Genomic DNA, 139,620 nt, shown 5'->3' with positions numbered 1-139,620 from the left:
CAGTCAACAATAATTTAATTGTACAATTTTAAATAACAGAGTATAATTGGATTATCTATGACACAAAGGGGAGATGCTTGAGGTGATAAATACCTCATTTACCCTGAGGTGATTATTACAAATTGCATGCTGGTATCAAAACCTCATGTACTCCATAAACATATACACATACTATGTGCTCACAAAAATTAAAAATACAAAAATTTTAAAACATAAAGAAGCCAGGAGTGGTGTGGCTCATGTCTATAATTGCAGCACTTTGAGAGGCCAAGGCAGGCAAATCACTTGAGCTCAAGCCTTCAAGATCAGCCTGGACAACACGGCAAAACCCTGTCTCTACAAAAAACATTGGGGGGGGGGGGGGGGAGAGGAAAAAAAAATTAGCCAGGCATGGTGGTGCACCCCTGTAGTTCCAGCTACTCAGCAGGCTGAAGTGGGAGGATTGCTTGAGCCCAGGAGGTTGAGGCTGCAGTGAGCTGTGATGGGTGACAGAGACCCTGTTTCAAAAAAATAAATAAGCAGTGGCTCATGCCTGTAATCCTAACACTTTGGGAGGTTGAGGCGGGCAGATTGCCTGAGCTCAGGGGTTTGAGACCAGCCTGGCAACATGGTGAAACCCCATCGTTACTAAAATACAAAAAAATTAGCCAGGCGTGGCAGCATGCACCTGTAGTCCCAGATACTTGGAAGGTTGAGGCAGAATTGCTTGAACCCAGGAGACGGAGGTTGCAGTGAGCCAAGATCGCACCATTGCAATCCAGCCTGGGCAACAGAGCAAGACTCTGTCTCCAAAAATAAATAAATAAATAATGAAGGAAATAAAAAATCTGTGAAGTTCCAATAAATATTTCCTTTGAGCATCACGTCAGCCCTCAAAAACTTTCGATTTTAGGGCCGGGTGCAGTGGCTCACACCTGTAATCCCAGCACTTTGGGAGGCCAAGGTGAGTGGATCACCTGAGGTCAGGAGTTCAAGACCAGCCTGACCAATCCTATTTTTTTAATGCTAGCCATTAATGACTAGATTAATCCTACCATCCATTAATGCATTCTGACTTCTTGCTTGAAAACCCCTGGTTTAATGGATAAGCATCTGTAACCCAAGAAGATTCAGGATTAAGGACAGAAATAACTGAAGTCTTAGCATTAATATTTTCCATTACATTTTGGAATCGTTTAATTTAATGTATTCATAACACTTAAAAATTTAACATGCTAAAGTATGTAATGGATTAACTTTGCAATTCCATCTTAAAATGTGAAATGGAGTAATGATTCAGACTAAATATCGATATGTGTAACAGAATTTAACCACATCTGTGGTTAATATTGAGATTATCAGAGTTTAAGATTTACCAACCATATTTTTCAGTTTTAACATATTAGTGTGTGAACTGTGTACTTGGATTTTGTCAAGTAACTCAATCACTTAACAAAATAACAATTAAATGTATAAATGCAGTTTATAGCTATACAGCCTTTATTTTTAAAAATCCCGGCCGGGCGCGGTGGCTCACGCCTGTAATCCCAGCACTTTGGGAGGCCGAGGCGGGTGGATCACAAGGTCAAGAGATCGAGACCATCCTGGTCAACATGGTGAAAGCCCGTCTCTACTAAAAATACAAAAAATTAGCTGGGCATGGTGGCGCGTGCCTGTAATCCCAGCTACTCAGGAGGCTGAGGCAGAATTGCCTGAACCCGGGAGGCGGAGGTTGCGGTGAGCCGAGATCGCGCCATTGCACTCCAGCCTGGGTAACAAGAGCGAAACTCCGCCTCAAAAAAAAAAAAAAAAAAAAATACCTTCAGAGGCCAGGAGCAGTGGCTCATGCCTATAATCCCTACACTTTGGGAGGCCGAGGCTGGTCGATCACCTGAGGTCTGGAGTTCGAGACCGGCCTGGCCAACATGGTGAAACAACCCCGTCTCTACTAAAAATGCAAAAATTAGCCAGGCGTGGCACCTGTAATCTCAGCTACTCGGGAGATTGAGGCAGGAGAATCGCTTGAACTCGGGAAAACGAGATTGTAGTGAGCCGAGATGGCGCCATTGCACTCCAGCCCGAGCGACAAGAGCAAAACTCCGACTCAAAAAAATTTCCTTAGAATGACTTTAAAATGTACCAGCGGATATACTACTTAAGTCTAACTAGGTTTTGGATTTATAACGTTAATATTAATTATTAAAGCAAAACCCATTTCTAAATAGTCGCCTGGGTGCCCCAAAGACGCCCTCGAGTACAGGGAAGCAGCTCCGATTCACTCGGCGCTCACCGGCGCCCAGAATTCAGGGCTGCTCAAGCGGAAGAGCAACACAAGGCCCGGCAAAAGGAGTTGGGTCCCGTGCAGAAAAGGAACAAGAAACTGGCCTAGGAAGACGTTGGAGCGTCTTTCGCACGTTACTGCCTGCCACCGTCATTTTAAAAAATAATAAATAAAATTAATAGTACGAAGAAAACTGCGCGAGCCACTTTCCCAGCGGGAACTGCGCCAGAGCGCGCCAGGTACTACTCCCGTTCCGTGGGAGAAGAAAGGACGCGCTGCCCACCCGGCGCCGTGGAGGCTCGTCCCCGAGTAAGGGACGGGAACCGATGGGTCCCAGGGACGAGGGGCGCAGGGTCTAAGGCCTGAGGCCACGGGCGCAGCAGGAAGCCGGCTAGGCAGCGGTCTCGGTGTGGGATGGACGCCACACCCCACGCGGAGCCTCCCGCCCCAACTTCACCCAGCTCTGCTGCCCGCAACTTATATGACGGGAAGCTTATATGAGCAGAACATCAGGAACCGGACTATTATTCCGAAAGCGCCTTTCCAGGTGGTTGCGCGGCCTGCAAGGCCCGATCCAGGGCCGCGCGTCCCCGGCAACCGGGCTTGCCCGCGCAGCTGCAGAAGCCAGGAAACGCCTGCTAGCCCGCGCTCGGTGCCACCTCGCCCGCGCTCCGGCCGATACCACCCCGGGCGGCCCCTCGGAAGGCCGGAGATGGTACCATCCCTGGTCTCCGATTGGTCGGTCGGACGGGGGCGTGGCCTCTAGAGTCTGGTTCCGCGCGCCGCAGCGCGCTAGCCGCATTGCGAGCTGAGCCGGGAGCGGGCGCCATGGTGAGGAGTGGTTGCGGGGCACGGACGACGCGTAGGGGGTGGTTTGGGCCAGGGTTCGGGCCAGAGCTAGAGCCTGGGCCTGGGTCTGCGCCTTCCTCGGGAGCGGGTTCTGGCAAACACGGAGGTTGAGCTTACGCTCGCGCCGCGGCCCCGGTTGCAGGTGCTGCTGCACGTGCTCTTTGAGCACGCAGTCGGCTACGCGCTGCTGGCGCTGAAGGAAGTGGAGGAGATCAGTCTGCTGCAGCCGCAGGTGGGTGAGATACGTGGGATCCTCCGGCCTCCCCGCAGACCCTCACCGCACAGGTCCCAGCCTGCACCGCGCGCTCCCACGTGGTCGCCGCGCGTTTCGGTGGGGGAAGAGGGGGCGGGCCTGGAAAGCTCTAGAGCCCGGGGTCTTTACCTTGGCTCATGGGTAGGATCGCTCTAGCGGTTTGAAATTAGCTTCCTGGACTCCGCCCTGGAACGATTAAAGCAGAAGCTAGGATGTGGGGCCCAGGTATCAGCCTATTTTAAGAGCTTCCAAGGCTGAGAGCCGCTGCTTTACTTACTGCGCCGCAGAGACAGGAGGGAGGGAAGGAAACCACTCAGCCTCTTTATCCCCCCAGGTGGAGGAGTCCGTGCTCAACTTGGGCAAATTCAACAATGTCGTTCGTCTGGTGGCCTTTTGTCCCTTTTCCTCGTCCCAGGTTGCCTTGGAAAATGCTAATGCCGTGTCTGAAGGTGAGTCAACCACCGCCAAGTATCTCAGGGAGATGTGGTGCCTTCCGGTATCCTGTCGGGCGGCATGTGATAGTATTTGCTGTCCTTGGCTAGTTCCAAGTCTGATAGGTATGAGGCGGTGTTTGAAACATGTAATATGTAATTGGAAATAATTGTCTTTACAGAGCTCAAGGTCTGGAAACTGTGATAGACTAAACCATTTAAAGCAGGCGATGTAGGATATGTGTTACGTTTCCTTGTGGGCACTGTGATTTTTTTTTTTTTTTTTTTTTTAAGACAGAGTCTCTGTCGCCCACGCTGGAGTGCAGAGGCGCGATCTGGACTCAATGCAACCTCCGCCTCCCGGGTAACTGGGATTACAGGCCTGTGGCACCACGCCTGGACAATTTTTTGTGTTTTTAGCAGAGGCAGGGTTTTGCCATTGGCCTCACTTCAGCCACCCACCTCTGCCTCCCAAAGTGCTAGGCGTGAACTACCGCACTCTGCGCCGGGCGCCCGGCCCTCTCCCCGCCCTGCCCCCTCCGGAAGTAGTCTGTTGCTCAGGCGGTAGTGCAGTGGTGCGATTTCGGCTGGGGGCACCCTCCGCCTCTGAGTTCAAGCGATTCTCCTGCCTCAGCCTCCTGAATGGCTGGAATTACAGTCGCACACCACCATGCCCGGCCAATTTTTGTATTAGTAGGGAGGGAATTTCACAATTTTGGCCAGCCGGTTTTGAACTCCTGATCCCAGGTGATCCGCCCACCTCCCAAAGTGCTAGGATTAAGAGCATGAACCACCGCCCCCGGCTGACAAATGATTCTTAAAGGGGAGTGGTTTAACACTACCAGGGACCCGAGTTTACCTAAACACAATCAAGTGTCTGGTTCTCTGCTTTCTATTTGATTGGAAAGGGCAGCTGGATAAGGAAAAAACACAGGCTAAGAAAAGGTTTGGTTCCAGAAGGCAAATTCTAATACTAAATACTTAAGTTTGTGTTACAAGCTATTATTTGTTGCACACTTGTGCTATCAGACCTGAGTACAGTTCCCATGGCTGGGCCAGGCTTTGCAGTGATGACTTGGTAATCAAATCTGTCAATCCCCTGAGTGCAATTACTGATGTCTCCATGTCTCTGAGCAGTGCCTGATGGGGAGGGGTCTAGGTGGCAGGACCAGGGTATTGGCTGAGGGGATGTTAGAATTGATCAGCCTTTAGCCTGTTAATGGGAACTGTGTTCTTTGCCTTGAGGGGTTGTTCATGAGGACCTCCGCCTGCTCTTGGAGACCTACCTGCCGTCCAAAAAGAAGAAAGTACTCTTGGGAGTTGGGGATCCCAAGATTGGTGCTGCAATACAGGAGGAGTTAGGGTACAACTGCCAGACTGGAGGCGTGATAGCTGAGATCCTGCGAGGTGAGACCATCATCTTTTATATTCCTGGTAACCTTGGTGTTTGGGAGGGAGGGGGGTTCTAGAAACTTGGATATTTGTTACTTCTGGGAAGGCCTTGAGCTTGGCTGGTTCCCATGGGTGCAGAAGCTAGCTCAGAGCCCTTTGTTGCTTATAGTCCTGCCCTCCTCTTAGGAGTTCGTCTGCACTTCCACAATCTGGTGAAGGGTCTGACCGATCTGTCAGCTTGTAAAGCACAGCTGGGCCTGGGACACAGCTATTCTCGCGCCAAAGTTAAGTTTAATGTGAACCGAGTGGACAATATGATCATCCAATCCATTAGCCTCCTGGACCAGCTGGATAAGGACATCAATACCTTCTCTATGCGTGTCAGGTAAAGTGCAGAGGCCACCCATAATATTGGAGCCTTTGGTCTGTAGTTTAGCTAATTTTTAGTCTTGATGAGAACTGACCATCCTGTGGGTGGAATCATGTGGGCTGGGGCTAGGTAAGCCTCCTGATGCTTACCACAGGCTGTGTTCTTTACACTGACTGTATAGAAAGAGGAGGTAGAGTAAACCTACTCCATATACACCTCAGCTCAGGCCCTGTGTCTGGTCTGTATTGTGAATGGGGGAACATAGAATTGAGGAAGATTTGAATCTTTTTCCCATTTCCTCCAGGCACAGAGTAGGTGTGAAGAGGGTGAGGCTGTAGCTTTGTGGTTTTTGATAAAGCAGCTGGGCCAGGGAATGACTGTGGTTCTTTTCAGGGAGTGGTATGGGTATCACTTTCCGGAGCTGGTGAAGATCATCAACGACAATGCCACATACTGCCGTCTTGCCCAGGTTATTGGAAACCGAAGGGAACTGAATGAGGAGAAGCTGGAGAAGCTGGAGGAGCTAACGATGGATGGGGCCAAGGCTAAGGCTATTCTGGATGCCTCACGGTCCTCCATGGGTCAGTGCAGAGCCTGGCAGCCTGCATAAGGTATGGGGCTCTGAATATCTGGCCCTCTGCATTCATACTTGGTTTTTCCTAGGCATGGACATATCTGCCATTGACTTGATAAACATCGAGAGCTTCTCCAGTCGTGTGGTGTCTTTATCTGAGTACCGCCAGAGCCTACACACTTACCTGCGCTCCAAGATGAGCCAAGTAGCCCCCAGCCTGTCAGCCCTAATTGGGGAAGCGGTGCGTCACAGGGGACACAAAAAAATGGGAGAATGACTGTTGCCATGTGCACCTGCACTGCTCTATTTTCTGACCCACTATATCTTCCCTAGTTGTGCTTGATGGGGAGGGGGCGAGTAGGGCTCTCTTGCAATGGGCAGGTCAGCAGTTCATTTCTCTGACTGCTTCCTTGACTCTCTCTCCAGGTGGGTGCACGTCTCATCGCACATGCTGGCAGCCTCACCAACCTGGCCAAGTATCCGGCATCCACAGTGCAGATCCTTGGGGCTGAAAAGGCCCTGTTCAGGTACCAGTGAGGGCACCTGCCCACATTCAGGTGCCACTTCTGGTGCCCACCTCTTGTTGGGAGATCACGGTGATGGCTGACCAGGGCTCCCTGACCTATACAGGCCTCTGCTATGGGGGTGATGGCCAGTCCTGGTGTCTGAGTGATTCCCAGGGCCCAGCAAAGGGACCAAGTCTCCAGGTCAGCGACACTGGATGCCTTCCCTCTGCCTCTGGGAGCTATGGGTTGGCATGCATTGGGGTAGAGATCCAATCTGGCCTGAGGCTCACTCAGGACTTGGGGGTGAGAGGAGGGGAGGAGCTGAGCTGCCTTGGCTAAGGGGGTTGAAATTTCTGATCTTAAACTCTCCACTGAATATTCTCTCAGAGCCCTGAAGACAAGGGGTAACACACCAAAATATGGACTCATTTTCCACTCCACCTTCATTGGCCGAGCAGCTGCCAAGAACAAGGGCCGCATCTCCCGATACCTGGCAAACAAATGCAGTATTGCCTCACGAATCGATTGCTTCTCTGGTATGGGTGGGGGGGTTTGGCAGTTGTGAGAGGGGCTGGCTGGTTGGGTGGGGAGGCTTGCAACCATAGCAGCTTCCACAATGATGGCAATATTTTTCGTCAACAGCAGTTCACCTAGTGAGTGTTGAGAGTCTGGGTCTGAGTGAAGCTGAGGGTAGAGGGAATACAGGGTGAGGGTAGTTTTTCTCTGGGCTGACAGGCTTTGTTACCCACACGCATGTCCAGAGGTGCCCACGAGTGTATTTGGGGAGAAACTTCGAGAACAAGTTGAAGAGCGACTGTCGTTCTATGAGACTGGAGAGATTCCACGAAAGAATCTGGATGTCATGAAGGAAGCAATGGTTGAGGTCAGTTGGGCTTTGCTGGGTGTGGGGAGGCATAGCTGGCTGTTGGAGTGGATGAACTGTCTGAGCCTGACCTTGTAGAGTGGAGGCAAAAAAAAAACTGATTTAATGAGCCTGATCCAATAAAGCCAGAAAGGAGTCCTCAGAGCACCAGAGGTCTTCAGGCCCTTTTAGCATTTCTATTTGACCAGGCAGAGGAAGCGGCTGCTGAGATTACTAGGAAGCTGGAGAAACAGGAGAAGAAACGCTTAAAGAAGGAAAAGAAACGGCTGGCTGCACTTGCCCTCGCATCTTCAGAAAACAGCAGTAGTACTCCAGAGGAGTGTGAGGTCAGTAGGCAGCTTGGCCCTTGCAAAGATCCTAGGTTGTAGGGTTTTCAACAGCAGGACAAAGGATGTGCTGCATCAAGCCATGGTCTTGAGTCCAGGCTTTTGGACTGAAACAAGGACCTGAAACATCTAAAACTACCTCTTGATTCTATAGGAAGGAGATAGGTGCTGAGAGAACTTGCTCAAGAGCCCAGAGAGCTGGTTGTAGCTCACACCCGTTCCCTGGGCATGTGTGTTCTGTCCTCGGCTGCCTCCCAGGAGTCCTCAACCTGGGGTAGTGTAAATTCCTGCTCTGCTTATTCTCAGACGTGTGTCCGGAGGTGGTAGTGTTCACAGTGGGGATGGGGGCAGGGCGGTCCCCAGTGTGCTAGGCTACAATCATTCTCCCTGGGATTTTCATTTAGCACCCAGTTTCTTAAACAGTGTTTCAGGGCCCTGTCTGGAACTTGGCATGATGGTTCTGTTGTGACCAGCATGGTGGGTTTTTCTTTAGGGTTTTTTTTTTTTTCTTTTTTTTTTAATGGGCTGAGGTGATTTACTACATGTTGTCCTTAACTTCTAATTTGGGATAGCCTTTGGGATGGATTTCTAAAGTTACACCCACACAATTAAAAAGTATCTCAGAAACACTGGGCAACGTTAACAACTACACAGGTTTCCCTGCCTTGGCCACTTAGTTGCTAAAAATGTAATGGGGGGTATGTGTGCACATTTCAATAGATGACACTGCTCTCACAGCCTGTTCCCCTGTCCTTCCCTTTAGGAGGCAAGTGAAAAACCCAAAAAGAAGAAGAAAAAACAAAAGCCCCAGGAGGTTCCTCAGGAGAATGGAATGGAAGACCCGTCTACTTCTTTCTCTAAACCCAAGAAAAAGAAATCTTTTTCCAAGGAGGAGTTGATGAGTAGTGATCCTGAAGAAACCACTGGCAGCCCCAGTCTTCCCAAGAGGAAGAAATCATCACCCAAGGAGGAAACAGTTAATGACCCAGAAGAGGCAGGCAACAGAAGTGTCTCCAAGAAAAAGAGGAAATTCTCCAAAGAGGAGCCAGTCAGCAGTGGACCTGAAGAGGCTACTAGCAGCAAGAGCAGCTCCAAGAAGAAGAAAAAGTTCCGTAAAGAAGCCCAGGAAGATTAGAATGCAAATGGACATTCTCTGGGAGGCAGGGCGTACCATAGCCCAAGGTGACATTCCCCACCCTGTGTCCTGTTCCCCAATAAAAACAAACTCACAAAAGTTGGTTCATGCTTTTTATTGAACACCTTAGATGGGTATGGACAGGGCCTATGAGTGGGGCAAGGCAGCAATGACAGCCTCAGTGAAGTCATGGCAAGTAGCATAGCCACCCATGTCAGAGGTTCGAACCTGTAGGGGAGAATCATCATCATCCATGTGGCCTGGGCTCCATCCCAACAAAATCCCCATCACCACCCAGCAGTCTGTTCCCTAAGGAAGCCAGCCCAAGGACAACCTAGGCCCTGCCCAGTAAGGTGACCATGGTACACTGCCTAGAGGCGCAAAGTCTCTTCTGGTCCACTGCACTGAAGTGTATGGGGAGTGTGGTCCTTGAAATAAAGGGCTCTAGCTCCCATGGGGGTGCAGGTGACCGATGACAGACTTGATGAAGTCGGTTGTGGTGCTGTAGCCGCCCATGTCTCGAGTCCGCACCTACAGCCACCACCGGCAAAAGCCGTGGGGAGGAAGAAAAGAGAGCCCATGAAGGGAGGTAGGGCAACATGACTGAGGAAATGGAATCCAAGAATGAGATGGAATCCAAGAAGGCATGACAGATAGCCAGAAAAAAGAGGCAGTGCAGCAGGATGGAAGGAGCCAGGCTGGGAAGCACATGGACCTGCCCACTCCTCTTAAGCCACTATTAACTGTGCTGCAGCCAGGGCAGGAAGGAGGCTGAGCAGGCAAAGATGACGGGAAATGCAGATCAGAGGTGGGATGTAGCTACCTTCCTTGGAAGAAAGAGACAGGACCAGGTGGGAGGACAAGACGAGGCAGGGGAAAGGAGATGGGATGTGAAGGTGAAGCTGGTGCCTCAGCCTGCCTGTATCCCTTGCTGTTCCACCCCCAGGAAAAGCTGCAAGTTCTGCATTCAGATGGCCCATGAAAAGGGCAGTGAATGGAGCAGGAAAGAGGGAACAGCAGATGGGATCTAAGAGGCAAAAGAGATAAAGAGGATGAAAACAGCCAAGAGAAGGGAGGTGAAGAGCAGCCCTGAGAGGGATGCGGGAATGTCAGGAAACAGATGTCCAGGGGACCTGGGGGAAAGGAGACCCCCATTCAGCTTCCCCAGGGAGTGGCGCCAAGGTGCTGACCCCAGAACTACTCTAAACCCTGAAGCCAGCACTACTCTTCTAAACTCACCTTGCCAACTTTGATCACCTTCTTCACCGCATCTGCAATCATGCTGGAGTGATACTCGAGACTGTGGATATGGACAGGAAGAAACTGAGACTTCTCCCAAAACACTTCCCCCAATTTCTCTACCTGGCTCCTCCTCACAACACTCATCCTCTGCCCGCAGCCTCCCGTGACCTACTTGAGATGCCGCAGCATGTTGGAAGCCGACAACAACATGGCCGTGGGATTGGCTATATTCCTGCCCACTGCCTGGGCAAATGGGTGCCGGGCACCCTGTGGAGAGAGGGGCAGGCTAGACACTAGGAGGAGGTAGGAGTGGTACGCAGAGGATCAGGTTGGAAAAAGACATTATGGGAGGGGGAGGTCAGGCCAGGATCACTGAAAAGAGGCATGGTGGGCAGTGTGGGGGAAGAACAGGCCAAGATCACTTAGGAAGGGGAGACATTGAAATGAGGGAGGAATGGCAGGCTTGGGGTCAGAGACAGGGGATGTAGCAAGGGCCGAGGGAGAAAGCAGCCTCACTCACCGTCTCAAAGACTGCATACTCTGCACTATAGCTCTCACCAGGGACCACGCCAGCTCCCCCAACAAGGCCAGCAGCCAAATTGTCAATAATGTTCCCATAGAGATTGGGCATCACAAGCACATCAAACTGGTAAGGATTCTGCACCAGCTAGAGGGTGAGAAGTAGGCATGAAGTGAATTCCACTCCACCCTCTTCCTCGGCCCTATGAGTGGAGATGTGGGGAGGGCCTCACCTGCATGCAGCAGTTGTCTATGATCATTGTTTCAAATTTGATTTTGGGGTACAGTTCAGCAACTTCCTCACAGCACTGCAGGAACAACCCATCCCCAAGTTTCCTGTCCATGGGCCAAAGGGGACAGAATCAGCCAAGAAAGTGCGGGGGCTACCTTCCCAGGAACCCACCCTACACAAAGCTATGTCCCTTACATGATGTTGGCCTTGTGGACAGCAGTGACCTTGCCCCGCCCCTTCTTGGTGGCATAGTCAAAGGCAAACTTTGCAATCCGCTGGGACTTGGCTCGTGTGACAATTTTCAAGCACTCAATCACACCCCTTGCACTCTGGGTAAGAAGAGAGCAGCAGCTAGGTGACACTGGGAAGGGAAACAAGGAGCTCCACCTCTCTCCCACCTTCATCCCTGCCCTCTCTCAGTTTCTGGGGCCTCACCTCATGTTCCAGAGAGCTGTACTCCCCTTCCGTCTGCTCCCTAATGATCACCAGGTCTAGATTGTTGTGCCGAGTCATATACCCAGGAAGTGACTTCACATGGACTACGTTGGCAAATAAGTCCAACTTACGCCTGTGGGTAGGCAGGGCCATCAGCTCTGCTCCTGCCTGGCGCCTCTGAAGCATTCGCCCTACCCCCACCACCTACCTCAGCCGCATATCATAGGAAGCTAGCTCCCCCTTATACTCCATTGGGGTATGGATCTTTCCTGTGTAAACAAAGTGGGGAAAGGAGTGTCAAGCAGAGGCCAAGCCAAAGGGAGCCCAGACCAGTGTCTAACCCCCTTAGGAACATAATGTAACCCAGACTCCCATCACCCACTCCCAAATCAGTAACTTTTAAATTGCCTCTGGGGACAAGGGGCAAAGGAGAATAATGTATAGTTAAAGCCAGAAACATTTCATCTATTGCTTTTTTTTTTTTTTTTTGAGACAGGGTCTCACTCTGACACCCAGGCTGGAGTGCAGTGGCACAATGTGGGCTCACTGCAACCTGTGCCTCCCGAGTTTAAGTAGTTCTCCTGCCTCAGCCTCCCCAGTAGGCTGGACTTACAGGCATGTGCCACCACACTGGCTAATTTTTTTTTATTTTTAGTAAAGATGGGGTTTCACCATATTGGCCAGGCTGGTCTCAAACTCCTGACCTCAAGTGATCCGCCTGCCTCAGACTTATCGCTTTATTTCTAGTCACCATATTTAATTTACATTGAAATTTCAAAACAGAGAACAGATTTTTTCTCTATTTATCAAAAAAGAACCTGGGTTTAATAACAAGTTGAGAGACAATGCTAGCAGATCTGTGACCTTTTTAGATGTTTCTGAGCTTTCTCCTTATTTGATATTTTTTAACCCAACACCTACTGAATATCAATTATATGTCAGGCAATAAGGATAGTAGCTAAAACCACATAACTCCTGCCCTCGAGAAACAAATGGTACACTGGGAAAGGCAGATAATATGAAAAACATTATAAATATCATGGGAAAGTTACATAGCAACACAGAGGAAATCCTCTCCAGTAATATCAGGATACAGCACAGAAGAGCTGCACTTCAGTCCACACCTTAGTTTAAGTGAGTACAATGGGCTGAACAGTGATCCCTGAAGTGACTGTCCATGTCCGGAGCCCTGGAACCAATATATGTGACTTATTTGGGAATAGAGGCTTTGCAGATGTAATTCAGTTAAGGATATTGAGACAAAATCATCCTGGATTAGGGTGAGCCCTAAATCCAGTGATAAATCTTTAAGGGGAAAAATAATACAGAGACAGAGAGGGGAAAGAAACAGAGATTGGACTGATGCATCTGCAAGTCAAAAAACAGCAGGAGCCACCAGAACAGGCAAGAAAGGATTCTCTCCTAAACCTTCAGAGGAAGCAGGGCCTTGCCAACACCTTAATTTCAGACTTATGGCCTCCAGCACTGTGAAAGAATACATTTCTGTTATGTTAAGCCACCAGGTTCATGGGAGTTTGTTATGGCAGCCATGGGAAACTAATACAGTGAATGAGTGAGAAGGACTCTGACAGGCAGCATCAAAGAAAGTAAGTTCTGGGTAGAAGGAACAGCATAAATCAGGTAGCACATATTTGGATCTAACACACACAATGTAGTGTGATCAAAGCACAGAACAAGAGTTCTGGAACCAAGGCAAAAAAAGTTAAGCACCAACTAGAGAGAACTGACTTTCCTATGGTAAGGCTGGGCCTGGAAAAGTCAGGCTGTTCTTTGCAAGAGAAGACAAAAAAATTAAATGAGGAGATTAAAGCAGGCAAGACAAAAGAAAAAGGGCAGCTAGGTGTGGTGGTTCACCTATAATCCCACCGAGGTGGGTGGATCACTGGAGGTCAGGGGTTTGAGACACGCCTGTCAAACACGGTAAAACCCTGTCTTTACAAAAACTAGCTGGGCATGGTGGTGCACACCTGTAGTCCCAGCTACTGGGGAGGCTGAGGCAGGAGAATCGCTTGAACCCAGGAAGCAGAAGTTGCAGTGAGCCGAGATCATACCACTGCATTCCAGCCTGGGCAACAGAGTGAGACTCTGTCTAAAAAAAAGAAAAAGAAAAAGAAAGAAAGGGAGGGGAAAGGGGAGGGGAGGGAAGAGGGGAGGGGAGGAGAAGAAAAGGAAAAGGGCAGCTAGAAGTGGTATTCCAGAAATGCAATGAACAAGTCAGATGACAGTCGATGTAGCCTCAGGACAGACTCAGAACCCCTGGAACTTTCCTGCACAGACAGCTGACATAATCTCTCAACTCCTGGGTTCCCAACAGGAAGGAACAAATTTCAAAATACCAGTGGTGGTTGCCCTGGAGAATACAATTGCATACCATGTGGGCAGAAGGGCTTAATAAACATTGGTCATTTGATTTTAAATGGCACATGGACAAGTGGCAAGAGTGCACACATACCAATAATGGCCACTTTGTTCTCCTTCATGGAACTCAGCACCTGTTCCAGCTTCTCCTCGGATGCCATATTCTGCACCTCACTCAGGTGGTGCTCCTGGAACTCCACCGGGACAGCGGCAGCCTTCAGAAACAGGGTCCCAAAACATCACAGTCAAGGCCAAGTCCTTTCCAACCCTCTATTGTCCTCTGATCCCCGAGGCTACTCACCTTGAACACCTCCTTGACGGCGTGCATCAGCTCAGGCCCTACACCGTCTCCCGGCAGCATGGTCACGGGAAAGGAGCCCTCCACCCTCACGTCCTCGGCCTGAATGGGGGAAGCGGGGAGAAGCAAAGACAGAGCTGGGACTGGAGCAGTGATCCTGAGAGTAGGGAAGTGGGGAAACCCGGGAGGGGTGGAGAAAAGCCAGGGGAGAAAGCAGCGAGAAAGGGACAGGGTCGTGAGCGACACCCCGGCCAGTTTCGTGCATACCTGACTCCGCGATGCAGCGTGCGCCGCGGCCGAGGCACTCAGACCTCTCCATGCCCCAGGGTTCCCGGCGGAGACCAGCGCCTGCAACAGGGACACACAAGCATGTAAGGGCGGATTTGAGACCTCCAGACCCCGAACACTACAGTGACTTTGCTCTGTTTAGGAACCCTAGGACAAACTCTCCTCTCCCTCGCCCGCCCCTGCCCGGTGTGTCCCCGCGCCTCACTCGGGTCAACCAACGGACACCGCTCAGTGCCGCCATGTTCTCCGCAGGAAGTCGCGTGAGAAGTAACGGCGGAAGCTGGCGCGGCCCCGTACCCCGACTTCCGCCCTGTGCCGGTTGCTTGGTGCTTGCCTCTCTGCACCAACCAGCACCTGCCTGCTTACGCATGTTTCTCCTCTTTCTTGCCGGTGGGGAGGATGCGCAAGCACTTTGTCTCTTGCTTTATTTTCAATCGCCATATTTAATCTACGAAAAATGTAGCGTCATATTTATCAAATGAGGACCTGAGCTTAACAAAAGATTGAGAGAAAATCCTAAGGAAGCTGTTAAAATTTTTGTGTCAGTGCGTTTGTTATTCTTTTAACCAGTATTCACTGAACGCCTGTATAGCAGGCTTTCGAGGAGCTCAGCACAGTCCGTGGGAGATGTCTGTCGGGTTTCTCCGCCAGTCTCCGAGTGCCCAATACCTCTGTATTGCCGGTTACCTCGTTGTTGTTGAGACTAGAGTCTAGCTCTGTTGCCCAGGCTGGAGTGCAGTGGTACGATCTCGGCTCACTGCAACCTCTGCCCCCCCCCCCGGGTTCAAGCAATTCCCCTGCCTCAGGCTCCCAAGTAGCTGGGATTACAGGTGTGCGCCACCACTCTGGGCTCATTTTTGTATTTTTTTAGTAGAGACGAGGTTTCGCCATATTGGACAGGCTGGTCTCAAGCTCCTGAGCTCATGATCTGCCCGCCTCCGCCTCCCAAAGTGCTGGGATTACAGGTGTGAGCTACGGTGCCCAGCCTCGCCTTGTTTTTTTCTTACAGGATCTTGTTCTTTGCTCTGGCAGTTGTTTCCCTAATTGTGTGTCCTGGACTTGAACTCCCCAGGACAGGCCCATAAAGGGTGCCACAAATGAGTTCAATCATGTAAGTGTGACTAAAGGGAATTTCAGACCGATCTTTAAAATAGCAATCATAAAAAATAAAAAGAACCTGGGCAACGCAGGGAGACACTGACCCTACAAAAAAATTAAAAATTAGCCAGGCATGGTGACGCACACCTGTAGTCCCAGCTACTTAGGAGGCTGAGGTGGGAGGATTACTTTGAGCCCAGGAGATGGAAGCTGTAGTGGGCCGTTATGGCACCACTGCACTCTAGCCTGGGAGACAGAGCGAGACCCCATCTTAAAAAAATTCCAGTCACGATTTTAGGTGTGTACAATTGACTCACCAAAAGACATACTGATACAGGAAGATTTGCCTGACCCACTCTTCTGGAAATGTTGTTTTTAGATCGTCTGTCCAGATGAACCAACAGCAACTTGTTAAAAATGCAGGCTTGTGAGTCATACCTCATTTGCTGAATCCAAATTTCAGTCATGGGGGCCCAGAAAATATTTCTCTAACAGGCTCCCCTTGTTAATACACACTGAAATTTAAGAACCACTAGCTAGGTTCTCTGTGATAAGTTCCTCCTTTTTATATACCTCATCCAGCCAAAAAGGTGGCAAGGCAAACGCATTCTCCCAGCCCAAGGCAGAGGATACAGTGGTTCTAATCTTGGGGACCAAAAGCATAGACTCTGTGCCTCCTCTGCAATCCATTAGGTGGGACATTTTCCTCTACAGTAGTAGAATGAGAAGATTGGCAGAGAGGTCCAAGATGGCTGATCACTAGCAGCTTGGGATTGCAGCTCCCACTGAAAGAGCAGAGAACGAGAGGATGCCACACTTTCAGATCAATTTTTGTTGCTCACGCACCAGGAGATTCCCAGCGGAGGAGCCACACGTGTTGCCAGCGCGACTCTTGAGGCCAGCGAGGCGGTTTTGCCGCTGTCTGGTGTGGCGGTTCTTGGTGCAGAGTCAGAAAAGCACCGTCAATCTTAAAGCCGCTGTTTTGGCCGGCGCAGTGGGTTGCTCAGATTCTAGCGCCCGGGAATCAACAAGTTGGACGTCCATTCAGAAACCCAACTATAAAGACGGTAATTATAAAGACCACAGATGGATAAATTTATAACGAAGGGAAGAAACCAGCCTAAAAAGGCTGAGAATACCCAAAATCAGAATGCCTCTCCCTCTACAGGGGATCACAGTTCCTCGTCAGCAACAGAACAAGACCTGATGGAGAAAGACTGTGTTCCATTAGCAGAAGCTGGCTTTAAAAAGTGGATGATAAGGCCGGGCGCGGTGGCTCAAGCCTGTAATCCCAGCACTTTGGGAGGCCGAGGCGGGTGGATTACGAGGTCAAGAGATCGAGACCATCCTGGTAAACATGGTGAAACCCCGTCTCTACTAAAAATACAAAAAATTAGCTGGGCATGGTGGTGCGTGCCTGTAATCCCAGCTACTCAGGAGGCTGAGGCAGGAGAATTGCCTGAACCCAGGAGGCGGAGGTTGCGGTGAGCCGAGATCGCGCCATTGCACTCCAGCCTGGGTAACAAGAGTGAAACTCCGTCTCGGAAAAAAAAAAAAAAAAAGTGGATGATAAGAAGCTTCTGGGAATTAAAAGAACTTGTTCTAACACAATGCAAAGAAACTAAGAACTTTGAAAAAAGGTTTGACGAAAAGTTAACAATAACACACAATTTAGAGAGGAATATAAGTGAATTAATGGACCTGAAAAATACAACACGAGAACTTCACGAACTATGCACAAGTTTTAACAGCTGAATTGATCAAGCAGAAGAAAAGATATCAGAGGTCGAAGACCAACTTCATGAAATAAAACAAAAAGACAAGATTAGAGAAAAAAGGATAAAAAAGAACGAGCAAAGTCTCCAAGAAATATGGGACTATGTGAAAAGACCTAATCTACGTTTGATAGGTGTACCTGAATGTGGCGAAGAGAATCAATCCAAGCTGGAAAATACGCTTCAGGATATTATTCAGGAAAACTTTCCCAACCTAGCAAGGCAGGACAATATTCAACTCCAGGAAATACAGAGAACACCACAAAAATATTCCTCAAGAAGACCAACCTCAAGGCACATAATTGCCAGATTCACCAGGGTTGAAATGAAAGAGAAAATACTGAGGGTAGCCAGAGAGAAAGGTCAGGTTACCCATAAAGGGAAGCCCATCAGACTCACAGCAGATCTCTCAGCAGAAACCCTACAAGACAGAAGAGAGTGGGGGCCAATATTCAACATCCTTAAAGAAAAGAACTTTCAACCCAGAATTTTACATCCAGCCAAACTAAGTTTCATAAGCGAAGGAAAAATAAAATCTTTTGTGAACAAGCAAGCACTCAGAGATTTCATCACCACCAGGCCTGCTTTACAAGAGCTTCTGAAACAACCACTACAAATAGAAAGGAACAACCAGTATCAGCCTTTCTAAAAAATACCAAAATATAAAGAACATCAACATAATTAAGAAATTACATCAACTAATGGGCAAAACAGCCAGCTAACATTAAATGACAGTATCAAACACACATATATTGTTATTAATTCTAAATTTAAATCGACTAAATCCCCCAATCCAAAGACACAGACAGGCAAAGAAAGCCAAGACCCATTGGTATGCTACATCCAGATCCATCTCACATGCAAGGATACACAAAGACTCAAAACAAAGGGATGGAGAAAAATTTACCAACCAAACGGAGAGCAAAAATAAATAAATAGAAAGCAGGAGTTGCAATTTTTGCTGATAAAATAGATTTCAAAGCAACAAAGATCAAAAGAAGCAAAGAAGGATATTACATAAAGATAAAAGGATCAATGTAACAAGAAGAGCTAAAGATCCTAAATATATATGCACCCAATACAGAAATACCCAGATATATAAGACTTATAAAGAGACTTGGACTCCCACACAATAATAGTGGGAGACTTCAACATCAATATTAGACAGATCAATGAGACAGAAAGTTAACATCGATATTCAGGACTTGAACTCAGATCCGGAACAAGTAGACTTAATTAATATTCATAGAACTCTCCACTTTAAATACACAAAATATACACTCTTATCAGTACTACATCACACGTATTTACAGGTTTAAATGAAATATTGGTTGGCTGCTTGTTAATTATTTTCTTCCCTCATTTTTTTTTTTATGTCTCTATTATTAAACACAATTACAGGCATACCCAGTTTTAGACTGCATTCTAGCCCGGGCAATAAAGCAACACCCCTGTTCTCTCTCCCTCTTCCTCTTCCTCTTTCTTCCTTTCCTTTATTCTTTTTTTTTTTTTATTCTTTTTCTTTCTCAAAAAAAATTTAAAAAAAATAGAATGAGAAGATTAAATTAGATAATGTGTAAGAGTTTTGAGCAAATGAAAAGTACTGTGTAAATATAGGGCTGTTATTACAGTTAATATAACATTAATATAACACATTCCTCTATTTCCATTCATATATCCCATGAAACCAATCAAATCCAGAGAGCACCACCAGCTTGCTCCCATAGACTCTGTGGTCCCAGCTTCCAAATCACTAGTACCATTCGCCACCATTTTTCTTCTCCAAATATTTCTCCTTCTGATTGAGAAAAAAATGGAAGATTTACAACCTCCGCCTCATGGGTTCCAGTGATTCTCCTGCCTCAGTCTCCTTGTTAGCTAGGATTACAGGCTTGTGCCACCACACCCGGCTAATTTTTGTATTTTTAGTTGAAACAGGGTTTCACCATGTTGGCCAGGTAAACTCCTGACCTCAGGTAATCCGCCTGCCAGTGCTGGGATTACAGTGTGAGTCACCAAGCCTGGCCAGATTAACTCTTTTTAAAAACTACATTTTCTGTTACTTCAGGAAATTTATGGTAAGAAAGAAGAGAGATGTACCATCTTAATCCAATCTCTGATGATAATATTTTCTAGACATGTGGTCTTGCTACATCGCCCAGGCTTGTCTTAATCATAATTTCCTTGAGGGTAACTACATCATTTCCATCCCTAAATTCTGCACAAACTTGGTCCCCACCTAAACTCAAAAAATATCTGCTAACTGATAAAACACTAAGCAGCCGGCTGGGCGCGGTGGCTCACGCCTGTAATCCCAGCACTTTGGGAGGCCGAGGCGGGTGGATCACGAGGTCAAGAGATTGAGACCATCCTGGTCAACATGGTGAAACCCCGTCTTTACTAAAAATACAAAAAATCAGCTGGGCATGGTGGCGTGTGCCTGTAATCCCAGCTACTCAGGAGGCTGAGGCAGGAGAATTGCCTGAACCCAGGAGGCGGAGGTTGCGGTGAGCCGAGATCACACCATTGCACTCCAGCCTGGGTACAACAGCCAAGCTCGGGTTGGCGAAAAAAAAAAAAAAAAAAAACACTAAGCAGCCATCACCAGGGTGATAGGAACTGATGGAGATTACCAGTGGACACAGGCCAAGGAGATGAGACAATTATTGTCTGAAGGCCACTGTGTTCTCCCCATGAATTCAGCAAGCTCTCCTGGCCTTCAAGTCCCCACAAGGGTGTCTTTGACCAATAATGGAGAAATCCAGCCAAGATCTTTGAAAAGTTTCTTAACCAATCTTTTAGGGCAGAGGAGGAAGGTTATACCATCTTGTTCTCTTCTAACTGTTGTGGAGTCTCCTCTGCTTAGCACAAGAGGCCATAATGATGGATGAGCTGCCTATACTTGAATGTTCTGTGTGAAGATGAGGGACTTGGATGTCTGCTTCCCAGGCTTGCAAATCCTCCAGTACAGGAGTCCTAACTTGGGGTCTTCAGAACCCCACAGGTGTCCATGAATAGGAATCAGTACTATGAACCTGGGTGGGGAAAACCCAAAAATCACAACTTTATTTTCACTAACCTCTATAACTGAAATGTAGCATTTCCTTTCATTATGAGTGCAGGTCTCAGATCACAGTGCTACCTGTAGTACTCTTGACTTTGTTAATCATAAAAAGTATAGACATTTTTTTCATACCACATTTTCGTTGTAGTAGATATCTTAAAAAATCACTTACTTTAATCCCTATTTTTACATTATTTGACCCAATGCTAGAATGTGTGATTTAGTGAATTAATAAAGCAGCAAACATAGTAATATGTTGCAATGTAGCTTTTGTTCCTTTTTCTTTTTCTCTTTTTAGAGAGAGAGTTTCAGTCTATTGCCCAGGCTGGGGTACAATGGTGTGATCACGGCTCACTGTAACCTCAAACTCCTGGGCTCAGGCAATCCTCCCACCTCATCCTCCCAAGTAGCTAGGACTACAGGCATGCGCTGCCATGCCTAGTTAATTTTTAAATATTTTGTAGACATGAGGTCTTCCCATGTTGCCCGGGCTTGTCTTAATCATATTTGTTTTGTTATTCTATTTATTTTATGTATTTAGAAGCCTCTTCTAAGAAAGATTCCACAGGCTTCACCAGCCTCCCAAAGAGGCCCATTGCACACAAAAGTTTCAGAATTTCTGGTGTATTAGACCTACTGGATTTTTTTTCTGAAACCATGAACAATCAAAAGAGTGATTAACGGCCGGGCACGGTGGCTCACGCCTGTAATCCCAGCACTTTGGGAGGCCGAGGCGGGTGGATCACGAGGTCAAGAGATCGAGACCATCCTGGTCAACATGGTGAAACCCCGTCTCTACTAAAAATACAAAAAAATTAGCTGGGCATGGTGGTGTGTGCCTGTAATCCCAGGTACTCAGGAGGCTGAGGCAGGAGAATTGCCTGAACCCAGGAGGCGGAGGTTGCGGTGAGCCGAGATTGCGCCATTGCACTCCAGCCTGGGTAACATGAGTGAAACTCCGTCTCAAAAAAAAAAAAAAAAAAGAGTGATTAACAAATGACAATTGCTTGAAGACCGAAGTCTGAAAAAGCTTCTTGGAAGAGAGAATTTGATCTGTGGTTGAAAGGATAAACAGAATTACAGAGGAGAAGTGATTACACTCTAGGGAAAATGGCAAGACAGCAAAGGTGTTGTCTCAGGTCAACTGCTCTAGAAGCAGAGCCCAAGACAGAGATTTTATGCAATTGACCTGTTGAAGGAGTGCTCTTGGGAGAAACACATCAAAAGGTGACTAAGCAGAAGATGGCAGGGGAAGGAGCTCAGCAAGATGTGGCCTCAGCTGGAGTCCACCTCAGCCCTGTCTCCCGGGGAGCTCTGGAGCATGAATGACAACTCAAGGTTGTCATGATTTGAGACAAGGCTTAATAACCCTGCTTCAGCCATGCATGCACCAGCTGGCTGAGAGGATCTGGCCAAGGCAGCTACTACCTTGTGGAGGTGACAGGTGAACATGGTGTGCTGACGAACAGGGAGGCAGGCAGGTATGTTTGAGGACATGAGTTACAGTGACAAGTGGTAAGTAAGTAGGACTGGTGCAAGTCCAAGGTCTGAGAGAAACGGAGAGAGTTTTGTGAGCAATACTAAGGACCCTGCTGAGGTTGGTGACCGTGAAATTTATTGTGGTGCAACTGTGTGTGATTTCATGGTGAGAGCAAACACTTCAGTTCATCCAAAAGTGATATTTTGCCAGAGAGAGGTACAAGGGAGTTGAGAGTGTTGGCTAAATGGGATCAGGAGGTAAGTGAAGACCAAAGAGATCTAATTGATAGGCAGGTGAGGAAAGAATCAAAGACTCCCAAAATATTCGGAGTAGGATTTGAGCAAGTGAGATGGGAAGAGAGGATGCTGCTTCCACCAGTGGTTTTGGAGGTGGAGCAGATGCTGGTGTGATGAAGTCCCAGATGGGAAATGGGAGTGGATGCCAAGGAGAGCTCAAGAACCCTGTTCCATGTCACCATGGGAGTCAACAAGGATAGTGGCCTTGGCTGAGGCAGGGGAAAAGCTACAATACAAGTGCCATACATAGTCTTCTCTTGATAAGCAAGAGACCAGGAGGTGAGAGATGGCAGAGAATGAGGGAGGTGACACCCGTTACCAGAAAGAGCCCCTAAAAGGCAACACTTCATTTTTTTAGTTAGTTTTAATATAACATTTTGCTTTAATCTTTTTAGTTAGACAACCTTCTTTTTTAAATATGTGTGTATTATCTATATAATATATATGTCCAAAGGTTCTTACCACACCAACCACAGCCCCAATCTTTTTGCCCTAATCTCAGAATTAGCTTGTTGTCCCCATTAAAACCCTTTTCTTCTACACACACACACACACACACACACACACACACACAGAATATATAGTATTGTTTTTGGTATATGAGTGTGTGCTTCAGAATAAATGGTTTCATACTCTTTATACTTACTGTTATATAATTGACTTTTTTCACTCAACACTATCTCAGCTGTCTTAGAGAATGCGCAACCTCATTATTTTATTCTGTAATATGAATTTACTAAATTTATTGAGCCTTTCCTAAATTGATGATAGCGGGGTTTCTAGTTTGGGCTATTATCAGCAACATTGCTGTGTACATCTCTGTATATCAGGGCGTCCAATCTTTTGGGTTCCCTGGGCCACACTGGAAGAAGAATTATCTTGGGCCACACATAAAATACACCAACACTAACAGTAGCCAATGAGCTAAAAAAAAAAAAATGGCAAAAAAACCTTACATATTTTACAAAAGTTTACAAATTCGTGTTGGGCCACATTCAAAGCCGTCCTGGGCCATGGGTTGGACCGGCTTGCCGTACATCTTTCTTTGTACACACGATGAATGTCACAAAGAGTCCACAAAGCACCTGTACCCATGTGTATGTTTCAGTTATGAATATGTTTGGCTGCAATAAACAGAAAACTCATTGAACAAATAAGGGTTGTCTTTTTTCCCCCTCTCACCTCTGAGGGTAAGGGGTTACTGAGATTGGTTTAGCTGCTGGGTGACGCCCCAGGGATCCAGGCTGTCTTCCTTTCTGCTCTGCCAGCCTTAGTGTGTTGTCTCATGTCCTCAGCCTTGGTGCTTCATAGGCACAATATGACTGCTGCTGCTCTGGACATCACTTCTGCATTCAGAGATGAAAAAGGAAAAATAACAGTCCCAGCCACAACCATTTCTTCTTATCGGAAATGTAAAAACATTTCCAGAAGAGTTCTTAGGTCTCACAGGCCAGAAGCAAATCCATGACCACCCCTACTACAAGGGAGTCTAGGAAAGAGAGGAATAGATTTTCCCTGACTGGCTTAAATGAATGCTTCGCATCATCCTAGCTGCGAATTACAATTACCTGGGGAAAAACATTACAATCACCTGGGAGCTTTAAAAAATACCTATCTGGGCTTCACCTTCAGAGATTTTGAGATAATTGATCTGGGATGGGGCCTAGACACTGCTGTTTTGAAAAGCTCCACGGGCGCAGTGGCTCATGCCTGTAATCCCAGCACTGTGGGAAGCCAAGGCAGGTGGATCAAGAGGTCAAGAGATCAAGACCATCCTTGCCAACATGGTGAAACCCCATTTCTACTAAAACTACAAAAAAAAAAAATAATAATAACTGGGCATGGTGTAGCTGGGCCTATGGTGGGCCTCCTGCAAACTTAGGAGGCTGAGGTTGCAGTGAGCCAAGATTGCGCCACTGCACTCCAGCTTGGGCGATTAAGCAAGGCGCCATCTAAAAAAAAGAAGAAGAAAAGAAAGCCTAATGGATGACTCTAAAAACTGACCAGAGTTGAGAACCACTGGGTTCCACCAATCATGATCCCTCATCTAGGGCTGGGCAGGTATATCAGTGAGGATTATATTCAGTTGCAAGTGACAACATACAACATACCAATCCCAAACAAGAGAGGGGTTTATTTATTGCTCACATAAAAGTTCAGCAGGCTGAGTGTAGTGGCTCACACTGGTAATCTCAGCACTTTGGGAGGCTGAGGCAAGAGGAAGCCAGGAGTTCAAGACCACCCTGAGCAACATAATGAACCCTCTACCTCTACAAAACTTAAAAAAAAAAAAAAAAAAAAAAGTTCAGTGATCAGTGGTTCAGGTCTGGAAGGCCCTGCGTGACGTCAAGGCACAAATGCATGATCTCGCTGGCCCACCTCCCATGGCCTTCAGTCTCAAGGTCACTCAAGATCTAAGATGGTTATTCCAGCTCCAGCATTCCAACAGCAGGAAGATGGACCAAGAAATGGAAAAGCAGAGGCCCACAGCCCTTTACTGGCACTTCCTGGAAGTTGCGCACACCGTCTCTGCTTACCTCCTCTGTGAAACAGAAGTGTGCTGGTCTTTTCCTTCTAAGTTCTAAATTTTTTTTCACAAGACCTCATCTACCTCAAGATGACAAGCATATTCTCCAATATTTTTTCTAATGCTCTTCTAGTGTATGTGTTTTTGTGATTTCAGTCATTAGTTAATCTGAAGTTTAGTTTAGCAAAAGATAAAAGATAAAGACCTAATTTTATGATTTTTTCAAAGCTTAGCTAATTCCCAGTATCATTCATTATTTTTTCCTCCAGATAAGTCATTCTACCTTTGTCAAATACCAAATTCCCACATACATATTAGGTCAAGCCAAGTGAAACTGCTGATACCTATCACCTTGACCCAGCTTTGTATTCTGGATTATACCAGTTACTACTAGACATTGTATTACGTATTTATCCTCTTTTTTTTTTTTTTTTTTTTTTTGCCAGAGTCTCACCGTGTTGCCCAGGCTGCAGTGCAGTGGCCCAGTCTTGGCTCACTGCTGCCTCTGCCTCCACACACAGCTAATTTTTGTATTTTTAGTAGAGATGATGTCTCACGATGTTGCCCAGGCTGGTCTTGCATGCCTGACCTCAAGTGATCCACCTGCCTCAGCCCCCCAAAGTGCTGGGATTATAGGCATGAGCCACAACACCCAGTCTGTATTTATTTATTTATTTTGAAAGAGAGTCTCACTCTGTCACCCAGGCTGGAGTGCAGTGGCGCAATCTTGGCTTACTGCAATCTCCGCCTCCTGGGTTCAAGCAATTCCCTGCCTCAGCCTCCCAAGTAGCTAGGATTACATGTGCCCACCAATACCTACAGCTAATTTTTGTATTTTTGGTAGAAATGGGTTTTCAGCATCTTGGCTGGGCTGGTCTTGAACTCCTGACCTTGTGATCTACCCACCTCAGCCTCCCAAAGTTCTGGGATTACAGGCATGAGCCACCACGCACAGCCTGTATTTATTCTTAAAGTATATTATTGCTTGTGTTTGCAGTGAGCAACCTTGAGAAATAAGGAACTATCACCCTAAAGAGCAGGCTTGCTTATTTCCTGCTGTGAAAGGGGTGGGTTCCCCAAGCTCAGTGTTCCCCTAGCTGCCACACAAACCCACAGCATCCACCAGGGCCCTCCACATTGCCCCCATGGAGGACAAGGGGACAGGGGGACAAGGAAGCCAATATAAACATGCTGCCTAGGCTGCTTGCTGTGCCATGAGTAATAATGTCCTTTGTCTCTGACCCAGGAGTCTCATCTTTGCCAGCATGCCTGAAACAGTGAGAGGCGAATTATTCATCATCAGCCCAGAAAATTCAAATGCCAGACCCTGACAGTTCTGGCAATGAGGACAGGAGGCTGATAAACACATGGCTTTCTGGAAGAGGAAGGACAAGGACCTTATGGACCAGATTAGGGGATATGAAAAGACTCCTTGGCATATGTCAGTGAATCCTCTCACCCAAATGGTGGGTGGGTGGCAGGAGGAGGGTGGCTAGGATAAGGAGCTCACACTGTCCTACCTGTTAATGAGGCTAAGCAGCGAGAGGTAGGGTTGACACAAGCCACTCAAATGGTGCTTCGGTTCTTGCTTATCTCCATGCAGGAGGAGGAAGGGATGTTATGACAGGGGGGCAGCAAGCCCCACAGCCCCCACAAAAAGCAACATGGATGTGGCTGCTGAGTCAAAGAATCCCCAAAGCTGAAATACATGGTATCAGCCACCATGTTTGATACAGAACTTCAGAGTGACCCCAAAACATTACAAGGTATTTGGCTGAGCCCCACAGGTGGCCACGGGAGTCCAAAGTAGATGCAAAACCTTGTTCACTAGCACAGGCTTGCTGTCTCTCTTGAGTTCCCCAATCCCTCTATTCCCTCTCTATCTTGCCTTTGATTGCTTTTATTTAATTAATTAATTAATTTGTTGAGACAGGGTCTTGCCCTATCACCCAGGCTGGAGTGCAGTGGCATGATCACGGCTCATTGCAGCCTCATCCTCTTGAGCTCAGGTGATCCTCCCACTTCGGCCTTCCTAATAGCTGGAACCACAAGTGCACACCACCACACCTGACTAATTTTTTCAATATTTTGTAGAGGTGGGGTTCTGCCATATTGCTCAGGCTGGTCTCGACCTACTGGGTGCAAGCGATCCTCCTGCCTTGGTCTCCCAAAGTGCTGGAATTACAGGTGTGAGCCTCCACACCCAGCTCAGCTGTTTTAATGAAAAAGCTGAGTATGCTGGGGAACTTCACAGAGGCAAGGACCTCAAAACTTGTATATCTCTGTTGGGCCCAAGCGCCCAATTCACCATCTTACTTAGTCCCCTGGATGGGTGCAGAGATGGCTGAAGGCACCACACCAGGACTGCAGCGTGGAGTGGGGACAAAATGAAAAGGGCTTCGGGGCTTTGGAACTCTCTGGATGGACTCTGCAGCTACATAGAGGAGGAAGCAGCAGCAATACAACCCTGAAGCCAGGGCCAAGAAGAAATGAAAGCATCCTAGATGCACCCTGTGAACTAGCCTGAGCTTCTGGCAGCTGCTTTAGCTCCTAATGTGCACACACTAAACTCCTTGGTTTGCTTTCCCATAAGGAAAAGAATCACCCAAGTTCAACTGATAGGCTTCGAGCAAACTTTGCAGAGGAGAAGGCAAATTAAGTAACCTTCCATGTGGGGCCCACGGGCCAATTCAGTGGCTTTCACTGCAAATGTATCACTGGTATTGATGCTCATACAAGTTTGTACTGCCAATGCCTGTAGGTGTCAGATGAGATTCACCCTTTCAGAGACTGCTGCATGTGGAAAGGTGATTCCTGAACCCTCTTAGATGGTCCTGGAGAAACTGTTCAGACTTTCAAGAGGGAGGCCAGGCACAGTAGCTCACACCTATAATCCCAGCACTTTGGGAGGTCGAGGCGGGTAGATCACTTGAGGTCAGGTGTATGAAACCAGCCTGGCCAACATAGTGAAACCCTGTCTCTACTTTCGTAAAAATACAAAATTATCCAGGCGTGATGGCACACACCTATAATCCCAGCTACTCGGGAGGCTGAGGCAGGAGAATCGCTTGAATCCAGAAGGCCGAGGTTGCAGTGAGCCGAGATCATGCCACTGCACTCCAGCCTGGGCAACAGACCAAGACTCTGTCTCAAAAAAGACTTTCAAGAGGGAAAAGGAAAATCCAAGAATTAGTCTCAAAGGCTGCCAGATTACTCAGAGGTGTTTTCAAGCACAATAGCGCCACCTGTCAGACACAGTCACCAAGCGCATCCCTTAAAAAAAATTTGTTTAGAGAGGTCGCTGTTCTGTCACCAAGACTAGAGTGCAGTGATGCCATCAGATCTCACTGCAGTCTTGAATTCCTGGGCTCAAGCCATCCTCTCACCTCACTGTCCTGAGTAGCTGGGACAACAACTGGGAGCTACCATGCCCCGCTAATTTTACAAAATTTTTTAGAGACGTCGTCTCTCAGGCTAGTCTTATAGCTCCTTGGCCTCAGGTAATACTTCCACCCCACCGCACCTGGCCCGATCCCTCCATCCTCTCTTTTTTGTTTGAGATAGTCTCTCTCTGTCACCCAGGCTGGAATGCAATGGCACAATCACAGCTCATTGCAGCCTGGAACTCCTGGGCTCAAGCGACCCTCCCCGCTCAACCTCCTGAGTAGCTTGGTGTCTGCCACACATACCATGCAAGCTAATTTAAAACATATATTTTTGTAGAGACGAGATCTCGTTTTGTTGACCAGGTGGTCTCAGGCTGCCAGGCTGGAGTGCAGTGGCGTGATCTCAGCTCACTCCAACCTCCACCTCCCAGGTTCAAGCTATTCTCCTGCCTCAGCCTCCCAAGTAACTGGGACTACAGCCCATGCCACCACACCTGACTAATTTTTGTAATTTTTGTGTATGTATGTGCATATATATATATATAGTAGAGACAAGGTTTCACCATGTTGGCCAGGCTGGTCTTGAACTCCTGACCTCAAGTGACCTGCCCGCCTCAGCCTTGCAAAGTGCTGGGATTACAGGCATGAGCCACCATGCCCAGCCCCTATCCCCTTTTTTAAAAGGAAGCTACTAACTTGTTACTGATCCAAAGTGGTCCTGTGACTCTCCAAACTGACACCCCCATTTTGGGATGGGTCAACTTGGATCTGGTGGCTATTAAAGGAGGGACACAAAAGGCCTTATTAGTCCAATGGAAATGCTGTATTCAGGAACACAGCTGGTCTGGCCCTAATATTATCTGGGTTTTACACGAAAAAGTGGCAGCAAAAATCCCTTCAGGGGAAACCTTTTTCCTTACTTCACCGCTTGAAGCAAAGCTGTGGCTTAATTGGGCCTTCAAGTCACAGGGGCTTCCCTAAGCACCTGGCTTGGTATGCTGATGGTTTGGCTAGACTGACACCCTATGGTGTCCACGTTCAACCTCAGCACCAGCTATGCAGAACCAAAAGCAGGCATGGGCCAGATGCAGTGGCTCACGTCTATAATCCCAGCACTTTGGGAGGCCAAGGCAGGTGGATCATGAGATCAGGAGTTCGAGATCAGTCTGGCCAATGTGATGAAATCCTGTCTCTACTAAAATAACAAAAATTAGCCAGGTGTGGTGGCACGGGCTGATAATCCCAGCTACATGGGAGGCTGAGGCAAGAGAATTGCTTGAACTCAGGAGGCAGAGGTTGCAGTGAGCTGAGACGGAGCCACCGCACTCCAGTCTAGGCAATAGAGCAAGACTCCATCTCAAAACAACAAAAAAGCAAGCATGATTGCTCCACTCAATGGATAAAGCTCAAGGGAGTGCTGATAGTTCTGGCCAATACTCCCCGTGATGAGCCCTGCTACATTTTTACCGCCTTTTGTGTGGTTGCCAATGACCTAGCTATCTTGCCCACAAGACTGGAAGATTAAAGACATTCCCTGTTGCAGCTGCATATTGTGGAAATGATTCCAGCTGCCAATCAGAAGCTCAAGTTGCTCACAGAGATGCCCATGGTAAGGGCCCTTCTCTAATGAGACAAACTGTAGTCAAGCTGCTGATCCAGCCTTCACTGCCTAGACTACCCCCATCACTGCCTAGATCCATCATCAAACAAGATGTGGCAACACATTCCCCATCGTGGACTGAGCACAAAGTCAAAAACTATATGTTTTCAGGCCAGGCAAGGTAGTCAAAGTATTCAATGGACACGCCAGGCTCCCTGGTATTGTCGAGCACTGGAATGGCCTCCTCCAAAGCTTTCAACGACCTCTGTCCACTCCTTCTGGGCCACATAGTTCAGCGAGGCAGCGTGATCACTGAATGCAGCCTGTCCCCAGACAAAGATCTCCTCTCAGCCACTTCCTGGGTGGTTATCAGGACAAAAATGGGTGGAGGGTTATACAGATCTATTCTGAAAAGTTGGAGCATGGTCCTTTTTTTTCCTTTCCCCCCTGCCCCCACCCCAACAGCAACCCCACACCAGTCTGCTTGCTATACCCTCTGGTGTCAGCACGGCAAAATGGGACTCAGGGGATTCAAATTTATTTCTAATTCTGATTTAGCCACTTGAATTCTCTTGACAGATTAACCTGATCCCAGATCAATGTACTCATTGAATACAATTGCTTGCCAAGTTGAGTACATTGGTTGAGTACATTCCTTGCCAAGCCCCCAAACACTGGCTCACATAGGCCAAAGTGGGAGTTACAGTGGAAGTCTGTCAATTTTGCAAAAATGTCCTTGTCTCACCCACACCTTTCCCCCGCCGACAGAAGTTCTGGGTATGAGTAGGAAAAGATTGGAGAAATGACGCAGTTACGGCTACGGCAAGGAAATACCCTGTCTTCACGGCTAGGCTTGCGAGAAGACAGCTTAGATGCCAGCAGGTACAAACAGTGGGGAGTGATCAATGTACTCTTTGTTCCCTAGATCCAGCACTGGAACCTACAAAAACCATCATCTGGACCGGGCGCGGTGGCTCACGCCTGTAATCCCAGCACTTTGGGAGGCCGAGGCGGGTGGATCACGAGGTCAAGAGATGGAGACCATCCTGGTCAACACGGTGAAACCCCGTCTCTACTAAAAACTACAAAAAATTGGCTGGGCATGGTGGCGCGTGCCTGTAATCCCAGCTACTCAGGAGGCTGAGGAAGGAGAATTGCCTGAACCCAGGAGGCGGAGGTTGCGGTGAGTCGGCTCACCGCATTGCACTCCAGCCTGGGTAACAAGAGCGAAACTCCGTCTCAAAAAAAAAAAAAAAAAAAACACCATCATCTGGTTCATCTGAGTTAAGCAGCAGCTGCAGCTGATGGCCTCACCCTTTCTGGGTTTATCACGCTGCCCACATACTATGAAAACAGGGGAATTCACAAGGAGGTGGCCAGTCCTGAACTATTCAGTTGTGGCCTTTGCCAGCCATCAGTGGTAGCTCCCAAATACGGAATGTCCCCTTCCCCCATACATGCACAAACACACCATCCAGCACAATCTTGTTTCAGCCTGACTGGTACAAACACAGGTGCTTTTCCTGTCACCCAGGTGGCCTTGGTTCGTGTATGGTGTCTGAGGATGTAACCATTAGGTGACACCATCCATGTCTCTTAACCAAATCAGTGTAATGATAATCCAAATCAAAATCAACAACAAATTCTGCAGTCAAGTAACACATGACCCTATGGGTGTATGTTTGTATGTGGGCCATATGATGTCTCTCCATTAGTGATGAGGGTTGCCTTTGGCCCATCTATAGCTTCATATAATTACAGGCCATGACATTGAGGACCAGTAGATTAGTCTACAACTCACTTATGCAGGTTGTAATGGATAGTTGTCTGGCCTTAGGCTATATCCTGGCCTACTTAGGCCTACTGATCCCCTTGAGACTTACTCACAAGTGAATGAGTCTGAGACCCCGGGTGGCATTGTTGAAGCCAATACTGTAGGTTGGCCTCATCTTGCTTGAGGTTCTGTTGGTAGTAATTTAATTCTGTATGAGACAAATTGAGTGAATTTGGTCCCAGCCTATGCTGATCAGATCGACTGGAGTGGCAGATGGAGTGGTACACTCATGGGAATATTCCACTTTGGTCGGGAATGTATAGGGTCAATTTTTGGGAAAGGAAAGCTGTCAGAGGCCCTGAACATTTTTAGTGGGTATGACAAGACTACAAGGCCCTGACCCCTCTTTCCCTGGGCTGTTTCTCAGGGTTGTGGAAGGAGCAAGCCACACTGAGGTAATCTGTCTCTCCAGGACAAAGAACAGGCTTGCTTACTGCCATCTATGAAAGAGGTGGATTAGAGCCGTGCACAGTGGCTCACGCCTGTAATCCCAGCACTTTGGGAGGCTGAGGTGGGCAGAGTTCAAGACCAGCCTGACGAACATGGAGAAATCCCATCTCTGCTAAAAATACATAATTAGCCAGGTATGGTGATGCATGCCTATAATCCCAGCTACTTGGGAGGCTGAGGCAGGATAATCGTTTGAACCCAGGAGTCGGAGATTGCAATGAGCCCAAATCACGCCATTGCACTCCAGCCTGGACAAGAGCGAAACTCTGTCTCAAAAAAAAAAAGAAAGAGGTGGGTTCCCCATGCTCAATGTTCCTCACGTGGAACAGAAACCCAGTGCATGCACAGAATCAGTAGGGCTCCTTCTCATTTTCCTCGTGGAACTTAGGGAACAAGGACAGCTGATGCAAACAGTTTTTGCTACTTGCTGTGCTGTGTTAATAGGCTTTGCTTTGTCTCTAATCCAGGAATCTCCTGTCTTCTGACAGCATTCATGAAACAGTAACTAGTTAACTGATCTTGAAAGGAGGGCAAAACAAAATCTCAGATATTTTTATGTAGCAAAGTGAAAGAGAATACACAGTAACTGCTAGAGAATGCCTTCGCAAAAGGGCATTCTTAGAAGCTGTCTCAGTTGGCTCAGGTTACCGGAACAAAATGCCATAAACTGGGTGACTTCAACAACAGAAATTTATTTTCTCAGAGTTCTGGAGGCTGGGCAGTCCAAGATCAAGGCGCTAGCTGATTTGGGTCCTGGTGAGGGCTGTGTTTCTGGCTTACAGATGGCCACTTTCTCATTGTGTCCTCACATAGTGGAGATAAAGAGCTTTAATGTCCCTTCCTCTTCACATAAGGGAACTGGCCCTATCCAACAGGGATCCACCCTTATGGCCTTTATCATTTTAGCCTTTATCACCTCCTTATAGCCTTTATCTCCAAATATAGTTACTTAGGGGGTTAGGGTTTCAACATATGAATTTAAGGGAGACAAATATTCATTCCATAACAGGTGCCATTCAGCAGGTTTCGGGTAAGGCTGGTAGTGAGAGAAAGCTTTAAAAGAAATGCTGAAAATATGAGGAAGTTGGTTAATTTTACAGATGGGATTCTTTTTCTTTTTTTTTCTTTTTTTTTTTTTTTTTTGAGACCTCAACCTCCCAATAGCTGGGACGATAGGCATGCACCACCACACCTGGCTAATTTGTTGAAGCAACAGAGGTTCACCACATTGGCCAGGCTGGTCTAAAACTCCTGAGCTCAATCAATTTGCCCCCCTCTGCCTCCCAAAGTGCTTGCATCTGTAAGCCACTGCCTTACAGATGGGATTCTGAAGGACATGGCAGATGTGGGAGGTGAAGAGGTGGTGGAGGATAGGTCAGGGCCAAGGAAAAAGAGAGCATTGTGGGACTGAGTATGTGGCCCGTGGGTTCCACAGTTTCAGAGGTGAGAGACAAAAACAGGCATGAGAAGCATAAAAATGTTTTCATGAGTTAAAATTATTAAAAGTCTGTGCTAGGAATGCTACCTAGGAATCAAAACAAATGAATTATACTCTTATACACAACAACATGGATAAATCTCACAGGTAGTGATGAGTGAAAGCCAGATATTTAAAAACTACATAATGCATGATGTCGTTTACATGAACTTCAAGAAAGAGAAAAATTAACTTTTGGTGCAAGGATCCAGGAGGGGGTTACCTCTTGAGGGGCAAGTGTTCACTAAGCGGAGGTACCAGAGAGGGTTTGGCCACCTTCTGGGATGGCCCTTGTCATTCTGGATCTCTTCATGGAACTATGAGAATTGCCATAATTAATGTGTGCTTTAGTTTCTGTATTTCTCCTTTAATTACCATCGGGGACTTGACAGGAAGTGGATCCAAGTGCCGGCCTCACACTCTGGGGCCTCCAGGGGGCGCTATGGCCCAACACACAGCGTCGCCAAGCGCGCCTCCGCCTAATACACCACTTCGGATCTGTTTTCTATGGTTTGCACCCGCTTAGGGTTGACTGGGGGCGGTTAGGCGGGGGAGAGTCCTGCTCATTTTTTAAAAAGCATTGTTTTATGACTAGGCCTACAGAAAAAATTTCCAAACTAACATGCATGGCATGTTAGGCACCAGCATGACCCTCCTGGTGCCAGGTGTTAAAATCTTCCACCTTGAAGCAGGTGCAGCAAACCCACTCACACCGCTCTGCTACTCCTTCCACAAGCTGCTCCCGGACCGTTCCTCACCTTCAGGCTCAGGCCCTTCTTCTGTGCTTGTCCCAGGATTTGCTCGCTTCTGTAACAGCCCAGGTCACTCCAGAGAGACATTGAGCATTCATGGTCTCCTGCCACCTGGCTGTGAGCTCATAAGGGCGCCACCTGGGTTTTATTATCTGCTCATTCTCTAGCACCAGCCACTCACAAAAACCCTTCTCATGGACATGAGCACAAAAGGCCCTGAAAGGGCAGAATGAGACCAGAGGCTCTGTCCTGAGGGTTTGTGCTGAGTCCCTGCCAGAAGAGAGTGGCATTCTCTGCAGGCGTGCACCAAGCTTCCTCTGTCACCACCACCCCTCCAGCTTTCTGTGGCGCACCCCATCCGACCAAATTCCTTTCTCATGGAGAAGATGCAGCAGTTGGAACAGGAAAATATACAAAGGAACTAAGATAAATAATGCATGGCCAGCACAGTGGTTCACACTTATAAGCTCAGCACTTTGGGAGGCCAAGGCACGAGAATCACTTGAGGTCAGGAGTTTGAGACCAGCCTGGGCAACACAGCAATACTTCTGCCTCAAAAAAAAAATTATATTAGCCAGGCATGGTGGTGCACAACTGCAATCCCAGCTACGTGAGAAGCTAAGGAGGGAGGACTTGATCCCAGGAGTTTGAGGCTGCAGTGAGCTATGATCACATGACTATACTCCAGCCTGAGTGACACAGTGAGACCCTGACTCTAAACACATAAATAAAAGATAGTAAAAATAAGATAACTAATGCAAAATAAAAGCACACAGAGAGTTCCAAGAAACAGACTTTCACCTGGTTCTAAAGCAGAGACACTCACCTCTGACCTCAAGTGCTGATCCAGAATTGCTCATTGACCTTCCTCCCTTCATCACCCCTTGGTTCAGCATCTCTAACACAGAAGCCCTTCTCTGGGGCTGCAGGCTCTGAGAAGCCTCAAACACCATCCTGGCTGGTTTTCTGTTCCATGTGGTTAGGATGGAACAGAAACCCACCCAAGCTGGGAGTCTGCCCCAGCTTATGACTCAGCCTTAACTCTGCCACTTCCCTGGGCTGGCTGATTTTCCCTTCTGCCACAGGTTAATTCTGAGCACCTATCCCCCAAATCTACCTTGGGGACAACCTTCCAGAATGAAAAGCACTCCAACCAAAGCACTTCAACCATCATAAAAGGAATGCTGTAAAGCGAGGGCATTCCCATGGGAAGGGCCAGCCAGCATGAAGGCTGGAGCTGGCAGAGAGGGAGCTGGGTTTGGGAAACGTGTGATCTGCCACCCCAGATAAGCAAGGAACTCACACGGCAAGCGAGTGGAGGGAAGGCTGGCAGGCAAGAGAAATTGGATCAGGCATCAAAGGTCCTAAAATGTTCCTAAATGAAGTGCCTAATGTCTATTTGGGGGGCCACAAAAGACATTAAGTTTCTAAGCAGGCGATGGCTGAATCCAAGCAACTTTTTTTTTTTTTTTTTTTTTTGAGATGGAGTCTTGCTCTGTCGCCCAGGCTGGAGTGCAGTGGCACCATCTTGGCTCACTGCAACCTCCGCCTCCCAAGTTCAGCCTCCTGAGTAGCTAGGATTACAGGCCCACGCCACCACGCCTGGCTAATTTTTGCATTTTTAGTAGAATCGGGGTTTCACCATGTTGGCCAGGCTGGTCTCGATCTCTTCACCTCGTGATCCACCCACCTCGGCCTTCCAAAGTGCTGGGATTACAGGCGTGAGCCACAGCACCCAGCCTAAGCAACACTTTTTAAAACTGGCAGGAGGATGGGGATGTTTGGGGGTGAGCAGCCAGGGATGGGAGCTAAGGGAAGAGGCTGTGGGCAAAACTGGGAATTCCATGTCTGCGCCAAGCCAAGGTGGAGTCCTGTGGAGGAAAAGTGCGTTCTGTTGTTAAAGATATTCTCTGCGGGTACTGGGGCAGGGAGGACAGGGAAGGGAGACTCCTTAAGACATGACAAACAGGTAGCTGACGGACAGGGAGGGAAAAGTATTGGAGATGACTCCCAGACTCCAAGACCCTGGCAGGCAGCAGAATGAGGTGCCTAGCACAAACACAGGGGAGTCAGGAAGAAGAGCTGGCTGGTGGAGAGTGAGCCTGTGGAGACCAGAAGTCCCTCCCCAGCCTAGGGGCAGAGCCTCTTGGGATAGGACCCTCCCTGGAGGCAGATGCTCCTCTCTTCTCTGAGGGCCAACCCCAGCCTTGTCCTCACCCACTGATGGGTGGGTGACTGACAGAATCGAGAATCCCATAGGGGAAGACCATTTCCTCAAAGATATTCTCGGAGACTGTGGAGGAACTTGAGTTCTATGACAGGAGAACAGGAGGAGAGCGTGAGGCACAGCAGTCTAGGGTGCTCAGAGGGCAGAGGAGAAAGACAGCATGCTCTGGTCATCAGGACGGTTTCCTAGGTGTGTGTGAGGGTGTGTGGGGGAGGGACTAACCCGCTGCTGCAAGGAGGTCCCAGGGCCTGAGGCCCAAGAGAGGCCACGGAGTCTGAGAGCAGAAGCAGGAAGGCAGGGCTGGAAGGGAGCCAGCCCACAAGGGCTCCAGGAGTGGCTTTCGGGGGGCCAGTCAGGCGTCCTTGGTAGAATGTTCCAGTGAACAGTGTCAGACACAGGAGGGGCAGGAATTGAAGAAGGACGTGGGGAGGAGGGGACAGTTCTTTTAAGAATGGGGAGATCTGAGCAGAGAAAAGAGAACATATCAAGACACAAATAGCAGATGGGTGGGGTAACCTCAGGAAAGGCAGAAGACAGGACTGAGCAAGAAGGTTCCACATCCATCTCCACGGGGGAAGGCAGGGAGAAAAGAATGGGTGAAAAGACAGAAACGAGGAGGACCATGTACTGCTGACGGCACCAGCAGGGTTCTGCCAAGATTCCCTGCGTCCTCTCCACTGGGTAAGAGGAAGGGTGTCTGCTGGAAATGAGAGAGCCAGAGGTGGGTCTGAACACTGGGGAGGAGTGGAGCAAGTATGGAACAGCTTTGGGGGGCTTCTCACATGTAATGTGTGTACAGGTCTTGGTAAATTGCAGGTTCTGATTCAGCATGTCTGGGCAGGGCCTAAGAATCTGCATTTCTCACCAGCTCCCAGGAGATGTCAATGCTGCTGCTCCGGGGACCACATTATGAGAAGCAAGATTTAGAGAGGGAGATCAGGAGATGGAGAAAGACACTGGCATAAGAATTTGCCTTAAGGAGAGACCCATCTCTGATAATCCCACCTGGGGTAAAAGCGGAGACCTGAAGAAGTCCTGGTGGGAACGGCAGCCTCCTGCCGGTGACGCGGAGAGGTATAGAGAGAAGGGGTGGTAAAGAGGCTAGCGAAGGAGGTGAGAGGGCCTGTGTGATGGTAGGAGAACCAGCAGAGCCCCCGGGACGCCTCATCTGGGCCAGTGTGGGACAGAACACTATCTCACACTTGGAGGCCCCTCAAAAGAGGATGTGAGTCAGTTGGGGCAAGAAGGTGTTACTGGAGGGGTTACGTGGCAGGCAGGGCAGGTGACTCCCTGTTCTGCAGGAAAGTGCAGGACTCATTCTGGGCTTGCTCAAAGCCTGGCTGGGACAAGTGGGGAGAGGGGCAGAAATGCCTCTGCCCCCCATCAAGGGCCAGGTGACTTCTGCGTCAGGAACTAATAAAGAAAGGAATGGAATCTGAGAGGGGACGCAGCTGGGAAGAAACAGGAGGTGAGCTGAGCTCTGAGCCTACCTGTCCAACCTGCAATCAGAAATCAGGAGGTTCCTGAAAGGCACAGATGGAAACTGAAAAAGCTTTAGGCTTAGGTAACCCAGCATCGGAAACAGGGATGATGGATGCAGGGAACTCGCCCAGCTTGTCTGGGGCCCCAGACTGAGACAGAGAGACGTTTCAGTCCTTGGCTGGGGTTAAAGCGAGGTCAGGGTCGCCGGGGAAATGCGGGAGTACAGTCACGCGGGAGAAAAACGTCAAGAGCGAAAGCTCGGAGGCGTCAAAATGAGCTGCAAGTCCAGGCACAAGGCGTCGGGCGCGGAGAGTACGGCGGGTGCAGGGGGAGGGAGATGAGGCGGCGAAGACGGCGGGGCTTCGTCCGGAGGCGACGGGGAGGCCACGGAGGTTCCCGAGCGCGGCAGGGCGCGCACCTCCTGCTCCGGCCGGGCTCCTTCGCTGTGCGGTCCCAAATCTTCCCTGTGCGGGTCTCCGTGGCCCCGGCCGGGCTCTTCTGTTCCCTCCCACGGCCTCCGCCAGGCCGCAGCCCCCCGCCCCGGCGACCGACTCGCCAGGGTCCGCCCCGCCGCCGCGGCCCGGGCCCGGCCGCTCCTCCCCCGATGATGTCACGTCCCCAGCCGCCCCTCGGCCGGCCGCGCCGCCCCGCCCCCGCCTCCCCCGGGCCCCAGTCCCCTGGGCCCGCCCGCTCCCGACATCCCTCCTCCCGCCCGCGCTCCCTCCCTTCGGCTACCGCTCCCCCGGGAGCGGCGGCGGCGGCGGCGGCGGGATGGCCCGGGCCCGCGGCCAGGCCCCGGGGAGCGGCGGGCGGCGGCGGCCGCGGCGGGGCGGCACGGGAACCGGGCCCCGGGGGGAGTCGGCCGGGCTGCTGCTGCTGCTGCTCCAGGTGCTGCCGCCCGCGGCTACGGCAGGGCCGGGGCGCCGGGGCACGCGGGGCGCCGGCGCCGGCGGCGTCTGCTGGCCTGGCGCGGCCCCTGCCTTTCCCCGGGACGCTCGGCTGCTGCTGTTCTTGCCGCCGCTGCCGCCACTGTCGCCGCCGCCGCCGCCGAGCTCCGCGCCCGCAGCCTCCGCCTCCCGGATGGTAATCAGCGCCCCGCGCTGGCGCCGCGGGCGGGCGGGAGGTGGGGGCTGCGAGGGGGAAAGGGCGGGCAGCCCCACGCCCCCGCCTTGCCCTAGGCAGCTCCTGGGGCTCTCGGGTCCCCCCCCTCCGACGACCGCGGCCCCGGGCAGCCGCCAGAGCGCGCCTCTGGGGCGCCTCCGCGCGGACCGGGTGCGGGCTCCGCTCCCCGCCCTCCCCGCCGCGCTCGCAGTCCGCCTGCCAGCGCCCTGGCCGCGGGGGAATCCCTCCATCTCCCCGCCCCGCGCCCCAGGAGGGGAGGGGACAGCGCCAGCGCCCGCAGACCCGCTTTCTCCGAGGGAGCGCCCAAGAGGCGAGCGCGCACTGAGCTGCCCCGACTCGACGCTGCGCTACTGGAGGCGCCTAGTGCCGTCGGGTCGGGCAGAGCTGTACGCAAGCAGCCTCCGCGGGACCGGACGCCGGGCGGTGGGGGCGCCCACTCACTGCGCGCCCTCATGTTCCCTGCGCAGGACGCTCTGCCCCGCGGCGGGCTGAACCTGAAGGAGGAGCCGCTGCTGCCCGCCGGCCTGGGCTCCGTGCGCTCCTGGATGCAGGGCGCCGGCATCCTGGACGCCAGCACCGCGGCGCAGAGGTAAGCGCTCGGACCCGACCCGGTGCGCTCGGGTGGGACGGCTCCGCACCGCCTCGGCTCAGCTTGCTGAGCTGCTGGAGCCAGGGGCAGAAAGAGACCTAACTCTGGACGGTCCCGGCGAGCTCTCCCGCCCACCCCGTCCGGGGCGCCGGGGCGGCCTCCTGAGGATGTGGGGCGGGCCGGGGCGGGGCTTCTGCCTCTACTCCGGGCTGTCCCAGCAGATTTCTGACGGCCGCTCGCTGGCGCCGCGGTGAACGCCACCCTAAGCCGGGCTGTCTTTGGCTCTGAGGGAAGAGGCAGAACCCCGAGCCTTGACCCACAGCCACCGGCCGTCTAGGAACGTCCAGCCCCTCCTTCCTGGGCAGTCCCAATGCCTTTCCTTGTCCAATTCCGCAGCTCTCTGTCAGGAAAGGCGCGAGACCCAACCCCCTTTTTCCTTTCCCACGCCCCTCAGAGTTGGAGGATGGGGGTGTGCAGAGCCAGAGAAGCCGCTGGGGGCTGGACAGTGGGGAAGAGATGAGGTGGGCAGTCGGCCTGGCTTGACTGATTGGCCTGGAAACTGGGCAGGGCCCCTGCCTCTCCCTCAGGTGTTTTTCTGGTAGGTGCTGTGTAAGGCAGAGAGTCCATGGGAACCCAGCACCCACAGTGGTCTCCTCTGACTTCTTTGCAGGTGTAGGGGAACCTCAGTAGGGGGTTGCCTCCAGGATTTGAAGGCGAACTTTTAAAGTTTATTGCCCCCTCCAAGCACCTGCACCTCCCCCCCACCCCCGGGCTTCTTGCACCTCCAACTGTGACCATGGAGGGAGGCTTTTAGGAATCCGATGGGGAGTCACTGTGGTTAGGATTAGGGAGGTGCCAGCTCTGCTGACAACTGGGACAGGGTGGGCACTGGGCTTCCAGAAGTCTGAGTTGTTGCAGCAGCCAGAAGGGATTCTGGCTGGGGGCTTAGGGCCTACGGGCCTGACACAGGAGCCCACATTCACACTCCAGAGGACGCCTCAACCTCACCCTGTAACAAACACACACCGCGTTTCATGCGCAAACTGAAGCCGTTTCTGCCCTCCCCTCCTTTCATGGCTGGCAGGAGGGAACGCTGGGGGGCTCTGGAGCTGATCTATTCTGGAAGAGAAAGGGTCTTGTGAATGAAATAATTTCCAAAAGTTTTACAAGAGATATAGTTATATTCCAGAAAAATCTGAAAATAAAAAATGTAGTCCCTCCTTTCTAATACAACTACTGTCAACATTTTAGTGTATTTCCTTCCTATTTTTCTTCCCATTAACTTGTCTCTTTCTGTGCTATGCTTACAATTCCGCCTCCTGCCTATTCTTCTGTTGGTTCTGGCTTTTTATTTAACTTGAGATGGTCAGTTTCTTAACTTGGCCCCCTCTTTATCTCCACCACCTGCTGTGTGGCGAAAGCTTTATGTAAGAGTGGGTGAGGAGTGCTGGCAGGGGCCTCTGGGAGTTAAGGTTCCGTTTCTCTGCAACCTTTCCCTCTGTGCCTACCCAGAGGCAGGTCTGATGATGGGGAAGCAGACGTGAAGGAGGCAGCGCCCTTGGAGACTGTGTGGGGTTCAAGAAGTGTAGGGATAAGGTTTCTCCCAGAGCAGGGGCCACAGCAGTGGTCTCTGCACATACTGGGGTTGAGTGGGCTTGGGGTGTCCAGTCTGAGTCTCCACATGGTTAGGGCCACCTTGCTGGAATGGAGAGGGCTTACGAAATGTGAACAGGAGCATTTCTTCAGGCTCGGTCTCCTAATCCCCAAGTTTGGAGACTTCTCTGTCTCAGGATGTAGACTGGGAGCCTCCACACGTGGCTGACTCTCCTCCACATCCTACACGGAGCTGTCGCATCCTTCCTCCTCACTCATCCCATGTTGTGTGTCATCACTCCGGTTGTATCTTGTTCTTCAGTCAGTCCTCTGCGCAGGTCTTCCCATCCCAAAACAGCAACAATGAAAATTCCTCCCCCTGGCCCTGCCTCCACCTTCATCCGATGCCTGGTTTCTCTCCCTCTCATCTCTGAGAAACTTTCACAGAAGCGCTCTCCCAAAAGGCTGCCTGGGATCCAAGAGTTGGCTTTGACACCTTCCTCAGCATCACCCTACAGTTGCATGGGTTGTCAAGGCTTAGGAATGTTCCTTTCCATGCCCTAGTTCCAGTCTCAGTGCCCTCAGCCACCACTTTTAGCAATAAAACCCCCGGCCGGCCGGGCACGGTGGCTCAAGCCTGTAATCCCAGCACTTTGGGAGGCTGAGGCGGGTGGATCACGAGGTCAAGAGATCAAGACCTGGTCAACATGGTGAAACCCCATCTCTACTAAAAATACAAAACATTAGCTGGGCATGGTGGCGCGTGCCTGTAATCCCAGCTACTCAGGAGGTTGAGACAGGAGAATTGCCTGAACCCAGGAGGCGGAGGTTGCGGTGAGCCGAGATCGCACCATTGCACTCCAGCCTGGGTAACAAGAGCGAAACTCCGTCTCAAAAAAAAAAAAAAAAAAAAAAAAAAACCCTGACCCTCCATCCACTTCCTCCCTGGCTTGAAGGTTAACTGTACCCTGATTACCACTTTAGCCTCTTGACCCAGGCCTAGCCCCAGCCCCTTGCCACGCCATCAAAACCATCTTCCCTGCACTGGGGACCAAAGCAATATTTCCAAAGTACTTTTTTCTGATCATATCTTTTTCTGATTAAAAATAAAGTGACCAGGCCAGGCGCAGTGGCTCACGCCCATAATCCCAACACTTTGGGAGGCCAAGGAGTTCACTTAAGGCCAGGAGTTCGAGATCAGCCTAGCCAACATGGTGAAAACCCATCTCTACTAATAGTACAAAAATTACCTGGGCATGGTAGGGCATGCCTGTAGTCCCAGCTACTTGGGAGGCTGAGGTGGGAGGATTGCTTGAGCCCAGAAGGCAGAGGTTACAGTGAGCCAAGATCACACCACTGCACTCTCTGGGTGGCAGAGTGAAACTGTGTCTCAAAAATAAATAAATACATAATAAAGTGACCACCCCCCATCCCCACTGCTTCCTCATGGATATCTTCAGCATTCAAGGCCCATCACGGTCTGACCCTAGCCTTTCTCCTCAGCCTCCTCTGCATGATACTTGGCAAGCTGTGGATACTTGGAGAATTAACTGCATCTCCAGTAAGTCCCATGGTCTATTGAAACAGTCCCCCTGCCCTCAGCACCTGCACATCCACTGGATTAACTCTTACCAGCCTCAGGACTCCCTCTCACACCTGCTGACCCCAGCACCTGCTCTGTCTCCCACCTCCCACCCTGCCCAGGGGAGTGGCTTTAGTGCTGCCGTGAATGCTTACCATAGACCAGCATCTGCTGTCCTCTGCCTGTCCCGATCCTCCTTGCCCTGCCAGCTGGGGCCTTTCCCTAAGGCAAGAGCAGCGGTCCGTTCATCCTTGTGTCCACAGCACCCAGGGCAGGCTCAAGCAGTCCAGGTGGGGGTGGGGGCGATGACTGTCTGCCAAAGGAAGCAGGAATATTTCTCAGAGAGCTCCCAAGTCCCTTTCTGTTGGGTTCCCCTCTTGACTTTGGAAGGCTCCAAGTTCCAAAGGAGCTGATATCTGACCCAGGACTCAGCTACTGGAGCAGCTACTCCTGCCCAGTTCTATAGCTTGGCTTTTACAACAATGGCAAGATTTTTACAGAAGGTGGGCGGGGAAGAAAAGGCCCAGAAGGCCTGCTAAGATCAGCCAGGGAGGCTCTGCCAGCAGGGAGGAATGTTCTGAGCAAAAGAGGGGTAGGAAGAGCAGAGGGGCTACGTACCCTTAAACTGGAGGCAACAGGGATGGGAAGGCTGGTGGAGAGGGCTTCCCTCTCCCTACCAAGATCTTCCTACCAGGGAAGTCTTCACAAGGACCCCTGCCCCTGGCCTGAGCCAGCAGGACTTTATCTCTGAGATCCATTTGCCCAGACCCAGCTCATCTTCCCCTGACTCCTCTGAAGACCCAAGTCCTCCTGCTGGCAAACTCAACCCAGAAGTAGCTCTCTTCTTCTGATGTGCTTCACAGGCTGGGGAGACTTCTGGAGAGCCCAGGCCAGAACTCCCGCTGGAGGAGACCCCTGGAGGACCCAGGCCAGCCCTCCCACTGGAGCTGGTCCCTGCACACTAGCCGGGAGGCCAGCTGGGGCTGCCTTTCCTGTAAGCAGCTGCAGGCTAGCATCCCTGCTAGGAAATGCTTTTGTTTGCTTTAATAATTCATAGCCGATCCTCAGCCTGGGACCTGGCAGGCAGGCCTGTGGGTGGGTGGTGAGAGGGTGGGCAGAGAGCAGTGGAGCGGGGAGTCTTTAGGTAGAATTGAGGGCCAAAGGAAGAGGGGAGAACAAGCCTGTGAGATCCTTCCTCCAACCCCCACTTTCCACCCCTTTCAGGTACTTTGGTCACTATGCCAATTTCCAGGGGCAGGAGAGCAGGGCAGATGCTGCGGCAGTGGGAAGAGGGGATAGGGACCCTCTCCAGACCCAAACCTCCTCTCCAGCAGGACCATCTGGACACAGGCTCTGGGCAGCTGCCAGCAGCCTCCAGGCCCTCCCTGTGCAAGCATTGTTGAGGTGGGTGTGCCCCAGTGAGCTGCTGCTTTTATCTTCCCCAGTCTGCAGCGCAGCCAGGGGTTGGGCATGTCAGGGGCTGGGAAGGGCCAGGCAGGGCCAGGCCAATAGATCTCGTCTGGGGCAGGAATGTCAGGCCCAGCTTGATCAGCAGCAGCAGTTCCGGCGACGAGAGGATGCCTGAGGGGAGAGTGGGGGCCAAGGGGATGCTTGGAGGAAAGGGGGGATGCAGAGGAAAGGGACTGATGAAGCCCTGCAATGATGGGGCAAAGAAGAGTGGGACTTAGCAGAGAGAGACTTGGGGGAAATCTGGGAAAAGGGATGAGTTGCAGGAGCCATACTCTTTTTCTCCTTCCACTTCCTAGGGTGAGGGGGGTCAACAAAGAGCCCCGCTCTGTTACTGATGAAAGTAGGGCTTGTCGCCTGTGGCCCCAGCATCCCAGACACAAAGGCAAATTAAGCCCAGGCCAAGGTATGACTTAAAACCTTGAGTTATCAGGGCAGTCAAGAGTTATCGGGGCACCAGGATTTGGTGGGGAGAAGGGAAGGCAGGAGGCCTGGGGATGCTTCTGAGAGGAGGCCAAGGCTCCAGCCTCAGTCACTTGTCTTCTGTGGGATTTGAGCTGGCTGTAGTTAAATTGCTCACATTTATAACAAGCATGTAGTCAAGGATGTGAAGAGCCATGAGTGGCCTTAGGAAGAGAGAACAGAGACTGTGAAGGGGACTTTGTACCAGACAGTTGTGCTGTGGCAGGGGAGAGGGGCTGCCTCGAGAAGGGACCTGGAGTGTCCTGCTCAGCCTTGCAAAGGAGCATTTTCCGGGACCTATTGGGCAGTCTCAGCAATAGCAGTCAGACACTTCTGCAGCCCCTGGCATCTCCCCACAGCCATCTGCATACACTCTGGAGCACAGTCCACCTGAATGGCCTGGGTTGTGAAGGTCAGGTTGCCCTTGGTGTTGGCTTGAACCTGGATTCCTAACACAGTGCTCAGGAAGCCCATGCACATCTGTGCTCACTACAAAGCGTGTTGACTCTGACCAAAATGCATCTGTGCAAAGTAAATCTTTTTTGGTATCTTAAACAGTCTCCTTTAATTTTTGCTCTATTTCAGAATGAAAGAGGTGGAGGTGAGTGGGACATGGTGGATATAAAAAGTGAGCGTGTTCTCTTCCCAAATCTGGGAAATCTGGGTTCTTAAGTACAGGGGCAAATGTCCCACTGCCTCAGCATACTCTGTGGTTGAGAAGAAAGCATTTTGAACGTTGTGCTTGAAACAATCTTTTTAAGAAAGCAAGGAAATGTATAATTTATTTTGCAGTCTTGCAAAAGTGGTTAATGTGGCTGTTTTTGTCACTCAGCTGCATTTCTCTGGAAAAGGCGCTTATGTGGCATGGTTTGTTCACTAATGATGCTAAGTGAATAAGCTGTTTCTGAATTATGGGTGCCAGCAGTACATATGCCAGGTGAGGCAGTTCTTACTTGCATTTGTCATAAACTGATACCTGCCAAGCTGCACTCAAGCCCTTGGGGCTGTAGCTTTGCTGGCTTCCGTCGTAGCCCAGGCCTCTGAATGGCTGGCAGTGGGTACCCATCCACATTCCCTCAAGACCTTTGGTCAGGGGTCTGCCTCCCCTGCTGTTATCTGCTTCCCTTTGCTTGAGGACTTGCTCAGGCTGCCAGAGCCTGCTCTGTCCACTTGCACAGCAGCCTAGACGTACCTGAGAAGGCACAGTACCCAAGCTCCCTCACCCATCCCTCTGATAATGCTGAGACATACATTCCATGCTGTTTCCAGAGTTCCCCATGGGCTGGAGCTCCAAGTGCCCACAGTGGGGACTTGTGGAAAATGCACCCCCTATAGGCTGCCTTTTCATCTTTGTCTCACCCCCAAACCCCAGTGTTTCCAGGAATCACTGCCCAAATACACTATTGGTATTTGAATCCTTGTCCCCAGGTCAGCTTCTAGGGGAACCCAGATAAAATAATTGTCTCTCCAGGCTTCAGGGGCTCTGTCCCTCTTCCCTCCCCATTCCTTTCTTTTAGATTAAGGACACATATCAAAAAACACCCTCGCAGTTTCTCTCCACACCTCTATGTTTGTCTTAGGCAGCGCCACTTTGGAGCAGCACCATGGGATCAGAGACCTTGGCCCTGGTCCACATCTCTCTGTCGCTAAGCCAGTCTGAGAGCAGAACGTGGCCCCACCTCCCACCTGTGTCCTCACACACCTGCACCCAGGATGTGCCCATCAGGGGCCCTCAGACCACTCAGCACCTCCTGAGCCATTTGAGTCTATCTCTTTGTTTTTCTTTCTGTTCTTTAATCTGGGTTTGTTTTCTCTTTAAAAGAGCATCAGCTACCCCCAAGGAATAAGAAATCTCCCCTTCCCCTTCCCCAGCCCTCTCTCTTTGGAGCTTGCATTTCCATTCCATGGGTGTTGATTAGTCACCACTTGCACATTGGGGTCAATCAGGAGAAGGAGGCATGGTCCACACCTGCCTCTGTCACCCTCGAGTCCTGTTCAACACGCTGTTCCTCGTGTCCTTCTCTGTCTCTTGTTCATAGGAAAGTATCCTTTGCTCGTCTTGCCTTGAGCTTCTCCAAGCTTGGCAGGGCTATGAACAGGGTGAGCTGGGGCTCTTGCCCACTCTGCACTCCTCCTCTGGTTGGAATTGGGCTGGGGCTGTCACTTACACTGGCCTGTTGTCCATGATACAGATCTTGTCCTGCAGCTGTAAATTAACCAGTGCTGCTCCACAGGTGGCTGTGAGCCTGGGAGGATGAGTGTGCCTCAGATCCACTGAGCTGTGCTTGGGAAGAGCAGGATGCCGCTCTGGGCTGTCTTGGGGCAGTGGACTGAGCCCAAACCTACTAAGGGGCAGGGCACAGGCACAGGAAGCAGGACAGCCCATCCACGCCCCCAGCCGGCAGGAAACACTGGCCCAGAAACCCTCAGGGAAGCTGCTGTCTTCTCCCTCCCTGGGTCCCTATGCCTTCTCTCCTTTGTAATCCCCTCCTGCAGGGAGGGTGAGCCCTGTGAAGGGAGGTTGGCTTGGGGCTTCTGCCACACTTCACAGGTCTGGTCCTCAGGACCCTGGCAGGAGCTGGGAGGCAGCCAAGACCCAGGACTGGCTGATATTTGCCAAAGGGCATAGGTAGGACAGGAAGCACAGGCCAGCATCTTTGATTTTTGCTGTACCAGTCTGGAATTTGGCCTGGGAACTTGCAGGGTATCTGTGTAGAAAAGGCATGTCCAGTGGTCTGGGAGATTTTGTTATTTCCCAGCATTCACCTCTCTCTGGCAAGGCCTCCTTTTCTCTCTGTAGCCTCTCTCCCCACTGCCTGAGAGCCTTCCAGGCCCCTTCGCTGGGCTAGATGACAGGATAAAAAGCCACAGGGACCTGGGGTTGCTTCACAAACCCACCTCCTCTGGCCTTCTCTCCCACCAGGTGGCCCTGGAACCTATCCTCAGTGGAGTTCAAGTTAAGCTGGTCCTGGGAGCGGGAGGGAGGAGCTCAGGGTTGATGCCTCATTAGCATATTCATCAACAGTAATCAGGGCCCCGCTGTGATCAAAAGCCCTCTTAGGGCTTCCCTGCCTCTTGCTGGCTGGGGAGCGGGTGAGGGGTGATCAAGGCCTCAACTGGAAAAGACTGCAGCCCGAGGGGGAGGGGGTGGAGGAAGCAGGGAAGGATGGAGGGACAGTGAATTCCCTAGGGAAAGGAGCATCTATAAGAAGAACCTGTGATCAGAAAGAAAAGGTGTTGAGGCTGGGCACAGTGGCTCAAGCCTATAATCCCAGCACTTTGGGAGGCCAAGGCAGGAGGATCACTTGAGCAAGGAGTTCAAGATCAGCCTGGGCAACATCGTGAGACCCGCCCCCCATCTCTCCAAAAATTTTTTTTTAATTAGCTGGGCGTGGTGGCTTATGCCTGTAGTCCCAGCTACTCAGAAGGCTGAAGTGGGAGGATCCGGTGAGCCTAGGAGGTTAAGGCTGCAGTGAGCTATAACTCTGCCATTACACTCCAGCATGGGTGACAGAGCAATATCCTGTCTCAAAAAAAAAAAAAAAAAAAAAGATATTGGAGAATTGGAGGTCCTCTCTCCTCTCCCCTCATCCTTATCAGGGGACAAGAAGACTTATGGCTTTTGCCTCCTAAGTCAGCATTTCATGTGGACCGCTGAGGGAGGTTCCGGGGCAAGCTTTCAAGAGGAGGAAGTATTTCCATTTTAGTATTTATTATAATCTGTATGTGTAAAACAATAGCAAGTCCCTCATGCCCATGACATCCCAGATGTTATGGCTTAGTGTGAAGCCGAGTAAAAGGATAAATTGATTTAAAGTTATGTGAAGAAAAATAGTAAGTAGTGGTGACTGTGGCAGCCATTGTCACAGGAGCACGATCGTGATGGGTGCCTGGACAAGCAGACCTAAGTGGCCCTCAAGGCAGTTCCCCATCCTCATCGCTCCCCTGCATCCCCGCAGCAGCCTCTCACTTGTCCTCCACACTGCACCCTCCTCTCCCTCATAGCATCTCTAAGCCCCGCCTGGCTCCAGAGCTTTCTAGTGGCCTTTAGTCACATTTCCCAAACCATGACCCTCAACAAAAGTGCTCCATAGTCCAGCAAGCAGGGTGTGTTAGTTACCCAGTCATGGTGGTTGACACCTGTAATCACAGCACTTTGGGAGGCCAAGATGTGAGAATAGCTGGAGCCCAGGAGTTTGAGACCAGCCTGGGAAACATATGGAGACTTCATCTCTATAAAAAGTAAACAAAATTATCCAGGCATGGTGGTGTGTGCCTGAAGACCTAGATAGTCAGGAGGCTGAGGTGGGAGGATTGCCTGAGCCCCAGTGGTCGAGGCTGCAGTGAGCTGAGATCATGCCACTGCACTCCAGCCTGGACAACAGAGCAAGACCCTACCTAAAAAAAAAAAAAAAAAAAAAAATTGCTCCAAGCTGGGCATGGTGGCTCACGCCTGTAATCCCAGCTCTTTGGGAAGCTGAGGTGGGAGGATCGCTTAAATCTGGGAGTTCAAGGTTGCAGTGAGCTATGATCACGCCCCGGCACTCCAGCCTGGATACAGAGCAAAACCCTGTCTCAAAAAAAATTATTCCGGGTTGGGCATCGTGGCCCATGCCTGTAATCACAGCACTTTGGGAGGCCAAGGCAGGAGGATCATTTGAGCCCAGGAGTTCAATACCAGCCTGAACAACATGGGGAAACCTGTCTCTACAAAATACTGAAAAAAAATTTAGCCAGGTTTGGGGACATGCACCTATAGTCCCACCTACTTGGGAGACTGAGGCAGGAGGATCATTTGAGCCCAGCAGGTCGAAGCTGCAGTGAGCTGTGATTGCACCACTGAGCTCCCGCCTGGGTAACAAAGTGAGATCCTGCCTTGAAGACAAAAAACGGGGGACAGATCTTGAGCCCAAGTCTCTCTGTCTTCAAATTTGTATCTTAAAGAAAAAGGGAAACTCCAAAACTTAGCAACTTAAAACGACAAATATTTATTATCTCACATAATTTCTGAATGTCAGAAATAAGGGAGCAGACTAGTCTGGTGGTTGTGGATCAGAGCCTCTCATGAGGCTGCAGCAAGATGAGAGCTGGGGCCACAGTCATATGATGATTGACTGAGGCAGGTGGATCTGCTTCCAAGGTCACTCACACTGGCAAGTCAGGGCTGGCTATCGGCAGGCGGCCTCAGTTCTTCTCCCTGTGGACCCTCCATAGGGCTGCTTGAGGGTCCTCAAGACATGGCAGCTGGCTTCCCCCTGAATCACTGATCCAAAAGAAAAAACAAGGCAAAAGCTGCAGTGCTTTTATGATCTAACCTTAGAAGTTAGATGCTATTATTCCTGCCATAGTCTACTGGCCTCACAGGCCAATCCCAACACAATACAAGAGGTGGGTAACTAAGGGCATGAATCCCAGGCAGTGGGGATCACTGGGAACCATCCTGTAGGCTGGATCCACACATGCAGAGCACCAGCCCTAGCCAACTCAAGCAGGTCCATTCCTGGAGGGTGTCCCAGGGTCCCAAACACACCCACGTTTGTGGCCACAGCACCCTTTTCTCAAGGGAGGCTCCAGAGTCATGAGAGATCTAAGGAACACACGGAAGACCGGCTCAGAGAAGGGAGTCTAACTCCTTCCCCTGGTGTTTGTGCCCCTGCACGATCTGGCACGAACTTCCAGTAAGAACTTTCCTCCTTTTACGTCACTTTTTGACATCTGCGGTACAGCGGCAGTCCCTGCACATCCAGCCATTCCTTACGCTGCTCATTCTGCCCTTTTCCTCGTTCACCTAATGAGCTCCTGTTTATTCCTCAAGGACTTGGGGAATAGCCACCATTCCATGAAGCCTTCCCCTCAACTCCCACAAAAAGAATTAATTTTTTCTTCCTTTGCTTCTCAAGTTTTCTGCATGGTGACATCTCTCTGGGGGCACTTGCCCCTTTGTCTGATGCCACAGCTCTCTGTGTGTCTTCTCTTCTCCCAGGCATTTGCCTCCAGTCGCGGCTGTTGCCATGCACCCTGTGCTTGGTACATCCTTGGGAAGCAGGGGATATTTGGGGAAGAGTGAATCCCTTCCTCCTGTTCTCACCCTGGCCTTGCTTCTGGGTATGGTTTCTGATGAGCCAGGAGAGATCCCTTAGCAAGGCCAGATGAGAAGTTCCTCCTCCCCAGGGGAGCCTGTGGTTTTCTCTCCCAAAGACTAGAGGCAGGTCCCTCCACACCTGGGAGTTGCTCTCCACCCTCAGTCATAGCCCACGGCACAGGCCGGGCAGACTAGTGGCCCTGAGCCAGTTTGATGTCTCCAAGGGTCCGATGGACATCGTCATTCCCCAGGCAACACCACAGGCTCACGACAGCCTCAGCCTGGGCTGGGGTTCAGTGGGATATTTGTTCTAGGGCCCTCTGGGTCCCCTTGAAGCTCTAAAGGGCAGTCACAGGAGCCCCTGGTCAGGAAGACGGATTGGTTCATACTTTTGATTTTGGAGATTACCCTTGCAAAATGGGCAGCCCAGGAAAAAGCCTGGAGGGAGTCTAACAGGGCCGCCGCCTTTGCAGTCACCACTGTGCCTCTTGTTTTCCAGGGGGCAGGCTGGGGTGCCCTCGGTGCTGAGAGACCTCTATCTGGAAGTGAGATGACCCTGACCAGGCTGGAAAGAGCTTGTCTAGTTGGATTTCTTGCCCAAACTCTTGGCATCTTGGAGCCACGTCCTGGCCAGCGTGCCTGCCTGGCCCAAGGTGCTGGAGTCTTTCTCACTGGGGGATCCTTCCAGTGGTTTTCCTGTTCTTTTCCTCCCACAGTGGCGTGGGCCTGGCACGAGCACATTTTGAGAAGCAGCCTCCATCCAACCTCAGGAAATCCAACTTCTTCCACTTTGTGCTGGCCATGTACGACCGGCAGGGGCAGCCCGTGGAGGTGGAGCGCACAGCCTTCATCGACTTCGTGGAAAAGGACCGAGTGAGAGGCTCGTGGGCTTGGCTGGGACTGGCCCCAGGAGAGAAACCACAACTACACACACACACACACACACACACACACACACACACACACACACACAGGCAGATGAATGAATGGATGCTGGCTGAGTGTCTGGAAGGGAGGGAAAGAAGTTTGGGTTAGGAGAAGGGGGTGGGCAAGGGAGGCTGGAGGATGGATTCCTGATCACTCGAGCATCCTCCCATCTTGTCCCTGCAGGAGCCTGGGGCCGAAAAGACTAACAATGGGATCCACTACCGCCTCCGGCTGGTGTATAACAACGGTGAGTGGAGGCCCCTGCCCTGCCCACACTGCCCCTGAAGAATGGGCATTGCAGCATCCTTCAACACCTAATGCCCCACTTGCCAGGGCTGGGGAGGGTGTGATGTGGTCTGGCCATTGAGGCTGCACATGCTTCCCCGGCAGCAAGCCCTCTCCATCTTCCCATCCTAGGACTTCGGACGGAGCAAGACCTCTATGTGCGTCTTATCGACTCCATGTCCAAACAGGTGAGTCAGCGCAGGAGGTGCTGACGCCCATCCCACTCTCTTCCCGGTCTCTGCCTCCCCTGGTCTGAGTAAGCCTCCTTGTTCCCGCCCTCATCTCCCTATGCCCTCCGTCCCCATCACCCTAACTCTAGTTCCTGCCCCAGCCTATGCCGGAGCCTGTGTGGCTTTTGCCTTCAGTTCTAGAAATAGACAATATTTATACAAAAACCCTGGCTTGGGTCATGTTCCCTAGCATCCCAGCTTGAGATGGGAACTCAGGTGCAGGTAATTTATTTGGGGAGATGGGAGGGGCTCCCAGGAGCAGGGAGGGAGGCAAGCTGGAAGAAAATTGCACAGGGATCTCTGGAGAAGGAATGGCACCAGACGTGTTCCCCGTCAAAGCAAGTACCAGGATTTCTAGTCATTGGCTGGGGACCACTCCTAAGGTAGCATGTAACCTCCTAGACATTTTCAGACCAGGCAGTTCCTATCCACTGAGAACAGTTCTCAGGAGGAATCCTCAGCAGCTGACATCAGCCAAAACCACCGGTTAGGGGCATGTGTCCAGTAAAGTGGATTTGGGTTCAGCCCCAGGAATTTCCGCTGCAGACCCTCAGTGCCTTGCTGATGTGACGGTCACAGGAAGGAGGCTCAGGGGCCAGCATGAGGAGCTAGAGGAAAGTGAAACCTGAGTAGGCCCCAATGGATTCTGCCAGCGCAGGGCCCCACATCTCAAGGCTTTTCAGAGAAGCTGTGCATGCTGGCAAGGAGTGGGTTGAGTCTTAAATGGGCCAGATTAGTGGGCTAGGAATGCAAGGTGGGGATTTGGGCTTTCTACACAGGCAGGGTCTTCTGGCAGCCTCCACCCAATCCCAGGGCAGAGGGAAGAATGGTTTGTTTCTAGAATGCCCATGGCTGCTGGGCTGGGGGAGGCAGGCCAGGCAGTGCAGAGTAGAGCTGTTGGGGGGATGGATGTGGAAGGGGTTGGAGGAAGTCCACAGAGAGAGGGATCCCACAAATTGGGAAAGGCACAGAAGGTTATAAACTAGGAAAGCAGATTTGCAGTTAGGAAGCTCACTTCTCGCTTCCGGGCAGAGGGAGGCTGGAAGACTGGTGAAGAGGTGATGCAGCAGTCCCTTGGGAAGACCAGGCCTGGACTGGGATGCTATGGGGGAAGAGGCAGCTGTGCAGCCCTTGGGACTCACGGGGCTTGCAGGGATAGCTGAGGACAACACTCATCAACAGAAGCAGAGGTCCACCAGGGCATGGAGGATGCACACAGGAGGATTTCGGGGAAGGGGAGGGGCCTGGTGCAGGGTGGAGACAGGAGTATGTCTATCCCACCAGCCCCCTGACCTTGGTCCTGGTGCCCTCGGGAACCCCCGGCCCCAAGCCAGCTCTGGAAAGAGCCACCTGCTGACAGACAGAATCTGCAGACTTCATGCCATTCTCGCCACCTGGTTGCGGTGGTGGTGCAGTTTGGGAGGAGGGGTTATCTTCCATTGAGCAGCCCAGAGCAAAATGGGGGGCGTGCTCTTCCCTGGGGCAGGGTTTCCCTGGGCCTGCTCTTGGGAGATGCCTGGCCCATCTGTGTTGCCATCTGCACCTTCGAGGAGCCTCTTTCCCCTCCAGCCTATGCCCTTCCCCCTTCCCAGGCCATCATCTATGAGGGGCAGGACAAGAACCCTGAAATGTGCCGAGTGCTGCTCACCCACGAGATCATGTGCAGGTGAGAGGCGGTGTCACTCACACCTTGCCCTCTGCCAAGGCGTTGCCAAGGACTCCTCTAGGCCCTGCCCCCTCGCTGGCCTTGCCCCTGGCTGCTCTCTGCTCCTGCTCCCTGGGGAAGCCTAGTGTCAGGTGATGAAGGGAGGGGTGACGCCCCTGGGCACAGCACTGGCTAAGGAGAGGGTCCTTGAGGCCCCATTAGACTGGCCTGTTTATGTGGCTTCTCTGAGTGCTTTTGTAAGAGAGGCCTCCTGCTGCCACTGGGAAGCTTAGCTAATAAAGCTCAGGGGAGGGCTGCCGGATGCGGGAACAGGGTCTGGGAAGGCCTCTGGGATTCGCTCAGAAGCTAATCTTTGAGGAAATTTTGAACCGCAGGGCAGCTCTCTGGCGGGGCAGGGTGGGAATGAGGGGGGTGCACAGCTCTCGGCTCCCTTTTCCCCATTATCCCAGAGCTTGGCATTTCTAGTGAGTCTCCCCAGGAGCTGCCAGTCATACAGGGTCCTCAGAGGCAGTTCCTGATGCGTGGAAAAGAGAACAGTGTTCAGAAATCTGCGATTGGTAGCCAGGCACCTGTAATCCCAGCTACTGGGAAGGCAGAGGCAGGAGGATTGCATGAGCCCAGGAGTTCAAGGCTGCAGTGAGCTACGATTGCACCACGGCATTCCAGCCTGGGCAACAGATCCAGACCCTGTCTCTGAAAAATAAATAAAATAAAATAAATTTAAAATAAATAAATAAATCTGTGGTTGGAACTGTGGCTACCCTTGGAAAGAGGAGACAAGGAAGAGGCCTGCCCGGTGCCTGGGCTGCCGCCCATGCAGCGCTTCTTGGTGTGGATGCTGGTTGCGCAGGCAGATTCATTTTGTAGCCATTGATTGGCCACGTACAGTTGCTCATGCCTGTAATCCCAGCACTTTGGGAAGAGAGGCGGGTGGATCACTTGAGGCCAGGAGTTCGAGACCAACCTGGCAACATGGTGAAACCCTGTCTCTACTAAAACGACAAACAATGGCCGGGTGTGGTGGTACACACCTTGTAATCCCAGCTACGTGGGGAGGATGAGGTAGGAGAGTTTCTTGAACTCAGGAGGCAGAGGTTGCAGTCAGCCAAGAAAAAAAAAAAAAAACAGATTCACTTTGTGGTCATTCATGAATTCACCATTTGAGCTCCAGTCTCTGTGTAGACCGTGCTTCCATAGAGAGACACTGTAGGTGACCTGTAGCCTGCCGTTTCCTGGGCCCTCCAGGAGCGAGGTGCCTTTGGGGCAGGGGTCTCTGGCCAGCTTCATCCCCGGGCTAGGCTCTCAGGGTCCCTGCTGAGGAGCCCACTGCCTTTCTCCCCCAAGGCCCTGGGAGTGAACCCCTCCAGCACAGGGATTCCACACCCAGAGACAGGACATCAGCACCCTCAGCTCAGGCCTCCCCCACTACAACTCATACACTGTCACGGCCCCCTCCTCCCTTGGCTTCCGCCTTCCCTCCTTCCTCATCTTTCCTTCAGCCGGTGCTGTGACCGGAAGAGCTGTGGCAACCGGAATGAGACGCCCTCAGACCCCGTCATCATTGACAGGTACTGGCTCGGGGAGGGGGCCTAGGAACTCAGAGGGGGGTGGGGGAGGGATGGCTGTTTTCAACCACAGAGCACCAGGGCTCAAGGGAGGAGCGGAGCAGCCCCCAGGGTACCAGGGGCTCTGAGCAGAGAGAGAAACTGCCAGGCACCAGGGAGCCTCCAGCCTTGGCCCCTGAACGAGGCCCCTGGTGGCCAACTTTCTGGAGCTGCTTTCCCTGACTCCCTGAGAGAAGGACCCAGGGAGGGCAGGGAGATTGCAGGGGGTCAGGAAGGGAGTGGGGAAACCAGCACTCAGGGATGGACTGCCCAGCTGGAATGGCCGGCGTGGTCATGTCAGCAAAAACCGGATTCAGGTTCCCGGTTCACCCCTGTGCTGTCTGGCGTGACTTCTCTGAGCGTCCGTTTCCTTCACTGGAAAAGTGGGGAAAGAGTAGGCAGGTTTCGGTCATAGAATTGTCAGGGTGATGCATGTGAAAGTGAATTCGTACACCATGATTTTTATTTCTTTATTTTCTTTTTTGTCTGTTTTGGTTTTTGTTTTGTTGAGACGGGGATCTCGCTCTGTCGCCCAGGCTAAAGTGCAGTGATGTGGTCATGGCTCACTGCAGCCTCAATCTCCAAGGTTCCAATGACCTCCCATGACAGCCTCCCAGGTAACTGGGACTACAAGCACACGCCTCCACACCTGGCTAATTTTTTGTATTTTTTTTTTTTTTTTTTGTGGAAAATGGGTTTTGCCATGTTGCCCAGCCTGGTCTTGAACTCCTGGGCTCAAGCAATCCACCCGCCTCGACCTCTCAAAGTGCTGGGATTGCAAACATGAGCCACTGTGCCTGGCCTATTTCTTTTTGAAGAGGAAATGCATAAATAAGGTGCAAAATTCACATGGTACAAAACAGTATATAATGAAAAGTAAGTCTCCCTCCACCCCTGTGTATAGCATACTGTACATGTTATTTTTTTGGTAACAATATATTTTAGATATTATTCCATATAGGAACAAAAACCATATCTTATTCTTCTTTTAATAGAAAAAACATTCATAGCTGCAACAATCGAATAAGCTTAAAAGGGTTTATATCAAACTGTCTCCCATCCATCCATTCCCCACCAAATAACCTACCACCATTACCACTTTCTGTTGTATCCTTCCTGAGATAGTCTTTGCATATACAATAAAATAGTTATATATTCTTTTTGCACCCTTTCCTTTTATTTTTATAAAAATGGTGACAGTGGCCGGGTGCAGTGGTTCATGTTTGTAATCCCAACACTTTGGGAGGCTGAGGCAGGTGGATTGCTTGAGCCCAAGAGTTTGAGACCAGCCTGGGCAACAGGGTAAAATCCCATCTCAACAGGAAATATACACACACACACAAACTAGCCAGGCATGGTGGTGTGCATCTGTGGTCCCAGCTACTCAGGAGGCTGAGGTGGGAGGAACACCTGAGCCCAGGAGGTCTAGACTGCAGTGAGCTGTGATTGTGCCACTGCACTCCAGTCTGGGCAACAGAGTGAGACCCTGTCTCAAATAGTAATAAATTAAAATTAAAATGGTGTCAGGAAGCACAACTTTCAGTACCTTTCTCTTTCTTTGAAAAATTTAGATCTAGGAGTTTACATTAGGACACAAGAAGTCTCCTTAATTCTTTTTTGCCACTGCAAAATATTTCATTGTATAGGTATGCCATAATTTACTTAAATAGTCTGCTATTGCTGGACAGTTGGGTTGTTTTCATCCCTTTTCAGGGATAAAAATGCTGCGGTGAATTACTTTGGCCATGTGTCATTTCACACGTGTAAATTTATATGAAGGCTATTACTAAATAGAATCGCTGGGACAAAGAATATGTGCATCTGTAGCTTTGATAGTTACTGCCAATTCGACCTCTGTAGGGGTTATACCAACCACATTGATACCAACAATTTTGAGAATGCCTATTCCTTACACTCTGGCCAATTAAGTATTTTTGTTTATTTGTTCAATCAACAATTCTTGAGCATCTGCTCTGTGCCAGGATCTTTTCTATACGCTGTGGATAAAGCAATGACCAAAATAGACAAAAAGCCTTGTGTTCACAGGCTTACAAGCTGGTAAGGGAAATAAACATTAACAAATTCAATGAATAAAATGCATAGCATGTTAGATGGTGATAACAGCTAAGAAAAATAAAGCCATCAAGGAAGATCTAGGAGTGCCTAGGAAGCAGGTTTCGCAGTTCTAGGGTATTTAAGCTCTCACTGAAAAGATGGCATTTGAGCCAAGACCTCAAGGCAGTAAGAGAGTGAGCGATGTATTTATGTATCCGAGGGAAGAATGTTCTCGGCAAGAGTGAGCCTGCTGTGTTTAAGGGACAACAAGGGGGCCCAGGTGGCTCGAGCAAGGAGGGTAGTCAGAGGAAATGATGTCAGAAGTAATGAGTGGGGCAGAGGAAGGCATGACCGTGTAGAGTTTTATAGATGCATGTAGGCCACGCTTGTGGGTCATTGTAAGAGCTTTGGCATGACATGGAAGCCATTGAGGGGGATGTCGAGAATGATAAGACCTGGCTTATATTTTAGCAAGATCACTCTAGCTGCCATGTTGACAATGCCCTGTACCAGGCAGGGAGATGAGTTAGGAAGCCAGTACAATAGCCCAGGTGAATGATGACGGAAGCTGAGACTAGGGACACTATAGAGGAGGTTGTAAGCAGCTGGATTCTGTATATCTTTCATTTCATAGGCAGGACTGACAGGATTTATTATGGAAGGGGTGAGCGAGAGAGAGAGAGAGTCAAAGATGTCTCCAAGGTTTCTGACCTGATCAACTCAGAAGGATGGAATTTCCTGAGAAGGGTGTGATTTCGGGAAGAGCAGGTTTTGGAGGAGGAAGGTCTGGAGTTTGGTTTGAGCATGTTATGTTTGTGATGCTCACTAAACACCCAAATGCGGAGTTGAAAAAGCCACTGAAAACGTGAGGATGAATCTCAAGAGAAAGGCTCAGGCTGCAGATGTAAAATCGAATGAATGAAATCATAGAGGGGATGATTGTTGATAGCAAACAGAAAAGGCCTAAGAACTGAATCCTGGGGTGTCCAGTATTTAGAGGTTATGGAGACGTGGAACCAGCAAAGGGAATGAGAAGTGACCAGAGCCTTAAGAGGGAAGTCAGGGGAGTGTCGTGTCCTGGAGCCAAGATAAGGAAATGTTCCAAGTAGGAGGCATCTGCATCCAATCCTGCTCATGGATATGATAACAAAGACTAAGAATTGACTATTAGATTTAGCAACAAAGAGGATATTTGTGATTACCACAGGAGCCATTTCAATGGAGTAGAGAGGCAGAAGCCTGATAGGATTTCTTCTAAGAGAGAACAAGAGGAGACAATGAGTAGAGGAACTCTTTGGAGTTTTGCTCTAAAGAGATCAAAGGAATCAGATGATGGGTGGGGCACAATGTAAGGCCAAGAAAAAATATGGCTTGATAATATGCTGATGAGAAACAGCCAGGAGGGAAGGGGAAAATGAGGATGCAAGAGAGAGAGGGGAGAATTGCTGAAGCAATATCCCTTAAGTGGCAAAAAGGATGGGACCTTGTGCACAGATAGGCTGATTTTAGCTGGGAGCATAGAAAGTTCATCCATGGAAAAGCAGGGAAGACAAAGAACATGGACACAGAAGTGGGTAAATGGGTATATCCAAGTGGGAGCTTGGAGGCTGTCTTCTGATTGCTTTGTTCCTCCATGAACTAAGAACCAAGGTCAGCAGTTGAAGATGAGGATGGAGAGGGAGACACTAGAGGGCGTTATATAGTTATCGAGGAGAGTGAGTGAACCAGGGGAGGAATGTCATGTGATTGACAAGCAGCACTGAGGGCACCCCTGGCGTTTATGATCATCAACATGGTGATAACTTTCTCCACCCATGTTGAGCTGCATGGGTGCCGGTGCAGGACAGGTGAGTGGTTGCATAAAACCAGAGTTAGGGATTTGTCAGTTGAGTAGAAGGAAACATGAGAGGGCAAGTAAGTGAAACGTATGTGCACGGGGATTTTTATTTTTTAAAAAAGTAGAAGGATTTAAGCTGGGTAAAGAGAGGAGTATGTGAGAGTGTGGGCATCGATTCTGATGGGGCCCGAGAATTGTTGGAGTTGAGGTATGAGACAGAGGTTGAGCTGGTTATTAAGTGGATGAAGAATGGATTGCCTGCAGATGGGATTCAGGGTTGAATTGGTAATGTGTGGCCAGGGAAGGTGGAGACAAGATCCTTGGAGAAAAGATGCTCGAGGAATGGAGAAGAGAGTGCATTGGAAGCATTATCTGTTTATACTGACATTGACAGGGACAAATGTTCAAGGGCATGTATAATGGTCCAGGAGTAAAGCTTCATGGAGTGAAGGTAAGCGATCTTGGGAAAGATAAATGGAAGCGACAAGCAGCAGTTACCATAAGTGTTTTCTAGGTCTCCATCATGTAAGTGAACAGCGGTATCCCAGTGACTGCAGTTTCTCTTCCTCTGAGTGAGGTTGAGCTTCCCAGGGCTATTTAAAGGCTATTTGTGTTTCCTTTACTGTGAACTGTCTGTTCATATCCTGTGTTTATTTTTCCTTCCTTCCTTCCTTCCTTCCTTCCTTCCTTCCTTCTTCCTTCCTTCCTTCCTTCCTTCCTTCCTTCTTTCTTTTCTTTCCTTTCCATTTCTTTTTTTCTTCTTTTTTGACAGGGTCTTGCTCTGTGGCCCAGGCTGGAGTGCAGTGGTGAAATCACAGCTCACTGCACCTCAACCTCCTGGGTTCAAACCATCCTCCCACCTTAGCCTCTGAAGTAGCTGGGACCACAGGCTCATGCCAACAAGCTCGGCTAACTTGTGTATTTTTTGTAGAGATGGGGTTTTGCCAGGTTGCCCAGGCTGGTTTTGAACCCCTAGGCTGCAGCAGTTCTCCCGCCTTGGCCTCCCAAAGTGCTGGGATTACAGGCATGAGCCACCACACCCAACTGTGTGCTTATTTTTATATAAATTATTGACTTTTTGAAAAACTGATTTGTAGGAGTATGTATTAAGGAAATTAGCCCTTTGTGAAGAGTTGTACATATTTTTTCAAGTCATTTAACTTTGCCTATGGTGAAATTTGCCCAATTTCTAAATCTTTTACATACTGTGGGTTTTCATTATATTTAAAAAGGTCTTTATCACTCAAATATTATTTTTTAAACATATCCTGTGGTTTCTTCCAGTATTTAGATGGTTTCATTGTTTACATTTCAATATTTGATTCATTTGAAAAAAATGTTGTTATGTCCTATGTGATACATGCAAAATAAAAATTATAAAACAAAGTAACCAATCTACACATGTGAACCTACCAACAAACTTAACCTTAGAACATTAGAAATACCACTGAAGCCAGTTCCCCCCATTCTCATACCACTGCCTAACCCTCACCTACAAGTAAACCAAGTTTTGTGATAATGATAATGACCTTGCTTGTTAAAAAAAAAAAAAAAAATCACAGATTGCATAATCCTAAAAAAAAAGTGTGTAATTTAGTTGTGCTTGTGTTTAACTTTATAAAAAAAAATGATATCATGTTGCAGCAACCTTCTGCAATGCTCTTTTTAAATTCAGTATATTTCTATGATTTATCTATCTTGTATTTAGCTGTAGTTTATCATATTTAGTTTTTGCTATTATAAGCAAAGCTGCTATGATCATTCTTGTTTGTGTCTCTTAATTTGAATAAGTACAAGAGTTTGTTCAGGATATAAACTAGGACAGGAATTGTCAGGTCATGGGATATGCACCTGATCATCTTAACAAGTTGATGTCAATTGTTTTCCATGTGGTTTGACTGAGTAACACTCTCACCCACAGGATTCAGTTCCTATTCCTTCACACTCTCACCAACATTTAATAATGTCACACTTCTTACTGTTTGCCAATCTAGTGGGTGTACAGGGAATTTTGTGGTGGCCCTAATTTGCATTTTCCAGATTGCTATTGAAGTTGAACATCTTTTAATTTGTTTGCTTGTTTGCTTGCTTATTTATTTGTTTATTTATTTTTGAGACACAGTTGCTTTCCATTGCCCTGGCTGGAGTGCAGTGGTGCGATCTCGGCTCACTGCAACCTCTGCCTCCCCAGTTCAAGTGATTCTCGTGCCTCCCTTCCAAGCGCGCACCATCATACCCTGCTAATTTTTGTATTTTTAGCAGAGATGGGATTTCACCATCTTGGCCGGGCTGGTCTTGAACTCCTTACCTCAAGGTTTTTTTGTTTTGTTTTGTTTTTGAGACAGGGTCTCATTCTGTCATCCAGGCTAATGAGCAATGATGTGATCATAGTTTACTGCAGACCCTACTCCTGGGCTCAAGCAATCCTCCCACCTCAGCCTCCTGAGTAGCTAGCTGGGACTAGAGATGTGTCCCACTATGCCGGGCTGATTTTTTTTTTTTTTTTTTTTGTAGAGACAAGATTTCACTGTGTTGCTCAGGCTGGTCTTAATCTCTTCAGCTCAAGGGATATTCCTACCTTGGCCTCTCAAAGTGCTGGGATTATGGGCTTGAGCCATTGTGACTGGCCTGCCTTAGTGATTCTTCATAGATCCTAGATACTGATCCTGTCTCAGAGTAGTACATTGCAAGGTTTTTTGTTTGTTTTTTGAGACAGGATCTCACTCTGTTGCCCAGGCTGGAGTGCAGCAGCACAATTATAGCTCACTGCATCCTCTAACTCCTCGAATTCCTGGACTCAGGCAACCCTCCCATCTCAGCCTTCCAAGGAGTTAGGATTACAGGTACATACCATTGCACCTGTCTACTTTTTAAAAATATTTGGTAGAGACAGCGTCTCACTGTGTTGCCCAAGCTATTCTTGAACTCCTGGGCTCAAGCAGTCCTCCTACCTCCGCCTCCCAAAGCGCAGGGATTACAGGTATGAGCTACCATGCCTAGCCAGAAATATCTTTTTTTTTTTTTTTTTTTTGAGATGCAGTCTCACTCTGGCTGGATGGGTGCAGTGGCACGATCTTGGCTCACTGAAGCCTCCTCCCGGGTTCAAGTGATTTTCCTGCTTCAGCCTCCCAGGTTGCTAGGACTACAGGTGCATATCACCGTGCCTGGCTAATTTTTCTTGTGTTTTTAGTAGAGACAGGGTTTCACGATGTTAGCCAGGCTGGTCTCGAACTCCTGGCCTCAAGCAATCAGCCCACCTTGGCCTCCCAAAGTGCTGGAATTACAGGTGCGAGCCACTGTGCCCGGCCCACAAGTATCTTAATATGGTTGAATTTATCAGTGTTTTCCTTAGTGTTTTTACTTTGTGTTTTATTTAAGAAATGTTGCCAGCCGCAATGGCTCATACCTGTAGTCCCAGCTACTCAGAGGCTGAGGGGGAGGATTGCTTGAGCCTGGAAGATCGAGGTTGCGCTGAGCCATGATCCCATCCCTTCCCTCCAGCTGGGCAACAGAGTGAGACCCTGTCTCAAAAAGGAAAAAATTCTTTTTCTCAGCTGAGGTCATGAAGATATTCGTCTGTGTTTTCTTCCAAAGGTTTCACAGTTTTCCCTTTCACATTTAAGTTTGTCATTCCTGTGGAATTAATTTAGGGGGTATGGTGTAAATTAAGGAATCAATGTAATTAATTTGACTTATAAACTACTGATTATTCCAATACCATTTATTAAATAGTTTAATCTTTCCCACTGTGTTGTAGTACCAGCTATGTCCTAAATCAGGTTTCCTTTTATTTGTGGGTCTGTACCTAGACTCTCTATTTTATTCCTTTGATCTATTTGATAACTCCTACGTAATCATCACTTTTTAAAATCACTATTTCTTTATAAAACCAATGCAGGACAAGTGTATAGGGCAAGTCTCCCACCTTCCCTGAACATTCTTCAGTTGAATATTGGATATTTTGGTTTTAAACACCACACTCCTCTTAGTAATATTTTAAGTAATATTACAGTGAATCTACATGTCAATTTGAAGAATTTGTCTTTATACTGCTGAGTTTTCTGATCCATGAATATGGTTAATCTCACCATTTTTGTAGATGTTCTTTAATGCTTTTCAATAAAGTTTTATAATTTTTCAATAAAAGCCACATATACTCATTATTTTCACTCATCATTTATTCAACAAATATTTATCGAACATCTACTATGTATCAGGCACTAGGTAAATAGTACACTTACCAGGTTCTAGGCTTTAGGAATAAAAGAGTAAACAGAGTGAACCAAAAAAATCTGTTCTCCTGGAGAGAGAATATATAGCGATGGGGAATACATATATATTGGTATAGCCATGGGGAATATATATATATTGAAGACAGAGTCTCACTCTGTCACAGTGGTGCCATCTTGGCTCAGTGCAACATCCACCTCCCGGGTTCAAGTGATCCTCAGCCTCTCGAGTATCAGGGACTACAGGTGCATGCCGCCACACCTGGCTAATTTTTTGTATTTTAGTAGAGACGGGGTTTCACTATGTTGCTCAGGCTGGTCTCAAACTCCTGAGCTCAGGCAATCCACCCACTTTGACCTCCGAAACTGCTAGGATTACAGGCATGAGCCACCATGCCCAGCCAATAAATAATTATTGTAAATCTGTTAGAAGGTAATAAATGAAAAAAATAGAGAAAAATAAAACAAATTAGGATAGGAGTTATGTACAATTTTAAATGAGGTGGTCAATTAGGCCAAATTGAGAAAGTGGGGCTACAGGGAAGACTGAAGAGATGAAGAAATGAGCTATTCAGTTGTATGGGTAGCTATTTCCAGGTACTATTTGTATTTTGTTGCTATTGTGAATGGCATCTTTTGTTATGTTTTCCAATTCTTGGTTTATAGCATAGAGAAATGCAATTGATTTTTGCATTGATCTTTGTCTTTAGATTTGCTTTGTTTTGATTTTTTTATGTAGACAGCCATCGTATACAAACAAAAATGTTTTGTTTTATCTATCCAATCCTTATATATTTTCTTTCTTTTTCTTGCTTTATTGCGTGGCCTAGGACCTCAATTACAGCTTTGAATATAAGCAGTGGTAGTGGGCATTCTTGTCTTGTTGATTTTAAAGAAAATGCTTCTGATGTTTCACCATTAAGAACATTATTGACTGTAGCTATATGGTAGCTATGTTTCATCGAGTTGAAGTTTGTTTTCCCTCTGTCGCCCAGGCTGGAATGCAGTGGCACAGTCTCGGCTCACTGCAACCTCCTCCTCCTGGGTTCAAGTGATTCTCCTGCCTCAGCCTCCCAGGTAGCTAGGACTACAGGTGCATATCACCGTGCCTGGCTAATTTTTCTTGTGTTTTTAGTAGACACAGGGTTTCACAATGTTAGCCAGGCTTATCTCAAATCCTAACCTCAGGTGATCCACCCGCCTCAGCCTTCCAAAGTACTGGGATAACAGGCATGAGCCTCTGTGCCCAGCCTTTACTCCTTTAATTATTAATGTACTAAATTACATTAATGGATATTTTTAATGCAGAATTACTCCTTGTATAAAGATAATTTGATGATGATTTATTGGTTTGTAATATGCTGCAGTATTTTGCTTTTTTTTTTTTCTTTTCGAGGGGATGTTGGTCTTTTTTTTTTCTTTTATATTTTCATCATATGCTTTTGTCTATGCCCAGTCTTTTTTTTTTTTTTTTTTTTTTTTTTTTTTTTTTTTTTTTTTTTTTGAGTTAAGATATTGCTCTATATTCCAGGCTGGAGTGCAGATCACAGCTCACTGCAGCCTTGACCTCCCAGGCTCAAGTGATCCTCCTGCCTCAGTCTTTCAAGTAGCTGAGACTACACCCAGCCATTTATTATTATTATTATTGTCTGTAGAGACAAGGTCACTAGGTTGCTTAGGCTGGTTTCAAACTGCTGGGCTCAAGGGGTCCTATCTCAGCCTTCCAAAGTGCTAGGATTACAGGAGTGAGCCATCATACCTGGCCTTGCTTTGTTAATAATGTGTTTCAGGTTTTTCTTTTATATTAACCAGTAATTGACTTGTGATTTTCTTTGTTATAATATCCTTGTGTGATTTTGGCAATCAATGGCTTGCCATGCTCAAATAATTAGATGGGGCATGTTTTCTTTTGCTATTTGCTGAATGAGTTTGTATGACTTTTGAATGATTCACTCCTTGAAAAGATGTTAGAATTTTCTTGAGTTTGTAGTTATGACAGGGAGAGAATTTTTAAACCATTGATGCCTTTTTATAAAATTGTCATAGGACTATTTAGGTCTTCTGTTTCTTTTTTTACTCTGTTTTGGTGAGTTAACATTTTTTAAGGAATGTGTACATTGTATCTACATTTTCAAATTTGTTCCTATAAAGTTGTCCTAATGTTTCCTTTTTTGTCTTTGCTGTATCTTTGGCTGTGAACCTTTTCCATTCCTGATACTGTTTATATCATATCTTTGTTCCCGATAAGTTTTTCCAGTAATTTGTCATTTTTATAAGTTTTTCCTAAAAATGTTTAGCTTTGTCAGTCTTTTTCTAATGCATGTTTGTTTTGCATTACATTAATATCTGTATTATCTCTTTATTTCTTTCATTAGATTTTATTTTGTTGTTTTTTTCCTAACTTCTTAAGTTGGATGCCTAGCCCATTAATTTTTTTTTTTTTTTTTGAGACAAAGTCTCACTTGGTCACCCAGGTTGAAGTGCAGTATGTGATCTTGGCTCACTGCAACCTCCACTTCCCAGTTCGAGTGATTCTCCTGCCTTAGCCTCCCAAGTAGCTGGGATTACAGCTGCATGTCACCACACCTGGCTAATTTTTTGTATTTTCAGTAGAGACGGGGCTTTGTCATGTTGGCCAGGCTGGTCTCAAACTCGTGACTTCAAGTGATCCACCTGCCTTGGCTTCCCAAAGTGCTGGGATCATAAACGTGAGCCACCACGCCTGACCAGATTTACATATATATTTTAAAGACGTATTCTCACTCTGCTGCCCACGCTGGAGTGCGGTGGTGCAATTGCAGCTCACTGCAACATCCACCTCCTAGGTTCAAGCAGTTCTCCTGCCTCAGCCTCTCGAGTAGCTGGGACTATAGGTGTGTGCCACCGCACCCAGCTAATTTTTGTATTTTTAGTAGATGAGGTTTCACCATGTTGGCCAGATTGGTCTCAAATTCATGGCCTCATGTGATTCACCCACCTCGGCTTCCCGAAGTGCTGGGATTATGGGCATGAGCCACCATGCCACCCCACCAGATTTACATATTTAAAGTGGATTTCTTTCAGACAGCATATAGTTGGGTCATTGTTTAAAAAAACAATATGATCATCTCTGCTTTTTAATTGGGATATTTAGACCATTTACATTTAATGTGATTATTCATATGGTTGGGTTTGAGTCTATTATCTTGATATGTGATTTCCATTTATTCTGTTTCTTCTTCCCTCTTTTCTTTATCTTTTTCTTTGTTTTTTTTTTCCCCTTTCTTTAGATGACTTAGGTTTTTAAAATTATTTTATTTTTGTCTCCTGTGTTGGCTTGTTAGCAAAATTCTATATATTTTTATTTCAGTTGTTTATTTAGAGCTTATTGTATATATCTTTAACTTATTGCTATCTACCTCCAATTATACCTCTTCTTTATTGTATGCTATTACTATCACAACTTTATTTTTTTGTGTTATAAAATCCACAATACATTGTTATTATTTTGCTTAAATTGTTAATTGCTTTTAATGAGATTTAAATAATATTTAAAATATTATATCTGTTTATCCATGTAGTTACTATTTCCTTTCTGTTGATCCAGATTTCCATCTGGTATCAATTTTCTTATGCCTGAAGGGCATCCTTTAATATTTCTTGTATTGTTTGTGAAAACTATTTTGCTGGGTATAGAATTCTAGGTGATAGTTGGTTTTTTTCTTATTGATTTTTAAGAGGTTACTCCACTGTCTTCTCTCCTGCATTTCTGATATTTATCCTTATCTTTGTTCCTCTGCACATAAAATGTCTTTTATTTCTAGCTGCCTTTAAGATATTCTCATAATTCATTTTGAGCAACTTGATTATGATGTACATTGATGGCGTTTTCTTCATGTTTCTTGTGCTTAGGGTATATTGATCTTTTTGTGTCTGTGAGTTTAGTTTTCATTCAATTTGGAAAGTGTTTGACCATGGTTTATTTAAATATTTTTTTCTGCTCCCTTCCTTCTTTGGGGACTCCCATTACTCACATATTGGTTCTTGAAGTTTTTCAGCAGCTCACTGATACTCATTTTTAAAAATTTTTCCTCTGTGTTCATTTTGAATAGTTTTTACTGTTGTGCCTTCAAGTTCACTAATCTTTTTTCTGCCAGTTCTCATCTGCTATTAATACCATTCCATGCAATTTTTAAAATCTCAAACATTGTAGTTTTTAGCTCTACAAGTTTGATTTGATTTGTATCTTTTTTATATCTTCCATGTCTCCAAGTTTCTTTTCTTTCTTTTTTTAGATGGAGTCTCGCTCTGTCACCCAGGTTAGAGTGCAGTGGCACCATCTCAGCTCACTGCAACCTCTGCCTCCTGGGTTCAAGTGATTCTCCTGCCTCAGCCTCCCAAGTAGCTGGGTTTACAGGCATGCACCACCACACCCAGCTAATTTTTGTATTTTTAGTGGAGACAGAGTTTTGCCACATTGGCCAGGCTGGTTTTGAAATCCTGACCTCAGGTGATCTGCCCACCTCAGCCTGCCAAAGTGCTGGAATTACAGGTGTGAGCCACTGTACCTGGCCCCATGTCTCTACATTTCTGAACATATAAAATACAGTTATAATAACTCTTCTAATGTCTTCTTCTCATGATTCTAACATCTGTGTCTGCTCTGAGTCAGTCTCAATTGATAGATTATTCTCTTCCTTACAGATCTTTTTTTAAAACATCTTGGCATGCCTGATAATGTGTAATTGAATGTTAGAAATTGTGAACTTTTTCTTGTTGGGTGGTAGATATTTTTGTATTTCTATAAATCTTGAGCTTTGTTCTGGGATGTAGTTAAGTTACTTGGAAACAGTTTTGTCTCTTTGAGCCTTGGTTTTGTTTTTTTGTTTGTTTGTTTGTTTTTCTTTTTTGAGATGGGAGTTTCACTATGTTGTCCAGGTTGGACTTGAAATCCTGGGCTCAAGCAGTCCTCCCACCTCAGCCTCCTGAAGTAACCAGGATGACAGGTATGTGCCACTGCCCTCATTGAGCCTTGCTTTTATGATTTATTAGATGAGTCCATAGCAGTACTCAGTCTGGGGCTAATTATTCCTCACTACTAAAGTAAGATCTTTCTGAGTACTCTACCCAATGCCCTATGAATTATGAGGTTTTTTGTCATTGCTGTTGTTCAGTCTAGTTGATAGAAACAAGCACTATTTTCATTCCTATGTGAGTACCAAGTCATGCTTTCTTTATTCATTTTGAGTGATCTTTCCTTGGCTTCAGTTAATTTACTCACATGCATGCCCTGATCTGTACTCTACTAAATATTCAAGGAAGTTCCATCACAAATCTCTAGGATACTTTTTGTATGCAGCTCTCTCCTCTCCAAAAAGTCTAGCTACCTTGGTCTCCCTGGACCCTGAGCTGTATCTCCTCAACTCTGGAGGACTGCTAGGAAGTGCCTGGTTCCCTCTCCCTGTGCCACAGCCTGGACACTCTCCGAGCATTATGCTGAGATATTTGTAAGGTTTAGTCTGTTTATTTCTCATCTCTTAGGGATCACTGCCCTTCGTTGTGTGACATCTATTGTCTTGAAGAATGTTTTATTTATTTCATCTGGTTTGTTTTGTTTTGTTTTCAGGATGCAGGTAAATGTGCTCTCTGTTACTCCATCTTGGCTAGAGTATAAGTGTGTTTTGTAATTTCCAAATAGGTGGTATTTTTCTAGTTATCTTTTGTCACTAATTTTTTTTTTTTTTTTTTTTTTGAGACGGAGTTTCGCTCTTGTTGCCCAGGCTGGAGTGCAATGGCACAATCTCGGCTCACCGCAACCTCTGCCTCCTGGGTTCAGGCAATTCTCCTGCCTCAGCCTCCTGAGTAGCTGGGATTACAGGCATGCGCCACCATGCCCAGCTGATTTTTTGTATTTTTAGTAGAGACGGGGTTTCACTATGTTGACCAAGATGGTCTCGATCTCTTGACCTCGTGATCCACCCACCTCGGCCTCCCAAAGTGCTGGGATTACAGGCATGAGCCACCGCACCTGGCCTCTTTTGTCACTAATTTCTAAGCTAATCATGTATCTCATTGGGTCTACTATATTACACATGTCCATTAAGTCAAGATTGTGTTGCTCAGATCTATCTTTACTTATAATTGTCTACTTCATCTATTGAAAATTAAGAAATGAGGTTATAATTTCCTACATGTGTTTCGGCTTATCCCTGTTGTTCCATCAATTTTCAACACATACATATTACCTACTATTTGCTGAATCGTGGACAGGTTTTTTAAAACCTTATAACTTCCTTCTGACTTAAAGTTTTATTGATATTTATTGATACTTTATTTCTAATAATGCTTTTGTTTCAAAGTCTATTTTATCTGATATTATTTACAGGCTCCCTCAACACACTTTTGGTGATATTTGCCTCAGATACTTTTTACTCTGCATTTATTTTCATCCATTATGTGTCCTTATTTTTAGATGTTTCTCTTTTAACAGCATATTGCTGGATTTTTTAAAATCTAGTCTGTTTTTTAACTGGCAAGTTTAGTTTATTTACTCTATTGAGATTATATTTTTCCAACTTTATTGATGTATAGGTGGCAAATAAAAATTTTATACATTTAATATGTACAATACATTTAAACTATTTTCTACCATATTGCTTTGTGCTGTTTGTTCCATTTCTGTGTTTCTTTGTTTTCATTTCATATCATTTAAAAAGTTAAGTATCTTGTTTGGTGTTGTATGTGTGTTTCTTATCTCATTTTCTCTTCTTTAATGGCTTGGAAATGTATTCACTTCAACTCTGTTCTTTGAGTTATTGCCCTTGAAATTTACTACATACTCTTAAGAAATTCCTTTCCTGACTAATATTAAAATTTTTAGCAGTGACGTGTTGGAGCTGGCTTAAACTGGCCCACAAGAGCTGATCGTTAGCATCTCTTCTCCAGTGACACCCATCAGCCATTTGAAATCAGCTATGCTGGGAACATATAACCATAGACATCAACAACACTATAAATCAGAGTTTTGCACCCTGAAAATATGGAAATCGTTGTTAAACACTAACCAACACACTACTGATCTTAGGCCATTCTATCACACCTGCCCTATTTTTAAAACCATATATCATTGTTATTCTTTTTTATTATATATGAATAATTTTTTTTAGATCTACCAAATTTTCTGCTCACCTTTTCCTTCTTGCATTTTGCAACTTTTTGGAGGGTCATTTTCTTTCCTTCTAAAGTATATCTTTTAGAAGTTCCTTTAAAAGATTTGCTCGTACTAAATAACATTCTCACTTTTGTTTTACTATAAATGTTTTTATATGATGCTCTTTCTTGAAAGATAGTTGTTCTGGGAACACAATTCTACATTGACAGTTATTTTTTACTTAGTGCTTTGAAAATATTTCCATTTTTGTTGTTGAAAAGTCCAGCATGCCAGGCATGATGGCTCATGCCTTTAATCCCAACATTTTGGGATGCCAAGGTGCAAGGGTCACCTGAGCCCGGGAGTTTGAGACCAGCCTGTGCAACATAGTGAGACCCCATCTCTACAAAAATAAAAAAATTAGCGAGGTGTTGTGGTGCTTACCTGTAGTACCAGCTACGTGAGTGGCTGAAGCAGGAGGATCATCTGAGCCCAGGAATTGGGGATTACAGACAATGGCACCACTGCATTCCAGCCTGGGCAACAGAGTGAGATCCTGTCTCAAAAAGATAAAGAAGAGAAAAAGAGTTCAGGATAATTGTCATTATTTTGCAGGTAAACTCACTCTTCTCTCTGGCAGTATATAAGAGTTTCTTTTTGTCTTTAAAGTTCTTCAGTTTCACTCTGGTATGTCTAGGTGTGGATTTTTAAATTCTACTTAGAATTTGTTGGCTTATTCATATCTATGGATATACATCTTTTACCACTTCTGCAAATTTCTTAGCCTTTTTCTCTCCTAATGTTATATCTCATTCATTTTCTCTCTTTTCTCTTCTGGCACTCCAAAGAACACTCCAATGTAAATCTTTTTCTTTTATCCTCCATGTGTCCTAAGCAATTTTATATTTCCCACCTACTTTTCTCTTCATATTGCATTCTGGGTAATTGTTTTTCATTCATCTTTCACGTCATTAATTCTCTCTTTAGCTGTATCTAGTCTATAGTTTATCCCATGAGCTTTTTATTTCAATGATTCTATTTTTTATTTCTGAAAGCTTTATTTAGATCTTTTTCAATCTGTCTAGTTATTTTGCATGATCTCTTCTTGCTTGCTTATGTTTCTAAAATAATTTTTATTTCTTTAAACTTTTTAAAGTTATTTTACATTCTGTATTTGGTAATTTCGATATCTGAAGTCCTTGGGGCTTTAAATCTGTTGTCCATTATTTCTTCTATTACTCATGGTGGCATGTTTCTGTGTTTGGTATTCTTGTTGTTGATGTGGTGGTGGTAGTTTTAGTTCATATTTGGTTGAACCAAATCTGGTCCAAAACCGGGAGTTTTCCCCCAGAAGAATTTTGTTTGATTCTGCCAGGAACAAGGGGTGCTACCAACCTGAGACTTTTCTAGGTTCCTCAGGGGATCCAGGGCCCTCCTCTCAGGTGGTTTCTATTCTCCATCCCAGTGTTTATATATTTGCGTATTTGTGTTAGCTCATAGCTTATGACTCCCAATTATATTTCAACTCACTTATTTTTGTTCTTTATATCTTTGGCAGTTTCCCTTATCTTTTTGGTAAAAACCTGGTATCTAGTTCTATTGCTGAGGTGGGGGGAACCTCAGGATATGTAGCCTGCTGTAGTCCTGGAAGAGGAAATCATTCATTCAGAATTTATTCTGCTGAAAGGTAGAAAATAAGGCTCTACATTTATTTATTTTTTTTCTTACAGCTGCCAGTTGCCCCCAAAGCATTTATTCAATAGTCCATTTTTCTGCCATCAGTTGGAAATATCAATCATGTCATATTCCAAATTCCTAAATGTAGTTGTATATTTTTCTGGAATTTCCATTCAATTTTATTATTCCATCTGTTTATTCATGGGGAAATATGATGCTGTGGCCAGGCAAAGTGGCTCATGCCTATGATCTCAGCATTTTGGGAGGCCAAGGCAGGAGGTGAGGTGCAGTACCAGCTACTCGAAAGGCTGAGGCAGGAGAATCCTGACTTGAGGTCAGGAGTTTGAGAATAGCCAGGGCAACATAATGAGACCACGTTTCTACAAAATTTTTTTTTAACTAGCCAGGGTTGATGGTGCACTCCTGTAGTCTCAGCTTCTCAGGAGGCTGAGGCTGGAGGATCCCTTGAACCCAGGAGTTCAAGGTTACCATGAGCTATGATTGTACCACTACACTCTAGCCCAGGCAGCAGAGAATGACTCTGTCTCAAAAAACAAAAAATAAGAAATATGATGCTTTTTTAATTTTTGAAGATTTAAAACATGTTTTAATAACTGGTAGAGCTGGTCCTTTTCCCCCACTACTCTTATATTTTAGAATTTTCCCAACTATTCTTGATTATTTGTTACACAGAATTTACAGTTAGATTATCTAGATCATGAAAACATAACTTCTTGGTGTCATTTTTTTAGGTTGTGGTAAAAATCACATAACATAAAATTTGCCATCTTCACATTCATGAGAGTATGGTTCAGTAGTGTTATTCAAATTGTTGTGCAACAGATCTCCAGAACTTTTTCATCTTGCAAACCCAAAACTCTGTATTTATTAAGCGGTTCCCCATCTCCTGACTCCCCCAGCTCATGGTAGCTGCCATCCTACTCTCTGTTTCTAAGAATTTGACTACTTTAGATTCCTCACATAAGTGGACTCACACAGCATTTGTCTTTTTGTGACTGGCTTATTTTACTTAGCATACTGTCCTCAAGGTTTATTCATGTAATATGTGACAGGATTACCTTCCTTTTTAAGGCTGAATAATATTCTATTATATGTATATGCCATATTTTATTATATATTATATGTTTAACAAATATATATATATTATTATATATGTACATTCCACTGTGTGTATATACTACAGTTATCCATCATTGAACCCTTAAGTTGCTTCTCTCTCTTGGCTATGAACATGGGTGTGCAAATATCTCTTTGAGATCTTACTCCTTTCAGTTGTTTTGGATATACAGTCATCCCTCAGTATATACAGAGGATTGGTTTTAGGTTTCCCGTGCTGCCCACACATGTACCAAAAGCTGTGAATACTCAAGTCCCACAGTTGTCCCTATAGAACTGCATATATGAAAAGTCATCCCTCTGATAAGCAGGTTTTGCATCCCTTGAATACTGCATGTTTGATCTGCATTTGGTTAAAACAAATCCATATATAGGTATACCCACACAGTTCAAACCTGTGTTTGTCAAGGGTCAACTGTATACCTAGAAGTGGAATTGCTACATCAATGGTAGTTCTATTTCCAGTTTTTTGAAGAACCACCATACTGTTTAAACCCCACCAACAAAGATTCCAATTTCTCCACATCCTTGCCAACACTTACCATCTTTTTTACAGTAGTCATCCTGATGTGTGTGAGGTAATGTTTGGTTATAATTTTGATTTGCATTTCTCTAATGATGTCGAACGTCTTTTCATATGCTTCCTGACCATTTGCACATGCTCTTTGGAGAAACGCTCATTGAGATCTGTTATCTATTTTTAAACTGGGTTATTTGTGGGGAAGGGTTTGAGTGTTGAGTTTTAGGAGTTCCTTATATATTCTAGATAGTAACCCCTCACCAGATATATGATTTGCAAATGTTTTCTCCCATTCTACATGTTGCCTTTCACTCTATTGATTGTCAGTTTTATTGAAATCATGCTTAACTCAGATTAACCTCGAAGAAATGGAATATGATGCCAAGTCTTGACAGTGCTTTGAAAATGTAATTTATTTATTGTATGAGTTGCACTAGGAAGGCTGCAAACAAAAGCAACTTTACCATTTCTAACACATGCCCTGTAAACCTGCTCTGTGGGATCATTTCTTTCCATCCCTGGATGAAATAATGGACTATTCCTGCATATTTTTCCATCACTCTCATGAAATAAAAATTCTCTGATCACTTAGGTAAAAAAAATGTCCAGAGGAGTGTAACAGGGGAATTCCAGAGATTGTCTGATTCTAAAGCATCTTGTCTTCCTGGCTTGGTCCTGCTTTGGGTTTACTGGTGAGGATTAGGTTGGTAGAAGGATCTTCTCCCTTTCTCCATTCACCTTTTCCCCTATTTATTACTTGTAGTCTAGAGTCACCTCCATGGTTGAGGTAGCTGAAGGGAGAAGAGGTTCAGGGGAGGTTGAAGGAACAAGGTGTTCCTGGGTGGCACAGTGGCAGTCTGTTATTTGTGCCTCTGGAAATGATGAATGACCCTGGCTTTCTTTCTGAGCTTTTGTAGATCTCTCAGATCCCCCACCCAGGGCCCCTCTTACGGCCTTTCCTCTCGGCTTCTAGACCTGATTCTTCATCCATAGCAGGATTCCTAACCTGAGGTCTACAAGAATCCCTGCGGGTCCATAGGTAGAGTTTTGGGGGTCTGGGAACTTGGATGGGAAAATTCCATCTTTTTTTACATAGTTTCCAGTCCTGGAAACCTTTAGCTAATCTTTAGCGTTCCTTCAATGGTGGGAATGGGCAACAGATCACCATAGTATTAGCTCTCTGTGTAATTTTGTCACCAGAATGGTTAATTTTTGTGTCATAGCAGAGTTGTTGCAGATATTTTGAAATCCCGTTATACTCACTGCCACTTCATGATTATTATAGTTGTTAGAACAGCTGCTAGATCTTATTACTTAATGAATTAATAAAGTGTGCATATAATGACATTACTATTTTAAAATGCTTTTTAATAACTGTATTTCAATATAATCGGTTTCTTTTATAATCCTATGAATTTATTTTGTACATAGGGAAACATTATGCTGAGAATGGGTTCAGTGGGTTTCATGGCACCAAAAAAGAAAAAAAAAAGGTTAAGAATTCCTCACTTTGGGACGCCGAGGCAGGTAGATCACCTGAGGTTGGGAGTTCAAGACCAGCCTGACCAATACGGTGAAACCCCGTCTCTACTAAAAATACAAAAATTAGCCAGGCATGGTGGCAGGTGCCCGTAGTCCCAGCTGCTTGGGAGGCTGACACAGGAGAATTGCTTGAACCCAGGAGGCAGAGGTTGCAGTGAGCCAAGATTGTGCCACCGTACGATAGCCTGGGCGACAGAGCAAGGCTCTGTCTCAAATAAAAAGAATAAATAAATAAGAAAAAAAAAAAAAAGAACTCCTGACTTAAAGCCTTCCCCCTTCCCTAACTCCTATTGAATGCATTTTTGAGACAGTTCACAGCCAGCTACACTCAAAGAGCCCAAATCTGGCTGATGAAGAACAGGTGTGGCCCTTGCCCTAATCAGCTCTGGAATAGCATCCAGTTTTTAAAGCCACCCCCAACCAATGCCTGGCCCCTCTCAGCTACTCAGGATGAGCTCACCTTTCCCCAGCCTCTTGCTGCTAAACTTCACAAGGCTGAATTCAGTATGGGTCTCTCTGCTCTTTGAGTTGTAGTGGATGCTTGTTGACTTCTGCAAACTTCCTTGAAGCCCCCCCACTAGGCTGAAGTGAGACAGATGCACCCACACTTCCTCCCCACTGAGATGGGGGGAGCTACAGCATCCTGAGAGCTCCACCTACTACAGTTCCTATTTTTCACCCTAGAGAAAAATGATGAGCTCAAGGACAGTCTATGACCAGGTAGCAATAGGTGGTCCAACAGCTACATTGTCATTCTTAACTTAAGACAAAAAGATTCCATTTTCACATCCTATTACACAAAGAATAGGAAATAGAGGTTGTTACTATCTAGAAACAGAGCCTGAGATGGGGATTCTCATTCAAATGCCTCCCTCACAGGGAGTGAAGGAAGCAGGAGAAGGCAGGGGGCAGAGCTGAGCAAGGATGTGGATTAAGCTGGAGTCCAGAGCCATGGAAGCTCTGGTGTGTGGATCCTACCCTGTGGCAAGGGGCTAGTCTTTGGCAGCTCTTTGAGAGCAAGTCAGTGAGAGGCTGCCGGCCAGCCCTATGGTGAGGGAATAACCACCCCTGGCATTTCCAGGTGCCGGTGGATGAGGGCACTTTGCAGCTGGGGGATGAGTGCACTGACTTGCACTGACTTAGTGTATTCGTTTCCTAGAGCTACTGTTGCAAATTACTGCAAAGTTGGTGGTTTAAAACAGACATTAATTATCTCCCCATTCTGGAGGCGAGAAGCCCAAAATCAAGGTGTTGGCAGGTCCATCTCCCTCCAAAGGCCCTGGGGGTGAATCTTCCCTTGCTGCTGTTAGCTTCTGGATTCTGTCGGCAGTCCCTGTGGCCGTGTCACTCCAATCCCTGACTTCATCTTCACAGTACCTCTTTCTCCTCTGTCTAGTCTTCCTCTGCCCTATTGTTATAAGGACCTCGTCACTAAATTTAGGGCCCCCTCAGATAATCCAAGTTGATTTCATCTCCATATCCTGCAAGGACCCTTTTTCCAAATAAAGTCATTTTCACAGGTTCTGGGACACAGACATAACTTTTGGGGGGCCACCATTCAACTCACTTCCCCCAGTGAAGGGGATTGGGGTGAGGCAAAAATGATGTCCCCTACACAAGTAATCCTCAAGCCACCAGATCACTCAAGACAGTCTCTGTGGATTCCGCTGTTCCCTTAGCTGCTGGAGAGGCTCGTGAGCACACATACATGAAGCATCGTTCCCTTCAGGCATGCCAAAGCTGGCCTGTCCACCCTCTGCAGAAACAGGGCACGCAGGGGCCTGTCAGCTGTGCAGCAGCTCTGCTGGTAGAGAGCATTCTCTTTTTCCTCCACCAGACTTCTTATATACCACCTCATCAGTCAATGCCCCAGTCATAAAGCCCATCTCAGCTCCCACCTACCAGCCTTGCTGTTTGATGGCACTGTGTGAGTTAGCATAATCAACTATAACGAAGAGTCACCAAATGTGGTGGCTTAAATATTTGTTTAGTTCTCTCTAACAAAAACAGTCCAGGGCATCAGTCCAGAGTGGCTCTTCTCCATAAAGTCATCCAGGACCAAGCTGTCTATTCCTCAGCTCTCCCCTAAGGTGACACCCTCATCTGTATAGCCCAAACAGGCTCAGAGACACCAAAGGAGGATAGAAGAAATGGGGCAAGCAGCTTCTTTATAAAGATATGACCTAAAGGTCTCACCTTACCTCTGCTCATGCCATTGGCCACACCCTGCTGCAAGGGAAGCTGAGAAAGACGGTCTAAATGGGCATCCCTAAACCCAGGTAAGACTCAGAGGGTTCTATCATGAAAAGAAAGGAAGGAAGCTAGATAACAGCAAGCATTCTCTGCCAGACACCTTCTGTCTGGCTGCTTTTACTGTCCTTCTTCCTATGAACAAACCAAGTTTTTCTCTGTCCGTGGGTACCAGATGCCTCTCCCTATTGAGCAAGCCCCTGTAATCTATAGTATTCCTTTTAGAACAGGGAGCTTGCACAGAACCCAGGCCTCCATTTGCTTGTGACTTGATGGGCCTTGTGCTTCTGGGATGTGAATTCTTAGGCATGGAACTAAAACCAGGAGTACCTCACCTTTCACTTGCCGCTTCACATTGTGTGTGCAGAGCTTCAACACACAGAATGTGAGTTTCTTTACCAGTTGCATGCTAGGTTGGGCCCCTGTCAAACCTAGTAGTTCTATGCATTCTTGCAAGTAGAGCATTGAAGTTGTCAGCTATTATTGTTTGTTCCTTCAATTCTGTTAGTTTTTGCTTCATGCATTTTGGAGCTGGTATTAGATACATATGCTTTTTTTTTTTTTTTCTTTTGAGACATGGTCTCACTCTGGTTGACCAGGCTAGAGTGCAGTGGTGCAGTCTCGGCTCACTACAACCTTACAGCTCACTACAGCCTCAACCTCCCAAGCTCAGCTGATTCTCCCACCTCAGCCTCCTAAGTAACTGGAACTACAGGTGCACACTACCACACCTGGTTGATTTTTTGTATTTTTAGTTGAGACAGGGTTTCATCATGTTGCCCAGGCTGTTCTCAACCTCCTGGATTCAAGCACTCAGCCTGCCTCAGCCTCCTAAAGTGCTGGGGTAATGGGTGTGAGCCACCACACTCAGACTGTTATTAGATACATATGCTTATAATTGTTATTTCTTTCTGATGATAGACACTTTTATAATTATAACATGTCCTTTTTTCTGCCTCTTATAATTTTTACTTAATGTCTATTTGTAAATTAGTATAGCCACTCTAGCTATCTTTCAGTTAGGGTTCACATGCTATCTCTTTTTTCAGCCTTTTATTTTTAAAGCCTTTTGTACATTTGAATTTAAAGTATGCCTCACATAGACGGTATAAAGTTGGATTGTGTTGTAGTTTTCTTTTTTCATCCATTTTGCCAGTCTCTGCCTTTTAATTGAAGCATTTCATCCATTTGTATTTAATGCAACTGCTGATGAAACAGGATTTATGTCTGCCATTGTGCTTTGTGTTTCTTCTTTTTCTTATTTTTTTTTGAGACAGGGAATTATAAAGAGTTCCCATATATCTCCTACCCCCCCCAAATGTACAGTTGTCTTTCAAATTAGATAGGAAAACAAAATCATTACGAACAAAAATACATTTATACTGACTTTTACGTTAACTTGTATAGTGACTTTACCAGTGCTCTTTATCTGTTCATGTTAATTTATACTACTGTCTTGTGTTTTTTCATTTCAGACTGAAGGAGTCCTTTTAGTATTTCTTGTAGGACAAACCTCTTAGTGATGAATCCTCTCAGTTTTTGTTTATCTGAAAATGTCTCAATTTCTTCTTCTTCTTTTTTTTTTTTGACACTGAGTCTTGCTCTGTTGCCCAGGCTGGAGTGCAGTGGCACAGTCTCAGCTCACTGCAACATACACCTCCTGGGTTCAAGAGATTCTCCTGCCTCAGCTTCCTGAGTAGCTAGGAATACAGGCGCCCACGACCATACCCAGCTAATTTTTGTATTTTTAGTAGAGAGGGGTTTCATCATGCTGGCCAGGTTGGTCTTAAACTCCTGACCTTGTGATCTGCTCACCTCAGTCTCCCAAAGTGCTGGGATTACAGATGTGAGCTACCGCGCCTGGCCTCTCCTTCATTTTTGAAGCTGATCATTTTAGAAGTTGACAGTTTTGCTGGACATACAATTTTTTGGTTGACAGTTGTTTTCTTTTAACACAATATGTCATCTCACTGCACCTGGCCTAGACAAAGACTTGCAATATGTCATCTCATCTTCTGCCCTTCATAGTTTCATAAGTTATGTGGTAATCTTATTGAGGATTCCTTTTACATGACGAATTACTTCTGTCTCTCTGGTTGCTTCCCAGTTCCTTTCTTTTTCTTTGGCTTTCAAATTTTGAGTATGACATTTCTTTGTGTAGAGCATATACTTTGCATATGTCTTTAGTTCATACTACTTGGAGTTCGTTGAATTTCTTAGATGTGTTCAATAATGTTTTTCATTTCTGAGCACATTTAGGAAGTTTAGGGGCATTTTCTTAAACATTTTTCTGTCCTGTTCCCTGTCTACTCTCCTTCTCAGATTCCCACTATGCATATACTGGTATGATTGATGGTTCCCACAGGTCTCTTAAGCTCATTTTTCTTCATTCTTTTTTCTTCCTGTTCCTGAACTAGCTAATATAAATTGGCTTATGTTCAAGTTTACTTATTTTTTTCCTTCCATCAAATGAGATATGCTGTTGAGTTCCTCTAGGTCAGGGGTGTCCAATCTTTTGGCTTCCATGGGCCACATTGGAAGAAGGCTTGTCTTGAGCCACACATAAAATACACTAACACTAACAATAGCTGATGAGCTTAAAAAAAAAAATCTCATAAGAAAGTTTACAGCTGGGCGTGGTGGCTCAAGCCTGTAATCCCAGCACTTTGGGAGGCCGAGGTAGGTGGATCACGAGGTCAAGAGATCGAGACCATCCTGGTCAACATGGTGAAACCCTGTCTCTACTAAAAATACAAAAGCATTAGCTGGACATGGTGGCACGTGCCTGTAATCCCAGCTACTCAGGAGGTTGAGGCAGGAGAATTGCCTGAACCCAGGAGGCGGAGGTTGCGGTGAGCCAAGATCGCACCATTGCACTCCAGCCTGGGTAACAAGAGTGAAACTCCGTCTCAAAAAAAAAAAAAAAAAAGAAAGTTTACAAATTTGTGTTGGGCCAAATTCAAAGCCAACCTGGGCTGCATATAGCCCATCGGGTGCAGGTTAGAGAAGCTTGTTCTAGGTATTTTTAAATTTTAGTTATTTTTCAACTTCAGAATTTCATGAGTTTTCACATATAATTTGAAATCCTTTACTGATTTTTTTTTTTTTTTTGGTGTGACCGCATTCTCATACTTTTCCTGAATTTTTTAGATGTAGTTTCCTTTAGTTCTATGAACATATTTCTATTGCTCATTTAAAGTCTTTGTTGGCTGGGCACGGCACTTTGGGAGGCCAAGGTAGGTGGATCACCTGAGGTCGGGAGTTCAAGACCAGCTTGACCAACATGGAAAAACCCCACCTCTACTAAAAATGCAAAAAATTAACCGGGTGTGGTGGCACGTGCCTATAATCCCAGCCACTCGGGAGGCTGAGGCAGGAGAATCACTTGAACCCGGGAGGCGGAAGCTGCAGTGAGCCAAGATTGTGCCACTGCATTCTGGCCTGGCAACAAGAGTGAAACTCTGTGTCAAAAATAAAATATTTGTCTAGGCCAGATGCAGTGGCTCACTCTTGTAATGCCAGCATTTTGGGAGGCAGAGGTGGACAGATTGTTTGAGCCTAGGAGTTAGAGACCAGCCTGGGCAACATGGTAAAACCCTGTCTCTACAAAAATCAGCTGGGCATGGTGGTTTATTCCTGTAGTCCCAGCCACTTGGGAGCTGAGGTGGGAGGATCACTTGAGCTTGGGAGGTCAAGGCTGCGGTGAGCCATGATCTCACCACTGCACTCCAGCCTAGGCAACAGAGCGAGATCTTATCCAAAAAATAAATAAATAAAGTCCTTGTCTAGAAAGTCTGACCTCTGGCCTTCCTCAGGGATAGTTCCTACTGACTGCTTTATTACAATGTATGGGTCTTACTTTCCTGTACTTTGAATGTCTCGTAATTGTTTGTTGAAAACTGAACATTTTAATCAATAATGTTGCAGTCTGCAAATCAGCTCTTCCCTCCCAATTTTGTTCTTATTGCTATTGCTGTTTGTTTGTTTGGTGACTTTCTTGGACTAATTATATAACGTTTGTATTTCCTGTCATGTATGATCACTGAAGTTTCTGCTCTTGGCTTAGTTATCAGGTTATGATTGGACAGGCATTTCTTCAAATGGCTTCAAATGCCAATAAGCGTTCAACCCTTTGCCAAAAGGCTCTATGTGTGTTAGGACATGCTTTTAGTGCTCCAGCAATTTACAACTCTGCCTTGACCCTCACTTCCTGCTTCCCTGGGGCCTTGGGATAAACCAGAAGTGAGAGATCAGGGGCTTTCTCTGCCTTTTTTGGGCATGTGCATCTCCCTACACATATGGATAGCTTTCTAGATCTCCAGGAATATATCAGAGCTTTTTAGAGCCCCCTGTGAACATCTTATTCCCCACTTTTTTCTTTAAAACATTATGGCCAAATTTTTACTTGCCCCCAGCTTGTACTGCTGCCTCGTGTTGCTGCAATGTTAAATAATTGCCACTGGTTGTTTTCAACAAACACCCTTGAAGGTTGGGCCTTTCCCACTAAGTAAGTTCTGAATCGGGTTAAATAACAAGTTCTGCAAATAAAGCTGTCAGGGAGTTGCTAGGAAAGTTAAACAGTGAAAACTGACTGGGAATACAGCTTGTTGAGAGGCTCCAAACCCACTCTACCCCTTCCTATGGTTGCTAGCCTGCTAGTATTCACAACTACAATAGTGGTTGCAAGGTAGCTGGTCTTCAACAGGGCTGGGGTGTCGGGGCTGGGAATAGGGCAAATTAAAACACCACAAAGCTTTCTTATCATATTACAACTCAGCCATTTTTCTTGCCTCAATGTTCCTTGAGTTGTTGTACACATTTTGTTAATTTTCAGAGTTCTGAGAAAGTTGATTTTGACTATGTTTGCCAGTGTTCTTGTTGCTTTATGTAAGAATAGATTTTCAGAGGTCTTTACTCAGCAATGCTCAAACTCCTGTCCCTGTAATTGTTATTTCTTACCTGGGTACAAGTCAAAAGTGACTTGGGGGCTTTGGTCCAGCATTCATGCAGTCACAGTAATTTTTGACTCTTGAATTCCATCTATGAATCAATTAGCAACTGTTGTGGGGCAGGCACTATGATGGATGCTTGGGAGAAGAGAGGCTTAAACAGTAATCTCTGCCCTCTGAGAGCCTACAGAGCAGCTGAGGAGACACATATAATTATGCAAACAACATTTTATAATTTTGAAAAAATTTGGCAGTGCGGTGGCTCACGCCTGTAATCTCAGCACTTTGGGAGGCTGAGGCAGGTGGATCGTGAGGTCAAGAGATGGAGACCATCCTGGCCAACATAGTGAAACCTTGTCTCTACTAAAAATACAAAAATTAGCTGGGCGTGGTGGCACATGCCTGTAGTCCCAGCTACTTGGGAGACTGAGGCAGGAGAATCACTTGAACCTGGAGGCAGAGGTTGCAGTGAGCTGAGATTGTGCCACTGCACTCCAGCCTGGTGACAGAGTAAGACTCTGTCTCAAAAAAAAAAAAAGAAAAGAAAAAATTTATGAACTTGAAGAAAGGTCAGTAGAGATTATGCATAATTACATAATGATAAGAAGAAATAGAGAACAACGTAAGGCTTGAAGACCACACTATCCAATAGTACTTTCTGCAATGATGGAAATGTTCTGTACCAACCAATATGGTAACCAATAACCACACATAGTTATTGGGCACTTGAAATGTAGCTACCCTGGCTGAGGAATTGAATATTTAATTGTGTTTAATTTAAATCAAATTTAAGTAACAACACATGGTTGCTATATCTAACATCACAGCTATAAGACTTTAAATATTTGCTTGATTGGCCAGGATGACCCTGTGGTAGAGGTGGGGGAAGATCCCCTCCCATGGGAGGCTCATAGCTCTTCTCTGGCTCCCAGGGATAGGCAGGAGCTAGGGGCTATAGATACCCCCTGGCATGTAATTGTGCCTGCTGCCTGGTGGGTATTGCTCAGTGACACTGTTGGAATAGTTTAGGTCTGAGCCACCTGGCAAAGGTTAGCTCTGGTCTACTTTATTGGGGGCAAATTTAGACCCTAGATCAGGCACAACATGGCAAGTGCAATTAGATGAGAAGGGGCTGTGGGAACTGCAAAAGAATCAGCCCCCTTCCTAATCCAATGGTCAATGCAACATTCCCTGTTTTCCTCTACAGCCACAGGACTAGCCCAGTGCCATCCATCTCCTTCTACCCTTTCCCAGCAGGATCTCCTGCACTCATGCTGCAAGCAGACTTCTGTCCAGATCCATTCCGGCAATCCCCCTTGAGCTTCCAGACCCTCCCTACAGGGTCAGGGCTGAGGTGAGACCAAGGTCTTCCCTCTTGCCACCCAAATGCACTGTACTTCCTTCCTCACTCCCCCCAGCCCCACGACTCTTTTCAGAGCTGGGAGCATCTGAGGGAGGGCGAAGCAGAGGGGCTTCAAGAGAGATTCCCTCATGTGCTCTGAGGGTCATACAGGCTGAGATGCCAGTCATAAGGACAAAGGTCTCCAAAGGACCCCTAATGAAGAGGAAGGACTTTAAGGAGACCTCTGGGCAGCTGAAGCCAAGCTTAGGGCCAGATTGGCCCCCACACTGAGACAGTAGAGATTTGGGCAGTGGCCCCATAGAAAATTGGAGGAAGAGAGGGACTGCAGGCATGAGGCAGCCTAGGAACCATACTAGGTGGAGTGGAGGTGGCAATGAGTGAACTGCCTGCAACTGAATAATAAGCTTTCTCTACAAAGTGGAGAGTTATTGAGGGTTGGGGACTCAAGCCAACCTGGGATGTCTGGCTACGTAACTTGGAGCAAGTTCTCACCTTCCTCAGCTTCAGATCCCTAATGTGTAAAATGGAGCTGATTGATGAGCCTCCTGTGATTCTGGGAAGGAGAGGATGCTGTGGTGTTAGTAGGATGTATTGATGCAGTGCCCAGCACAGCAACTGCCTGAGTCATTTCTTACCCTCCTGCCACCCACCCTTACCGATCATCTTAGAGAGTAAGTGCAGCTGAGTCTGGACAGCGGCAGCAAAAAAGTTCAGGCCCGGCATGGTGGCTCACGCCTGTAATCGCAGCACTTTGGGAGGCCGAGGTGGGTGGATCACATGAGGTCAGGAGTTTGAGACCAGCCTGGCCAACATGGTAAAAACCCATCTCTACTAAAAATACAAAAATTAGCCAGGTGGCATGCGCCTGTAGTCCCAGCTATTGGGGAGGCTGAGGCAGGAGAATCATTTGAATCCAGGAGGCAGAGGTTGCAGTGAGCCAAGATTGCACCACTGCACTCCAGCCTAGGCAACAGAGCGAGACTGCATCTCAAGAAAAAAAAAAAAAAAGGAAGTTCAATGAGAGCCAAGGAGGAACGTCCTGCCTGCCAAGCTAGAGGCCACAGTCACAGGGAGACGTCCCAGGCTGGGGATGGGTCTTCCTCTGAAGAGGAAGGGGGACACTCTCACTTGGCCTCTGTCCTCTCTGCCCTGGGTGCTTGGTGAATTGTAGAAGATGCCAGGCCTTGCCAACACCCCCTACCTACCTCTCACCTGATTTGTAGATAAGAGGTGCAGAGGTCTCTGGTCTTGGAGGCCAGGACTCACCTCCACTACCACCCCTGCCCAAGGCCAGAGGAACCCACCACTTCTTTCCTTCAGACTTCCACCTTCTTTAAATCTCCGTGTGACTCACAAGCACCCCTTCCAGCTCTGTGGTTTCCACTGCTGTCCATGCCCCATCCCCACTCCTCCCTCCTTTTTCTCTTGTCACTTCTCTTCTGTTCCTCCCATGGACTCTAGTATCCTGCATTCACAGATTACTCCTCAGGCTTGGGGGGACTTAGAGGGGTGTGTGTGTACATCTGTGTCCACACGGGCACACACCATGGTGACCATGCCCCAGCCCCTTCCTGCTGCTGCATGTGGCATGCCCAAAGGCCTCCCATTAACAGCCTCTCCACCCTTCCTCCTCTCCCCTTAGGCCTGGTTTGGGAGAAGTGGAGTCACTGCCACTCTTGGTGGGCAGCTGGGGGCCCCTTAGCTGTCTCTCCACCCCCTCCCTTTCTCCTCAGGCCCCGTGCCCAACCCTGAGGTTTGGAGAGCCTAGTAAGTGCCCTATCAACATGTTAATCAAATTACTTAGGAGCTAAAATTGACGCTGTTCATTAATTATACAAGATTATGCTAATTGTGCATGCAAATGCATGCAGGGGAACAGAAGGTGTTCAGGCGCATGGTGGGCCATTAGCATAGAGGATGGGGTGCGGGTGCATTGGCATGCTAATATATGCGCCCTGGCTATTTATAGTCCCCCAGCCCATCTGCACTGCAGCCACCTCTACCCGGGTGGGGATCATGGTGGGGAGGCCAGGTCCAGGCCTGGCAGGTGGCTATGGTCCTGGGGACTCTCTGTCTTGGCTGCTACCGCAGGCTAAGACCAGAAAGCAGCCTGGGGCAACCCCACCTAGGCCTGAAGGAATACAGTAAGCTTCTCATTCCCCTTCCTTCTCTTGCCTAGGCCCTTTGGTGCCTGTTTCTGCCTCAAGAGACATCCCCTGCAGCCTCCCCATCGCCCACAGGGTTCAAGTCCCACATTATTTGGTGCTAACCCCAGGCCCCAAGTCACACTGCCCTCCTCAGTCTTGTCAGGCACCACTGGATGAATGAACCATCTGCCCCACAGTGGAGCTGTTAGTCCCTGTGCATGGAGTGTCCTGCCTCTTACTTCTTGGTGAGATCCTCCAAGACCCAACACCAAACACCCAACACCAAATCAGAGCTCTAGGAAGCCTTCCACCCCCAAAGGCAAAATAAGTGGCTACTGCAAATTCCACTTGGCAGATCCTCCTGCCTTGCCCACCACTCCGTCTTCCTGAATTTCTCTTTCCTGTTGGATTGTAATTTCCTTTAGATCTTGTACAATGCTACATCCCCAGTGCCTGACACATAGAAGGTATTTAATAAATCTTTTTAAGTGGGTGTATGGAATGAATGAGGGGATGAATGGCCCAGCCATCTGTGTCCTCCTCTGTCCCTGAGCTGAGGATAGAGAGAGGCAGACAATGAAAACTCTGGAGAGCCAGAAACTGCTTCAGTTTCTTCTGCGGCTCATGGGAATCAAAGACAAATCTTTTAGGATAAAAATTAGCAGAGGATGCCTCTCCCCATTTTTCCCCATCTCAGGCTGCTGTGCCAACTTTGGGCTTGGAAACACGTCTCCAATTTAAAATACCCTTCACTCTCAATCTGTTGTCTTTCCCAAGGCCTTCACAGGACGCACTGTTGTTTGGAACACCCTGCCCCTGCTCATGTATCCATTCACTGCACGCCTTCTTTCTAGATTTGCACTGTCCAATATGGTAGTCTCGAGTCACATGTGACCATTTCAATTTATGTTGATTAAAGTGGCCAGGAGCAGTGGCCCACGCCTGTAATCCCAGCACTTTGGGAGACCGAGGAGGGTGGATCGCCTTAGGTCAGGAGTTCGTAATCAGCCTGACCAATATGGTAAAACTCCATCTCTACTAAAAGTATAAAAATTAGCCGGGTGTGGTGGTGGGCACCTGTAATCCCAGCTACTCAGGAGGCTGAGGCAGGAGAATTGCTTGAACCCAGGAGGCAGAGGTTGCAGTGAGCTGAGATTGGGCCACTGCACTCCAGTCTGGGCAACAGAGCAAGACTCATTCTCAATAAAAAAACAAACAAACAAACAAAAAACATAGATTTATGTTAATTAAAATGAAATAAAATTCAGTTCCTCAGTCGCACTAGCCACATTTCAAGTGCTCAGTAGCCACGTGTGGTGAGTTCATATCATTCTGGAAAAGTTCCCTTAGACAGCACTGTATTCTAGACATGCTCTTCCTTGTCCCTGACAGTAGTCCTGTAGCGGAAAATGCACTCAGGCTCTCCGTCCAGCTCCTTGAGTTACTAACTGCCTTCTCTTTGGAAGTGAGAACATAATTTCAGCCCTAAGTGTCTCGTGGGGATGCAGGGAGGAAAAACCTGGTGAAAAGCCTTAGCTCTGTGACCTAAGGTTTCTTAAGATGGGATTCCTGGAAGCAGAGCCTGAGATGGGGATTCTTGTGAAGAAGGTTTATCAAAGGAGAGCTCTCAGGAGAAAAGGAATGAGCTTAGAGGGAGCTAAGCAAGGAGGTGGTCTCAGCTGGAGCCTAGCGTCAGCCTGGTCCCATGTGGAGGTCTGGAGCATGAATGGCACGGAGGGTTGGTCCTTCTTGTAATGTCAATCTGTCATTGGCTGCAGGCTATTGGTAGGGAGTGTATGCTCTTGGCTGAGGGTAATTCTCAGATTACCTCGGGATAGCTGTGAGCCATTTGACAGTCTACACGGCAGCTGGACATGAGGGAATCAGGCAGGCATTAACTCACTGTAGAGTACCTAGACATTGTCTTCCAAAAGCAGCTCCAGGCCAGGCAATGGCTCATGCCTGCAATCCCAGCATTTTGGGAGGCTGAGGCAGGAGGATCGCTTGAGCCCAGGAGTTTCAGACCAGCCTGGGTAACATTCTGAAACCCCCATCTCTACAAAAAATATACAAAATTAGCTAAGCATGGTAGTGTGAACTGTTGTCCCAGCTGCTCAGGAGGCTGAGGTGAGAGGATCACTTAAGCCCAGGAGGTCAAGGCTGCAGTGAGCCAAGATCACACCACTGTACTCTGGTCTCAGTGACAGAGAGAGACTCTGTCTCAAAAAAAAAAGCAGTGGACTCACATCAGTTACCTTCATATTTGCCTTCTCTACTGAGTGTCTCTTTTGAGTAAAGCACTGTGCTTGGGGAGTTTATGCAATGGTGTCACCCTTGAGAAGTAGTATGTAAGTTAAATGATTGCACTTCCATCATACTCAACCCACAATTTGCTTCTTTGGTAGAAAATACTCTATTGACAAGAAAGGTTTCTTTTCATTTCATCTTGAGCTGTTTTTACAGGGAGGAATAAAAAGCATTTATAGAAATGATTAGGAAGGCTAAACTGAGGTCAGGATGTAGGAAGGTGGGTGTGCGGGTGAACTACTCTCTGAGCTTTCCTTTAAGTCATAGGCATCAGGCCAGGCATGGTGGCTCACACCTGTAATCCCAGCACTTTGGGAGGCCGAGGTGGGCGGATCACTAGGTCAGGAGTTTGAGACCAGCCTGGCCAACATGGTGAAACCCTGTCTCTACTAAAAATACAAAAATTAGCTGGGCATAGTGGCAGGTGCCTGTAATCCCAGCTACTGGGGAGGCTGAGGCAGGAGAATTGTTTGAACCCAGGAGGCAGAGGTTGCAGTGAGCCAAGATCACGCCATTCCACTCGAGCCTGGGTGACAGGGCAAGACTTCGTCTCAAAAAAAAAAAAATAAATAAAGTTATAGGCATCAGAGTCGTGATGCATAACTACCACCCTTTGGATGCTTTATTAGTTGGATGACCACTGTTCACAGCTCTTCATCTGGTCTTTCATTAAACATTTTTATTGAGAATGTTCAATGCAGGCAGACTGGAATAATGAAGCCCATATAGCCCCAATGAGCTGAAACAATTATTAACTCTTGGTTCAGTTTTTTTCATACTGAAGATTTTCTCGGCTGACAGCAGCAGTCACAACACCCGAAAGCCCAAAACAAGGAGCAAAAGGACCAAAAACTAGGAGCAAAAGTTTCTCCTTTGCAACCCTGTTGAATCTGTAACCTCAAGGAAATCCCTAGAGCACAGCTATCCTGGTCCCCACACAGCTGCCCCTCAGAGCCGCTTGTGAAGGACTTGCCACATGGTACTGCGGTACCAGCCTGGGCTGACTCTGAGAGCCCCACTTAGAAGGACTTCTAGGACCCTTGTCAGCATCAGTGGTTCGTAAAGACCCCCATTCATATCCTGACTTTGGCACTGACTGTGACTTTGTAGCTTAGCCTTGGTTTTCTCATCTGTAAAGTGGGGTGGTTGCAGATCGACACCACCTGGGGGATTCAGCAAGATAATGCTGAAGTGACAAACTCAGCAGCATTCCAGGCACTTGCTAAGCTGCTAAGTGCTTGATGGGTTACACCTGCGTCCCTTATTTTATTTTTTTCTTTGCATATTTACCTCCCTAATGCATTTTATTTGTAAGTCATGCTTGTATTTATGGTGTTTTCTTTCATTAATCCTAATGGAAGCTTCTGGGACTTGGCCTTTCTCTCGCTTCCCTTTCTTTGGGGTCTGGATTAGGAAGCCATGCCCTCAGAGGGCCTCATGGCCACAGTGGGGATGGTATTGGGCACTGGTCCTGTAGTGCTCACCCTCCGTGGGGATCCTCAGATCCGAGAGGGCTGTGGACTTGGGCTCACTTTGCCCCACCCCCGTCCCCTGCCCTCATCCTGGTCAGGAGAAAGGGGCTTTCCTAGATTCCATTTCAGCCCCATAGGGCCAGGAGTAGGGAGAGCTGCTCAGAGAACACCCCCAGACTCATCCAAGCTTTAGAGGTGGGGGGTGGCCCACTCAACAAAGTGCACTTCCCTTCCTGCCTCAAGTCCCTGCAGGGTGTCCCAGGCCCAGAACCTTGTCTTCACTTACCCAGGCCCTGCCCAGGCTCTCTTCTTTCAAGGAGAGCACCTTCCCACAGTTCCCATGTCCATGTGTGTTCCACGTGTGTAGGTGTCTCTCTCCAGCTCCCCTGCCCACAGGGTCTCTCACCCTCCCCCAGTTCCCAGCCCCTGCATCTGGCCTCTGTGCGGACATGGCCTGGATGACCTGCAGCTGCCCCTCCTTCTTCTTCCCTGACTCCATTCCCATCCTTCCCTGACTGCTCAGGTGGAATAAAGTGTCACCCCCGGGCGTTAGCCAACAGAGAAGTACCTTGGTTTGTCCTCATGTTTGCCTTTCCAGTCTCCGCGGTGTGTCTGTCTCCTCCTGGTGGGCCAGGAGAGGACCAGGCAACTGCGCCCGGACGGGGAGGGTCAGCAGTCACTCTAGGTCCAGGGGAGAGGTAGGGCTCCTGGTTCTCCTAGATCCCAATGGAAGTCCTCTCATTCTAGGTCCAGCCTTGGGGGCCGGTCACCTTTGCCAAAGCACAGTCTTCAAAATGTCAAAAGCATGATTCTCATACAAATTGCTACTGAGCATGTGTCGAAGTTTTCTGTAACTTATTGAAGAGGGAACCAATGGGATGACAAAGCTGACTCAAGACGAAGAGAAACCGATGTATACATGTGTGAGTGTGTGAGTGTGCATGTGTATATGGAAAGGGGTGGAGGGGAGGGAAGGAGAGGCAAGGGATTGTGTGAATAATACTGGAATAAGATTGCCAGATTAGATACAAAGCTAGTTATTGTCTGTAGAACAATTTTATCATCTTTAAGGCTAATTTCTCCACCAAACAGAAATTATTTACTTCTCCTAACAAATATCATTTGTTTCCAAGTCATACAAATTTTGGGGGGGTATAAATTTACAGAGTAAAAGTGAAATTTTGTCACATGTATACAATGTGTGATGATCCAATCCGGATATTTAGGGTGTCCATCACACGGGTACAATACATTTTTGCTAAGTATTGCCACCCTACTCTGCTATCAAACATCAAATTTATTCCTCCTGTCTTGCTGCTTGTTTGTACCCTATAACCCACTTCTCTTCATTCCCTGCCCCCCAACTCAGTCCCTTCTCCATTATCTGTCTTTCCGTGCTCTACCTTCAGATCATCAAAGTTTTTGTGTGTTTTGTGTGTTTGTTTTTGTTTTGTTTTGAGACAGAGTCTCACTCTGTTGCCCAGGCTGGGGTGCAGTGATGCAATCCCAGCTCACTGCAACCTCCACCTCCCGGGTTCAAGTGATTCTCCTGCCTCAGCTAATCCTGAATTGCTGGGACCGCAGGCGAGCGCCACGATGCCTGCCTAATTTTTGTATTTTCTAGAGACCAGGTATCACCATATTGGCCACGCCAGTCTCAAACTCCTGACTTCATGATCCGCCCACCTCGGCCTCCCAAAGTGCTAGGATTATAGGCATGAGCCACTGCGCCTGGCCGGTCATCAAAGTTTTTAGCTCCCACTGACAAATATCATTTGTATCTTACCAGTTTTCTACAAATTAGCACTTTACAGTCTGTGCTCCAGTCAATAGTAAATGTGAGTCACTTTCTCCTAGAGACATAATACTCCAGAGATGCATTGTCTATATTAATATAGTGCAAGCTACATATGTACATATGCTTTTTTTTTTTTTTTTTTTTTTGAGACAGAGTCTCACTCTGTCACCCAGGAGTGCAGTGGTGCAATCTTGGCTCACTGGAAGCTCCACTTCCCTCGTTCAAGCAATTCTCATGCCTCAGCCTCCTGAGTAGCTGGGACTACAGGCATGTGCTACGTCACCCAGCTAATTTTTGTATTTTTAGTAGAGATGGAATTTCACAATGTCGGCCAGGCTAGTCTCAAACTCCTGGCCTAAAGCAATCTCCCAAGGTGGCTTGGCCTCCCAAAATGCTGGGATTATAGGTGTGAGCCACTGAGCAGGGCCTCAAGTCACATATGTAATGTTAAATTTTCCAGTAGCCACAAGCAACTGATACAATTAATTTTGATAATACATTTTATTTAACCCAATATATCTAAAAGATGAGTATTTCCACATGAAATCAACATAAAAGATTACTGATGAATTATTTTACATTCTTTTTTTTCTAAGTCTTGGAAATCAGATGTTACACTTACCACATATCTCAAGTTCAAACTAGCCACATTGCAAGGGTTCATGCCACGTGAGGCTGGTGGCTATAGTAATGGATAGCGCAGCTCCAGTGCAGTGGTTTCCAAACTTCAGGGTACACCAGCCTCACCTGAAGGGCGTAGGAATGCACAGATGTGTTCTGACTCAGCAGGTCTGAGGTGGGGGCTGAGATTCTACATTTGTAGCAAGATCTCAGGTGACGCTGACACTGCTGGTCTTGGGGGTGGTGCAGGCTCTCTGACCGGGGGTGGGGGGGAGCAGCCTTGTGGACTACCAGCTGGGAGTGAGGTTTCAGTGGCACCATGGATGCCTTTGGCTATGTGCTAGCTCTGAGGACGGGACCAGAGGGAAGGGAAAAGGGGACTGACCCTCAGCCCCCACCGCAGACCCAGGCTTTGTGCTGCTGCTTTTACTCACCCACAATCTGCAGGTAATGCAAACACTGAGGTGTCCCCATAGACAGAGGTGCTGGCAGGGCTCTAGGGCTCTCAGGGAGGGGTGGGCCTTGAGATTTAGAGTGGCCAGAAAATGGTGGCTGGACAGGGCATGAGACTCGGTGTGGACCCAAAGGACAAAAGAAACCTGTACTGGAAAGGGACATCGGGACGATCTGCTGAGCAAAGACTTGGGGAAGGGCCAGTGAGGGAGCAGGACCCTGCAGGAAACCACAGCCTTGGGGAGAGCAGAAGTAAAGGATGTCCCAGAGGCAGGACTAGAAGGTGTCATCGTAGCCATCAGTTGCTACTCTCCCTTCATGGATGTGAAAAGATTTACCTACCCCAGGTCATGCAGAGAGTCCGGCCCTGGCCAGAGCCCCTATCTTGGCCCCTTCCCAAGGACCGTTCCTCTTGATTCCTTAGGTTTGAGTGGACTGGGGTGCAGTGGGCACATGTGTCATCTTCTGGTGCAGTCCTATGCTTGTCGCATCTTCAGTGGTACCCAAAGTTGAGCATTCAGTCTCTTTAGGACAGAGACTGTGTCCCATCCTGGTGTTTTCCCCTCCATCTAGCATGTGTTGAAGGACCAAGCACATGGGTACTTAATTTAAAGGAACTAGTCTGCACTGCATATGTGACTAGGGAGTCTGTACCCTGTCACATGTGAATGTGGGGCATGGATGACGAACATGTCATACATGTGGGTGTAGTGTGTTTACATCATAAGGTATCATAAAGGGTGTAGGGAGTAGTTACTGTAGCAACTAATAAGAGAGAAATGGAGTGCCTCCATCATGCAGGTGTGCCTCTCAGGAGCACTGGAGGTGTCTGCACCTTGGGGTGACCCATGGCGGGTATATATGGTGTCTACACATTGGTGACTACTGTTTGAGGCGTAACAGCTGTCTGCACTGCAGGGTATCCTGTAGGGGTAAATGGATTGTCTACACTGTAGGGGTGCACCGTTTGGGGAATAAAGGGGATGGCCACTGTGTGGGGGAACATGACAAGTGCTGGAAGTGTAGACAGAGGCAGGACCCCAGGGAGAGGCATCTCCAGAAAGGGGACTGCCACCAGCTCCCAATGAGGGGCTGCCCCCTGGGGACACTTGAGTTCCAGGGCCAGTGCTTACTCCTCCCAGCACTTGGAGACCTCTTTTTGGGGGACGAGGCTTTCAGGGCCTGTAACAAATCTTCCTCTGAATGGGAATTCCTTGTTTACAGACTTTGCATGCAACACTGGTAAATTAAATGAACGTTCAAATTTGGGATATATAAGTAGTACATGAGTAACTAATATGGTGGTTAAAGGTCCACCTAGGTCTGGGACTCTTGTATTCTCTTGTATTTCCTCTTTTTTTTTTTTTTTTTTTGGAGACAGTCTCCCTCTGTAGCCCAGGCTGGATCTCGGCTCACTGCAACCTCCACCTCCCAGGTCCCAGTTCAAGCAATTCTCCTACCTCAGCCTCCCAAGTAGCTGGGATTACAGGTACAAGCCACCATGCCCAGCTAATTTTTGTATTTTTTAGTAGAGACATGGTTTCACCATGTTGGCCGGCCTGGTCTTGATCTCCTGACCTTGTGATCCACCCACCTCCGCCTCCCAAAGGGCTGGGATTACAGGCTTGAGCCACCGCGCCCGGCCTTGTATTTGCTTTAGTAAATACTATGGTAAAAATATCTCCCAATTGGGTGGAGGTAAAATGAGGAAGCTGACTGATGAGGAGCTCATACAGTGGCCTAGGAGGCAGTGCCACATGCAGGACCTACTGCAGACGTTAGCCCTGCACTCTACAATTTGTAAAAGGCATCTTCCCAGATGCTCACAGAGTGCTATAGAGCATAGGGCAGATACTGATCATATTCTGAGTTTACTAAGAGTACAACAGGGCCAGGCGCGGTGGCTCACGCCTATAATCCCAGCACTTCGGGAGGCTGAGGCGGGCAAATCCCCTGAGGTCAGGAGTTCGAGACCAGCCTGGGCAACATGGCAAAACCCTGTCTCTACTAAAACTACAAAAATTAGCAGGGCGTGGTGGCAGGTGCCTGTAATCCCAGCTACTCAGGAGGCTGAGGCAGGAAGAATTGCTTGAACCTGGGAGGCGGAGGTTTCGATGAGAGATGGCACCACTACACTCCAACCTGGGTGACAGAGCAAGACTCCGCCTCAAAAAACAAAACAAATCAAAACAGTACAACAGCCAGAGTGTTGTTCATGGCTACCTTACTGGTAGGTGACAGGACCAAGGCCAACTGCCAGGAAGGAGAGGAGGACTAAGTGCTCATGTGTGTGTCCAAAAAGCAGCCTCTTCAGCTCTTATGTGTTTTTTTCCCAGTAACTCTATGTAAACAAGAAGACATTCACAGTATCTGTACCACATGTCTGACAGATACACCATGTGTATGTGGTGGGTATGTGCTCTGTGTGATTAAACTTTTCCTGTGTGTATAATGGTTATAACATGTGTGGGAGGAGGATCTGCCATGTGGGAGGGGAATTTGCTCGAGGCATCTGCTATACAGGATAGCTTTACAGTATTTGCAATAACTACATTTTGGGTAATCATTTATAACATAAAATGTGTATTAATGTATTTGTTCTGTGTATTTTCTGTTTATCTGTGCATATACTGTGTGGGGTGGGCATACACTGCGTGATGGGCACAGGCTCTGTGTCTGATTACTATGCCACTACATGTGTGATGAGTGCAGGCTATTTATGGAGTACATGTTGTTTATGCTTGTGTGAAGGTTATACCCCGGGTGTGTGTGGTGGCTGTATTTTGTAATAGTATACAAGGCATAAACAGTGTCTACAAAGAATATGCTGTGTATGAGGAGTGTACATTGTGTGGGTAATGGGTATACTCTGGGGAGGGTTGTGTCATGTGACAGATGTCCTATGTGGTGATAAGCATATACTATGACATACACATAGTGTGTGATAAGGTTACATCGGGTAAGTGTGTACATGCTACATACAGAGCATACATTGAATGTATATGGGTATACAGTGTGGTGGGAATAATGACTAATAGGTATATGCAGTGTATATGATGGACATACTCTTTATCAGGAATATATATTGTGTGGGAGTGCTACATATACACTTTGTGGGATAAATAAGCACTGTGTGTATGGTACACTGTGTGGATGGTTGTGTAGCGAAGTAGTCATTGTGATGAGTCTATTTGGTGTGTGTCAGGCACCCTGTGTATATGCAGGCCATGATGGGAACAGGGGTGTGTGGCCGAGTGGGAGCAGGCAGAGGGGAGTCATCCTGCTGGGAGGGAGCATGGCAGGAAGCAGTTGGATCCTCATCTGTTTCCAGAACCCCCAAACCCTTGAGCCCACCGACCACACTGTTTCAGGTTCTTCCTCAAGTTCTTCCTCAAATGCAACCAGAACTGCCTGAAGAATGCGGGGAATCCCCGAGACATGCGCCGCTTCCAGGTGGGTCTGGAGAGAGGGTTTCCCCTTGCAACCCCACCCTTTCCTGAGGGAGGGGAGGGGAGGTGGAGGGGAAGGCTGTGACCCTGCCACCCTGGGCAGATCTCTGCCCAGCCCTGTGCCTCCCCAGCCTGGATCCTGCTGGGGGTGGGGCAGCTCCTTCTCAACTTATGCTGGCTGCCAAGGGAGGCTTCATTAGAGTCCCACTTAAGAAGATGCTAATTGTGACATTTTTACATGATTAACGACCCAGGCAATTTGCATAGCGTGAAGCGGAGAGCAGCTGCCCTCAGCACATCCCCAACCTGCACACCCCTCCCAGTGCAGGGGAGAGGGGGAAGAAGGCAGCCCCAGTTTTCTCCCCAGAATAGGGCAGGGGCTCCTGCTGATGGGTTCTCCAGCGGATGCTGCCCCCCCCCTCCTTGCCTCAGACACCATTCCTGCCTTGGAGGCCCGTGGATGCAGCCCCGCATTGCTGTGTATGCAAAAACAGTAGCCACCCTTTGCCCAAGGAGCCAGTTTTTTCAGGAGTCTTTATTTTTGTCGCTCTGGGGAGTCAGTTCATCTGGGGGTGTCACCTGATCCAGCTGGCCCCCTTCCACCAGCTCAGACACTGCAGGACTGAAGCCCTCCTCCTCCCACCAGTGACCCTAAATTCCAGCATCCAGCCACCAGCCTCAAGGTGCTGGTTCCCCACCACCTTCCCCTCCCGGGAGCCCCCGAGGGCCCCAGCCAGGCTGGCCTCGGCTCTCCTCGCAGGTGGTGGTGTCCACGACGGTGAGCGTGGACGGACACGTGCTGGCCGTGTCCGACAACATGTTTGTGCACAACAACTCCAAGCATGGCCGCAGGGCGCGCCGCCTGGACCCCTCCGAAGGTCAGGACCCCCAGCCCAGCCCCGGCCGCCGCGGGCCCAGCCAGCCCCCAGGCCCTACCTCCGCGCTGTCCCCTGACCTGGGTCCTCTCCTGCCTCCCAGCTGCCACCCCCTGCATCAAGGCCATCAGCCCCGGGGAGGGCTGGACCACGGGCGGCGCCACGGTCATTGTCATCGGCGACAACTTCTTCGACGGGTTGCAGGTCGTGTTCGGAAACGTACTCGTGTGGAGCGAGGTGGGCCAACCCCGCCAGTATCCCTCGGGGCCTGGGGGCTGGGCCCTCCCCTCGCCGGTGCGGAACCTGCAGGCCTCCCCTCTCCCCTCGCAGCTCATCACGCCCCACGCCATCCGGGTGCAGACGCCCCCGCGGCACATCCCCGGGGTGGTGGAGGTGACCCTCTCCTACAAATCCAAGCAGTTTTGCAAGGGAGCCCCCGGCCGCTTTGTCTACACAGGTGAGGAGTCGGGCGGGGCAGGGGAGGTCTAAGGTGCGCGGAGGGAGCCCATCCCGTGCACGAGCACGGATCTGGGTTCTTGGAGTTTGGAGTTAGCTGTGGCCACGCCCCCTAGACGGCTTCAGGCAGCCTCCACCCACCAATGCCTGTGACCGCTCGCTCGCAGGACAGTCTTTCCCTGGATCTGTGTGTTTCCCTCCCTGGCCTCTGGCTCCATAATCCTTTCCTACAAAGTGTCCCGTCCCCCTCGCCGCCCCACAACCAACATTCTTTCTCCTTCGGCCATCTCACTTCCTGAACATTGTATCTCCCGCCCGCAGACCCTCCAGGGTTTAGAGACTCTCCAAAGGGGTGTTTATTTCAAAGATGCCACCAAATGAGGTCGCTGCTCCCCGAATCTTCCCCTGGGTCTCTTGGTTCCCCCACGCTACCCCGGGCCTCACGGCATATACACGCACACACACCTGCGTACATACACAGACACACCCCTTGCCAGAGTGAGCAGTGAACACGCGTAGAGATGCAGTGTAGAACCCCCCCAGCCCCGCTCTATTTGGCCGCTGGCCGAGCCTTCTCCATTTCCATCCTCCCGCCACACCCCAGCCAAGCCACCCCACTGCACTCCCCACCAGCACGCTGCCCCCCCCCACACACACACACATCGATGCTCATCGAGCCCTTCGAGGGACACTCGGTAGTGACCCTGCTTACCCTCAGGGAGGCTTCAGTCTAACACGTAAAGGCCGAGCAGAGAACTGCGTGGGGTGGGTGCGGTTACAGGGTCCAGAGGCTGACAGTCAAGGGAAACCTCCGATAGTGAGAGTCTGCTGAGCCCTGCAATGAGGAAACCCAAGGGCTGAGTAGGGAGGTTGACCTGGGGAAGGACGCGCAGTCGCAGGAGATGGAACGACCAGTGCCAAGCCCCAGAAGTGCTTTCCTCTTTGCCGGAAAACTAAAGGAAATACACTAAGTCAGAATTAGAGGTGAAGGTAGGGCATTAAGACTGGTGGAATAGGTCAGGCCAGGCTATCCCAAGAGGAAGGTGCGGGAATCAGGAAAAGGGGAAGGAGGAGGAGAAGTGCGTAGGGAGCTGGGTCAGACGCTCACACACACACACACACACACACACTCCTTGCACAACGCCAGGGTAAGCAGTAAACACAACACACATGAAGATGCAGTGTAGAATCTGGCCGCTGGCCGGATCTTCTCCACTTCCATCCTCCCGCCCCAGCCCAAGCCACCCACTTCTCCAGTCGCTTCCCTGGAGTGCATGCAAACCTCTAGCTCTCAGATGCTGCGGAGGGTCCACTTGAGCTGTGATAAATGGAGATTGTTGAGTTTTTTCTTTTTTATAATAAACTCCCGATTTGACTGGATGCAAACAGAAAACTCCATGGAGTTCTGCCCTTAGGAATATAGCTTATATGTGTATACAGTTTCCCATTTTTCTAATCACAAATGGGATCGTATAGTGCATGTGTGTTCATGGCCAAGCGCCTAGCGCAGAGGACAGAGCCTGGCTCTGAAAATATTTGTTGAATGAACAAACGGAACTGAAACTTCCCCGAACCTCGCTACCGGGTGTGCCTGGAGTTTTCCCGGGGACTTGGGCTGGACCTGGTGGAGGGGCTGCGGCGAGGCTCCTGGACTGGGCGCTGGCCTGCTTTTGGCGCCCTGAGTCCCACTCTGGGAGTAGGGGGCTGCGAGGGAGTCCTCCAAACGCCGCCCCTCTCCCCAGCCCTGAACGAGCCCACCATTGACTACGGATTCCAGAGGCTACAGAAAGTCATTCCCAGACACCCCGGAGACCCTGAGAGGCTGCCCAAGGTACACAGAGGGGTGGGGCGGGGCTGAGGGTGTCCTGTGGGCGAGGGGGTGAGGAGGGGCTCCAGGGGGCCCCTTCGTCGCCCCCAGGAGCTGCCCCTCCGTCCCGCTGTCTCTCCCACGTCCCCAGGAAGTGCTGCTGAAGAGGGCGGCCGACTTGGCGGAGGCTCTGTACGGAGTGCCAGGCAGTAACCAGGTATGGCGCCTCCGCCCTCCCAACGCCGCCCGGCCCGGGGCTCCCCCGCACCCGGCGCCCGCGGCTGCCCCGGCCGTGCCCAGCTCTTGCTTTCGCAGGAGCTCCTCCTGAAGCGCGCGGCGGACGTGGCCGAGGCTCTGTACAGCGCCCCCCGCGCGCCCGGGCCTCTCGGACCCCTGGCCCCGAGCCACCCGCACCCTGCTGTCGTGGGCATCAACGCCTTCAGCAGCCCGCTAGCCATCGCCGTCGGGGACGCCACCCCGGGGCCCGAGCCGGGTGCGTGCGCCGAGCCTCCCCGCCGCCCTTGGGCCCCGCCACCGCCCCGCCCCGGCCGGCGCCTCCCCCTGACCGCCGCGCTCTCTCTCGCAGGCTACGCGCGCAGCTGCAGCAGCGCGTCCCCCCGCGGGTTCGCTCCCAGCCCCGGCTCGCAGCAGAGCGGCTATGGCAGCGGCCTTGGAGCTGGCCTGGGCGGCTACGGCGCGCCGGGCGTGGCCGGCCTCGGTGTGCCTGGGTCCCCCAGCTTCCTCAACGGCTCCACAGCCACCTCGCCCTTCGCCAGTGAGTGTCCCCCGCCTGCGAGGGGAGGGCTGGGGCCGGGGAGCGGAAAAGGGCTCAGCCCCGCCCCCGCCCATCCCGAAGGAGTTGAGGCGCTGGCGCCTTGAGGGTCCACCCTGGCCCAGCCCTCGGGGGGAGGCCCACCCTCCCCGCCTGGGACCTCCCCTGCGGCGGGACCTCAACCCCACCCCTCGGCTGCACATCCCGGGGTCCTGGGGCCAGAGTACTTTGTGCATCTTTAGCCTTCTTTGCCGATCCGTAATGCACATCCCTTCTAGGCCTCCAGTCCCCCTGAAGTGGGCTCTAATGGGTGGCGGGCGTCCGGCTGCAACCTGGGACACCGCCCCCTTCCCATCTTGCGCCAGGACTTGGGGAGGAGGCTGGCGCCGCCTGCCGGAAGCCTAAAGAAACTCAGGGCTCGAGGGAAACCGGCTTCCTTCTCGCGGCCCCCAGCCCCCAGGACTCCCAGAGGCCCGGTGGGCGTGGGGAGGATGTGGTCTCTGCGATGGCGTCCGGCAGAGCGAGCGAATTCTATGTGATCAGACAAAAGTTGAGTTTCAGTGTCCGGATCAGGAGCTGCCGGGCATTCAGCAAGTTGCTTATTTAAACTTGTTTCCTCTCAAATAGGGTCAATTCCACCCCTTGCTTAAGGTTGATCTCGGATCTGAATGTGCCACTGTGCCTAAAGGGCCAGGCAAAATTCTCAAGGATGTATGATTTCGGAGTCCCAGCCCTGACTGTGGACTCTGACCACCTCCCATCTGGCTTCTTAGAGTGGGGAGCTCAGAGCTGGGTGGATGGGCAATGTCTTTGTGTCATGAGTGAGTCTATATGTCATTCCCAACGGCTCTGATGCCTTGTCATTTTACACTGCCCTCAAGTCTCTACCAACATCAAGTTCCAGATCAGCATGTTCACAGCTCTTTTGAGCTTAGCCATTCAGCAGACATTTGTAAAGCGCCCACTGTACGCAAAGCCCAGGGCTTGGAGGATCCCCCCACTCCTGTCACCTGCAAGAAGCCTCCCTATCAATCATAAGAGAGGTTGTCCCTCAAGTCCCAGGCGACTCTGCTGCAGTGCTGGAGAAGTGGTGAAGTCTGTCCCAGAAGGAACTGGTTGTGGCTTTGCCTGTGGTTCCCTCCCCTCTCGCTGCCCCATATTCACCATTGCTGGGACTGCACTGTCAGTCCGCCCACCTAGCTTTCCTTGTAGGGCCTGTGTCCTGCCTGCCGCTGTTTCTGGCTGAAGGCTGGAGTCCGGCCCTTTCCTCCAGCCCGAGCTTCTGGAACCCAAGGCCCCATAAGCCAGAGTCCGCATAGGCCATGACCCTCTGGCGTCCCTCCCAAGGCCCCTGCCTCTCCTGGCTGTTTGCTCAAACCAGACCTGACTGCTCCTGCTTCCCTTCAGTTCCGGGGCAGTCCCCTCACAGCCTCTCTGTGGGCGCCCCCTTGGTTTTGAAACTTTCCCCTTTGGCCAACACTAGGGAAGTCTGCAACATTGGTCTCCTCCCACACATACAGTGTGGCCAACAGTAGGGGAACACGCTGCCCCAGTGTGCAGAAGCCAGCCCACCTGGGGTCTTCTGATTCAGCAAGAAGATCAAGAATTCCAGAGCTGCTTCAGCCCAGCATCAGCTGGAGACACGCTGGACTTGAGGGAGGGTTGGTCCCATTTCATGATATTGTCTTGGCCAGGGCTTACCCGGGTACCCTTCCACTCCCCACGTGCAGGGTGCATTGTGGCCCAACTCCAAGAGCTGTCATTCTCATTGAGTTTGCTGGAACATTCCTGGAATGGCATCAGAACTGTCCCAGCTGGAGGCTCAAGGGCTGTTTGCTTGGGTCTCTCTTTGTAATTCTGCTTCAGCCACAATTCCGTGGAATGACTCACAATTCCCCATGCTACCTACCCAAAGTGCAAAATGTGGCTGTGAGCCCTGGGTGTCCAGAGCTATAGTACATTTTCTGGCAATGTTCTGAAGCCCTTCATCAGGTTCTGGGGGCCTCTCCAGATAGCAGTAACTATTGTCTTAAAGGAGATGAGGCTGAGGGCATTTGGAAGAGGGGCAGCTGTTGAAGGCATTATTGTATCAAAAGGGGTAGGAGGGTCCTCTGATGCCAAAGGCAGCCTTCTCAGGCTATTGCTTTCTTCCAGGAAGCCTCATTGAAAAGTGTCAATGAAAAGTGTCATTCTCATTGAGTTTGCCAGAACACCCTACTGCCTGCTGCCAGGACAATACTCAAATCACGGCCTTATGGGTCTTTACAGGAGAGAGGCAGGGAACTGGATTCAGATGAGGATGTAGAAAGGTGGGATCCAGAGATTCCCTGGTCCCGAGCCTCCAGGAGAGAAGTCTGCAGGAAGAGGGGGCAGGCAAAGCCTGTGTGCAGGAGGCTCCCTTGCCATTCCCAGGAGGACAAGCCACAGCTGGATGGCTAGGGAGTTTGAGAACAGGAAGATCTGAGGATGTAGATCACTGCACTTTTCTTTAAAATTGACCAGCTGGGGCTGGGCATAGTGGCTCATGCCTGTAATCCAAGCACTTTGGAGGCCAAGGTGGGCAGATCACCTGAGGTCGGGAGTTCAAGACCAGCCTGACCAACATGGTGAAACCCTGTCTTTATTAAATAAATAAATAAATAAATAAGTAAATAAAAATTTTTTAAAAATTGACCCGCTGGAAGAGGGAGATTCAGGAGACTCCCAGGGTCCCAACTAGAGATGACAAGGACCTGCATTAAGCTGTAAGGAAACAAAGTGACTTAGCACGCAGGGGAAGGTGGGAGAGGGACAGAGGAGCATAGGGGACTTTGGCAAGGAGAGCATATTTGAGGAGGAAGTTGGTGCCCTGTTTGTGATGTTGGACAGAGAGGCCTTGTAACAGGAGCCTGTGTGTTCCCCCAAACTTCATCCCTGACTACTTGCTCCAGCTCATCTGTGACCCCTGAACTTTGACTCTAGCCTTGGCACCCCAGGGCTCATAGGTGTTTCCTAGCATCTCAGAATCCCAGGGGCTTTCAGCAGAAATCCTGAAATAGTCCAGCTGTTGCTCATCTCATCTTTGGGGGGCACCTCCCACTGTCTGGTTTTATTGAATGTTCTGGTTTTGCTTTTGTCTTTACCTGGTCTGGCCCTGTCATTCCCCATCCCCAAAAAAAGGTCTCCAGAACCCTCAAGAAGGCAGGGCTGGTCCAGGACCCTCATAGCTCCCAGTGAGGTCTGAGCCTGGTACCTGGGTCAGCAACCCACGTGGGGCCCCAGCCCAGCTGCTCACTCTGGTGCTGTCTCCCTGTTGTGTCTCCCACCGCCTTCCCTGCTGCGCCTTCCCCTCCCCGCCCCGCCCCGGAGTCATGCCCTCTAGCCCCCCACTGGCGACTGCCTCCTCCATGTCCCTCCCGGCCGCTGCCCCCACCACCAGCGTCTTCTCCTTCTCGCCTGTCAACATGATCTCCGCCGTCAAACAGAGGAGCGCCTTCGCCCCCGTGCTGCGCCCCCCGACCTCCCCGCCCCAGGCCTGCCCCAGAGCCCACGGAGAAGGGCTTCCAGGTAAGTGATCCACCCTGCCTCACTGTGGCAGGAAGGAAGGGCCCTGGTGGAGCAGCTGGGCAAGGGGAGGCCGCTCCATCTGTACCTCATCGGTGCCTCATGCTGGCTGACCAGCTCTTCTTGGAGGATGGAGAGCAGGGAGCTCTACAGGAGTCCAGGGAGGTCCCTCTGGCCCCCACTCCCCTGGCCTCCCAGCGTGGGGTGGTCACCACTCTGGATGCTCTCAGTTGACCACTTGGCCAAGGGGAAGAGACTCAAATCACAGTTGATGAGGTCTAGAAATTACCCCAAGACCCCTTCCTCATTCAGCTGAGCCCAGAGCAAAGACCCTCTGAGCTGGAGGGAGGACCCTACGTGGGCTGCGCGCCTGTGCCTGTGCCTCCCTGTGTCCACCAGAGGGTAGCACACACTGCTGTGAGGGACTAGGTCACTGACAATGGAAGGGGACTGACCTCAGATGAGGCTTAGCCCAGCTTCCCTGCCCGCCTTTTACAGATTAAGACTTGAGACCAAGTCATCCTCCCACATCCTATTCATGAAATGGCTGTTCTGTCACTTTGCCCACATGCGGCAGAAACTTTTCACCACAGAAACTTTCTTATCCAGGTGGTCACTGGAAACTCACTGGCAGAACAGAGGGGACCGGCTGTGGAAAAGGAGGAGGCAACAGGATGTGGGTGGGCCAGATCAGGCCCCTGTTGATGGGGATGGCAGGGGCTGGGGCCAGCGTCTTCCCTAAGAGGCCTATAGGTATTTTCTCATCTGGCTAAGGGGTGCTTCCACAGGATCCCCTAGGCCTCAATCTGGCACATAGCAGGTGCTTAAGAAATAGTAGCTGAATTATTGAATGAATATATGGATTGGAAGGGCACTGTTCACACCCACACAGAAGGCTGCAGTGCAGTTTGTGGGGCACTGATCTGAAAGAGGTTGGGTTAGAGCATGTCCTATTGAGTATTCCCCAAGACAGTAATGGGTAACCATTAGGAAAGAATCAGTGTTCACATTAGGTAAGTGGCTATTGAAGACTTTGTCAGAGCCTTTCATGTGCTAGTGTACATTGTGAACCTTCTAGGAAACAGGAGGTGCAAACTTATTTGAGCACAAAATGTATTTTTCTAAGAGCATCTTGAGATTAGTTCCCGGGGAATGACCTTGAGATGCAGGAATAGACACCCTCGTGGTTTCCTCAGCCTGATGTGGAACTGATCAGGCTGGGATGCCTGTCACAAGAGCAAGGCCAGTGGCTACGGCCCCAGAACCATCTCCAAATCCAAGGCAGAGGCAGGTGGGGCAGCCTCCAGGCCAAGGCAAGGGAGGCTGAGGCTGTGGACAATGCTCTACGGAGACTCTGTGCTCCAAGATCACTGTATGAGAGAGTCCGGGAATGCTGGAAGGAGGGTGGGGAAGCTCCGGGCCTGGGAGAACAACTGAGGATGATGCATATCCATGGAGTCCCGCAGAATCTGCTGTTCTCAGGGCAGTCAGAGCAACTAAGTGCAGCCCAGAAGCTTCTGAGCACTGTGCTGATGCCCTGCCCTGCAGGTAGAACGGGGCCCCTTCCCACCAGAGACCCTCCTCTGCACAGTACAGGCAGGCCTGTCATGGTGACTCAAGTAATAACAGACTTTTATGCCAGGGAGGGCAGGCAGGCAAGGGGGCTGCTTGGTGACCCATCCAGAGGGTGGCCCATCTTCAGAGAGGGCCTTGCCCAAACAGGGTTTGAAGGAGGAGGCAGGGGTTCTTAGTGGGGGAGAAATGCCCTAGACAGAGTAGGCCTCAGGTGCGTAGGTGGGAAGGCAGAGATTTGGAGCCCACGTGCAAAACATTAAGAACATAACATAGGGCTGGGTATGGAGGCTTACACCTGTAATCCCAACACTTTGGGAGGCCAAGGTGGGCAGATCACTTGAGGTCAGGAGTTCAAGACCAGCCTAGGCAACATGGCGAAACCTCATTGCTAAAAAAAATACAAAAATGAGCTAAGTGTGGTGGTGTATGCCTGTAATCCCAGCTACTCGGGAGGCAGAAATGGGAGGATCACTTAAGCCTGGGAGGTCAAGGCTGCAGTGAGCCAAGATCACTCCACTGCACTCCAGTCTGTCTAGCCTGGGCAACAGAACAAGACCTTGTCTCAAAAAAAAAGAACATAAGATACAAATATATATGCCAACGATTTATTTAACTCATTAATGAGGGAGCTAACAGGTTGACAATGCGGCTTAAAGGAGACAGTGTGAGACTGAGGCCAGGAAAACAAGGAGGGCCAAAATAAGATTGCTGGCTGCTTTTACAGAGCAATAAACTTGTAACTCTCCTCTGGGGATTGTCTTTTCTACCAATGAGAAGTCATCTGCCATTTCTCAGTCTCCTCCAAGTTCACATACATCCAACTGAACAGTCTGGGCCCTAGCCAGTAGCATGAAGTCACATGGCCAGGCACAGTGGCTCGCACCTGTAATCCTAACACTTTGGGAGGCTGAGGGAGGTAAATCACCTGAGGTCAGGGGTTCAAGACCAGCCTGGGCAACATAGTGAAACCCCGTTTCTACTAAAAACACAAAAATTAGCTGGGCACAGTCATGCATGCCTGTAATCCCAGCTACTCGGGAGGCTGAGGCAGGAGAATCACTTGAGCCCAGGAAGCAGAGGTTGCAGTGAACTGAGATCGCACCACTGCACTCTAGCCTGGTGACAGAGTGAGACTCCATCTAAAAAAAAACAAAGATGTCACATGCCCCAGAATAAGATGACTTTTAAGGTGGGCTTATTTTATAATGTTCTAGGGTGACTTTGAAAGGATACACAGTCACTTTTTTTTGGATAATTTTTCTTAACTTAGGTGTGTCTGGAGCTTAGATTGTGAGGGACACAGAGAACAGAGGGTCACCAATTTCTTCTGTCAGCAAAAAGAACCATGGGAGGGGTTCAGGCAGTGGTGGAGAGTATGAAGTGATGAATTTCGTAGATGTGGGAGGCAGACAGGATGCTGCTGTGGGTGTGTCAGTCAGTGCTCCTGAGGCTGGCCTCCTTCCTTTTCTGTCCTGGTATGTGACCATGTGCTTGAAGAAGTAGACGGACCCTCTGAAGGAGACCACCCTGGGAGAAGGAGCCTGGGGTCATCTCTCTTGAGGGAGGTAGGGACCAAGGGCTTGGGCTGCCTCTCCTGAGCATCTGAGAGGCACCCATCACCCCTGATCTGCGGTGCTGACCCCAGGCCAGGGCTAGGGGTGGCTGAGTGCCTTCAGAAAGTGTTATATGCCTTGCCTGCTATCTCTAGCCCAGAGAGTGACAGGCAGGTGGCTCCTCAGGCAGCAGCACATGGCTTATGGGTCCTTTCTCCCTGACTACTGCAGACCAGCCTTTTGAGGATTCTGACAAGTTCCACTCTCCAGCCCGGGGGCTTCAGGGCCTGGCATACTCCTAATTACGGTAGGTCTCTGACTGGGTCTGTCCTCCCTGCCCCACCGGGCCCTGAGATGGGCTTGCTCTCTAAAAGGCCATAGCAGGGATGGGGAACTGAGGTCCAGGTCTTCCTCCCTGGGGCCCCCATCTAGACTGCTTTCTGAGGCATATAGCCCACCGCCATAACCTAAGCTGAGCAGGTAGAGAACAGTGGCTTCCTGTCCCCTGGTAACCAGCCTTCCTCCCTGATCTTCTCTCCCTCTCTCACCCCGCCAGGTCTGCAGCTGTTGTTCCCATGGAGCCCGGACTGGAGGTCCCTCTGGGATTCACAGCCACGCCCTGGATGGCGGCACAGAAAGATGCAGGGCCAGGGCTGTGGGCAGACCCCAACCCGTGAGCTGAATGGGGAGAGGCCTTCGTCCCGTGCTCAAGCCTCCCCACTAGCAGCCCCACAAGCTTCTCTTGCCTCCCTGTCTTGGGGTGGTCAGAAGCCCCAGCACTGTGCAGATACTCTTGGCAGGAGAGTATCCCAGAGGGGTGCTGGGGTTCTGGGCCTCGCTCTCTGGGTCTTGGTTCCTCTGAAAGAGACAGATGGATCTTGTGCAGACCAGGGATGTCGGGTGAGGGGAGCATGGGATGGGGACCGTGGGAAAGAGGACAACTCAGGGAGAAGTGACCTGGAAAGGTCCTATGTGCATCTGACCCATCTCAACTGGCCCAGCATCCCAACTTCTCTCCAGTGAAAGGGTGGTGCCCTGCAGCTTCGGGAGGCCTGCCCAGGCTCCCATGGAGCTTCCAACAGCTGCTTAGCCCCGAAGCTGCCCCACTTCCTTTGAGACCTGCACTCTCATGCTTGCTGAATCATGCCTCCCTGTGGGGGCTTTGGGCATGGAAGAGGCAGAAAAGGGGGTGCCAGGCCTCCTGTATTTGGGGTCTTCCCCCAGTGGATGTCTCATGGACTGTGGCCCCATACACAATGACTCTGGCTGGCCCCATGCTGAGGGCCCAGCTGCCCCCCAGGTGGCCTCACATTCTGCTCTGCTGTTTGGAGAAAACAGAACAATAAACCACAAGCAGGTGGCGCCCAGCCTCTCGCCTGCCTCCTTGGTGTGGGTTTGCTTTTCTCAACTGCAGTTCAGCAGCTCTGGGGGTGGCTCCAATCCCTGCCCCCGGGCAGCCTTCTTGGGCCTTGGGCTTTTTAAACAGCCCCAGAGTCCAACTAAGCAAGTCTTCCCTGCCCCATGTCTGTTCTTGGAGACTGCTGGGGGAGGGGGAGCAGGCTAGCCCGCCTGAGCTGTGGCTGGGAGCATAATAGAGCCACCGAAGGCTCAGTCACCCAGCTCTCTGGTCAGGACCAAAGTGGGAGTTGTCAAGACATTGCTGAGAACCAGGAGGTACAGTTTTTCTGAAGCTGAATCCCAGCTGGGAGCTCTGGGAGGCTATAAAATGCATGCCTCAGAAGTTTTGCACCTGAGGAGTGAGGCAGCTGGGGTACTTACACACCAATTCTCATCAGGCAGTGCTTAGGGCTTCTGGGTGGAGTGGGAGGGCAACATTAGCTTTCTGGTACCTCCAGTCTTCCCCACAGGTGGTAAAAACAGTCCTAGTAGCTAGGGAAAACACTCAAAGAGAAGCAGGTTGCTGACAGTTGGAATCAGACAGATGTACACAGAGGCGGTAAAGATGAGGGAATATGGGTGGGGCACACAGTGTCTTCCCTGGACATGGTCCCTGCAGTCATCCAGGGGGAGATGGTTTTTCCTACTCACAGTAAGTTTGGAACAGGCATAGATTTTTCCTTTATCTGCAGGTCCCACCTCTACCTAGGACCAGGTGACAGAAACTGCCCAGGCTCTTTCTAGTTGAAGTACCAAGATGCCAGGTGACAAAGGGATCCTTCTCAGCGTCAGCCCACCCCCAGGCTTCTAATGGGGGTGGGAGTAGGATGGGCACCAGACCCTTGGCTGCTCACCCTTCAGAGAGAGTGCCTCTCCAGTTAAGTCCTCGGCTTTCCTCTTCCAAATGTTTCCCAGCAGAACCAGGCTGCTGCATTTTGCACCTGACCCTGGGGACCAGACACTTCTGAGGCTACATTTTGGCTCAGACAGGACTTGCTCTAGACAGGTCTCACTGGCTAAAGCCAGGCAGCAGCTTTGACCAGCCTTCTGCTGACTATTCTGCAAAAGATCCTTCTTCTCCCTGCCCCCTGCTCATATTGGTGGAGCCCTTAACTTCTTCCAGAAAGAAAAATCTCCCAGAGAAATGGGAACTGCTGTGCAGTGTAGCAAGGATGGACTTTTTAAAAATATGATGTTAGAGCCCAGGCAGCTACTCAGGAGGCTGAGGCAGGAGGATTGCTTGAGCCCAGAGGTTCAAGGCCAGCCTGGGCAACAAGTGAGACCCCCATCTCTCAAAAAAGAAAATGGTGTTGGGTTAATTGGATAGCCATCAGCAAAAATTACATTTGACCTCTACCTCATACCATACACAAAAATAAACTCCAAGTGGATTGTGGATGGAACTGTGAAACCTAAAGCAATAAATCTTCATGCCTTTGAAGATATTCTAGAAACTTTTTGCCAGAGTGATATCCAAGGTCTATTTCCCTACCCATGTGACCAGCTTTGGAATGAAGCAAACACTGGACATATTTGAAATGGTTCAAATGAACCCCAAAGTCTCTTTTCACTTCTCTACAAGAACTTTTGCAAATAGGAAAAGGTTCACAGTTCACAGTGTCTTTCCACCCGAGGAGAGACTAGGTCTTCACAGTTAGTGATTCCCCAAAGCTCTTTTTTTTGAGACAGAGTCACTCTGTTGCCCAGGCTGAAGTACAGTGGTGCAATCTTGGCTCACTGCAACCTCCACCTCCTGGGTTCAAGTGATTCTCCTGCCTCAGCCTCCTGAGTAGCTGGGACTACAGGTGCATGCCACGATGCCCAGCTCATTTTTTGTATTTTTAGTAGAGTGGGTTTTCACCGTGTTCGCCAGGATGGTCTAGATCTCCTGACCTTGTGATCCGCCTGCCTTGGCCTCCCAAAGTGCTGGGATTACAGGTGTGAGCCACGGCACCTGGCCTCCCCAAAGGTGTTAACTGCTTATCCTGGGCCAGCCGCCTTCCTCACCCCATGCACAGCTTCCTCCTCTGCTACCACCTCAGTGGTAGTAATAACACCCACTGAATGTTGGAAGGGAATGAGCCACCTCCTTGGAGCCAGCATCCTAGAAGTCAGCTGTTGACAAGAAGACCTTCAATGTGAGAGTCCTGATGGGTGCGAGGCATTGACCCTAAATATGGACCCAGGATTTTCTTATCACTTCTCCCATGCTCCCTTTCTCTTCACTCCCATTATGAGGGGTGGGTGTGTGTGTGTGTGTGTGTGTGTGTGTGTGTGTGTGATAGGGTCTTGCTCTGTCACCCAGGCTGGAGTGCAGTGACACAATTACAGCTCACTGCAGCCTCAGGCTCCTGGCTCAAGTGATCCTCCTACTTCAGCCCCCAGAGTAGCTGGGACCACAGGCACGTACCACCACACTTGGCTAATTTGTGTGTGTGTGTGTGTGTGTGTGTGTGTGTGTGTGTGTGTTGTACACACACGTTTCTCCATGTTGCCCAGGTTGGTTTCAAACTCCTGGGCTCAAATAATCAACTTGCCTCAGCCTCCCAAAGTGCTGGGATTACAGTTGTGAACCACACGCCAGCCATTAGATTTTTGATAACCAGAATTTCTTAATTGAATGTAGCCTAAGTCACCAATCTTTTCTTTCTGGTGTTTTTTATATGCTTCTTACTTATTATTTTGCTTCACACTTCCCCTCCCCTTTTGTATGCTTTTAAACAAATCTTTGGCCGGGTGCAGTGGTTAAGATTTTTAAATTTATTTTATTTTTTATTTTATTAATTTATTATTTTGAGATGGAGTCTCGCTCAGTCTCCCAGGCTGGAGTGCAGTGGCATGATCTCGGCTCATTGCAACCTCCATCTCCCAAGTTCAAGCCATTTTCCTGCCTCAGCCTCCCAAGTAATGGTGACTATAGGTGCCTGCTACCACACCTGGCTAATTTTTGTGTTTTTAGTAGAGAAGGGGTTTCACCATATTGGCCAGGCTGGTCTCAAACTTCTGACCTCATGAGCCACCTGCCTCAGCCTACCTAAGTGTTGGGATTACAGGCGTTAGTCACTGTGCCTGCCCTAATTTCTATTTTTTTTTTCAATCAGTTTTATTAACATGGGGGTCTAAGTAGATTTCAAAATAAAGACCATTTATACAACGGGACTATTTTAATGTTTACAATAAATCTCGACGGCAGACATGTATGGCTATTTGGTAGTATTGAGAAACAGTACAGTAATGGCAGTTTTTCCAATTGGTGTGTAGTCCTCTAATTATATATTAAATTGCTGTCAAACCAGTAAGACTGCATTTATGCATCCATCATTTTCAGGATTGTTCGTAACCTGGGCATACTTTCCCCAAATAACTTTACCTCCTTGCGTCACAAGGCCCAATTCGCTCACATTTACCTCAATGACAGTACCTTTGGTAATAACACCCAAAGTTGTATACAGTGGGGATGAGGGATTCTTCTTTACACCAAGTATTGGTAGGCAAAAGGTGGCTTTCAGTTCAGGATGTGTCACATGGGCTTTCTTGAAACGTAAGCCCATTGGTCTTATGAATCTTTCATATTTAGGTGGTTTTCTTGTAAAGCCATCTCCAACAAAGCATACTTTAGTAACCATCCTCTTCCATGCCTTCTTCTTTCTCTTTCCTGTTCGAATAACTTTTAATACTTCTGTTTCTCCCTGGGCACGGACTTTAGGCAGAGGGACTTCCCATTTTCCCGCCTTCTCTTTTCGTTTCTGTTTAATCATATTGGAAAGTACTTTAGCTCGAGATTGTCCTTCTCTGTCCAGCAGATAGGCTGGTACTGCTCCTTGTGGAGTCTTCTCATCATTCTTTTGTTTGGTGTTTCTCTTTTCTTGCATCTTGATAGTCTTTTTCATTTGTATTTTCTCAGCGTGGCGCTGTTTATGGTAAAGCTTAGCTTTCAGACCAATCATTTTCTTTGCCTTCTTTGAACGTTCATGAGCCTCTCGACTTTCCTTCTTTCTCTTTTTCTCATGGTAATCCAAACGGTATCCATAGCGTTTGCGATGTAATTCAATATATTCGTTCTGTGGCATGGTGATGGCCGCAGAGCCGCCACGAGAGGCCCCTGGGGCGTAAAAATGCTCTTAATTTTCGGGTCTCTGAGACCCACGAGCCGACACCACGCAGGCCACAACAGGAAAGCCTAATTTCTATTTTTTAAACCTGCTGGATTTTCATTGGGATTATATTAAATTTATAAACCAATTGATGGAGAATTGATGTCTTTAAAATACTGTGTGTTTCAATCTATGAATATTGCTTATCAAATTACTTTCTCTATTATTTCATTAATGTGCTGAATTACATGTCTAATTTTAAGCCATTGCATTAGCTAATTGTATGTTTAATTTTAAATGGCCATATATATATATATATATATATTTTTTTTTTTTTTTTTTTTTTAGTGCAATGGCATGATCTCAGCTCACTGTAACCTCCCCCTCCCCGGTTTAAGCGATTCTCCTGCCTCAGCCTCCTGAGTAGCTGGGATTACAGGCGCCCACCATCGTGTCTGGCTAATTTTTGTATTTTTAGTACAGTTAGGGTTTCACCATGTTGGCCAGGCTGGTCTGGAACTCCTGACCTCAAGTGATCCGCTTGCCTTGGCCTCTGAAAGTGCTGGGATTACAGGCGTGAGTCATCATGCCTGGCCTTATTCTTTATACAGGATATACCAATTATTAACACAGAGCCCATTTTCTCTTTCTCTCTCCTTCTCTCTCTGTACTACTCTAAGAAGGCACTCACTGGCCCTCGCCCTTCCCTGCTCCTCCTGGAGAAGCTAGGCTTCTGGAACACAAAGCACAGAACTGCAGACCACCTCGGCACCTCACACTGCCGTGCTGCCTTGGCCTATCTTCCGGGAGCAGTGGAGGGAAAAACACAAGAACAAACACAAATTAATCTCTCACCAAGTCATGCTACCCTGATTCTAACCCATCTTTTACCATTCCATTCTAACCATTAAGACTCAAGCCCACTGGGCTCCTTAGCTCTGGGACCCCTCTGTTGGAGACCCAGAAGAGTCCTCGTGAGTCCTCTGTTCAGGAGCCCCTGCCACCACGCACTTCCAAAGGTGAAGGTGCTCAAAGTGCCCCTCCTTGCCTCACCTTGGCAGGGTAGCACAGAGTGGCAGCCTCAGGAGGGTGGGAGGTCCTGGATTCGGAGCTGTAGAGACTGCCAAGCCAAGTGGGTAGGAGGATCTCAGGGACCCCCACTGGAGACAGAATGGAAGAGAACTCATGACTCTGAATATGCAGAAGAGGCTGCCTAGCAGGGCAGGAACAGAAACAAGACTGTTTTGTTTGTATACATTCCTTTTTGACTGTTTTATTCCTTGAGAGAGAAGGCGCCAAGTTTTTACACGGGGAAGGAAAGCTGGCTGTTCAGTAGCAGGTTTGCTGTTCCTGGGACTAAGCATCATAGCATCTTCATTCTCCAAAGCCTCTCCTGCCCCTCCCTGCCAGCCCGGGAGCTGGAGCTGCCCTGATGCACCCTCAGCTGGCGGGGTATGAGGAGGAGGCTCAGGCTAGGCTGCCAGGGCTCCTGGCAGACATCCCATGAGTCCAGTTCCTAAGGCGCTGATCAGTGTAGGTCAGGAAAGCCCTCTGGCTTGGCCCCCTGCCCCTGCTGCCTCTCTGGGGGGTTCCACCCATCTAGGAGCCTGCCTCCTCCACACACCCACGTGCTCACCCAGAACCGAGTTCACCTTTAGGTGGGTGTGGGAGACTCCAGCCACTCTCAGGCTGGCACTGCCTCAAGACCAGCCAGCGTTGGCTTCTGTGGTGAAAGCTGGCTTGTCTGGGCTGCTCCCCAGGGCCTTCCTGGAGCCGGGCCTGAGGCTGACCTTGCCAAGACAAACTGTGGCTGCCGGCAGAATGTGGTCGAGTGGCTGAGCAGGCCCGAGCCTGGCAGGTCTGTCCGTGATGCCCGCTCAGGTTCCACAGCACACAGCTCTGCAGGGTGCCCAGAGTCAGGCGGGGCCAGGAGCAGGTACCAAGAGACTTCCGAAATCTCTCGGTCCCTTGTTGAGTGAGGCCGGGGCATCCTCTCTTTTGGTCTCACCTGAAAGTGAAAAAGGCTGTCTCATCAAGTGTCCACGTTGACAGAATTCCTCCAAACACACTTCCTCTGGGAAGGGGCTCTGCAGGAGGACGCACTGTGTGTAGGGGTGCGGGGAGGAGTGTGTGCCCGTGTGGGTGCGGGTATAAAGCAGGAGCTGCCAGGGGAGGAGAAAGAGCTCCGGCAAGCCCTCTTCGTCCCCTCACACAGCCTGGTGGGATGGGGCTACATTGCCATTAGAGCCACAGTTTGTTTTATTTATTTATTTTGTTTTTTTTTTGGAGACAGGGTCTTGTTCTGTCACCCAGGCTGGAGTACAGTGGCACTGTCTTAGCTCACTGCAGCCTTCACCTCCTGAGCTCAAGAAATCCCACCTCAGCCCACTGAGTAGCTGGGAATACAGGCATGTGCCACCACACCCGGCTAATTTTTCTATTTTTTGTAGAGACAAGGGTCTCACCATGTTGCCCAGGACAGTCTTGAACTCCTGCCCTCAAGCAACCCTCCTACCTCCACCTCCTAAGGTGCTGAGATTACCGATGTGAGCGATGTGAGCCACCACGCCCAGCAAGATCCACAATTTGTTCAGCACATACTATCAGCCCATTATCTTTGGTGGGGTTCCCTGGGTGCAGAGCCTGAAGAGGGGATTTAGAGCACATGAAACTGCTCTCTGGACAAAAAGGAGAGAGGAAAGCAGAACAGGGCAGGGGAAAGGACTGGGCAAGAATGCGGTCTCTGCAGGAAGCTAGCACAGTCCCACATGGAGCCGAAGCACCAAGTGCGCCTCAGTTGGGTATAAGGGAGACTCCGTGACAGGGAGACACCTCTAATATCCCTGAGCCTGTCAGCCACTGGCTGCAGGCTGCCGGAGGGGAGTGGAGGGTGAAACCTCCTGGGTAAAGCACCTCCCATTTGGCCAAGGGCACTACTTGGGAGAAGGGGACAGCTGCGAGCCGTCAGCAGCCAACACTCACCCCAGCTGGGGATGAGCACACCAGCTGGTAAGGATCTGGTGGAACTCTTAAGAGCCTCCACTGTATCCCTCTACCCAGTAAATCCAAGAACAAGAGCGACACCTTTCTTTACACCATCCCCACTTCTTGGGTGGCAAAGAGTCCTCTTCTGTTTCAAGTGGGGCTTATAGGGAATGTCCTGGACCATTGACAAAGGGCAGGAATCCATCCAGGGAGATCAGGTGACACTCAACAGAGCTGTGCAGCAGAGGTGGACACACAGAGGAAGCACACAGTTGACTCAATCATAGTCACTCCTTGGGAGGACCATGGGTGATGTCTACGTCGGCTCTGCCATGTCATTGCCTTGGATGTCTCTGAAAGATGACTCACTCTTCTGCCTATCCCCCCACCTACCCTCTACCCAGGTTAAACCCCATTTCCCTTCTCTTCTACCTTCCAGGTCAGCGACCCTGAGCCAGTCCCCAAGGCAGGGTGAGGGCTGGCAGTCTTGCTGTTGCTCTCATCTCTTTCCAAGATATCACCTTGGCTTCCACTCCTGCTTCTCTGTGCCCTTCCCTTTTGATACTCAAGGGTCTATTTCCAGGCAGGGCATGGTGGCTCAGGCCTGTAATCCCAGCACTTTGGGAGGCCGAGATGGGCGGATCATTTGAGGTCAGGAGTTCGAAACCAGCCTGGCCAGCATGACGAAACCCCGTCTCTAATAAAAGTACAAATAATTAGCTGGGCATGGTGGTGCATGCCTGTAATCCTAGCTAATTGGAAGGCTGAGGCAGGAGAACTGCTCGAACCCAGGAGGTGGAGGTTGCAGTGAGTTGAGATCGCACCACTGCACTCCAGCCTGAGCAACAGAGCCAGACTCCGTCTCAAAAAAAACAAAACAAAATAAAACCAAAAACAAACAAACAAAAAGAGTCTTTTCCCAAAACAAAACAAAAACTCTGAGTCTGCTCTGTTCCTCCCTCTGCACTGCAGGGGCAACAACCTAATTTTCCCTTAGGCAACAGGGACACTACTGACTGACTAGGGGAAGCTCACAGAAATGAGAACAACTTAAAACTTTTCTAAAACAGGTACAAGCAATGGAAAGCTGGGACGTGCCTGTGAGCACGTCCAGCACAGGTATCTTGGTTGAAGCTCAAGGACGTGGCATGTGCTATGTGCCTGTAAGCACAGCATGTCTAACAGCTACCTAGAGTAGGGCTTAACAAAGAGTTATTAGCACGCTCATTCTTTAACAGAAAGAAAACTTTAAAAAGGAACTTTTCTACTTTCCACAAAGATGCAGCGATTCTAACTTTGGAGGAGATATCCTGGCATGCCCTTGGCCAACAGATCCCATAAAACTTGACCAAATTGACCCATTAAATCTAATGCAATTCCAATCAAACTCCTAGCAAGAATCTTTGGAGGTAGACAAGCTGAATCTAAAATGCATATGGAAAGGTAAGAAGACAAAAATAGCCAAAACAAGTTTGAAAAGAAAAAGGCATAGGACTCACACTGCCCATTTGTGTGTGTGTGTGTGTGTGTGTGTGTGTGTGTGTGTGTGTGCGTGTGCGTGTGTGTTTGTGTGTGTCCCAGGTTGTTTTTTAGTTTTTGTTTTTTGAGACCGAGTCTTGCTCTGTTGCCCAAGCTGGAATGCAGTGATGCAATTTCCACTCATTGCAACGTCTGCCTGCCGGGTTCAAGCGATTCTCCTGCCTCAGCCTCCAGAGTAGCTGGGATTACAGGCGCACACCACCACACCCGGCTAATTTTTGTATTTTTGGTAGAGTTAGGTTTTCACCATGTTGGCCAGGCTGGTCTCAAACTCCTGATCTCAGGTGATCCACCCGCCCAGGCCTCATAGTGTATTAGAGGCGTGAGCGACCGCACCCGGCCTCCCAGATTGTTTTATTGTGGTAAAGCATGCACAAGATAAAATTTACCATTTAGCTTTTTTAAAAAAAGAGATGAAGTCTCACTATGTTGCTTGCCCAGGCTAGATTTGAACTCCTGGGCTCAAGCGATCCTCCCACTTCAGCCTTCTAAGTAGCTAGGAACACAGGCTTGTGCCACCACACCCATCTCTCAGCCATTTTTAAGTGTATAATTCAATTTCAGTGGCATTAAATCCATTCACAATGTTGTGTAACCAGCATTACTATCTATTTCCAGAACTTATTCATCATTCCAAACAGAAACCCTGTACCCACTGAACATTAACTCCTCATTCTCCCTCCCCCCAGTCCCTGGTAACCTTTATTCTACTTTCTGTGTCTATGAATTTGTCTATTCTGGGTACCTCATATAAGCGGAATCATATATGTCTATACTGGGTACCTCATATAAGAGGAATCATGTATCTGGCTTATTTCACTTAGCATAGTATTTGCAAAGTTCATTCTTGCTGTAGCTTGTATCAGAATTTTATTCCTTTTTATGGCTGAGTAATATTCTATTTTATGTGTATACCACATTTTGTGTATTCATTCATCTGTCTGAACACTTGGGTTGTCTTCACCTTTTGGATATTGAAATAATGCTGCTATGAACATTTGGAGTACGAGTATCTCTTTGAGCATTGCTTTCAATTCTTTGGAGGAATATTGAGAAGTGAAATTGCTGGGTCATATTGTAATTTTGTGCTTAATTTTTTGAGGAATTACTGAACTGTTTTTCACCACAGATGCAATGTTTTACATTCTAGCAGTGCATGAAGATTTTGATTTCTCCACATTTTCACCAACACCTTTTAGTTTGTTTTGAGTGCAGTGGTGCCACCTCAGCTCACTGCAACCTCCACCCTGGGTTCAAGCAATTCTCATGCTTCAGCCTCCTGAGTGCTGAGACTACAGGCACATGCCACCAGGCCTGGCTAATTTTTGTATTTATGGTAGAAACAGGGTTTCACCATGTCAGCCAGGCTGGTCTTGAACTCCTGGCCTCAAGTGATCCACCTGACTGGGCATCCCAAAGTGCTGAAATTAGAGGCATGAACCGTGCTTGGTCCACCAACACTTTTTATTGTTAATTTTATTGATAATAGCCATTCTAATTTAGGGTGTAAAGTGGTATCTTGTTTCGGTTTGCATTTCCTTAATGACTAATGATGCTGAGCATCTTTTCATGTGCTTACTCGCCATTTGTGTGTCTTCTTTGAAGAAATGCTTATTAAAGTTCCTTGTCCATTTTGGAGTTAGGTTTTTTTGGGTTTTGGATGCTGAGTTATAGAATTTCTTTACATATTCTGGATATTTAAATTTCTGCAAACATTTTCTACCATCCTGTGGAATACTGTTTCACTCTCTTGACTGTGTTCTTTGATGCACGAAAGTTTTTAACTTTGATGAAGTTCACCTTACCTATTTTTGTTGTTGTTGCCTGTACTTTGGTGATATATCCAATAAATCCAATGTCATGAAGATTTTTCCCTGTTTTCTTCTCCTAGGAATTTTATGGGTTAGCTCTTTGGGGCATAGTTTTGATCCATTTCAAGTTAATTTCTGGATATGGTGTAACAGAAGGATCCAGTTGCATTATTTTGCATATGCACACTACCCAGTTTTAAGATGTACCATTAAACTACTGTAGTCAAGGCACTGTGGTATTAGCAAAAGGACAAATACATGCCAATGCAACAAACTAAAAATTCTAGAAATAGACCCACATAAATATGGTCAGTTAATTTTTGACAAAGATGTAAAGACAATTCAATGAAGAAAGAACAGCCTTTTCAACAAAAGGTGCTGGAACAATTGGACTTCCATATGCAAAAAAAAAAAACAACCTAGACTTACATTTCATATATATATATAAATTAACTCAAAATATATTATAAACCTAAATTAATATGTAAAACTATAAAACACTTAGACTCGGGAGAAAATATTCATGATCTTTGGTCAGTCAAAGGGCTTTCAGATAGGACACAAAAAACCCATCTATAAGAGAAAAAATTGATAAATTTAAATTTCTCAAAACTTAAAACTTCTGCTCTGCAAAGAACATTATTAAGAGAATAAAAAATTCTTTCCTTTTGTCATTGCAGCAGCAGCTGCATGTCCAAGCTTCAGAAGAGACTTGCCTCCAAGATCCTCCACTGTGGCAAAAAATGGTCTGGCTGGACCATAACAAGACCAATGAACTCACCAATGCCAACACCTACCAGCAGATTCAAAAGCTGATCAAAGACGGGCTGATAATCCCAAGTCTCTGACCGTCCTTTCCTGGGCTTCATGCTGGAAAAACACCTTCACCTGCCAGGAGGGCAGGCCTATGGGCATAAGTAAGTAAGTAAGTGAAAAGATACTGTCAATGCTTGGGTGCCAGAGAAGTTAACCTGGATGAAGAGGAAGAGAATTCTGCATCCACTGCCCAGAAGATACTGGGAATCTAAGCAGACTGGCTGCCGCATGTATCATAGCATATACCTGAAGATGAAGGAATACCCAGATTTTTTTTTTTTGAGATGAAATATTGCTCTGTAGCCCAGACTGGAGTATGATCTTGGCTCACTGCAACCTCCACCTCCCGGGTCCTGGTTCAAGCAATTCTCTTGTCTCAGCCTCCTAAGTAGCTGGGATTACAGGTATGCACCCTCTTGCCCAGCTGATTTTTGTATTTTTAGTAGAGACGGGGTTTCACCATGTTGGCCAGGCTGGCCTTGAACTCCGGACCTCGTAATGCGCCCAACTCAGCCTCCCAAAGGTACACAGATTCTTACGGAACACATCCACAATTTGAGGTCTGAGACCAAGGAAGCATACAAATGTACTACCTCCAGCCCAAAAAGGATCATCAAGACTCTGTCCAAAAAGGAAGAGACAAAGAGAAAAAGCGCTCCCTGCTCCTTGTCTGTACTCAGTGGCCTCAGCAATTACATAGACCAATCATTCAAATAAAACAAGACTCTTTTTTGCTTTAAAAGAGAGAGAGAGAGAATGAAAAGACAAGCCACAGATTGGGAGAAAATATTTACAAATCATATATCAGACAAAGGACTTGTATCTAACCCTCAAAACTTAAAAATAAGAAAAGAAACAATGCAATTTTTTAATGGGCAGTTTAAAAAAACTCTGCAGTTAAAAAAAATAAAAACAATCCAATTATAAAATGGACAAATATATGAGCAGATATTTCACCAAAGAGGTGATTTAGATGACAAATAAGTACCTGAAAAGATGTTCAACATCCTTAGCCACTGGGGAAATGCAAATTAAAGCCACGCTATTTCACTACACACCTATTAGGACAGCTAAAATAGGTGCATAATGAACAGCTAAAATAACAAGTGATGGTAACACCAAGGGGTGACAAGTATGCAGAGAAGCTGGCTCGCTCGTACATTGCTGATGGGAAGGTAAATGGTACAGACACTCACACACACTTACTATATGATCCAGCAATCATATCCTTGGGCATTTATCCCAGAAAGATGAAAACTTAGGTTCACACAAAAATCTGTTCGTGAATGTTCCTATTGGCTGTATCCTAATAGCGAAATACTGGAAACAACTGAAATGTCCCTTAATGAGTGAATGGTTGAACAAACTCTGGAACATCCATATAAAGCAATATCACTCTGCAATAAAAAGACATGAACTATTGAGGCATGCAACAACCTTGATGAATGTCAAGGGCATTATGCTTGGTAAAAAAAGTCAATCTCAAAAGATTACATGCTCTGTTATTCCGTTCCTATAACATTCTCTAAATGACAAAACTATAGAAATGAGAGAACAAATTAGTAGTAACCAAGAGAAAGAAATGGAGATGGAGGAGAAAAGGGGCGCAAATACCAAAAAGTCACATAAGGGAGTTCTTTGGTGGTGAGGGAGCAGTTCTATATCTTGATCGTGGTGGTGGTTACACAAATCTAAACATAGGATAAAACTGCACAAAACTAAACACAAATGAATACAGAGTTTGTGTGTGTGTGTGTGTGTGTGTGTGTGTGTGTGTGTATGTTTTAATGCCAAAAACAGAACAAGGTCTGTAGTTGAACTGACTGTAATGTACCAATGTCAGTTTTCGCATTTGGATGTATGTATTAGTTTGCTAGGGCTGCCACGGCAAGTACCACAGGCTGGGTAGCTTCAACCAAAAAAATTATTTTCTCTGCCAGGTGCAATGGCCCATACCTGTAATCCCAGCACTTGAGAAGCCAAGGCGAGCAGATCACGAGGTCAGGAGTTGGAGACCAGCCTGGCCAATATGATGAAACCCCATCTCTACTAAAATTACAAAAATTAGCCAGGCGTAGTGGCCGGTGCCTGTAATCCCCGCTACTTGGGAGGCTTTGGCAGAATCGCTTGAACCTGGAAGGCGGAGGTTGCACTGAACCGAGATTTCAACACTGCACTCCAGCCTGGGTAACAGAATGAGCCTCTGTCTGGGGGAGGGGGGCGGAAATTATTTCCTCAGAGCATTGGAGTCTGGAAATCCAAGGTCAAATTGTCAGCAGATTTTATTCCTCCTGAAGCCTCTCTCCTTGGCCTGTAGATGGATGCCTTCTCTCTATGTCCTCACATGGTCTTCCCTCTGTGTGTATCTGTGTCCTAATCTCTCTTTTTTTTTTTTTTGAAACGGTCTCACTTTGTCACCCAGGCTAGCGTGCAGTGGCTCAAGCAATTCTCCCGCTTCAGCCTCCCAAAGTGATGAGATTACAGGCATAAGCTAATGCACCCGACCTCCTCTTCTTATGACACCAGTCATATTGGAGAGACCATCCATTTGACCCCATTTGGCCTTAATTACATCTTGAAAGACACTAGCACCACATACATTCTGAGGAAGCTGGGGTTAGGGCTACAACTTACGAATTTGGAGGAAGACAATTAGGGCCATACGATATTATACTACAGCTATATGTCACCCCTGGGAGAATACTCAAACACACATGTATCTCTTCATACTACGTGAACAACTTCCTGTTAACCTATAATTATTTCAAAATAAAAAGTTGGCCAGGCATGGTGGCCCACCTGTGTAATCCTAGCACTTTGGTAGGCTGAGGCAGGCCAACCACTTGAGGCTGGTCAGGAGTTCAAGACCAGCCTGGCCAACATAGCGAAACTCCATCTCTACCAAAAATTATAAAAATTAGCCTGACTTCATAGGTCAGGGACTAGAAAGTGGGAGGAAATGAAAAATGATTCTATTTCTGACCCTAGCCATGGCAGGTGATTGCTTGTGGCTGCAGGTAGTCACAAGTGATTATAAGCTCCAGCACCATCAGCAAATACAGGTTATCAACACCAGACTAAGGGTGCTATCCTGATTCCTGCGTAAAATTCCCTTCCTTTTTTTCAATCCAGCTCTTTTTTGTTTATTTTGTTATTACCACGCAGGTTGGAGTACAGTGGCACCATCATGGCTCACTGCTGCCTCAGCAGCCTCCACCTCCTGGGCTCCAGTGATCCTCCTACCTCAGCCTCCCTCAGACATGTGCCACCACACCTGGCTAAGTTTCTTATTTTTTATTTTTGTAGAGGCGGCATCTTGCTATGTTATCCAGGCTGGTCTCAAACTCTGGGCTCAAGCAATCCTCCCACCTCAGCCTCCCAAAGTGCTGGGATTATAGGTGTGAGCCACCACACCCGGCCTCATCCAGTTCTTCCAACACCTTTCTATCCCATTTCCAGCATTAAATTTCCCTCCACTTTAAATGCCTAGAATGGTTGTTTACCTGGCAAGACACAGACTGACACACAACTTCCCCTTCTGTCTGATAGAAACTCATCAAAGCCTATCGAATGGCTGAAGCAAATTCAAATATTCACAGCTGACCCACTTTTGGCTGACCCTCTTCATGGAAGCCATCCCTGTCCATACTCCACACCCTGCCCACCTCCCAGCTGAACTTATAGAGTCACTAACTCTGCGGCATCCTTGACTGCCTGAGCCCTGTTGATCTGCAGTGCTGTATTTCACGTGTGCAGCCCCCTGCACTCCCACGGCACCTAGCCACCATGCTGGCATGCCTCGCAATGTGCTGAACTGTCCTTTCCCTTGACTGGGAACCCCAGAAGTTTGAGCGCAGGCACTGCTGATCCCAATTCCTTACAATGAGCAGGTGCTTACCGAATGCCTGGCAGCCCTGTAATGGTACCTGTAGCAGAAGCTGGTCCGCAGAAATGAGTTTCTCTGCTAGGCCCTTGGTTCAAGAGCCCAGCTGGGATCCTCTTTTCATACAATGTGTCCAGAAGCCAAGTGATGAGAGTGTGCAAGTGTGCAGAATAAGAACTGAGGGGTGGGCTGAGGCCCGCCCCAGGAGGAGGACCTGGGGCACAGAGACAACAGGAAGACGAGCTAAGGTACTGGTAGCTTTAATGGGCCTGAGCACCTCTTCTTCACTTTGCCCCTCCCTCCCTACTCTTCCCCTTCCGTTCCTGACAGGTCCAGCCTGCCCTATGGCTCTTAAACCACAGCTATCAATCCTTCTGTCCCCTCAGCCGCTCCAGGCGCCTGCGAAGATCCGGGGGCACCTTGGCCCCAGCTGCCAACAGCTCGCGCAGTCTCTGTTTGGGAGTCTTGGTGAGCACAAAATTGCAGGGGAATGGGCCCTCTTCAAAGGTGACCCGGCAGCTCCGTGTCACTGAATGGTAGCCCTCGGCACTGGCAGTCACCATGTAGTCCCCTGGGGTCAGCAGACGCCAGTAATCCCCGCCCCGCGCTGAGGAGAGTGAAGGGCAGGATCAGGAGCCAATCAATGATCCTCAGTTTCTTCCCAAGCCCCCAGCCCTCCAGCCCCTTCCCCTGCCCTCCCGGTCACACACACCCGTTGTCACATCATGGTTAATCCCATCCACAGCAATGACAGCATCAGCAATCCCAAGCTCCGTGTCCTTGTCCCGCACCACTCCCGCAATGCCCATGCGCACCTGTGTGGGAAAAGTTTATCAGAGCCCTTCCCTTTCTGCAGAAGAACGTGACCTTTAGTTAACTTGCTGGCTCTGTTCCCCTGCAAACCTGATCAAAGTGGTAGGTCTACCATGTTCCTAGGTAACACTTCTGGTAAATAATAATTATACATTATATATATATATATATATATATATATATATATATATATATCACATCTGGACTAAGAAAACGAGAAATACCTGGTAGGAAGGCTTATGTTTGGGCTTTCCCAGGTTATTGGGCTTATCTTTGGTAGACCCTTTGGAAGCTCTGCTTATGGGGCCATGACAAGGGATATGAGATCCATGGAACATGAAGCTTCTACGCCAGGACAGTTCCTGCACCTGCCTCGCGTGCATCTCTCCTGAGGATAGCTCTGGTACAGCGTCATGGACCACCACCTAGACTGCAGTGGAGGCTCCTCCCAGAGGCTCTAACACGGATGCCACACTGCTGGCAAACTGTGCTTCCTGTCCTGTGTGCTTCCAAGACAATCTGATCCCAAGCATGGCCCATGGTATCTTGTGAGTCTGAATGCTCAACTGGACCTTAGAAGAACCCCTGGTAGGAGCTGTAGCCTAAATGAAGAGCAGGAGGGATTAAGGCAGGCAGGGGGCCAGGGGACTTAGATCCAACCTGCTCCAGGTAAGTGAGGAGGGCGTCTTTGTTGTTCTCCCACTCCTGGGGCAATTCACTCTCATGAGGGAACTTGTCACAGGACAGCTCCACAGTGACCTCAAAGCAGTTGGTGTGTAGGTAGCTGAAGTCATTCATGCCTAAGGGTACCAGACACTGGTGCCTAAGCAGGCAGGATGGAGTACCATCCTCCCACTCCCCTCCCTTCTCTGAGAGACACTTCAGGGTGGGAACTGACACCAGGCTGTCTTATCAGGGCAGGGGTGGGGTGGGGGAGTGGGGGGATGGTGCTAACTCCACCCTCAGGCACATACTCCCAGGGACTGTGTGCCAGTCAGCCCCATTGATGATGTTGCCATGCATGGAGAAGTCCTGGCTATGGCAGGGTCGGCGGCTGGTGTCCTGCATGGCCAGATTACTGCCAGCATAGACCGTGCTGAGCCAGCGAAACACAGCATCATCCGGTGTGGGCGTGAGCTCGCGGGCAGCCCAAGGGCTGCGAGTCATGTCGAATGGATAGGACACCACGAGCTCACCCCCATGAAGGTTGGCACTTAGCACAAAGGGGATCCGCTTCATCCACTCGATTACTGCCCGAGTTTCAGGAGCCACCTGGATGGGGCAGGTCAGGAGGGGCAGGAGACAGAGACAAGGTCCGACCCCCACAGCCCTCCACTGCCACCTTCAGAATACTCACAGTGGCATTGGGCAAGGTATAGTAAGTGGGCAATGGCACATGATGGTTGGGGACGATGTGGGGCACCTGCCCCTCGTCCTGTGCTTCCCACAGTGGTGTGTTGAGGTCAGCAAAATTGTGGTTAAGGTCAATGCTCTGGACGTTCCATCGGCCCTCTGCCCAGCCCACCAGCTCTGAGCCCTGCTAGGGAAGGGGCTTGTTCAAGCTGAGCAGGTCCAGGCACCAGGGCAGAAGGACAGAGTGGCCCTCGTGCCAGGTGGCCTACCCGGCGGTAGGCGATCTCATAGCCATCAGGGTTCATGGAGGGCAGCAGGTGAATGCGCATCTCAGTGAGCAGCCGGGTCACCCGTGGGTTCCCTCGCAGGAACTCATGGCACAGGAACTGCATCAGGAGCAGAAGCAACTCCCGCCCCAGGGCCTCGTTCCCATGCATGCCAGCTACGTAGCGCACCTCAGGCTCCCCTGGGGACACATGGGGACTTGCAGCTGGCTCATGCCCAGGGCCCTGCCCTGTGCCTACCTCTCCCCACTCCCCCTGCCAGTACCCAGCTCATGCTCCCCAGGCTGGTCCGACATTTCCATCACATACAGCTTCAGGCCCTGGTAGCTCTTCCCGATGCTGTAGATGCGGGTGATGTTGGGGCACTGCTCATTCACCTGCTTCATCAGCTGGTGGGCGGAGTGTAGCATGGCATGAGGCATGGGAGGGGTATGCCCAGGGGCACATCACATGTGCCATGAAAAGACTTAAAAAGTCAGCAGTGGCCCACACAGTGGGCATCCCAGCATGGTACAGGAGGGGAGCGGCAGCAGAGCCGGGAGGAAGGGGCAGGACAGGTGAGGCCCCATAGTAAGGGAAAGTGGGACGGCGCTCAGGAGAGAAGGCTGAGACATCAGGAGGCAGTGGGGGCACACAAGCGCAGTCACAGCAGGTTGTGCCCCGGTGGGAGGCGGACCTGAGATGGGTGGGCCCTCCTTCCCAGGTCATAGGAGTTATATCTGACCTTCCTCATGGCCTTGTAATTGTGATGCCGAAAGTCCAGAGGATCAGAGGATCCCCACGAAGGAGCCTCAAGGAATAGGTCATTGGGATCTGGTGGAGGTTGAGTTTATGGTAAAGGGCATGTCCACAGTGGAAGATGCACCCTGCATCCAGGCCCTGCCCAACCAGCCCTGGCCTGACTGCCCACCTGAGACGGGACAGGCCAGGATCTCTGCCCGGAGGCAAGATGTGCCTCCCTGGAGCCAGGTCTGGGGCAGCAGGCGAATGAATCGGGCCACCTGGGGCTCAGGCAGGAGGTTCAGCACTGGAGTTTCTGGATCTGAATTGGCAGGAAATACCTGGGGGCAGCAAGTTATCTGTTGTGGCTGCTCAAACCCCAGACCTGGCCCAGGACCTGGGGAAGGAGCTCAGGCCTCCAAGCTCACTGTCTCCCTACTCCTACTGTGCTCAGCTAGAGATTTGTACTCTGAGTCAAACACACACCCCGGCCCACAGCGCCTGCCAATGGGCAGCCCTAGGAGCCCTGCTCTCTGGGTTGGACTCAGTTTATTAGACCAGTTTGGCCACATGACTCAGGGGAAGCCAGTCCTAGGGCTGGCCAGGACTCCACCCTGTAGCCTGATGTAAAAAGAGGTCCATGAGACGCGGAAGTGTCTCATGGACCTCTAGTCCACTCCTCTAGTGGCTCCTCCAGAGCCACGAGGAGGCAAGAAGTGATGTGGGCCAGAGGCCCCAGGCCAGAAGGGGCGTGCCAGGACACAGCTGTACCGTGAAGCAGCACCCACCCTGTGGTGGGGTTATCTGGGGAGGATGTGGCATGTCCCAAAGCAGCTGGCTCCCAAGGGTGCCTGCTGTGTGCCACCCTCCTGACAACAACTCCTTCCTCCTGGGAAGCCTAAGCAGGCATCTATTCTTTGTCCTCAGAGGAGCCTCAGCCTAGCCCAGGCTAGGCACACAACTCCCAGCATGGAGGGCCCCAGCCACAGTGGGACCACTCACCGAGTCCATCCCACTGCTGTGGTTCCTACTGCCCCACCAGGTCCGACTGTCATTGCTGAACTGGACCTTGTATGACGTGACCCAGTCATACCTGGCAGGAGAGGTGGAGAGAGACCATCAGTGCCCCCAGGACTCCCACCCCAGTCCTTTGTGTCCACCCATGACCTCCTGACATAGGGTTAGCCTGCCTCACCTCCAGACAGAGTTCCTCCCCTGTGTGATAACACCCGAGAAGCGGGTGGGGTGCCCAGCATCCACCTGAAACCATGGATTGGCATCCTGCTCCTCAGCACACCAGGCTCCGTCATATAGATCACCATCCTCCAGGCCTGACTGCAGATGCAGGACATGGTGCTCAGCCCCAGGTGGACAGAGTGGGGTAGGCCAGGACAGAGAGGGAGTAGGAGAGAAGCTCCCAGGGGCTGCCTTCCCTACCCTGAGACCAAGGCTCTGAGCCAGGATTACTGACCTGGATGTTGAGCCGTCCTCGGTGTGGTCCAAGACCAAAGGACTGGCTGCTGGATGCCTCAAGCCGACTATCCGAAACTCGCAGGGACTCCAGACCCAAAGGAGGACAGCCTGGGCCGGGGATGGAGCAGTGAGACAGGACCACAGGGATGGTAGCCAGGGCAGGTGGGAAGCTTAGCCTAAGCTTGCTCTTGTGCTAGGCAAGCAGGGGGCATGCCCATGCCCATGAGGCCAACGGCTGCGCTGGTAAAGTGCCCCAGGGGCTGCACGTCTGGACAGGGCCCTTGAGAGGCAGTACCTGGTTCTTGTTTCTCATGGGAGTTGAGGGTCCCTGCTGGACTGGAAGTCACAAGGGGCTTGGCAGTCACCAGGGGGGTGGGGTGAGTTAGCTTCCTCCGCTTTTTCATAATGACCTTTTTCTTCTTGATAACTCGAATCCGGACATGCTGTTCTGAGGTCCCTTGAGGTCCAAGAGGCACAGCATGGAGGAAAGGAAGAATGGTGAAACCCTGGATGGAAAGATCTGCCAGCCCAAGAAGACATTCGAGCCCACAGCAGGCTCTAACAGCCTAGGCTGACATCAAAGGTCTGCAATCTGACCCCAATCTGCCCCTCCGGCCACTTCCTTAGCTCCTCCTTCTCCTCTCTGAGGTGACTACATGCTTGGCTAGCCTCTCACCTGACCCTCTAACCCAATAGAGAGCTGCACCCGGCCTCTAGAAACTATTTGGTTGCTCCAAAGAGCTGAGTCTGGCACTTTACCTCCAGGCCTTTGCACTAGCTACCCTCTCCCCTGTAATACTACCCCTTGCCTCTGACTTTTTTCACCTAATTCCCGTTATTCCTTTGCATCTCGGCCCAGATGCCTTTCCAAGGAGGCTTTCTTAGTTCCAGACTAGGCATGATGCCCCAAAGCCCCGTGCTGCTTCCATTGTTGCATCTGCCCTCTGGGCTCAGATGGCCTGTCCTGGAATCCACGTCTGCCTGGGTGCGGAGGCATTCGGGGCTGGGCTTGTCCTCCTGCCCGCCTGCCCACCCTTCGACACAAGGCTCTGCACTGGGCAGGTGTGGGGGGTACCCATCCAAGCTCCACAGTTGTCTCCAGAACAGGCTGCCCATTTCCATATCTGGTACCCTGTGCTTTTGCCTTCCGCTTCCTTCTTGGCAGTCCCCCCCCCCCCGCCCCCCACTTGCCAGACTCTCCTGACTCGCGGACATCACCCTTCAGGACCCACCTCCACTTGCCTCCTCTAGAAATCCCTGAGTGCTATCCGCTTGCGCTCCTCCTCTCCCATCCCACATCTGGGAAGCCGGGATGTCAGGCTGCCTTCCTCTCCCGCTCTGCCCCATCCTCCCGGCAGCCTCAGCGAGGGGCTCTCCCTCCTTTCCTTTTGTTCCTTCTCTCCAGCCCTCGCCTTCAAACTCTCCTACAGAGTCTTGCTCTGCACCTTGAGAGCTTTTGCCCCTCTGTCTCCCCTCCTGCCGGCTCTGGCCTGTTTCCTCCTTGGTGAAAAGGGAAGGTTTGGGGCTTGGAAGAGGCAGCATCCCACTGGCGCCTGTCCTGGGACTGCCGACTAGGTCTGGCCGGGAAGCGGGGCTGCAGAGTCAGCAGCCATTGCTCACAGCAGGGAGTGAGGGAGGGGGTGAGTGTGAGTGTGTGTATGTGTGTGAGTGTGAGTGCGCGCGCGCGTGTGTGTGTCTGTGAGAGACAGTGCGTGTGGGTGCGAGTGTGCGTGTGGGGGGTGTGAGTTGCGTGTGTGTGTGTGTGTGCGTGAGTGTGCCTGTGCGCGCATGTGTTGGGAAGGGTCGCCCCACGGGGCAGGGGATGGGGCAGCCGGCTTGCGGGGGAGCGGGCTGGCGTTCGGGAAACTCACCTTTAGCCGTCCCCGCGGGCGGCTGTCCGGGTCTGCTAGGCGGGGCTGGAATCGAGCCCGGGACCTCGGTGGTCGCGGGAGGCGCAAGGCCCAGCACCGAGTTCCCGGGCGCCCCCAGAGCCGGGCTGACGGCCGGCGCGAAGGCGAATAAGGCGAGCAGGAGCGCCCACATGGCGGGGAGAGAGTGGCAGAGGCGCGCGGACGGCGGCGGGCGGTGGGTCGGTCTCTTCCTGCCGAGTGCGCCGAGCCCCCCGCCCCTTCCTGCCCCCCGCCCCTCGCAGCCTCCTGCCCGCCCACAGCCCGCTGTCCGCCTCGGTCAACTGAGAGTAGGAGAGGGCCGGGAGGCACGAGCGAGGCTGACCTCCGAGGGGGCCGCCCGGGGTCTCGGGACCGCCGACCCTGCCCTTCCTCTCCGCCGTCTGGGGCTAACCCGCCTCACTGGCGCGCTGCGCCTTTATAGTCTTCAAAGCCACACTGAGGAGAGCAAAGATCACCTGGTGGCCATCTAGCCGACCGCCGGGAGGCAAAGCCCCTTATCTGAGGAATTCAGAATGGCACTTCCCTGTGATCTAAAGCCACATCTGGTACCAGGCTTCCTTCCCAAGAATTTATAAGTAACTAGAATTTCTGTACATCTCCGGAATGCATGCATGTCCACACCCATTGTGCAACATTTGCTGACATCAAGGCACCAAAATATAGACAAATTTAACCATTTACATGACCTAAGTGACCAATGTGGTCCAAATTACCCTTCAGTTCCCCTCAGGGAGCTCAGTCCTCTTGCTGAAGCGCCAGCTGGGCTCTGCTGCACCGCCCTTTCCATCTAATAAAACTTTCCTTTTCAGACCTATACTGTTGTTGGTAAATTCTTTTACCACCCGAGAGCCAACCACTTCCCAGTTCCGGGGCTCTGACACCTCGCCTGGCATCTTGGTGGCCCCTATCAGGACTTTACTGGGATTTCCCTCTTCCTTTTTCTCCCTGCTTCTTTCCACGGTCTGGTTCTTTACTCTTGGGAACTGACAGTCTCTGGCGGAGGCAGCTCTTCCGTGGGATCCTGAACCCTAGAGAAGGGACACCTGGCTGTCCTTAACTTTCGGGGTGAGGGACTGGCCAGGGCTCTTTTCTGTTTTCGGACTGCCAGTGAACCCGCTTGAGTTCTCGTTGGCAATTGACAGTTTCCGGCCAAGAGCCATCCCCTAGTGTTACCCCAAGGCTAAGACAAAAGAGCTGTTGCCTGTCAGGGTGACAAGGTCATTTCACTTTAACACTCTGTAAGCCTTGTCCTGGAAGCAGCTGATCTCAGTTCTACACAGGGACCCCTCAGGGGTCTTGCAGTTCCTTGTCTAAACCCAACATGGGTTCAATTAATTCTGTTCCATCCAACTCATCCTTGGATTGCCTCCTTAAAAATTGTCCTATTGGTCCCATTTTGACCCACAAACTTAAAAATACTCATACAAGACTGGGCATAATGGCTTATGCCTGTAACCCCAGCACTTTGGGGAGGCTAAGGCAGGCATATCACCTGAGGTCCGGAGTTCAAGACCAGCTTGGCCAACATGGTGAAACCCTGTCTCTACTAAAAATACAAAGATTGGCCAGGCATAGTGACTCATACCTGTAATCCTAGCACTTTGGGAGGCCAAGGAGGGTGGATCACCTGAGGTCAGGAGTTCAAGATAAGCCTGGCCAACAAGGTGAAACCCTGTCTCTACTAAAAATAGTTTTTAAAAATTAGCCAGATGTGGTGGTGGGCACTTATACTCCCAGCTACTTAGGAGGCTGAGGCAGGAGAATCGCTTGAACCTGGAGGCAGAGGTTACAGTGATCCAAGATCAAACCATTTCACTCCAGTCTGGGAAAAAAAGTAAAACTCTGTCTAAAAAAAAAAAATTAGCTGGACGTGGTGATGTGCACCTGTAATTCCAGCTACTTCACAGGCTGAGGCGGGAGAATCCCTTGAACCCAGGAGGTGGAGGTTGCAGTGAGCAAAGATGGCACCACTGCACTCCAGCCTAGGCAAAAGAGCAAGACTCTGTCACAAATATACATATATATATATACATATATATATAGAGAGAGAGTAATATTTCTTGGATTCAATACAAGCTCCCTAATCAATCAATTTGGCCAATTAATGAAACTTTGGATTGCAAGTTATTTTACAACTTAAACGATTTTTTGCTGGAACCTTGGAAAGGATTCAGAGGTCCCATATGTTCAGGTCTTTTTGGCTTTATCCCCAACCCCAAAATCACATAAAAATTGTCATGTGTGCTTCCAAGAAACTTCCTCCCCTCCTGATTCTGATGTCTTAGATGATCCTTTTGCCTATTACACCCTCCTCAACCTGCTCAATCTTCACCTGCACCCTCTCCATCTTCTCCATTCCCCAGTCCATCCTCCCACTCACATACCCAAATACTTTCTTCCCTTCATGTACTCTCATGGGATTCACATATGCTACTAGTACAGAGTCCTCAGAAAAATCCCCAAAATATTTTGCCTCTCTCTGAGGTGGCTAATGAAAATTTGGGAACAAGCCGAGTTCATGTCCCTTTTCTGATCATGTCTGATCTTTTGCAAATTCAGTCCAAGTTGGGTTTATTTAGTCAGGATCTCTCTAAGTTCATTCAAGAATTTTGGACTTTAACTGTTGCCTTTGGTTTAACCTGGCAAGATGTATTTGTGATATTAACTACCTGCTGTTCCCATACTCACACACAAAAAATCATGCATGTGATCTTTAGCGTGGGCAGATGAAGCTCATGCTCCCAATCCTAATAACAGAGCTGGACAGAAGCTGTTCCCAACACGGAACCTATTGGCAATATCGGGCCGTCAATGCTGGCCCGAACAGAGGTGGGGTCACACAGGATCATATGGTAACTTGTCTGTTGGAAGGAATGAAAAACGCTATTATATAATAAAATCTATTAATTTTTCTAAATTATAAAAAATAATAATTTTGTATGTATGGAACTATCTGAAAGCCCTACCCTTTTCCAAGCTAGACTGGTGGAGGCCATGCACAATTACACACATCGAAACCCCAGGGGCCAGACACAGTGGCTCATGCCTGTAATCCCAGCACTTTGGGAGTTGGAGGTGGGTGGATTATCTGAGGTCAGGATTTGGAGACAAGCCTGGCAAACATGGTGAAACCTTGTCTCTACTAAAAATACAAAAATTTGTGGGCATGAAGGCGCACACCTGTAATTTCCTGCCTTTTTAACACTTATATGTTCAGTTTACAGTGATTTCATCTACAGATGACTATGCAATCCCAATACCAGCCTGCAACAGCAACTTCCATTTTTGTGGGGCCTCTTGATGGAATCTGGTCTTACCTCATGAACAAGTTTTTCATGACCCTTCATTACCTTCATGACAAAAAGCAAGAAAAGAAAAAAATGCAACTTATCCTTTCAAGGCCCCTTTTCAGCAGGAAGTAGGCAGACAGACTGGACGCTCCTCTTCACTGTGCCATTTTCCCTTTCTTGGGATCCTAACAGACAAGTAGACGTGAGCATGGAGAAATACAAAGGGTCAAAGATTTGCCCAAAGTATTTATTGGAGGAAAATGAGGAGAGCAAGGATCACCTGGTGGCCATCAAGCAGACCATCAAGAGGCAAAGCCCCTTATCTGAGGAGCTCGGAATGGCACTTTCCTATTATCTAAAGCCAAATCCGGTACCAGGCTTCTTTCCCTATTATTTATTTATTTATTTATTTATTTATTTTTGAGATGGAGTTTCGCTCTTGTTGCCCAGGCTGGGGTGCAATAGCGAGATCTCAGCTCACCACAACCTCCACCTCCCAGGTTCAAGGGATTCTCCTGCCTCAGCCTCTCTAGTAGCTGGGATTACAGGCAAGTGCCACCACGCCTGGCTAATTTTGTATTTAGTAGAGACAGGGTTTCTCCGTGTTGATCAGGCTGGTCTTGAACTCCCAGCCTCAGGTGATCTGTCCACCTCAGCCTCCCAAAGTGCTGGGATTATAGGTGTGAGCCACAGCACCCAGCCTTTTCCCTAGAATTTCTATATTTCTTCAGAATACACGCATGTTGAAACCCATTGTGCAACGTTTGCTGTCATCAAGGTACCAAAATGTCTACAAATGTAATCATTTACTATGACACATAACTAATGTGGTCAAAATTCCTCTTCAGTTCCCTGCAAGGGAGCTCAGGCCTCTCTTGCAGAAGCACCCCACTGCACTCTGCTGAAGCATTCTTTCCATCTAATAAAACTTTTCAAACCTATACTGCCATTGGTAAGTTCTTTTACCACCGGGCAGTCAACCACTCTCCGCTGCCGCTGCCGGGCTCCGACACCCCGCCTGGCACACAGCATTTCACTTAGCCCCTCGAGGCCCCCAGCCCGCAGCGGACATCTACTTTGTACTATGCACTATGCCAAGAGTTTTACACGTGGCCTCTCAATCAAACTTCATTTTACAAACTGGTAAACTGAGGCTCAGGGCGGCCTATTGACTTGAGCGAGGTAGGAAAGCTGAGAACTTTGGGAAGGAAACTACAACCCGAGAGGAAAAGCTATCCAGAGCCAGAGGCCCCTGGCAGGGCAGGTGGGACAAAAGGGGGAAAGAGTGAAAGGAAAATGAGGCGGCGGGGAACCCGGGGCGAGGGGAGAGGGCTGGTCCAGGAATCCTCCTGAACGACAATCCAGGGGGCCTAACCAGAGGCGGCGCGGCGGCGCTTCCCATCCCCAACCCGTGCCTCGCCCCTCCTCTCCTTTCCCTTCCCTCCCCTGCTTCTTCGCTCACTCACCCGGCTGCCACGTCCCGTCCCAGGGTTACATAACCCGGGGAGAGAAGCCGGAGCGATAGCCCACGGGCTGGGTGGAGAAGCCAAGGCTTGACGCGCGCCCTGACGTCCTCTCCAGCTCCTCGCTCCCCACCCGTATTGTCCTCGGGGAGCCGGCAGCCCGGGGTCTTTATTCTCAGGGCTGCCCCAGATCCGGAGATGCCCTTCCCGTCCTCCCTCCAAGGCCCCCTTTGGATCCTCCATTCCTGGTCGCCTCCTCAGAAGGAAGGAAACGCGTCCAGGGGTGTGCCTTTGGCCAGCGGTTGGCCTTTGCAAAGGGCCCTCCAGGGAGATGCTAGCATCCCCACGAGAAGCGAGAAGTGCTGCCCATAAGCAGCCGGGAATCCTCTGGTGTGCGCGGGGCCCTGCGGAATTTTTTTTTTTTTTTTTTTTTTTGCGGGGCCGCTATCTATATAAATGATTTGAATCACCCAAAATCAGCGTGTCAGCACCATTCTGGCGGCCCACGCTCGTACAAATCCCAGAAATAAATAGCGCGCCGCCGTCTGGGACTTCGGCCCACCACCCCAGGGACTACCCCATAGGCACAAGTCCTGGAGCTCCTCGGTCTGCCCCACGCGTGCTGGGTAAAGGGATAGAGAACCCCCGAAAGCGAGTGACCCCACAAGGCCCACGTGCAACTGGGTCACGCCTCGGAGCACCCCGCCTCGCTGGCGCTGCCGGTTCCCAGGCAATGGAGGGGAGGACAGCGAAATATTAATGGAAGCGCTGCACAGCCAGGAATCACTGGGCGCCGGGTGCGGGCAGAAGGGCAGCGGGGAAGCTTCCCGGAGGTGGGAGGCCGCGGTCTGAACAGGTCCTGAGGGTTGCTAAGCCTCCTACCAAAGCCCCATCTGGTCACCTCCAGGTCTCTGGTTCCCATGCCTATCCATGCCTCGCAGGGGTGTGGGAAGGAAAGAAGGGGCACAAGAAACAGGACATCTCAGCCTCCGGAAGCCTCCACCCCCTCCAAGCCGTTTCCCACACAGTAGCCAAATTGTGTCAAGTTTCTCCAGGCTTAAGTCCGCAGTGGGTTCACCTGCAAGGTCTTCATGACCAAGTTTTTCCTGCCACGCCTTTCCCACTCCATCTGCCTCCCTATCCCCTGGCTCCCATCCCTCCAGTCACACCGGCATTCTAGCTGATCCTCCCATGCACCACTCGTCTGCTGGCCTTTTCGCTTGTGCATAGAGTTTGCCTTCTCAGTCAGATTTCCTTACAATATCATCTGCTCCCAAAGACTTTCCCTTACTACCCTGACTAAAGCAAGCTCTTTCACTTTACACACTCTATCCTCCCACTGTGTAAATTACCGTCTTCAAGGCACTCAACACTGCAGTGATCTTGACTTACATATGTGTTGGCTGTTCAGGTTCCCCTGCCCCCAGCAGAAGAACTTTGTATCCAAATGTCCACAGTTGCACCTCAGAGCCTAGAACAGTACCTGGTCCCTAGTCAGCTCTCATAAAGTGTGTGTATAATATATTCAAGGCTAGAGGAAACAAAGCAAGGCTGAAAGGACCTCCACAACTGTGCCAGAGTTTGCGGGAGAGGACAGGGCAGGCTATGAACTGGAAGATGAGCTCCCAAAGTGACTGAGGTAAAGCAGCTGGCAATCTTTTTTTTTTTTTTTTTTGAGACGGAGTTTCTCTCTTGTTACCCAGGCTAGAGTGCAATGACACGATCTCGGCTCACCGCAACCTCCGCCTCCTGGGTTCAAGCAATTCTCCTGCCTCAGCCTCCTGAGTAGCTGGGATTACAGGCACGCACCACCATGCCCAGCTAATTTTTTTTTTGTATTTTTGGTAGAGACGGGGTTTCACCATGTTGACCAGGATGGTCTCGATCTCTTGACCTCGTGATCCACCCGCCTCGGCCTCCCAAAGTGCTGGGATTACAGGCTTGAGCCACCGCGCCCAGCCAGCAGCTGGCAATCTTTTAGGGGCCAGATCTGCAGGATGCTCCACTTCTTGTGTCTCCTGCATCAACTCCCCCCATTTCCCTTCCCACCACCGCACTCCCTGCTTCTCTGCCCTACTGCAACACTTAGGACCCCTTGGTTCCTTGCTGTGCCTCCTGAGTCCTGCAGCACTTTCTCACAGTCTTCTGCACTCCCAGCCCTGCTGCCACCACTGGCCCTTACCACTGGCTACCTGGGGCTGCAAGGGCACAAGTAGCAGGATCTGGAGGTGACGGCTCCGGGGGCAGAGGGGCAGGTTTGCACCCAGGAACCTGCACGGCCAGATCTTGTCCACCAGGAGTCAGGTAGAAGATCTTTTGTGGTCTCACTAGGCACAACTGAGAAGGAGTGCGTAGTGGCACCTGCCTAAAAGGATTTTAATGTAAGGGGTGAGCTAGGAATCTCCTGCCAGCTCCATGGTGTGGTTAGGTGGCTGGAGCGGGAGAGGATAGGTGACTCTGGTAGCACACAGGCTTCATTTCACATCCCACTTCTGCAATGTATTTTGTTTGGCTATCCTTGGGCAGTAGTTTCACCTCCCTGAGACTTAGTTTCCTCGTCTGTAAAATGGGAACCATACCCCCCTCCCAGCGTTGCCGTGATGATAAAGTGAGATAATACAGGGTCTTAGGGGGCTTCTAGATTAATCAGATGAATTACAGGTGGGGAAAACAGGGCAACACAGCCCTCTTACTCCTACGTACTTAGATGGAATAAAACAGTATCAAGGAAAAGAAAGGACACTGTGTGTCTAGCTGCACAAATAATGAAGAAATAGAATCTACTGCCTGCCTGTGCCTCTAATCTCCTGTGCCTGGATGCTAAAGCAGAACTCGTTTCCTGCTAGGTGCTCTCCCTGTAATGTAGGTGAGCATTGGTGGAGCATCACATGGCAGAGGATGCACAGGGTAGCATCTCTCCACACTCCCATTCTCCCCTCATCACTGTCCACCCCAGCTCTTTTCTATGTACATCAAGGTATTTGAGAGCCGTGCTCCACAAAGTGTGGTTGAAGAACGGCAGCAGTGGCATCCCCTGGGAACTTGTTAGAAATGCAGAACCGGCTAGGTGCAATGGACCATGCCTGTAATCCCAGCACTTTGGGAAGCTGAGGTGGGTGGATCACTTGAGGTCAGGAGTTCAAGACCAGCCTGGCCAACATGGTAAAACCCCATCTCTACTAAAACTACAAAAATTAGCCAGGCATGGTGGTGGGTGCCTGTAATCCCAGCTACTCAGGAAGCTGAGGCAGGAGAATCGCTTGAACCTGGGAGGCAGAGATTGCAGTGAGCTGGGATGGTGCCACTGCACTCCAGCTTGGGAGACAGAGCAAGTCTCCATCTCAGACAAAACAAAACAAAACAAACCTGCATTTAAACAAGACCCCCAGAGGATTCAATCCCAGGAGATACATATGCATATTAAAGGCTGAGAAGCACTAGGTGGAGGTTGGAGGTTGAGAGCATCTCCACATAAAATGCAGGAGATTCACAACTTTCTGAGTTTTATCCCTGGTATTTGATGCTGCCACTGGTCATTTTATCTTAAACCAAAAGAGTATAACCACATAAGGTTAGGGAGTTGGTCTTTCATTCATCCTGGGAAGGTATATTCCTGATCTCCACAGCATGACTGTCTGTTACTTTGTTCTTTGTAACTAACTCATTTTTATCAAATAGTACAAAATATTTTGGTTTGGTTTTGTGGGTTTTTTTTTTTTTTTTGAGACACTGTCCTGCTCTGTTGCCTAGGCTAGAGTGCAGTGGTATAATCACAGCTCACTGCAGCCTCAAACTCCTGGGTTCAAGCAATCCTCCCACCTCAGCCTCCCAAGTACCTGGGGCATGTCACCACACTCAGCTAATTTTTACTTTTTTTTTTTTTGTAGAGACAAGATTTCACTATGTCATCTAGGCTACAACATAGTTTTAATTTTTATTTCAATAGCTTTAGGGATACAAGGGGTTTTTGGTTACAAGGGATAATTGCGTAGTGATGAAGTCTAAAACTTTAGAGCACCCATCACCCAAGTAGCATACATTGTATACAATACATAGTTTTTTATCCATCACCCCCCCATTTACCCTCCACCTTCTGAGTCTCCATTGTCCATTATGCTATTCTGTATGCCTTCGCATACCCACAGCTTAGCTTCCATTTATAAGTGAGAACATACGGTATTTGGCTTTCCATTCCTTAGTTACTTCACTTAGAATAATGACCTCCAGTTCCATCCAAAAGACATTATTTCAGGCCGGGCACGGTGGCTCACGCCTGTAATCCCAGCACTTTGGGAGGCCGAGGCGGGTGGATCACAAGGTCAAGAGATCGAGACCATCCTGGGCAACGTGGTGAAACCCCGTCTCTACTAAAAATACAAAAAATTAGCTGGGCATGGTGATGCGTGCCTGTAATCCCAGCTACTCGGGAGGCTGAGGCAGGAGAATTGCCTGAACCCAGGAGGCGGAGGTTGCGGTGAGCCGAGGTCGCGCCATTGCACTCCAGCCTGGGTAACAAGAGCGAAACTCTGTCTCAAAAAAAAGAAAGAAAAAAAAAAAGACATTATTTCATTTTTTTATGGCCGAGTAGTATTCCACGGTGTGTGTGTGTGTGTGTGTGTGTGTGTGTGTACACATACTACACTTTATTCACTTTGTGTCAGTTGATGGGTACTTAGATGGGTTCCATATCTTTGCAATTGTGAATTGTGCTGCAGTAAACATATGCATGCAAGTGTCTTTTTGATATAACATCTTTTCCTTTGGGTAAATATCCAGTAATGAGATTGCTGAATTGAATGTAGATCTATGTTTAGTTCTTTGAGAAATCTCCGTACAGTTTTCC

General features: G+C 48.8%; 4 protein-coding genes, 5 non-coding genes and 1 pseudogene across 19 annotated transcripts; 7 read left to right on the top strand and 3 right to left on the bottom strand.

Moving 5' to 3' along the window:
* Positions 1–2,857: 2,857 nt before the first annotated feature.
* Positions 2,858–9,078, top strand: NOP56 (NOP56 ribonucleoprotein). Of its 4 annotated transcripts, XR_004274162.1 has the most exons (13): positions 2,858–3,091; positions 3,252–3,341; positions 3,697–3,811; positions 5,039–5,200; positions 5,372–5,570; positions 5,949–6,136; positions 6,219–6,370; positions 6,556–6,656; positions 7,023–7,171; positions 7,397–7,518; positions 7,707–7,844; positions 7,999–8,118; positions 8,608–9,078. XR_004274162.1 is itself a non-coding variant. In XM_032295611.1 (12 exons), exons 1-12 carry the CDS (start codon positions 3,089–3,091, stop codon positions 8,977–8,979), a joined length of 1,791 nt encoding a protein of 596 aa, XP_032151502.1. In that variant the 5' UTR covers positions 2,858–3,088; the 3' UTR covers positions 8,980–9,078. The 4 variants fall into 4 exon arrangements, 3 of the variants coding, with proteins under 3 accessions (XP_032151502.1, XP_032151503.1, XP_032151505.1); XM_032295611.1 differs by lacking the exon at positions 7,999–8,118; XM_032295612.1 differs by lacking the exon at positions 8,608–9,078 and having other exon boundaries at positions 7,999–8,558.
* On the top strand, positions 4,856–4,930 carry LOC116563047. The gene has a single exon (XR_004274188.1). It is a non-coding gene; the product is annotated as a small nucleolar RNA SNORD110 (small nucleolar RNA).
* Positions 5,688–5,820, top strand: LOC116563041. The gene has a single exon (XR_004274183.1). It is a non-coding gene; the product is annotated as a small nucleolar RNA SNORA51 (small nucleolar RNA).
* Positions 6,719–6,804, top strand: LOC116563046. The gene has a single exon (XR_004274187.1). It is a non-coding gene; the product is annotated as a small nucleolar RNA SNORD86 (small nucleolar RNA).
* Positions 7,247–7,317, top strand: LOC116563038. Its single transcript, XR_004274180.1, has one exon. It is a non-coding gene; the product is annotated as a small nucleolar RNA SNORD56 (small nucleolar RNA).
* Positions 7,562–7,636, top strand: LOC116563037. Its single transcript, XR_004274179.1, has one exon. It is a non-coding gene; the product is annotated as a small nucleolar RNA SNORD57 (small nucleolar RNA).
* Position 9,079: 1 nt separating the features above from the next.
* On the bottom strand, positions 9,080–14,681 carry IDH3B (isocitrate dehydrogenase (NAD(+)) 3 non-catalytic subunit beta). Of its 4 annotated transcripts, none has more exons than XM_032295615.1 (12): positions 14,578–14,681; positions 14,352–14,432; positions 14,088–14,186; positions 13,881–14,001; positions 11,616–11,676; positions 11,408–11,540; positions 11,168–11,301; positions 10,974–11,076; positions 10,742–10,888; positions 10,394–10,488; positions 10,219–10,279; positions 9,080–9,510 (listed from the first exon to the last, which is right to left on the bottom strand). In XM_032295615.1, exons 1-12 carry the CDS (start codon positions 14,611–14,613, stop codon positions 9,424–9,426), a joined length of 1,158 nt encoding a protein of 385 aa, XP_032151506.1. In that variant the 5' UTR covers positions 14,614–14,681; the 3' UTR covers positions 9,080–9,423. The 4 variants fall into 4 exon arrangements, with proteins under 4 accessions (XP_032151506.1, XP_032151507.1, XP_032151508.1 ...); XM_032295616.1 differs by having other exon boundaries at positions 9,080–9,207; XM_032295617.1 differs by lacking the exon at positions 9,080–9,510 and adding an exon at positions 9,531–10,006.
* A 23,960-nt stretch (positions 14,682–38,641) lies between these two features.
* On the top strand, positions 38,642–108,337 carry EBF4 (EBF family member 4). Of its 3 annotated transcripts, XM_032295609.1 has the most exons (18): positions 38,642–38,903; positions 39,410–39,531; positions 51,434–51,590; positions 51,828–51,891; positions 52,062–52,117; positions 53,752–53,825; positions 55,325–55,393; positions 96,287–96,368; positions 97,125–97,242; positions 97,343–97,476; positions 97,570–97,696; positions 99,438–99,526; positions 99,654–99,719; positions 99,818–99,995; positions 100,089–100,277; positions 103,623–103,820; positions 107,177–107,252; positions 107,502–108,337. In XM_032295609.1, exons 1-17 carry the CDS (start codon positions 38,901–38,903, stop codon positions 107,245–107,247), a joined length of 1,797 nt encoding a protein of 598 aa, XP_032151500.1. In that variant the 5' UTR covers positions 38,642–38,900; the 3' UTR covers positions 107,248–107,252; positions 107,502–108,337. The 3 variants fall into 3 exon arrangements, with proteins under 3 accessions (XP_032151500.1, XP_032151499.1, XP_032151501.1); XM_032295608.1 differs by lacking the exon at positions 38,642–38,903 and having other exon boundaries at positions 39,395–39,531; XM_032295610.1 differs by lacking the exons at positions 38,642–38,903; positions 55,325–55,393 and having other exon boundaries at positions 39,395–39,531.
* Positions 108,338–111,511: 3,174 nt separating this feature from the next.
* On the bottom strand, positions 111,512–112,539 carry LOC116563004 (annotated as a pseudogene). Its single transcript, XR_004274161.1, has one exon. The product of XR_004274161.1 is annotated as a ribosome biogenesis protein NSA2 homolog pseudogene (transcript).
* An 11,172-nt stretch (positions 112,540–123,711) lies between these two features.
* Positions 123,712–130,225, bottom strand: CPXM1 (carboxypeptidase X, M14 family member 1). Of its 2 annotated transcripts, none has more exons than XM_032295606.1 (14): positions 129,986–130,225; positions 128,410–128,571; positions 128,113–128,222; positions 127,837–127,976; positions 127,644–127,734; positions 126,832–126,982; positions 126,646–126,734; positions 126,187–126,310; positions 125,907–126,103; positions 125,642–125,824; positions 125,259–125,556; positions 124,945–125,084; positions 124,184–124,286; positions 123,712–124,078 (listed from the first exon to the last, which is right to left on the bottom strand). In XM_032295606.1, the coding sequence occupies exons 1-14, from the start codon at positions 130,155–130,157 to the stop codon at positions 123,837–123,839; spliced, it is 2,202 nt and encodes a 733-aa protein (XP_032151497.1). In that variant the 5' UTR covers positions 130,158–130,225; the 3' UTR covers positions 123,712–123,836. The 2 variants fall into 2 exon arrangements, with proteins under 2 accessions (XP_032151497.1, XP_032151498.1); XM_032295607.1 differs by having other exon boundaries at positions 125,642–125,821.
* Between the last annotated feature and the right edge of the window lie 9,395 nt (positions 130,226–139,620).

This window comes from Sapajus apella, unplaced genomic scaffold, assembly GCF_009761245.1.
Source record: "Sapajus apella isolate SASKATOON/1434 unplaced genomic scaffold, GSC_monkey_1.0 scaffold33, whole genome shotgun sequence".
NCBI classification, from domain to species: Eukaryota; Metazoa; Chordata; class Mammalia; order Primates; family Cebidae; genus Sapajus; species Sapajus apella.
This window is presented reverse-complemented; position numbering and strand designations above follow the sequence as displayed.

Bases quoted from the DNA above. Each gene is read 5' to 3' on its own strand.
- NOP56 (XM_032295611.1), top strand. The intron at 3,812-5,038 runs GTGAGTCAACCA...CTTTGCCTTGAG, and splicing joins TGCTAATGCCGTGTCTGAAG to GGGTTGTTCATGAGGACCTC. The intron at 6,657-7,022 runs GTACCAGTGAGG...ATATTCTCTCAG, and splicing joins GCTGAAAAGGCCCTGTTCAG to AGCCCTGAAGACAAGGGGTA.
- IDH3B (XM_032295615.1), bottom strand. From the start codon at position 14,613: ATGGCGGCACTGAGCGGTGTCCGTTGGTTGACCCGA. The intron at 11,677-13,880 runs GTATGTGTGCAC...TTGTTTACACAG, and splicing joins GAACAAAGTGGCCATTATTG to GAAAGATCCATACCCCAATG. The intron at 10,489-10,741 runs GTGAGTGAGGCT...CTCTCTCCACAG, and splicing joins AGTATGCAGTCTTTGAGACG to GGTGCCCGGCACCCATTTGC.
- EBF4 (XM_032295608.1), top strand. From the start codon at position 39,395: ATGTTCCCTGCGCAGGACGCTCTGCCCCGCGGCGGGCTGAACCTGAAG. The intron at 51,892-52,061 runs GTGAGTGGAGGC...TTCCCATCCTAG, and splicing joins CCGGCTGGTGTATAACAACG to GACTTCGGACGGAGCAAGAC. The intron at 55,394-96,286 runs GTACTGGCTCGG...ACACTGTTTCAG, and splicing joins GACCCCGTCATCATTGACAG to GTTCTTCCTCAAGTTCTTCC.
- CPXM1 (XM_032295606.1), bottom strand. From the start codon at position 130,157: ATGTGGGCGCTCCTGCTCGCCTTATTCGCCTTCGCGCCGGCCGTCAGC. The intron at 126,311-126,645 runs GTCAGATATAAC...TCCGCCCACCAG, and splicing joins ATTACAAGGCCATGAGGAAG to CTGATGAAGCAGGTGAATGA. The intron at 125,557-125,641 runs GTGAGTATTCTG...TGCCCCATCCAG, and splicing joins ATACCTTGCCCAATGCCACT to GTGGCTCCTGAAACTCGGGC.